Source organism: Dipteris shenzhenensis, chromosome 33 (assembly GCF_047967505.1).
Source record: "Dipteris shenzhenensis isolate YYH24624 ecotype China chromosome 33, Dip_SZ_1.0, whole genome shotgun sequence".
NCBI classification, from domain to species: Eukaryota; Viridiplantae; Streptophyta; class Polypodiopsida; order Gleicheniales; family Dipteridaceae; genus Dipteris; species Dipteris shenzhenensis.
In genome coordinates this window covers 26,494,340-26,638,518 of record NC_141628.1, presented here as the reverse complement: position 1 = coordinate 26,638,518, position 144,179 = coordinate 26,494,340, and the positions used below count along the sequence as shown (strand labels likewise).

At 41.8% G+C, this 144,179-nt stretch overlaps 3 protein-coding genes across 5 annotated transcripts; 1 reads left to right on the top strand and 2 right to left on the bottom strand.

Moving 5' to 3' along the window:
• Nucleotides 1-1,408: 1,408 nt before the first annotated feature.
• On the bottom strand, nt 1,409-2,702 carry FIB4 (Plastid-lipid associated protein PAP / fibrillin family protein). The gene is made up of 4 exons (XM_087371666.1): nt 2,379-2,702; nt 2,032-2,265; nt 1,803-1,929; nt 1,409-1,673 (listed from the first exon to the last, which is right to left on the bottom strand). Exons 1-4 carry the CDS (start codon nt 2,628-2,630, stop codon nt 1,468-1,470), a joined length of 819 nt encoding a protein of 272 aa, XP_087227792.1. The 5' UTR covers nt 2,631-2,702; the 3' UTR covers nt 1,409-1,467.
• Nucleotides 2,703-46,181: 43,479 nt separating this feature from the next.
• LOC147879895 (pentatricopeptide repeat-containing protein At2g39620-like) lies at nt 46,182-49,460 on the bottom strand. The gene has a single exon (XM_087371371.1). It carries the CDS (start codon nt 49,343-49,345, stop codon nt 46,505-46,507), a length of 2,841 nt encoding a protein of 946 aa, XP_087227497.1. The 5' UTR covers nt 49,346-49,460; the 3' UTR covers nt 46,182-46,504.
• Nucleotides 49,461-68,348: 18,888 nt separating this feature from the next.
• LOC147879894 (peptidyl-prolyl cis-trans isomerase FKBP16-1, chloroplastic-like) lies at nt 68,349-115,950 on the top strand. 3 transcript variants are annotated; one of them, XM_087372004.1, is made up of 8 exons: nt 68,349-68,484; nt 68,569-68,715; nt 68,794-68,828; nt 68,989-69,082; nt 69,196-69,256; nt 69,342-69,387; nt 69,740-69,837; nt 115,542-115,950. In XM_087372004.1, the coding sequence occupies exons 1-7, from the start codon at nt 68,390-68,392 to the stop codon at nt 69,826-69,828; spliced, it is 567 nt and encodes a 188-aa protein (XP_087228130.1). In that variant the 5' UTR covers nt 68,349-68,389; the 3' UTR covers nt 69,829-69,837; nt 115,542-115,950. The 3 variants fall into 3 exon arrangements, with proteins under 3 accessions (XP_087228130.1, XP_087228128.1, XP_087228129.1); XM_087372002.1 differs by having other exon boundaries at nt 69,740-69,810; nt 115,542-115,949; XM_087372003.1 differs by having other exon boundaries at nt 68,355-68,515; nt 68,603-68,715; nt 69,740-69,810.
• Nucleotides 115,951-144,179: the final 28,229 nt, after the last annotated feature.

Below are 144,179 nucleotides of genomic sequence, written 5' to 3'. Positions count from 1 at the left end.
CGGCCATTAAGTCCTCTTTCTATGGAAGCTAAACTTTGACAAGTATGACAGAAAACACATCCATAATAAAGGACCTTCCATGCACTTATCACAGGCAAAGCCATATATTAGTGGCACAAGTGGAACACAGAACCCTATAATGCAGATCTCAAGTAGGCGTATACAATCAGAAGGACGCACAGGCCCACTAGGTCATGTACAAACAGCTCAAAAGCAGTGTGTTATCCAAGCACATGGAAAATGGCAAACCCATGTCTGCTCGTAGTTTGGGGCAAAAGGAATTACATCCAATCTCTCCTTGTATGGGATGAGGCTGCAGTATGGTAGCATTTGCTGAGAGAGTCATTCCATTGTGCTTGTTAGATCCATGCTAATTCTCGGATACTTACCATCGTGCTTTATTCTCCTGTTGGGTGCAGTATGACTGCTACTGTCTCTTTTTTTTTTTGCTTTAATATTTATATCGTATCGTAGTCTCAGCAGTATTGCACTTGTTGGAAATTCTCCTCATGATTGACTTCTCTCTCTCCATGATGCTTTTGTTTTCTTCCATCAATCAACCTGCTTTCATTGTCTGGATGTTACCTCAGAACTTGTTACTAATAGAACATATCAGCTAACTTTTGTCATGATTCATGGTCAACTAACTGACCTGCCACCCTTGTTTATCAACAAAAGATACGAGGAGAATCGAGAATTGCAAAAATTCACAAGGCGAGAAAATTTACATTCTATGCAAACGAATCAGTACATATGACGTCATCAACGCCCAACAGTGGGTGTAGACCATAGTATAAAAATATGCTCTCACACATACAAATCCACACACCCACACATACTTTTATACAAATCAGTACAGGCTGAAATTGAAATTCATTCTAGAAATGCTCTTTTCTGTCCTCTGGATGCTGCACTTTTCAAATTCTTGATTTATATCACATCAACACTGTAACCAAATCTACAAATAGAGTTTTTCAGACACTAGAATCCCTAGGCCACAGAAGCCAGCTCAAATTCTCAAACATCATGATATTAGATGAGTGGTGCACGCATGCTGTCACATCCAAACGTAGAACTTGCTCACAAGTTTTAAGCGGCTTGTGTCAGAAGTACATTCTTTTACTTATCACTGTGGAGATTAGTAGATTCTCATTTATGATAGCCTCAATGGACACAAAAGGCTGTTGGAGATAAGACAACCTTTCTTGCAAATCTGATTAGTATGCCTTTATGTATTGTTGGGGAATATGAAAGCAAATCTACCTCTGGTAATAGGCATTAGAACATAAAAGCTTGCCTCTTCTAATGTCCAATTCTAAGAAAGACTAGCAGTATGTGTTCGTCCTCCTCAGAAACGTGTACACGATAAAGGCAGAGACATGGGAGAGAGACCAATGCAGTTAATCAGTTTGCATTTGAAGGCATATAGAAAAATTAACCATGCAGTACGTAAAACAGCTCAAATCTTCAGGATAAGAGAAAAATCCTAAGCTCTCCTCGATCACCTCTGGTGATTCGCATGTTCTTATCCAAGTAAGTAACCTCGAAGTTCCCAGTTCGTAGAGGCCTTAAAAAATCCGGCAATTGGGGTGCAACATAAGGTGGTATTTGAGACAAACCTCCTCCAAACTTTACCGAAGTCTTCTCAAAAGTTATTTTGATTCCCGTGTCCCCTGCCCACATATACCCACAAACATTGATAGAATTGTTCTATCTAAAGCCAACACACGGAAGACCCATGGAAATCAGACACCCTCTTGGGGGTTTTAAATTTCGGTGAGCAAATACGGTAAGACTATCACCTGTCAGTTCAAAGGCATGCGCTAATGTAGCTGTAACCTCCAAAGGCGGTAGGGGCCATGGAGTGCCTAGACGCAAATCAACGATATTGTCAAGCTCCCTGGCAAGTATATCGATTCTTTGATAGACCTATCAAATTACAACGTAAGTGTTCACGAGTAAAGAGCAAAGTCGCAAAGAGGAAAGTCTCCAGGGACGTGATCACAAAGCTGATCGAAATGTTCAACTTACTTGGCCGGGAGTTAGAGTTAGACGACCCAGAGGAGGCCCTGGCCGGCTCCCACCAAGACTGCCGGAAGTAAATGCGCTACTATAAATCAAACGCCACCTGCCTTGTAAGAGGTCAAGGTCCTCGGATAGATTAAGAGCACCACTGGCTGACTCAAGCTGTTTAGCTGCAGAACTAACGGCTCGTACTTCACTCTCTCCAGCCGAAAACCCTCGGTCCAGACCAGCAACTACTGCCTAGAAATGCGAGTTGAAGATGAAGGCTTTTGGCAAGACGTAACCCCTCAATGCGTGGATGCTTATAAACAATCTGCATGATGCAAGATGCAGTCTAGGAAGGGCAAACTTACGAGCAGATGCGTCTTGAGAGAAGCGACGTCTGCTTCCGCATGCGCCACTTCAGCCACTAAAGCGCGAACGGAGCAAAAGGGCTGGCTTCTTTTCCAGTCGTGTGCTCTTGTCAAGGCAGTGCTTGGGAGGAAAACACGCTTGGAAGAAATGAGGTTGCGCTTTCCTCTTTGCAGAGAAGAAGCGATGACAGTGGGAGGAGACAAGAGGAGGAGGTGCTGCTGCTGCTGCTGAATAGTGCCCCCCAAAGCCATGTTTATGCTCTCGCTCTCGTTCGCTACAACTTGAGCACAACAGGATGGGTGCCATATACATTGACAAGTCAATCACCTTTTTGGCCCTAAAGTGAGGAGTTTTGTGTAGATGTGTATTCTTTGTTAGAAGTCGAGGTTAGTGTAGTAGTTAGTAGTAATTGTTGGCCTCGCAAAGGCTCTTAGGGATTGTGTGGATTTTTGGGAGGTGGGTTGGGAAAGTCGGGGTTTGTGAGTAGTCAAGTTGACCGGGTTAATGGGGGATTAGGGTCCAGTCTTAAGTTAATGGTATATAGGAACATTCTTGTAGCAAGTTTCATGCTCAAATTTAGCAAGTTTCTTGCCCATTTTTCTGTGTGTGTGTGTTAAAGGAATGATGATCACTCTAGTTACTAGGCATACTAGCTATGGCGTCCATCCCAACACATCCCTCTCTTGCCTTTCCTCTTGCTCCTGCTCCCCTCTTCTTCGACTCCACCTCCAACGCAGAACCCAGCCCTCCTTCGCGTAATTGTAAGTTCTCTTGCACTCATTCGCCTCAATGCTTTGCTTTCTCTCTTTCCAAGCTTAATCCATCACATTCACCATCGTAACTTTCCGTAATTCATCGCAGTCATTGTGCGGTTTAGTCAACATTCATTTTGAGCGATTCATCGCAATTGTTTTTCCTTGTTTACAAAATCAATTTCTAGCCAAGTGTGGTGGCGAGGATGAACTCTTGACGCTATTGTTTTTTGTGTGGCAACAAAAGAAGTCAAGCTCGTTTCCCTCACTGTACAAATTACTAATACGATAATGCTCGCAACCCCTTTGCACGAACAATTGTGTCCACTAATGTAGAGTGAAAAAGAAAAGAAACCACAAGCATCCGATCATACACTCAAATGTCCGACAAAAAGATCTGCGAACCCTGTAAAACTTGCCTGACTATCTATTATCTGCTCTATGGGACTCCAAAGATCATACTCGCATCCTTCTCTTCGATTCATGGGAACATCTGCATCCTCTGCTTGTTTTGCTTTCTACCTTGTTTTCTCTTCTGCCCTTCTACTTTCCACAACTCCCACAGATGCAAACTCTTCTGATCTCTGTGCAGAGTGTGGTTATCTTCGTGTCCTAGTTTCTAACATCACTAGTTTTCGACAGTTTGTAAATTGTTCCAACCCCTCTAATGTCATAGGATACTCACATCGATGTCTTCATGGAGGCTGTTCGGAATTTCTCCTTCACAAAATCCAACTTCAACCCGAACAAGACCGGCCTTGGATACGACGCTATGATAATTGAACTGCCGAATGAGGTACATGACCTAAACATTTCAAAATCTTCAATGCACACAGTGGATTTACTCTCAAGTGAAATCACGGCCTTGTTTCTTCCCCTATTGCAAGAAAAGATTTTGGACGTATTGATGTCTGCTACAAAGCGAATACCAAGCAGTTGTTCTAGACATGACAATTGGAGCACATTGGATATTGTTGGTGAACTTCAGCCAACCATACCTTCAATCTGGAATTGTAATGGTGGTAAAGGCTAGTGGGCAAGAACCTACATATTCACCGTGGACATTCTTTTTTGTATCTTTCACAGCAGAGATGTGGTGCACCATGATCGGACCGTTTGTACTCATAGGAGTGTTGATGTGGCTATTGGAGTGCAACACTCATCCCCACCAGATAGTCAGATGGTGAGCCTCAACTGCACTCTCAACATTTTTACTTGTGTTTTAAGAGTTAGGTGGGTTCATACTGAACCCTAACCCTTTCTTTCCACTCTTACCTCACATCTCTCTTCTCCTGCTCTCTTACCATATTGCTGTGATGGCTCGCCCCCTCTCCTCTTACCTAGCAACCTCACCAGCTCTCCACTTACCTGGCTGTTGTTTACCTTGCTACCTCACTGTTCTTCATCTTTGGATTCTCTGTGTTGGCTTAGTTTGTCGCCTAGTCTGCCCACTTCTACTTCTTTGCTCCTCTGGTGGTTGTTTCTGTTGGAAGAATGTTTAACTGGGTGGCTTTGCACTGGATTTCGAGTGGACGATCGATTGTCTGTGCCCTTTGCCAGTTCTAATCATTATAGGATATCTGGTTTTCGTCAATACCTAGACTGACCTCCGATTCAATGTCCGCCGACAAGAGTTAGTGATGCCTACTTGAAACGGAACTATTGGAGTGTTTTCACAGGTGTTGCGTTGCCATGCAAGGTTTAGTTTCTCATTTCATTGTTGTGACCATGAAGAAACGACAGTGAAATCAACTATCTTCACCTTGGCTTGCAGATTTGTGTCGTTCTTAGTTATTTCAAGTTAAAAATGTAAGTGGGCATCGAAAACTTACACTGTGTTGTATCTATGTAGGTTAGAAGTGTAAGTGGGCAGTTCGGAGCATGCAAACGGCTAGTAGATTTGTGGACCTTATGCCATGTAATCCTTCTCTTATTTTGAGATCTCTCTACCATTTAAATCTCCTATCTGCCAACGTTGATGGCCGAGGAGATTCATTCCTTGGATTCTACGAGATGATATCCTCGTTCTAGTCTTCTACATAATTTCCTTACGTCTTCAATCTGAAATCCCATGCTTCCCTCATGCAAACGTAAGTTTTGAATGCATTTTGATAAGAGAATGCCTATAAATATCGGGTAGGACTGTGTATCTTTCACATGCAGTCTATGTTTCCTATCGCATCGCTTTGTTTCGAAGATATCAACGTGGACATGGCATATTCTAAAGGTTTGTCCTACAGTAGCTGTCCTATTTCTGCGTTCATCTCTTAGTATCTCTTTATGAGCATTGTTGTAGTCATTTGAGAGTAGTTGTACGTGCACTTAAGATAGGAGTCGTTTGGTGTATCATCGCCACAAATCTTTGTCACTAGATAGATTTAATAATAGACATGTTTTATAGCATTTTGTCGGTGAGATGCTATCTACATGCAATTCTAGGTAGGATATTTGAACTTCTAAGCATTGGGTATTTGCAGTTTATTCGTAACTTTACTTCTATAATGACATGAAAGTATAGGGTTCATCTTTTATGCATTTGCACGCTGTTAAATCTACACAGCAATGTGCTTTCCTACTTATTTCATTTCTTAAGAAATTGTAGGCTATACTCAAAAGTTTCCCGTTAATGTGGTGTTTCAACAGTGCTTTTCAACACTTCCAAACATGTCATACGACTTATTTCGTGCCTATGTTTGATGAAGTTAGTAGAAAACAGTCCTCTTAGTTAGATAGTCTTTCTTTTGATGATTTTATAGCCAGTGGACAGTGTGAACTGGCATAACTAGCATGCTAATGTAAAAAGTCAGTAGACAGTGTAAACTAGCAGTACTGGCATCACTTTTTGTTGTAAAAGTCAGTTGACAGATTAATCTGGCAATACTGATAGCTTTAAAAATTTTATAACAGAATTATATTTCAATTTAATGTTGTTATTTCATATTTCTAAAGCTACTTTGTTGATATTGTCTTACAAAATATTTGTTGATGTGAATGTAGTAGCAAAGAACGAAACTTGTAATTTCATTTGTAAGGCAAAACTTAATAAGTTTGTGGTTAGTTCAAACAAATATAAAGAATTTATATAATGATAAAAATTGTTTTTGAAATTGTATATTGTTTTCCTAGCAGATCAGATTTCAGTTGAGGAGAAAGCAACCACTTTGTTGATCAATGACTCCTCCCCTATTGCAAGTCATAATACCATCCCCTCTGTATTGCATGGTGTTGCATCTCTTTTGGTTGCATCCCCTGCTCCTTCTGTGAGAGGGTCTCCCATCTACAGGTAGTCTGTGAAGAGGTATTCCCCTGATAAGTCATGCAATGAGGATAAGAAGACAAAGGCTGTTAATTTTGTAGGTGAAACATCCAAACCAGTTTTCCTTGTAGACCCCTTGCCACTTTTAGGTTCTCCTCCAGAATGGAATGAAGATGAGAAGCCAGTACCAATATTGCCTTCTAATGATAGGCCATTATTTGTTGAAGAGATAGATTTGTGTATTAAGAATGGAGTATTTGAGGGCAAAGTATTGAATATGTATGTGTAAGAAAATAATACAACGTCTGTGCTCAACAGATAACATGCTCTCGTACGCAAGAGAGAAAACAAGATAGTATGGAGAATCAAAAATTTGATTACTGTAGAACTGATACAATAGATGGCGCTGCCTCCCAACTGTGCGCTCCTGTGAAAGAAGCTTTGATGGCATGCTGGAAACAGTAGAAGACGGAGGCTAGATGCTAAGGAATCACGGTTGCTGTAGCCAGTGATAAAATGGGCTTCACGGGCTTGCTCTTATATAGCCACCAGTCGTAGTCGGTTAGAAAGAGCAACTGTGGGTTGCTTCTTGCTGACCCACGACACAACTCTAGATCCAAGTGAGAAACAGTACCCTGTCACTGATCTCCTGCTGTCACTAATCTCCTGCTGTCCATGTCTCCTGCCCAATCCGAGTCACAGAATCCGATCAAGATGTTGCCCTTGGTATAGGTGATGCCATAATCAAGTGTGCCTTTGATGTATTTCAGCACTCGCATCCCTGCCCTCCAATGGTTCTCCCGGGGCTTATTGGAAAACCTGTTTAGTACACCAGTCATAAAACTGATGTCCAGTCGTGTATTGCACAGGTAAATCAAGCTGTTCTGTACTTCGCTTCGTCCACCAGTGGTGATGAATCCTCATTTGAGAGGGGTACCAACTGTCTTGCACTCAGCCATGCCAAATGCCTTCAGTATCTCTCCAGCATACTTCAGCTATGAAATGAAGATCTGTTTCGGCTCCTGCCAAACTTCAAACCCCAAACAGAAATGCATCAGTCCGAGGTCTGTCATTTCAAACTCTCTTCCTAGCAAATGCTTCGTGTGTGAGATCTTCTCTTCATGGTTCCCTATTATGACAAGGTCGTCCACATAAAGGACCACGATCATACACCTGCCTCGTTCTCTGAAGATATACAAATGTGCATCAGATGGGCTCCTCCTGAACCCGTTTTGCAAAAAGTAGGCATCAATTCACTGGTACCATGCTCGTGGGGCCTGTTTCAGCCCATAAAGTTCCTTCTTCACTTTGCAGACTTTACCTTCTGAACCGGGGATCGCAAAACCTGGTGGTTGTTCCATGTATACCTCCTCCTTGAGATCTCCATTCAGAAAGGCGGATTTCACATCCATCTGAAACACATGCCAACTTCCCTGGGCAGCTAAAGCCAAAACACTGCGAATTGTGGTTAGTCGAGCTGTGGAAGCAAAAGTATCTTGATAATCAAAACCATGTACTTGTGCAAATCCTTTTGCCATGACTCGAGCCTTGTACTTATCCAACGTGCCGTCGGACTTGTACTTGGTCTTGTACACCCACTTGGTTCCGATTACCTTGCATTTTGGTGGTCCATCCACAAGGTCCCAAGTGTTGTTCTTCATTATGGAGGCATACTCCGACTACATAGCCTCCATCCACCTATCATCACCTTGTGCCTCTTCAAGACACTTCTATCATCAAAGCATAGTTGACCAAGTGTTCCTGCACTCTTCTTTGCTCCTCTAATCTCTTGAACTGGCGGTGTTCGGATGGTTCCTCCTCAATGGCTGGAGGTTCTCTGCCATCCAAAAGCTACTTTACCCACTTCGGGAATGCCGTTGCCGTTGTGGTTCTGTAGGCTCTTCTTCATCTTCTTTGTCTTGAATCCTCCCAAGCACCATTGGGGGAGTTCGGTCTGCTGTTGGTGGTGGTACTGGATGGATATCCTGGTCTTGGTTGTCTGGAAAGGAAGCATCCTCTTCCAATTGATGCGGCTGTTCTAAGAAGAGCACATCGTGACTTACAATTCCCTTCTTGGTAACAGGGTTATAGAGATGGTAACCCTTCGCCTCTTCACTGTAGCCCAAGAAAATATACTTCCGGCTCTTCGGTTCCCATTTGGTCCTGGTAGCATCAGGGACATGCACAAAACAGTCACATCCAAAACTCTGAAATATGCAGCTGAAGGTTTCTTACCAGAAAAGGCTTGCAGTGGATCCTGTTCACAGCCTTCGTGTAGCTACGATTCAAGATGTAAACTGCAGGGTTACATGCTTCAGCCCAGAAAGTATTTGGCAAATCTTTCCCTTTCATCATACTCCGGCCCATTTTGCAAAATGATGGGCATCTTGCGTTCTGCTACTCCATTTTGTTGTGATGTATGTGGCGGGGGTTTCTGCCTCTTGATTCCGTGACTTTTGCAGTAACTTTCGAATTCAGTTGATGTAAACTCTCCACCTCTGTATGATCTCAACTTCTTCACCTTCCTCCCCGATTCTTTCTCGACCATTACATGCCATTCTTAAACCTACTGAAAGCCTCGTCTTTCGTCTTCAGGAAGTATATCCATATCCTTCTACCGTAGTCGTCGATCAGCATCATGAAGTAGTAGGAACCACCCAAAGCTTCCGTCTCCATCTTTCCGCAGAGGTCCATGTGAACGAGCTCTAGAGGAGCCTTTGCCCTGCTGGCCTCTTTAGGAAAGGGATGCCGATGCTGCTTGCCCATCATGCAAGCTTCACATACATCAAGCAGATCTGAAATTTCTGGTAGGTCTGCAATCATTCCACTTTTATGCATCTCCTTCAGAAAACTAAGGTTTAGATGACCAAACCTCTCATGCCACAGCTTAGTGTTCTTCACATCTACTCGAGCACTGAAAGCTGAGAGTTCTAAATGTTATTGCGCCGTGTACCTTTACCAACGACCTTTCCTTGAAGATCTAGGATCTGTGCACCATTCTTATCGAATTGAACTTTGAGATCCCGATCCGTGATTGTGAAAACAAACAATAAGTTCCTCTTGATATCTGGCACATAAAGAACATCGGATAACTGTTTTACAACTCCATCTGACTTGAGAGCAATCGTACCTTTTCCTTTTGCTGGACATTTTGCATCATTGTCGACTGCTACCAGGATGTCATTCCCTACCGGTTGTAGAGAGGTATACCAATCCTTCCGATTGGTCATGTGGCACGATGCACCACTGTCAATGATCCACGATTCATCCGCAGGTACATGAACTGCCTCCATGCAAATCTCCTCAATTGCGATGAACAGCTCTAGGCCACCGACCATGCAATAGAACCGGTGCGCAAAACAGAGCAACTTACCTACGGTTTTCGTTCGGCCCAGAGCCATCCGGGATCATCAAAGGCTCCAAACAGGCCTCGCAACTCGAGAGTGGGCTGCCCCAGGAAATGCTCCATCTACCCTCAGTGCGGTCTGTCAAGGGATGCCTTCCCACACTTACATGTAGCCTAGTTGGCGGTGTGCCAACTCTATCTAAAGCCATCTAGCCATCAGGCCACACGTGGCCCCCATCTGGTGTCCAAACCAGGACCTACTGAATAACCGAGCTACTCAAATGCCTTCTCCTCATATGGGGGGCTTACAAGTAGAGTTAGCTGGTTCCCGCGTAGTTACATGAGAGGAGCATTGATATCTAACAGTATGGTACTTATATGTTACAAAATGTCATGTACCCAAAAGCTCTCAAAGTTGACCTAGTAGATAATAAGGGCATTGGATGCATAACTCTACATTTAGATGAGGTTTACTATGTTGATTTTATCAAGACTTTGAATGTTGGGGATTATGTCCGTGTGGTAGTCTCTCCACACATACAGTTCATCACAAGCTGCATATAAAGAAAATGAAGTCATTATAGAAATAAATTGCAACAAGTTCAACTTCAACCACAACAATCTCCTAGAAGAGGGAATTAGCATTGACAATCTAAGAAGGGTTGACATCTTTGAGCAAAGTGCAAGCAATCAGGTAGTACACAATATATACAACACTTATGATATTGGCTTAAATACCACTCAAAAAAAATCCACGTGTAGATAACTTCTTAATACCCACAAAACAAGTCATTCTTCTCCCAAATGAGGAATAACACATGTGTATTAGAAGCCTTAACAAAGAGCAAAGAGATATATTTGATGACATCATTCTACAAAAACGGGTCCAACCTCAAGAAAAAATAAACTTGTTTCTTACAGGTGGTGTTGGAACAAGGAAAACATATCTTCTGCTACTTCTTGTTCAAGGATTGCTTAAGCACTACAATCAAATCATTATATCAAACAACATCAATTTGCCCAAAGCACTATTACTTGCATACATCGGCAAGGCAGCACATCACATCAATGGTATAATGATACACTCAGCATTACACCTTCCAATCTATTTGCAAGGAACTAGGAACTAACATCTGAAAGCAAGAAACAACAACAAAGAAGCTTACACTATCGACATAGACCCCTGTTGGACACCAATACATCAAATTGCAAAGGAAGTGCAAATAGGTGCTTCAAAAACAAGCATTCTAACAAGAGAGCAATTCCCAATACAACCTACTGCAGGGTGCACTATCCACAAATTGCAAGGTCTCACAATGGATCGTGCGGCCTTATCCCCTCAAAAAGTTAGAGGCCATGGGTTAGCTTACAATGCAATATCAAGGGTTTAAAAAATAGAAAACCTTTACTTGCTAGAACCGATTAAACTTTCACATGGACAAAGATGTTCAACAAGAGATGGAAAGACTTAATACAACAAAAAGATGGCACACACTAAAAGAAGAGAACAAACCAAATTTTGATTTCAATGTAAACATCCAGCCTTTAAACACAAGATCACTCCAAAATACAAACTTGACATAGAAAACACTGGGCAACTTATCAACATCCTCCACAAAACTAAAAAACATTATGCAAAAATATAATTTCAAAATGCCTATTCAAGTACCAACTACAATATACAGTAGTACATTAGATCACATATGGACAAACATTTCAATTGAAAATACAAACTTTGGAACATCATTTGCTTACTGGATAGACCACTCCATTACATATCTTTCCACGTAAGATATCAAGAAAATACACCCTCAAATTTCCAAAAGCTTCCATATGTAGGGCCTATGTGTCATTGACACCTTGTTTGCTTAAGTGGAGGCAAGTGGTAAAATTCATTGGTTTTGTTGTCCATTGGGGCCTTCATGAATGTCATGAAAGCGACATGCTGATTCCACCGATGTTGAAAGAGGTGGCATGGACATTTGACATTTGCAAAATTGAATGGCCTCTAGCAAAGGTCTGCCTTATGTTTGCATGTGGCTTTCAATGAAAATTCGGCCTTTGAGCCTTCCTCCATCTCTTGCTTGATGTGCAGGAGTCTCCCAAGAGTGTTTGGTGTTAGGATGATGGCAATCGGTAGACTTGATATAGATTGGAGTTGTTCAAATTTTGTGCTCGTACTGCTTCCAATATTCTTTGCAGTGCCTCCTATTTACACAAGGTAGCCTATGGAAGGTTTAATGCACATGAAGCCACTTGAAAGCTTGCTTCACACCTTCAAAGAATGCTAACAAAAGTGTAAAGTTGTGTAAGCATAAAACTGTGTAAAGCTGAGCTAGTGTGTTTGAATGTCACAATTCATTGTGCCCCAAACCAATGAATATTGGAAAGAAGAATGATGCACTCTTCAAAGGTATGCTGGGAAGCTTCATTTGGTGTAGAGCATTGTCTTGAAGACTCCATTGAAGCGACTTTGGCATTCTTGGAAATAAGGTCGGTTCTCCTACACCTTGTCGCTATGCAAGAAAATAAGAGCACAATATTCTTGGCCAACACAATATACTGCACTTTGTCAATTTTTACAAACCTTGCATTCTCCCATAGTTGTCTCATCTCTTTCTCACAAATCCTCCATTCTCCCACAATTGTAGGTTTGTCGCCTCAACACTGATGTTGTTTCAGGGTAAGTATCGATCGTGATCCATTTACTTTCATGTATAATTAAAATGTCGCATGCAAATATTCTTATGGTTGCTTCGTTGTTGCCATCAAGTTCCACTATAGGTCTGACCTCTACCCTGACAATTGAGAGTTTGTCTCCACAATTCCCATGATATCAACATGCTCAAGAAACGAATGCTTCTAATCGGGTGTCGATATGGCTCAATTGTGGGGAAGACGATCAGTCGTCACTGTGCGTGTGTGTGTGTCTCTCTCTCTCTCTCTCTCTTGTAGTTGGGCTTCAACATCTCTTTCCCTCTCTCTCCCCCTCTCTCTCCCTCCCTCCCTCTCTCTCCCTCTCCCTCTCTCTCTCTCTCTCTCTCTCTCTCTCTCTCTCTCTCTCTCTCTCTTAGTTGGGCTTCAACTAACTTCTTTGATCACCTAGATGCAACCCAAAATATCCTTATCTCCTTTCACACTCTAGACCAACTACAACTTCAACATTGCCATAGCTGAGACTGTCCAACCACTTCAGGTAGCACCACTAGGTTGTTGATGCTCCAAGGTGACCTATTAGCTTAAAAAAACCTACCCTAAGAAGCTCCTTCTCGGGATGTCTATCTGTTGAATTTCGCCTTCAACTTGAATTGACGAGGTAGGCACTCAAAACAAAATAACATAGTAGACCTAGAATATCCCTCAAATGTATAGAATATCATAATCATTCTGGTGTTGCCCCTACTTCTCCTGATCCTCCTATTTCTTCGGCTAGTTTTCCCTCTTCACCCGTTCCTACTGTTCCCAGTCAAGTATTTCCATTTTTTGATGATCAAAGGATTTTTGTATGGCAGTAGACCTCCCTCTCTGAGAAATTTCTCCAACTAATAGCTCTCTCTAGATGTATATAATTATTTGATATATTAATACAAACCCTCATTTTTGGGGGGAAAAAAAGTGCTTTCGCCTCCTCAAAGCATATACTACTCTGAGTATATGCTTTAAGTATTATGCATATAACAAAATCAACAAAAACTTTACCACACCCTACCTTAGTAATCAAAATGGTCGCATTTAAGAATTCATTGCCTAAAACATTAATGAGCTAGAGCACAAACCTAGGCTACATAGTTAATAGGATGATGCAATGCACACGTTCTTTAAAAAAAATTATCTTTTTAGTATCAAAATAGACAACATTCAAAACCCAAAAAAGTTAAATAATGTTGATGCTATATGCTAAAACACAATGTTAATTTTCCATAAGTAGCATAATGGGTCTACATTCCTAGAAAAATCATAACTTCCAAAAGACAATTGATATGACCATGAATCACCCATCAATATTTTTCAATTTTTGTGTAAAAAATTTAAATGTAAAAAGCCAATTTGCATTGCATTTTATAATCACATGACATAAATAGACCTTCATTTAGATTTGGGCTACCTAGAAATATGTAGTATACCACGTGGCTTCAAACACTAGTTCTCCATTAAAAGTGTCTCTCCCAAGTCCCCATTGAGTTTCTCGAGAAACTTGCAAATCATTTGTGAGTTTCTTGAAAATTAATGGGAGGAAAAATCAAGCATATATTGATACTTGATCAAAGAGAGTCTAACCTAGCCTAGCCTCACCTAGCCTAACCTAACCTAATGCAACCTAACATAACCCAACCCAACCCAACATAACCTTACCTAGCTGGCCTAACCTAATCTAACCTAGCACAACTTAAGGTAAGCTAATGTAACCACACCTAACCTAACCTAACCTAACCTAACCTAGTCTAACCCAACCTAACCAAATCTCAGCTAAGGTAATTGCCTAACCTGGCATAGGAGGAGAAAGAGAGAGTTGGAGGGGATGGGCAAGTAGAGGGGGAGAAATGGGAGGACCTCATGGGGAGGAAAGATACAGACAACGCCTGGGGCGAGGGGGGGGACGACAGAGAGATGGGAGGCTAGGAGGGGCAAGCGGAGGGGGAGAAGGAGGGGCTGGGGGGGGGCGAGGCAAGGGGGAGGTGATACGCCAAGGAGCGGAGCTGGGAAGAGCCATGAGAGGGAGAGATGGGAGGGGTTGGGGAGGACTGCGCAAGGGGCAAGGGGTAAGGGGGATGGGGAGAGAACTGAGACGGAGGGGTGGTATGAGATCATGAGGGAGAGGGGAGGAAGAGGGAGAGAAAATAGCAAGACAACATTAGGGGGAGATGGCAAAGCATAGTAGGGGAAGATGGCAAAGAGGGGTCTAACTTTGCTTGATTTTCGTTCGGGGGGAGGGGGGCCATACTTAGACTTATCGAATTCATTCGAGCTGGGTAAGCAGATTGATCTTCTATAGGCAATGTTCTTTATATAAGCCATTGATAAGAAGCAATACGCAAAATCTACATATAAGCAATGTTCTGTATTTCAGCAATTACCTTTAGTTGTCATAAAACAATGTACAAAGTGTTACACTTTTTTGTTGAAGTACCTCCATATCCATTTGACATTTGATATATGTAAAGTTTAAAGACTACTACTAATGATAAAAATATGAATACTTTGTATCGCTTGACCAAGAACCCACATAAAGTGAAATATAAATATTTTGTATCGCTTGACTAAGAACCTACATAAAGTGAAATTAAATCTCTATGATGCATACATCTTGATAAGAATTGACATATGCTCTTACACTTATTGCCAAGTTTAAAATCAATAACCATAAGCATGCAAGATTGACCATGAAATCCCCCCTCAAATTCAACAAACTAAACACTATATCCTAGTAAGATGAAAAGAGGCAATTGCAGACCTAGGCTAGGATTGTGGTCCACTAGATTGGAAAATATCCTCTATTGCAACAAATGTAATTCTTTTAACATAATTGTAGTTTCATCTATGTCCAAATGCACATTGGGTTTTATATACACTTTCAAGATGCTTGTACCTTTGCTATTGGAATTTTCAAGAGCACACTATGTTCGGATAATATATTTGATAATTGCTATCACTATTGTAGCTAATGAGCACATTGAGTGCACTTCTCTCATTTTGTTGCAAATGTTCACTGTGAATCTATCAATTCTTTCTTTAGAACTTATACATGCCAAGCATTGATTGTGCATTAACAAACTTGGGAATTTGTCATCACTTTTACATAGTGCAAGGTCACTTACCCATGCAAAGGTTTGAAACAAGAGAGCTGAAAAGCATAGATATTGGAACTAGTAGCTTTGCACTAATTCTTGGGGTTATCACTCTCTCACACTTTCCTATATCCAACAACCACCCCTCACTCTCTCTCTCTCTCTCTCTCTCTCTCTCTCTCTCTCTCTCTCTCTCTCTGTGACCACACTAGCAATTCTAGATTTGCTAAGCATAGAGCTAAGGGCCAAAGGTCAAGTGGGATTCAAGCAAGACCATTCCATCTTAGATCATAGTTTCCTATTTGATACCTCACAAAGAAGGCCAAGCATCATAACTGGAAGATCTATTATTGCTTTGTAGTCTTCAAGAAACCTTTTTACTCTCTTACCACCTAGGGCTAAGATTGCCTACAACCTCATTAGTGGCTTCATCTTGAACCATGCTAGCATATGCAATTTTCATTAATTTAAGATACACAAATCATGGATCATTTTCGTAGAATGACTTCATTTCATGACCCCTCGCTTAACAAAGTAATACAAGTGACATTGCAATGGGATTACACATCATCACATCACAACAAATTCTCCCATACTAATTCCATTGTTACAATAAGAACATGGTCCCTCATAGCAAGTTGCCTTGGTATTTGTGCTTTAGCACTATGTAGCCACCTACTTTGGGAACTCACTAATAGAGGGCTTGATACACAACTTGTCAAAAATTCATGTTACACACTTGTCACAAGTAGAAGTTCTTGAAAAGGGTTTCTCCCCATCAAATGGACATGGGGATGAGGTGCCCCACAATATTCTTCATGTGTCATGGTAGCATGACTACTATCTATTCAAAAGTAATTCCCCTCCTAAGAAGAAGAATACACATGCCAATAACACAAATTCATGTGTATCATTCAAAGCCCATACATGTGTAGAACTCCATGATACAATTATGCATGTTTTATTATTTATTCCAACCGTATAACATAACTCTTAGCAGAAGAGCCTATCTTAATCTTCCTACCTCAAAGGAGAGAAAAATGAACCATAATAAAAAGAAATTGCAAATAAAGAACTTCCATAATAAGAGCTTCATCACAACATAACTTGAAACACTCAACTTAGAGTAACAACGCAAGACCAACATATGCCAACCCTTGCATCTTGAAGTATGCATAGGGAAAGATCTATCAACTCAGCTTGACCCTTTGTGTGATGGTGGACTTTGGAGTACTCTAGGGTTGGATGCATTGGAGAATGTTTGAGTTGCATAGATGTAGAATTGTGTGGGGATTAAAGGCCATTGTACCGTAACCCCGGTTATGTACAATACTCAAGCACATATATATATGGAGGACATAGAAGATTAGGGTGTTCTACACCCACCAAAACTTGTGTGGTTCTCTCTTTTGGCTCTCCCTTTCTCTCACCCTCTTCTGTTCTGCTTCCGTTGTTGAGATCTCTCAACTGGTATCAGAGTGCGGGTGTCCTAGCTGAGCCCGAGTGTGAGCCTGGAGCCCAAAATTTGTTGTTGTAGCTCTATGGGAGGAAGGAGAAGAACCATTGGGTGACTTAACCTACATCATTGTGTACAGAGCCTTGCAAAAACCTTTGGAAATTTCTCTGAGTGGTTTTTTGCAAGCCAGCAGGTGGTTTTGTAGGCAAAAGACTGTCTATTTTAGATCTGAGAGTCTTGTGATGAAGATATCTTTCTCTAGAAGCTGAATCTTGCCTTGAGATCAAAAGCAAAGTTGTAGAAGACTTTGAGTACTTCATTTTTTGTTTGTAACATCTCTGTCATCCGAGTTTTCAGTGAAAAGATACAGCTCCTACAAAAGACGAAATTTAAGTTCCTACGTGGATTTCGTGTGTTGGATCTCTATATCTAGGCCACCATTGGCAATTCTGACACTCGCATTGGATTTACAGTGGTCTAAAACTTCTGCCTATGAAGCTGCTTACAATTCCGTGAAGTTTTGAAGCTGTGGTCAAGCTTTGTCTACTCCAATGTCTTCATTTTATCATTTCTTGTGTGGTTGGGATCTCAACATCTGGGCCTCCATTTGCAGAGCTATCTGTCTCGTTGGATCTAGGACTGGATCCAGGACTGCTTGAAACATTTTTCTACAAAACTGCTTGCCATTCTGTGAAGAATCAATGGAGTTGTGATTCTCTGTGTTTTTTCATCGTCTCTTTGCAAGAAATTTCTCGAAGGTTCCAAGACCTTCTCATTGTTTGCCATGTGGCATTTTGGCTAAGATTAAGTTTCCTAAGGTTCATTTTTGGAAGTAAATACAAGGGTTGACTCCCCGTTTCTCATTCATCGGTTGGGATTTCGGAGTTCTAGTAGAAGAGAGATATTTGCAGATTGTCTTGCTGAGTCCGATTATGCAATGACGCCCATGTCTTGAGGCATCCCAGGTTTTATTTTCACTAGCATTCATTGCCATGGGGCCGTGATTGCTTGGATATACCTTATGCAGATCACTCTGATTGTAGTATGAGCCATGTGCACTCATTCGTGGTAGTGGATGCTTTACAAGCCATTTGGATGCATTGTGATCCTTGGTGGATGCACTGATAGGCCCAGATTACCTTGTGGAATGCTTTATTGATGGATGTTTAGCACACAGTTGCTATTTTATACTAAGGGACAGCTTTGACATATTGCAGTAGATGCACTCATAGTGCTATTCTCTCTTGGACATCATAAATGCTTATGCCCATGGGCGGTGTTTATGCTTGGGCATTTGACATTGGGTTTGCCATTGTTTTATCATTGTAGGTTGACATTTTCTTTTGGGCCAAATCTGCTCATATGGATGCATAGTATATGCACAGTGTGATTTCTCTCTTGCATGTACTAGCATTTGGCATTTGTTTCATTTGCGTCCTCTTCCATGCCTGAAAAGGAGTTTTTCAGCATTAAAAAGTTTGATGGGACAAACTTTTCTTTATGGAAATAACAGATAAGGGATTTGTTTATTCAAAAGAAGCAGATTAAACCCTTGGTAGGGATTGGAGCTAAGCCTACAGATATGTCTGAGGATGATTGCAATGAATTGGATGCATTAGCAAAGTCTACTATTAGAATTCATTTCATAGTAGTAAATGAGCAGACTACAGAAGATTTATGGAAGAAATTATGTGCCGCTTATAAGAAGAAATTGCCTCTAATAAAGTTTACCTCATGAAGAGGTTGTTTGAGTTGCAGATCTCACTTGAATGAATTCAATATTATTTTTAGTCAGATGCAGGCTCAAAAGATGAATTTTGATGCGGAGACAAAGGCAACATTCCTCTTATGTTTATTGCCATCCTCATGGGATATCTTCCATACAGCTATCAGTAAGTCTACACCTGGTGGAGTACTGAAGTTTGATGCTATTGTGGGTAGCTTGTTGGCCGAGGAGATTAAACAAAAGTCTATGGATGACAACAAGTAGGATGCAGCCTTAAGTGTGCAGGGGGAAGTCCCAATGCTACAAGCTGAAAAGAGAGCAAACTTGGATAAGAAAAAGAATGCAAATTGGGGTGCAAATAAGAAGGAAGAGAGTCCAAGGAATGACAAAGGAAAAATGAAGATCAAGGAAATTAATGTAGTCACTCTGATAATAGTGACAATGAAATTCTCTTCATGACTAGTCTACCTGTAGACTTGCTTACCACTTCAAATGATGCATATTCCTAGGATTGGATTTTGGATTATGGTGCTTCATTCCATGTTACTCCCCATGGGAAATGGTTCTCCACTTATGACAGTGGAAAGAAAGGTTGTGTGCATCTTGGAAATAACTATGCATAGTGGGAGCATGTGACATAAACTTTTCTTTTGCAGATGGGTCTGCATTTGTTTTGAAAAATGTGAGACATGTGCCTTTGCTGACCAAGAGTCTCGTTGAACAGGTCAGCTAGATGATGTTGGTGTTCAAACCACTTTTGGCTTTCAGAGTTGGAAAATTCAGAAGGGCTTTATGGTTTTGGCCAAGGGTGTCAAGTGTGGGACTTTGTATCCCTTACATGTATCAATTGCAGGTTGGGGCACTTGAGCCAGAATGGAAGGAAACCCTTATGCCATTTGGTTTATGTATTGCATTTGAGTTTTTCTAACTTTGAATTTTGTGAGCATTGCCTCTATGGGAAGCAGACTAAATTAGCCCATAAAAGAAGGGGAAAGAAAGAACTTGAAAGGCTTGATTTGGAGCATTCATATATATGTGGGCCCATGCCTCCTAAGCGGGGCTGAATACTATGTGACATTCATTGATGATGCAACTAGGAAAGTGTGGGCTTATGCTATAGCTCGAAAGAGCGATGTGTTCCAAGTATTTCAAAAATGGTTGGCTTTGGCTAAAAATTAGTGAGAGAGAATGCTTAAATGCCTATGGGCTGATAATGGTGAAGACTATATCCCTCATGACTTTAAGCATTTTTGTGATACATGTGGGATCAAGAGCAATATCACGTCCCCTCATACACCAGAGAAAAATCCAGTTGCAGAACAGATGAACCGCACCATTCAAGAAAGATTACAATGTATGCTTTCTAATACAAGTCTTTCTAGTGGTTTTTGGACTGAGACAATGAAGATTGCAGTGCATGTGATCAATAGATCACCTAGTAAGAGTTTGAATGGTGGTATTCCTGAAGAGGCATGGAGTGGCAAGAAGCCCTCTTATTATCATTTGCATATATTTAGGCATGAGGCATATGCACATGTGAGAAAAGAGCTTCAAAAGAAGCTAGATCCTAAGTCTAGGAAATGCATCTTTCTGAGTTAGGTGAAAGTGGAGAGATAGGCTATCGTGTCTAGGATCCAGGAACAAAGAAAATCATACAAAGCCATGATGTGGTCTTTAATGAGAAGAAGATGCATTAGGCACCCATGAGGAAAGTGGAAATGAGGAGAATCGCTCTCCAGAATGTGAATCCACCCCATATGTTGATAAACAGCAAGGTGTTCATGCACCGTGTAGGAAATGGTGCCACCACAAGTACTCCCATAGGTACACAATCAAGGGCAGATGATGGATCAACTATTAGTGGCAATGATGATCCAAATGTGGCTGATATGCAAGCGAGACAGCAAGTTGAAATGCCCTTGACAAGAACATCTAGGGTGTCTAGGCCGGCTAAGAGATTTGTTCCAGGTGTAGACTATGTGATGCTTACTGATTGTAAGGAGCCTTCTTGCTATAGAGAGGCTATGATTCACGAGGATTAGTGCAAGTGGGAGTATGCTATGCAATCAGAGATGAATTCACTCATGAAAATAAATACTTGGGACTTGGTTCCTTTGCCACATGGAAAGAAAGCATTGCCATGTAAATGGGTCTACAAGATTAAGGTTACAGGTGATGATATGCTTTAAGTACAGGGCTTGTTTGGTTGCTAAAGGGTTCAAGCAAGAGAAGGGTGTGGACTTTGATGAGATCTCTCAACTGGTATCAGAGCTAGATCTTCTCTTCGATTGTGAAGGGCATGTGGTTAGCAGGAGATCCACTTCTGGTTATGTGTTCACCTTTGTAGAAGTGTGTTGCTTTGTCTACCACAAAGGTCGAGTATGTTGCAGCCATAGAGGGTTGCAAGGAGGCTATATGGCTTGATCAGCTAGTGGGAGATTTGGGGATTCATACAGGTGTACCGACATTGCATAGTCATTCCATGTGTGCTATTCAGCTAGCACAAAATCCAGTCTTTCATGTAAAGACCAAACACATTGAGATCAGGTACCATTTTATCAAGGAGGTACTTGAGGACAAGCGCATAGAGCTTGTCAAGGTTCATATAGACGATAACCCTATAGATATGTTGACGAAGAGTCTACCTAGTCAGCGGTTTGAGTATTGTCATGTATTGATGGGCATTGGATAGTATGGCCATTGAATTTTTATCCCTTAAAGGCACATTGTCCTTTAAGTGGGAGCTTATGGGGGGTTAAAAGCCACTGTACCTTAACCTTGATTATGTACAATACTCAAACACATATATATATGGATGACAAAGAAGATTAGGATGTTCTGCACCCACCAAAACTTGTATGGCTCTCTCTTTTGGCTCTCCCTTTCTCTCACCCTCTTCCGTTCCACTTCCATTGTTAAGATCTCTCAAATTGCTTGTATGACTATAGGTTTTGTAGTTGGAAATTTCTCTAAAGCTTGATGTGCATGGCAAAGTACTTGTATGGCTTCTTTTTTTGGCTTAGGTATTGGCAGCTTGAACATAGGTAATCTTTGACCATCATGAACATGCACTTGATCAATTGATGATATCTTTACTTCTCATCATGCCAATAATTGACCTTGTTGCCATTTGAGGCTTCATTGACCTTTAATTCTTTACATTTAAGGTTTAGTTTTTTATTTTCAATAGAAAAATTCTCAATTGAATAGCCTTTTATGATTGTGCAAACATGATGCTTTCATTTTTTACTTGATAGTTGTATGTTGGTGCTTTGGATTCTTTCATCACCTATCTTCATATTTTGGTCTCTATCTTTGTTCTCCTTTGTTTTCTTCATTATGCGACCTTGCTTTCGTCTTTGAAATCTAGTCTTTGATTTGATATTTGGTCTTTGAACTCTTCTAGTATTTGATTGGATCTTCGGTCTTTAAAGGTAGAGCCTTCTAGATTGGGAATGACAAGTAACAAGTCCTCGATGATGAATCAAAGCTTTTATTTGCAAGTTGGTTGTCAACTAGAAATGAGGGGCTAATATTTATGATTGCTAGACTTTTTGAGACAACTATCATGGATTGACATCGTCACCATATGTAGGATGTTAGAAGAAGGCAGATTGACATAACAAAGGAGGCACAACCGAACACCATTGAGATTTTTTCAAGGCTAGGTATAGTAGCATGATATAGTCACAACCTGAGGTCAAGAGCCAAAAGAGTTGGACCAACATGGAGAAGTTGCTAGTTATTCTTAGAGATATGAACTTAGTAATGTACTATAGTCATAACACGTTGTTCAAAGCTTCGGGCTAGAACAACATGAAGAAGTCATGTAGCCTAAGCAAAAGCACAAATGTAGAAGTGAAATGGAGAAGATGCATAGTGAGAGCCCTGTTTGAGTAGCTAGAGAACTATGAGATTGAGCGAGTATACAAGATCCTATTGAAGCCCTCTAAGGAGGAATGTAGAATCCACACCTTTCCTTCATAGTTGGATAATCCATGCATGTGTGCCGTGCCCAACTCCACACTCTGTGTACACAAGCTAAAATATATTTGGGCTACCTCTATGTGGCCCTCTACTATGTTGTGGTTTTCCCAACATCCAAAGCACTTAATGGGTGTTTGGTATGTAGTAGGTCTTACTTCATTTGCATATTTTGAGTTCTTTTGCACCTTTCATATAGTAGTACATTGGATTCTCTAGCTCAAATTGGCATTGCGATTCTAGTTCTTTAGGTTGGAGTTGTTGAGCTAGCAGAACTACTGGAATGACATTAGGATTTCAAAGCTATTGTTGAGAATCGTGGTTCCTCAATAGTTAAGGCTCGTCTCCTCATCAAGATGGTATTGAGTCTTGGCATCTAGACATTGCGTGAAAATGTTGATTTTCTATACATTAGGATGGTGGTTGTTGACACTGTTGGGGCTTGGGTTGTGCAACCCTCATGATATAGAAGCATGTATTCACATCATGGCCCATAGCATTGTAGATAAGGCACAATAGCCTCGATGTTTGACCCCTTCTAGATTGAATCATCTCCTCAAGATCGGGTACCCATTCGCTGTGGTTGGTGATACAATGTGCATACCACATATTCTCCCTCCATCGTTCTGTAGGCATGGGAGGTTGGGACACTCTAGATTTGCATCATTTTTTCTTTTACTCTTATGGCCATGGCTTCTACTCAATCTCTAATGGTATGATTTTTGTGTGGAATACAGTCATGATGATTGTTTGTCATCACTGCCAGTGTCCAAGTCAATCTTGCCATCCTTAATGTTGATTGTGGCTTTATGAGCATTATTATAATGCTCATAGCTAAAAATAGGTGGGTTGTAGCCTTCTTCCTGACATTAAGTGCATAAACGGTGCCAAGTGGTTGCTTTTAAGATGATAAAGGCTACTATGAAGTCAAATCCTAACTTTGACATATGTACATCAAAAGAAAATGAAAGTTATAGGAGATGTAGCTCAAAATTACTGCCTAAATTAAGATTGCTGATGGAGTTTGAAATGATGGCAATTGGCCTAAAACATTTTTAAATACTAGAATTTGTACATGTGAAATTTAGGTTCAAACAAGGTTTCATTTGGTGCGCAAATGACCAAGTCAAGAAGGGTTAAAATATGGAATTTTCAACAAAGGGCCACCCTTCTTTTGGAGGCTTAAAAGGTAACCTAACCTAATTGTGGTTAACTAACTATGGTTATTTTAACTAATATATTTAATTTAGTTACATAACTAACTATGGTTAGTCCATATGTTAGCTTCGGTTATGGTTAGTTCATAGTCTAGTTTAAGTTATGGTTAGTTTATAGGTTAGGTTAGACTATGGTTAGGTGTAGGTTTAAGGTAAATATTAGCTAAGCTTAGGGTTGTGTGAGTGTGGTTCTGAAGGGGGCCACCACCGACGATGGCTACTAGGGAAGTCTTCCTATGAGGGGGAGGGTGATGTAGGGTCCTGCATGTTGAGATATCAAGCTCTACCCCCGATATATCTCCTGGGTGACTATCATTTATGTCACCGCCTATGATAGTTGTACTCGTGGTGTAGTTAGACTACCACGTATGTTTTTGGTTTGGGTTCACATATGAACCACGTATTCTAGGTTTTGACATATAGGGTATTTTCCTCTTCTATTGTATTGTTGTTGTGTGCAAAAGTGAAAAAAGGCTTCACCCTCCAACCTTGTGTCCTCTCTCTTTTGTGTGTTGTGAAGAAAGCTGAACTTGAGTCTCCTATCTCTCTCCCTTATTCTTTACATGGTATCAGAGCCTTGTTCGTGGTAAGGAGCTCAAGAAAGCAAGCCAAGTTTGTGGTGTCTTGGTAAGAGGACCAGTGTTGCTTTCCTATTTCAAGTTTGGGAGCAAATCTCTGCAGGTAGCACAGCCAGAAGTGCAGGAGTGCACTGTTTCAGATTGAGAGGCCCTTCGCGGTGTGGCGAGAGCGCAGTATATGCTGCGGAAAGGGCGAAGCCCTTGGTGACTTTATTTTTTTGATTTGAGGCCATTTCGGGGCCCGTTTTGAAGGCGGAAGTTCTTCGCAGGCGCTCAGAAAAAGGCCCTGTTTTTCGCTGTGCGACCACTTGCGCGGCTAGTCGGTGGAAAGGTGCCACCGAAATTGCATCGTATGCCTGTGTGCAGAGATATTGGGAGTTGCAGATTCATGCTTGTTGCCTGTTGATGCAAAATCGTCACTAGGAAGTGACTGTGTGGTGAAATACCACTTTCGTCAGTGTTGCAGATCTGCCCCTGTGAGGCTTTTTGCAGAAGTTTTGCTATTTGCCCTTGTGAGGCATTTGCTGTGTTTACAGGTTGCTGTTGCAATTCGTGATTTGTAAAATGTCTGAGAATCTGTCTACCATTGTCAGTGAGAAGCTTGACAAGAACAACTTCCAAGCATGGAAGTTCAGGATGACAAACTTCCTTATGGGAAAGGGAATTTGGGATTACATCAGTGGTGAAACTACAGAACCAGTTTTGGGTGTTGCTCCCACTCCTACTGAATTGAAGGCCTTTAAAGAATGGCATGAAAAAGCCAGAAAATGCTTGTATTGGCTATCTGTTAGCATTTCAGATTCTATGATTGTGCATATACAGGATGTAGAGACGCCTAAGGAGGCATGGGATACATTGGTGAAGCTGTATAGCACAAATACCAAAGCACGGAAGATGCAGCTAAAGCAGGAGTTGCACAATGTGCAAAGGAAAAATATGAATATAAATGAGTATTCCTTGAAGGTGAAAGGCCTTGCAGATTCTCTTGCCTCCATTGGAGCACCTGTTGATGATGAGGACTTAGTATCCGTGACCTTGAATGGTCTTGGGAAAGATTATGCACAGTTTCGGACATCCATTAGAGTCCGTGAAACATTTCCTGATTTTCAGGAACTTATTGCTCTCTTGCTGAGTGAAGAGCAAAGGAATGGTGGTTCAGCCACCTCAACTTCTCAAGAGACTGCTTTCTACTCGAATACAGGTAGAGGCAGGGGTAGAGGAAGAGGCCGTTTTGGTGGCCGTGCAGGAAATCAGAACCAGCAGCAACAACAGGAAAACCAGTCCTATGGAGGGGGACGTGGTAGTTCTAGAGGCAGGGGGAGCCAAAGAGGCCGTGGTTCATGGCAAAGGAACCAGCAAGTAAATAGCAGCACAGAATGCTATTATTGTGGAAAGCCTGGACACAACGAGAATACATGCTATAAAAAATAGAATGACATCAAAAGTGGGAAGTTGCAGCAAAGCAACTATGCATCATCAAGTGGGCATGGTGACGACAGAAATGAGCACCTTTTTGTGATGCAGCATATGGTTAACTCCATGTCAGGAGATGCTGCAGCTTGCAATGATGTTTGGTATGTTGATTCAGGTGCCTCTAACCACATGACCAGTCATGGTGAGTGGTTTCATGATGTTAGAAATTTGGATAAGCCATGTTATGTTGAAACAGGTGATGATACTGCGCACCCAATTACGCAGGTTGGTAAAGTGCCATTGGCTATGCAGGATGGCAAAACGAAGTACTTGGTAGATGTACTTCATGTTCCAAAAATCACTAAGAACCTGGTTTCAGTTGGCCAGATGGTTGAGCAAGGTCTGCAGGTTAGATTTAATCCTGATGGATGCTTCGTTGAGGACTTGAAAAATAAGTGCCGCTTGGTTGCGAAAGGCAACAAAAATGGCAAAATGTTCACCTTGGATGTTGATATGCCTGAGGTGAAAGCTGCTATGTTTGCGCATGGGAGAGGTGTCATTGCAGACATTGAGATATGGCACAAGCGCATTGGGCACGTGAATATACAAAGGCTGAAATCTATGCAAACGAAAAACATTGTTGCAGGTTTGCCTAAATTCAGAGTTGAGGGAATGCAAAAGGTATGTGAAGCATGCCAAATGGGTAAGCAGGCCAGACATGCATTTCCCAAAAATGCTAAGGTGAGCAGAAGACCTTTGGAAGTGATCCATTCAGATGTTTGGACAACCAAAGCTGCTTCTATTGGTGGATGCCATTATTATGTGACGTTTATTGATGACTACACTAGGAAGGTGTGGATTTATTTTATGAAGCACAAAAGTGAAGTGTTCAGCCATTTCAAGGCTTTTAAGGCCATGGTTGAAAAAGAGAAAGGTGTGCATATTAAAGTGCTAAGATCTGATGGAGGGGGAGAGTACTTTTCAGAAGAATTTTGTGAATATCTGAAAGAACAGGGAATTCAAAGGAAGTACTCATGCAGGTCTACCCCTCAGCAGAATGGGGTTGCAGAAAGGAAGAACAGGCATATTGCAGAAGTAGGACGGGCGATCCTAAATGAGAAAAACATGCCTGATTATTTTTGGGCTGAAGCAGTAGCAACTGCTGTTTATATTATGAACAGAACCCCCACTGCAGCTGTCCATGGCATGACGCCTGAAGAAATGTATACAGGCCAAAAACCAGATATTTCTCACTTGAAGGTATTTGGTTGCATAGCTTATGTTCATGTTCCTGATGAGAAGAGAACAAAGCTGGATCCAAAGGCAGAAAAATGCATCTTTATTGGATATGCTCTGCACCAGAAAGGGTATCGCTGTTATAACCCTTCCACCCGCAAAATGCAAGTGAGCAGAGATGTTGTTTTTGATGAAATGAGCAGCTGGTATGCACCAACTGTTATGGTAGGAGATGCAGATGCAGGAAACGGGAATGCTGCAATAAATGCAGAGCAGCAATCTCAAGCCTTGAGTGGACCCAGAGAGTCCTCTACTAGTGGATCTAATGCATGGACAGGGAGATTGAGATCTAGTGAATCGTCACATGGCAGTCCTGATAGTGTTGTGCAGGTATCACATAAGGGAAAAGAAAAAGTGGACCATGCTCCAGTGTTTGATGTGTCTGCTGGTAGCTCTCATGTTGATGGAGAGTCAAGTGGCTCTGAAATGAGCCTTGATGAGGAACTTGGGATTCCTTCTATTGTTACACCTGGTGCAAGGAAAAGCAGGCATGATTTAAAGACTCCTGCAACTGATCCAGTTGTACGGAGGTCCACTCGTATTAAGTATCCAGTTGATAGGCTGAGATATGATGGGTATACAGCACATCACTATGCTTATATGGTCAAGGTTCTAGAGGAGCCAGAGCCCACATGTTTTGAGGATGCAGCAGGGCATAAAAATTGGGAAGCAGCTATGGATGAAGAGATGGCTGCCTTGGATGCAAACCACACTTGGGATTTGATGCCTTTGCCTCATGATAAGAAGGCTATTGGCTGCAAGTGGGTTTACAAAGTAAAGCACAATGCTGATGGGTCTGTTAGCAGGTACAAGGCAAGATTGGCTGCCAAAGGTTTTGCACAGACATATGGAATTGACTATGAGGAAACTTTCAGCCCAGTTGCAAGGATGGCAACCGTGAGAGCAGTAATTGCTATGGCTGCTGCAAAGGGATGGTCTTTGCATCAGATGGATGTGAAAAATGCCTTCTTGCATGGTGACTTGCAGGAAGAGGTTTATATGATGCAGCCAGAAGGTTATGAGGATAATGCACACCCCGATTTTGTATGCAGGTTGCGCAAAGCCTTGTATGGCTTAAAACAGGCGCCGAGGGCATGGTCAGACAAGATAGGGCAATATCTTGTCACTATTGGATTTCAGATTTCCAATTCAGATTTTTCACTTTATGTGAAAAGGACAAACAGAGGGATTGTGCTTGTAGTCATCTATGTTGATGACTTGATTATAACAGGTGATAGTGATGCAGACATTAATGAAGTGAAGCTACTGTTGAAGCAGAAATTCGAGATGAAGGATTTGGGAGAGCTGCGTTACTTCTTGGGCATTGAGGTTATTAGATCCCCGAGTGGGATATGGCTGTTGCAAAGGCAATACGGTTTGGACATGCTGTCCAAATATGGGATGACAGGCTGTAAGCCTATCTCTGTTCCATTGGAGCAGAACGTGAAGCTCAATGCAGAGTCAGGTGAGCTTCTTGAAGATATTACTATGTACAGGTGCATAGTAGGTAGCTTGATTTACATGACTATAACTAGACCAGATTTGAGCTATACTGTGGGGCTGGTGAGTCAGTTTATGCAGGCACCGAGGAAGCCACATTTGGATGCAGCTAGGTGCATACTGCGGTATGTGAAGTCCACATTGCATTATGGACTGTTTTATGAAGCTGGGTGTGCATTACAGGTACATGGATACACAGATGCTGATTGGGCTGGTAGTGTCTCAGACAGGAGATCTACTAGTGGTTTTATGTTTTCCCTTGGGAGTGGTGCCATCAGTTGGAGCAGCAAGAAGCAGCCAACAGTTGCCTTGTCGAGCACAGAGGCTGAGTACAGGCTGAGTACAGGGCGCAGCAATGGCTGCATGTGAGGTAGCTTGGTTACGGAAGCTACTTGCAGATATGGGACAGTCAGTTCATGCAGCAGTTGTCATTCATTGTGACAACATTAGCAGCATCATGCTTGCTAATAACCCAGTTTATCATGCTAGAACGAAGCACATTGAGGTGCATTATCACTTTGTGAGAGAGAAGGTTCTAGCTGGTGAGATTGATCTTGTCTATGTCAGCACTGAGGAGCAAGTAGCTGATATTTTTACGAAGGCATTGGGTACCGAGAAGCTTCGCAGATTTAGGAGCTTGCTTGGTGTACGTGAGATGGATTTGAGCTTGAGGGGGAGTGTTGAGATATCAAGCTCTACCCCCGATATATCTCCTGGGTGACTATCATTTATGTCACCGCCTATGATAGTTGTACTCGTGGTGTAGTTAGACTACCACGTATGTTTTTGGTTTGGGTTCACATATGAACCACGTATTCTAGGTTTTGACATATAGGGTATTTTCCTCTTCTATTGTATTGTTGTTGTGTGCAAAAGTGAAAAAAGGCTTCACCCTCCAACCTTGTGTCCTCTCTCTTTTGTGTGTTGTGAAGAAAGCTGAACTTGAGTCTCCTATCTCTCTCCCTTATTCTTTACACTGCATTGGGGTCTATACGAGCATGCAAAGGTGGCAACATGATGGTTGGGGGTTAGGGGGCATATTTGCCCAATGCAGGGGGGTTAAGTAGTGCAAGGGCCATAATAGGCATTGTAGGGTGGGATTTGGGCCAAAGAGGGGAATTTGAGGGGGCAAAAATGCCATCGAGGGGCATTAATGTCATGGGGAGGTTGCAAAAACACAATGTGGAGGGTATAGCAAGAAGTAGGGGATGAGTTTGGGGCAAGGGGGGAATTTGAGTAGAATGGGAAAAAAGGGGTGGGTAGAGGCAGGCCGGTAGCAAGAACAAGGGGGGTTGTATAATGAGGCAAGGAGGGGTGGTAGGGAAATGATATGGAGAATAGGGGGTGCATTTGGGGAGGAAGCGGGGCGGGATGGAAGAGAAAGGTGACAAGGAGATAAGAGAAGGGGGAGAAGGGGGAAATGGGGAGGTGGGGGGAAGAGAAATGGGGAGACCAAGGTATAGAGGGGAGAGGGGGTGTAATAGAGAGGGAGGGGAGGAGAAAGGAGAAGGGGGAGAAAAAAAAAGGGGGAGGTAGAAAGAGAAAGGGGGAGGGTCCAATGGAAAGGGGGAGGCATAGAGGCAAGGAGAATAGGGAGGGGGAGAAGAAAGGGGATGAAAGGGAGGAACAAGGAGGACAAAGGAGGGAAAAGAGAGGCATGAGAGGAGTGGGGGAAGGGTTTTTCTAATTGGAGGTGGGGATAGGTGTGGAAGAAGTATGAGGGGCGATGGTGGTGCCAAAGTGTAGAGAAGAGGTGGTGGAAAAGTGTAGAGAAGAGTTGGTGGAAAAGTTCCTCCACCATCATTCCTCCTTTAGTTTTTCACCATTCCTCCTCTAGTTTTCTACCACTATTACTCCTCTAGTTTTCCCCCCCTCTCCTCTGACATCTCTAGAATTCCTCCACCACCTCTCGTCCACTATCCCTCCTCCATCTTTCCTCTATCACTGTTCCTCCCCCAATTTTCCAAGGATGGTGCAAGAGAGGTGGAGAAAAAGTAAAGGTGGTATTGGGAGTGTTTTGGGAGATTCAAAAAGAGAAGTGAATGTGAAAAAATGAGTAAGCAAGGATTGCAAGGTAGGGAAGATGCTTTTATGGGGGGTGGGGGTTTAGAGGGTTATGTTTTGTATTTAGTAAGTAATTTGCTGCATGGAAGTCACCATGTTGGAGCAAGTAGGGTAGAATGTTGTAACTTAGCAATAGTTGAAAGCATTTTTGTACTCCCTTTGCCTTGGGTGATTTATCATTGTTGGTTTTCATAGGGTTTCTTTCTCATGCAAGCAAACACATGAGCCACTTCACTATAGGCACTAACTTCCACAGTAGCAGTGCCAAAATGTTGTCACTCTTTCTCTCATTTCCAATTCTAAGGTCTTTTATCACCTACATTATGTTGTTGCTCATTGTACCATAGATGTTCATAAGTATAGCATAGGTCCTCAGGTCATACTCTAGTGAGAGGTGTAGGCTTAAGCATGCAAAATAGTTCTTGTATGAACTTAGGTGAGGAAAAACTCTTGTTCAATAGGGGATTCAAGGGTCTAGGAAGATTTTTAGGGTTTAGAAGGAGGACAGGGTTGAGAAATCTAACTAGGGGTTTAAGGTTGAGAGAGAGTTGCAAGCTTGAGGAAGGGTTACAAGGTTAGGAGAAAGAGTTAAGGGTTGAGGAGGAGCAAACAAGGGTTAGGAGGACGTGTGAGGACTGAACAAGCATTAGGAGGAGGTGGAGGACAAGGAGCAGGAAGGATGGAGTATGAGGCAGAGAAAGGAGGAGTTTGGAGGAGGAAAGGAGGCAAAGGAGTTGGAGAGAGGAGGAGAAGGGAATACAAGAGTGTGGGTTGCAAGGTGAGGGAAAAATAGTAAACATTGATAGTGTAAGGGAGCACGAATGCAAGGAGATCAAGTACAAGAACATTGCAATGGATTGAATACTAAGCCCCAAAGTGTTAGAGCTTCTTTCAATCGAGAGATATTATGTTTTGGAGATTCATTCTCTACACAAAATGTATGTCACTAGACAAAGTGTATGTCAAGGGTCTCTATGCAAATTGTAGGTCACAACACATAGTGTATGACAAGGGTCTTTACGCAAAGTGTAGTTCACAACACAAAGTGTATGACATAGTCTCCAGATAGAATGTAGGTCACAACACAAGGCTTGTCAAAGTGTAGGGTTTTATCTTTCTCTCTAGATCATGATTTTGCAAATATTTATAGATCTTTTATAGAGATTGTTTTGGCTGTCACCATCCTATTAAGTTCAAAGCTATGTTTTCATCCACATACCATACATCAAATAGGCCCTAGTAGACATTGGACATGCAACTTATATATTTTGGAAATGCCTACATTTATAACAAAGTAGTTTTCCATCCATGCCATATGTTAAATAGGCCCTAGTAGACATTGATTTGTGAAGCATCCTATACTATAAAGACTTTATGCCCTTCTACAACCCTTAAATAAACATAAACATTACTACCTAAAGAGTTTGTTTTGCATATGTACCCCATCAAGTATTGATGTAATTTAAAATCCAAGATAAGATGCAATTAAGATTTTGGAAAGAATATTAAGCTTTTGGAAAGTATTGATGTAATTTAAAATCCAAGATAAGATGCAAATAAACTTTTGGAAAGAATATAACTTTCTGTTGAGGATAAATCAAGAGTCACAAGAAAATGGTTCGAATTTACATGACAAGGTCACTATGGTCACCATGAAGAATGAGGTGATTATTTTTAGAAGATTTAAAATGCAAGGTGTGGAACGAAAGGGTATGGAAGGAATAGGAAATGGGAGAGGGGATGGCAAATGGAAATGGGGAATTTTAGAGGTTATTTGAGGGGGATTAATATGTAAAGGTGTAAGGTCATTTATGGTTGAATTAGAGAGGAAGGGAACCCAATTCATAAATTTCAGGGGACCTTATCATCAAGTATGAAAGACTTGAATACTCTTTTCTTCAATCGAGGGCCCTTGTCCTTTTTGTTTCGTCAAACCAATAAAATATGACTCCAAAGGCTAGGAAATTGAGACAAAAGAACACCCATAGCTGATTTGGAAGGGAAAATGGATTTTGATCCTTAAAAAACATTACCAATGGATCCCTTTGTATAGAAAGTGTGAAAAATGTTATCTAGGGAGGAGAGGTAAATGGAATTTGAGGGTTCTATGGGCTTGTCCCAAGATAAATCCCATCAAGTGGAAGATCCTTTCACACTTGCTATCTAGCTTAAGTACTTTTACCTACTTGGGTTGGACAATTTTATGGAAAATGTCTCCCCTAGTATAGGAAGTGTGAAAAGAAAGGTACCTATTCATGATTGAATTAGAAGGGAGAGTGGAATCTAATGATTATGCGGCATTGCTACAAATTCACCATCTCGGGGGAGTCACTTAGTGTAATATGTCTATATCATGTGCATTTAAGGCTTCTTAAATTATTATGTAACCTAATTTTATCATTTCCTTACGTCCCCTCTATATTTTTTCTCAAATTTTATAATTCCCATAATGTCTTTTTCTTTTCCAAGAGGACATTTTAATGTCCTTATGTGAGAGACACATTACTACTTTTGGAGTCATTTTGGAGTCAATATGAGAGATATAGAATGTAGCACACATGCTATTTGAGTCTACATACATGAAAGAGAGGTACTAGAGTGCAACAATAGGCAACATGCAAGTTTCAACCTTGCCGACAGTGCCAAAAGACTAAGAGAAACAGAGCGTAAACAAGGCAATGCATGTATACCAAAAGTAAGAGGGACAAATAGCAAAGAAGCTAAATCATGTGTGCCATACACACCAAGTGCCAAGACTAAGAGGTACATAAATTAACTTGAACTATGCAAAGAGCTCCTGCAAGCCAAAAGAAAAATGTTATAGAAATTCTTCATCAAAGATTGGAAACTTTTATAAATGACATATATGCTTCAAAATGTACAAAAAGAATATGTCGAGATTAGTCAAATTGACAAAAAAGTTTGAGAGAGTTGAACTTAGGGAATTTAGGAAAAAGAGAGAGGAGTTATTAGAGAGAGAGAGAGGGGCGGGGGGGGGGGGGGGGGACATACAGAAATATTTAAAAAATGAAAGTAGACAAAATAGGGAGAAAAAATAATAGGGAAATTTTTAAAAATTTTAGAAAATTTAGGAAGATTTTTAAAAAAATAGAAAAATATCAAAAGAAAAATTTTTATTATTTAAAATCAGATTTTAGATTAGGAAAAAAAGGGGGGGGGAGTTGAGAAAGGGTGTGAGAGAAATTAGAAGAAAGAGAGGGGAAGGGTAGAGAGTGTGGGAGGAAGTTTCATTTGAAGAGAGAGATAGGGGAGTGGTAGTTAAAAAAGTTTTACCAAAGGGGTAGCAAGGGAAAGAATCTATGTTTCATGGAAAAAAGGAAAAAAAGGATTGTATGTGTGTGTGTGTGTGTGTGTGTGTGTGTGTGTGTGTGTGTGCATTTCAAGACAAACATTATCCATCTTAGACTTATCAATCAAAACTATACGTGACAAGATAATTTTTATACAGAGGGATTGAAAATACCATCCACACCAAGGACAAGTTAGAACAAGAGCCTTAGATTGTGGGAGTGTAGGATTCAAAGCATAGCTCCACTTGTTATCGATGTCACAACACCATAAGATATTTATAATAGCAAATTTTATCAACCTTGGACCTTGGTGCATTGTGTGGCACCCCAATGTTTGAGTCATAGGTATCCATATGCTCCATGTATTTCTTTTTTCAGAACTGGCATTATACAAATTCCCAGTATGGGGTTATGAGAAAATTTCCATCATAATTTATAAGGAATTCCCATTACAAAAATGATCAATTAGTCAATACACCAAAAAAAGGCCATGATCATAACAATACAAAGTTATATATCCCTATGTGGAAGCCATAGTTTCCTTATCTAGAATGTCTCTTTTTACTAAGGTCTTTTTGCCCTACCTCCCCATATATCCAAGGCCAAAAAAGAGAAAAAAAGACTTGTCAGAGTCATTTACATATCTTATCACACACATAGATTCACTTAAAAAACAACATAATGGGATTAATTCCATAGCCCAGGCATTCCATAGCCAATCCCATATAGGACGGTAAGATAGACAAGTATTAGTGAAGATAGACAAGTCTTGGTGAATTAATAACCAGTGGATAATGCCACCATGCATCCATATACGTGACTATATAAGCAATCATTTTTTTTGTAAAAAATTGAGTCATAAGCCATGATACCTCTAGGAAAATGTCTCTTGTTGCAGAGAGTAGACTAGCTTGGTACTCCATAGTAAAGCTCCGTTTTTATAAGTACTTATGTACCATAAGAATCAGCTGGCCTTGCAGTCAGAGAAATCCAAGTTTGTGTTATCCATAAGCTAGTTATCTAATTACCTGCATGGTAGCAAAAAATTCCCATGAGTCCCTAGTGATCTGGTCATGTGCATATGTAGCTACATAATCTAAGAAGACCTTATGGCTTTTACTTGTCCTTCATATGCTACCTCTTGCCAAGATTGCGCTATTTCTAGCACATGGATTGGGATTTTGGAGCCAATAGTTTATGTAGCTCTACCTGAGAAATGTAATGGCAGATATGATCGACGATAGTTTTGAGAAGTAACCATTATTGTGTCAAAACTTCAATAAGTCATCTCCCTTCATAATGATCTTATGACCTTTGTCACGATGGCCTGAGCATGTAGGAAGCTACAGATACAATTGATTCAAAAAAACCTTGTTCCCACTTAGCATTCTACCGACTTGATGACTGCTATAATACAAGCCAAAGCCTCATGTTAAGTAGTATTGTATGTTACCTTATATTCTTGCTGAGATCGCCAGAAGCTAGGCTATATATCCAGATTGTGTAACCGAAGCTTCTCCTTGCTGGTAGATGCCATTAACTGGGCGTGTGCCAAGCTAAATTGTAGGCTATGTGGAAGCATCCCATTGAATGGGATGTATGAACACTAGTTCCATCGTGATGATCTTATCCCACAATGTAGAACGTGGTGGAATTTGTCAGCAGCCATTGTGGCCGACAAAATCTATAACTTTGCTTACAAAATAGAGACATGCTTGATAGACTTGAAGGAGGCGATTGTGTATGTATAATCTCTTTCATGCAGGCTCAAGCTCTCTCAGGCAAGTCATAGATCTCATGCACTAGCTCAAGAAGAAGCTCATGGGAGGTGCCTACTTGACAATCACGTATGATCAGGGAGGCAAACCAAAGTGCAAACAAGATAGATGGCAGCATATGATAGAGGTGCACTTGTCTGATGAGGAGCTACAATGCCATAGAAGCTTTTTATAGCTAGAGTAGAAGCCCAACCGAGACTCAGTCAGTTCATTTTCCTTGATCTTTCATTTCCTCGTGAGCATTTTCACGTAAGTCATGTATTTTTGGACTTTGCAGCTTTCGGACTTTGTAATTTTTGGGATTCATATAAGACCTTTATATTGACATAGGCTCCCATCAAGTATATGCCATATATAATTTATTGGTAATGTACACCCATGTTTAGCTTGGAAGAGACTTGGAATCAACTCTCTACCAGATGTATATCACTGAGGAAAAATCATCATGGTCTAGCAAAGATAAGCTTGCCAACCCAAATCATGTATACACAAGCTTACATAAGTAAGTGTGTGTGTGTGTGTGTGTGTGTGGCACCTTTATAACAAGATTGAAATACCCCCAAGCTTAGCGTAGCTATACTGCAAGAGTTGACCATGCAATAATTCATCAACTAGATAGCCAATATGCAATTTATTTTGAGTCAATAAGATAAAATCCATTCTTTATCATGCTAGTTTTGAGCAAGTTGAATCGACCAAACCTCATGTCCCCCCCCCCCTAAAATGATTCCTCTTTATTGACTTTATGAAGAACAAATATGGGTGGTGAATATATTCCCAGGATAAAAGCTCAAAATACTAAGTATGTGTGGTTATGAAAAATGTATGCTACAGAATGCAACAGGGAGGAAAAGAATGGTTAGTGATGGTTAAGAAAAGTGAAATAAAATATACCCCTATGAGGTAAGGATCGTGGCATGCTTCGTGTAATTTTTCCTGTTCCTAGACCAGAACCCTCACGTTTTGAGTCAGTGACAATGTGTTTCGTAAGACCAAGCATGTACTCCCTTGCATTGCCCTAGATTAGTGTATTGCAAGTTTGGACCATTGGGCTACTAGTTTGGAGCCCCGAGTCGTTTGATGCTAAGTTACATATCTAGCTAACAAAAGAGTTTGGGTGTTGAAGAAGTGCAATGAATAAATAATATTTTAAAGAAGGATGATTGTTTACATACACAGCATTTAAAGCCATTACAAATATAGTAAGTCTCATAATATAGTAAAAGCCAAATTGGCATAATGTCAGTTCTATTATATCAAGAAGGCACTAAAATGCTGGATAAGGTCGGCTAAATGTTAAGAGTCCATTTCTAAATGGATATATGGGTGAAAAAGTTTACATTCAATAGCCTCAAGCATATGTTGAAACTAGAAAAGAAAATTATGTAAACCAAAGAAGAGTCTTCATGGTTGTTACGGAAATTATATTTCTGATATATCTTGCTTTGGACATTATTATTTTTACTCGAGTGTGACTATGGCAAAGTACTCCATAGGAGCGCACCAGACACGGCAGGGATCCTAGTGGATACTTTGTGTGGTTAGTTAGGGACGCCTGACTAGCTTGTGTTTTGCCATGCTAGATGGTCGGTATTGTGGGCGATTCCATGTTAATACTAATGTCACTAGTGTTATTGGTGTTGTTCTTGATTATTGTGCTTTGAGCATGGTTATGTTGAGATCGATTGATTCGATGATTCGTTCAATCGATTGTTAATAACTAATGTAATTGGCGGCTTGAGTACAGGTGATGGAACTCATAGCGAGGATTAGAGTTAGTGCGAGGGTACCGACCGAGGTATCGCACAGTGCATTATAAATGGCCATGGGCCAATTTTGTATTTGTTTTATTATTACAAGTTTGAGCAGTATATTTTATGGAGGACATAATTCATTTTTGGGCCCTAAGACGGCTATGTAAAGCAAATCCCTCATTTTTGGATGAGAGGGATAATTTTGGCTCCTTGGTGCTTTTATGAAATATCATAAATACTCTAGATGAGGAAGCATGAGCCTCTCATCTAGGGGGGGAGATTGTACCCAGTTTGCAATGTTAATATTGATGTCGCTAGTGTTATTGGTGTTGTGCTTGATTATTGTGCTTTGAGCACGGTTATGTTGGGATCGGTTGATTCGGTGATTCGTTCAATTGATTGTTGATAACTAATGTAATTGGCAGCTTGAGTACAGGAGCCTCTCATTTGGGGGGGGAGATTGTACCCAGTCTGCTATCGCTCTCATAGTGTGATTGTGTTCTTCTTCTCCAATTGATTAAGTGGTGAATTTGTGTGAAAAGAATTACCTTTTGGTTTCAATGGTCTAAACCAAGCACCAAGAAGTTTGTATAATAGAGTTGTCAAATATTTTCCCAATCCTAGATATACAAATCCTTACATAGATCATACACTCTACTATAAAGTTCAAAGGGAAGGTATCACTAGCACACTATTGTATATAGAGTATCTGATAGTCACAAAAGTAATCAAGTCTATCAAAAAGACAAAACAAGATCTATTAGCAGAGTTTGAAATAAAAGATCTTCTTCTTATCCATTATTGTCTTCACATAGAATTTTGGAGAGATGTACAATACCTTCATGAGTTAGTACAAATATATTGATTTTCACTAAAGAAATCCATATACAAGCTTGGAATATTGTAGCTAAACCTATGAAATAGAATTTGAGATTAACAAAAGAAGAATGCAAGTATACAAGTAATTACAAACACTATAGCCAACTTATTAGTTCATTGATCTATCTTACAATCTTGAGGCCAAATAGTTATTGTTTTCTCAATACTTTGGCTCATTTCATATCAAAGCCAAAATGAGAATATTGTAATGCACCATAAAAGAGAGTGTTGAGATATATCAAAATGCACAAAATAGTATGGCATGGAATACAAAGGAAGCCCTATAGGACTGCATGGATACCATGATAGTTATTACATCATGATCATGGAACAAGAAGATCAACACAAGAATATGCATTTTTCCTAGCATAAATTGCTAACTCTTGGTAATCAAACAAATGATCCATAGCTTCTTTGTTCTCAAGAAAAGATAACTATAGATCTCTCACAACAATGAATGTAAAGCTAAGAATCTTGTCAAAAATATATTAGTTTGTTGAGACAAAGCCAACTACTATATATTGTGATAGTCAATCGGGGGCACAAGACCTAGCATAGAATTTAGTACATCATGACTCAAGGACAAAGAATATTGATGTTAGAGAGAATTTCATCTATGAAGAGTACTCAATGGAGAAAGATAATGTTGCAGACATTTTCACAAAACCACATGGAAAACAAATTTTTGAGAAACATCACTAAGCTCTTGGTTCCACTCATCAGAGGAAGGACATTCCCACTAAGGGGATGTCAGAGAAGTAATGGTTAATCCTTCTTTGAACCCTAGAATCATCATCTTAAGGAAATTCCTGGATCAATCTTGAAATCATGTCTCATATTGTGAATATGCAATAACCTATAGACTGCTAAAAAGGAAAAGGTATTGGAAACTCTAATGCTAGCCTAACTAGATTGTGTCTATACTCATTTTGTCCATAATACAAAGTATTGTACAAGTTCTCAGGTCATGTCTCCTCCTTCATGTTTCATGTTGGTTTGTGTGGCTTGGTACTTGTACACTCCCAACTCCAGCTTATTTTAGCAATACCAAAGAAAGAATGATATACATGCAAACCTTAAAACGAGGCACCAAATGAGATGCTTTCCCTGCAACTCAAATCAATTGAAATCTTAAGCATCACAAGGAGAAATGAACTCAAGTATACTCAATGTTGGTAAAGTATAGACAAAAACTTGAAGAATCTACATGAATCTTTTGGGATCTTTATTGTCGGCATGGAATCTACATGAACATTTTGAGTTCTTTATTGTCGCCATGGATAGAAAGAAGACAAATGCAGTATAAGAGTTTCAAAATATGTAAAGATAGATTTTTTTGTGCAAATGCATCCTATTGGATGCCTTGTGTCAAAAACTTCACCAAAGGCTCTTTTCAATTATCATAATGTGCATGTGCACACGGATACAAAATTTATCAAACACAATAATTCATTGCATTAAAGCATCATAAGAAGGTCGTCTTCCAAGCATTCCAAGAATATTAGAAGAAATGATGCATTCACATTGGTAGTATGATGGAACTTTGCAAGAATACTATACTAGATGTTGAAGATGATAAATTTTATGAAGCAATAGAGCTATTTATCAAGCAATTGAATGATTTGAGCTTCTAGCTATAACCCAATGATAATAACAAGAGCCAATAGTATAATCAAGAGAAGCCAACATGATATCATTGTGTGTGTGGAGTAGCAACATGGCTTTAGCTATTGTATTTTCTCTCCTCTTTGCAACAATTACTTCAATACTTGATGGTCCATATGTATTTAGCATGTCTCAACTGTATTTTCTCTTGGCTTTACAAGTACTTTAATACTTGATGGTCCATATGCAAATACAAACTCTTTGGGTAGAAGGAATGTTTCCATTTATTTAAAGCTTGTAGAAGGGCATATGTCTTGATAATATAGGATGCTTAAAAAATCAACGTCCTACTAGCTCCTATTTGACATATGGCATGTATGAAAAACTTCTTTGCCATGATGTAAATGGCATTCCCAAATTATGAAAATTGCCCCTAATGAATAATTATACACGGTGTAAAGTTTATACATGTAGAAAGAGATGACAAAGGGGCAAAAATTTTGTGAGCTACATATATTTTTCACTAGAATATGGAATAACTTTTTCAATAATGTGAGCATAGAAAAAAAATTAAGAATGAGAGTATATAGGACATTTGCAAACCTTAAGAGCTAGAGAAAAAAGACAAAAAGCATGATGAAATGTATTACCATTTTCTCAACATGTATGTGTACACAGTTTCTTAAAAGATTTTGAGGAATGTTTAATACTTTAAGTGCATTTGTCCATGTAGCTCTTAGGCACCATAGCTAGAAACAAGCTCAAGAATCCTCAAAGATACCAAAGCATAGACAAAAATGGTTGAAGAATCTAGATAAATATCTTAGAACCTGTATGGATGGCATGGATCAAAAGAAGACCAATGTACAAGTAAACACACTTTATGAGAGTTTTAAAAGATATGGAGGAGGATACATTTGTGCAAATTCATCTTGTGGGATACTTTTTGTATCATAGAAAAGTCTAAGCAAAGTTTTTCTTCAATTACTTTGTGCACAATGACAAAAATTTGGTAGTCAAACTTTCTCATATGCATGTGTGTGCTTGTAAGGGAAGTCTTGATAAAGTCAAAGTAAAGTTCCTTTGGGTTGGGCATATGCATGATCAGATAGATCAAATATTTAGTACATTCTTGCATAATCTTGGAAGAATTTGAGGGTTCACTTTGGTGGAGATAATGCACTTGTGATAGAACTTTATACTCCATGTATTAAGGTATATCACCTTAAAGAGACTTATGATTTCAAGCGGTATTTTCAAGGTGGTGAAGGTGACGAATGTTGTATCAAGTAATTGAGTGATTTAAATACCCTTCAGCATCAATTTCTCATAAAGAGAAAAGCAAATCAAAGTATGTGAAATTAGTGCTTCAATGCAAGAACCTTCATTAATTGATAGGGAGGCCAAGCAAACGCAAGCTCAAGGAAGGGATGCTGACTATTAAAGATGCATATTCATGAATATAAGTTTTATAACGAACGAAAAAACGTATTCTTGTAGCAAATACATCTCAATGTGGTGGAATGCTTACTTTGAACATAAAGCCCTCATCATTGATTAGTTGAAGAGTAAGTATACTATGTAATGCATTGCTCTTGTATAGGTGACATACTTAAATTGCCTCAAGACAACTTGTTCACCTTTACTACTTGAGGCAAAATCTTTGATCAACACACTCATGTAGGAGATGTATCTTGGCACATAATGACCTTGCCCCATAGCCAAGCAAAACTTATTGAAATGTCGGATGGTTCTCTATAGCATTTGAAGGTTGGCTCTATGATTGTAACTCTTTCACAAGACAACCCTCTTAGACATCTATTTCAAGTTGCAAAAGTAGTAGAAGTCTGTAAGTTGGAGCAAGGCAATTGACTTCCATTTTTGTGCAATTATTGAGAAGTACACATGCTAACTCATTGAGGAAAAGATCCTTGAATTCGTTGTTAGTCCAAAAAAGAAAGGAACAAGAAGGGGCAACTAGCCATGCTTGTGGGCTCTTGATTTTGAGGACTAGGCACATGATTGCATATGACCTCCAACTTATAAATTATGGAGACCTTAGAAAGAAGGAAATAAGCATCCTCCTTGAGAAGGTTCCATCATATGCCACACATCTTGTTGGCTTCTCTTTGAGATTGACTCATTGTGAAATTTGAAGCAACTTATGTCTCCATAGGCATGAAGAGAATGTTCTTGTTGTTATGGTTGATTGTCTATTTCTTTATCTAGTGATCTTGATCACCTTAATCATAATGGAGATGTAGGTGTTGATTCAAAGGAGGATGCACTTCATCATCTAGTGATGATGAGGACCTTGATCATGATCAAAATTTAGGTGTTGATACAAAAGCGGATGTGCTCTCAAATTGAGAGGATCCATGTCACCTTCTTGGCTATGAAACAATACCAAATGCACTTCTTCATCTACTGATGATATGAGGACCTTGATCATGATGAAGATGTAGATGTTGATTATAAAAGAAAATGCACTCTCAAAGTGAGAGGTTCCATGTCACCTTCTTGGCCATGCAACTAATCCAAAAGTTCATATTTTTTTAATTAAACATTATCAAAAAATTGCATAGCTTTTCAATTCCTTTGACTACAAGGGAAACCATATCCACAATCTATTGTGCTTCAATCATTAAATTTTGTCTGATTCTCTAATTGCTACAAATTTTCTCTTAAATTTATTCCTTTTTTTGCTGCTTCTTTTTTCATAGTGAGATTGTGCAATGGTATTTTCAAATTTGATAGAAAAAGTCCCTTTTTAAAACACAAAAAAAGGAATATTTTATTTATTCCATGTTTGGCACAAAGCTGCTCAATCTATACACAATAGTGTCATTTGTTTCCCCTCCCACTAGTTCATTTCCATTAACCTCAAATTAGTCTCCCTCCCCTCCTTCCTTCATTATCCCCTCCATTCATTTTGTTTGGATCAGTTTTGTTATAAGCAAAAGTTTAATAAGAATCATGGAAGTTTATATGCCCCTATAAAAGCAAAAGCATAGTACATCAAGATTAGAAACTAGTTTTGTTTTAAATCTTAGCTTTCAATGTTATAGACTTATAAATGAATTCCATGAAAATTCTCCAAAGTTTTATACTTAAATAATACTATTCTTTGAAAATACTACCGATATACTAGTCTTTAAAAAAAACAAAATTACCATTATACTATACTTTTTAAAAAAATCTTATTTAGACTCTCCTTGTGGACTTCATGTCCATGTGTGCCCTTTCTTATGCACATGGATTCAAGTTCCTATGAAAAGTCTAATTAGTCAAATATAAATTAATTATCTCCACTCCATGATGCTGCATGATGACATTTTTCATCAAGCACAAGCGATATTTGTGGTAACCTCGATCAATTTAGGATCTTCCTATATTCTAAGTTAGCACCAAAAATATAGATTTTCACAATCAATTCCAATCTCATATTAACCTTCTATGGTGAATATTTGAAAAAAAAAAGGGGGTTTGATCTAGTGTAAAGAGTAAGTTATTCAATCACCCATTAAACAACCAATACAATCACCCATAAAATGACCAATACAATATCCTATCAATGCTATTATTTCAATAACGTATTACTATGATTGCTAATATTTCACAAAAAATACAAGGCATTTAATCTATTTGCACTTACAAAAGTTCAATAAAAAGTTCGAGTGCTTGGTTATGTGATGACACTTATATGAGGCTTGCAAATTATATAGCTACATTAATGGAAATGATCATGGAACTCATAATTGGCTTTTGGCTTTGAATTAACCTTATGGACACATTTTAAATCTGACTAGATCCCATCGACTCAATGGTTTGTAGAATTATTGACCACTATAAACCTATTTGTTGCTAGCTGACTAGCTCTAGAGCCTATAAAGCTTCTTGCCTTATGCACTTCAACCCATTTTATCGACCATATAATGCCGCAACCTAGTCCTCCATTGTAACCATCTATTGGCCTTAATGATCTCCTTATGTAGCAATTCTATTATCATCTATTGTAGAATATCCATCTCTCTTGATTGGCTTGATGCCCATTTATCATCCCTTTTATTGCCCATGTGGTAGTCTTATTTGTTGCTCATGTGCTATTCCATAGAGCCATGCTAGTAGCCTACCTTGTTGCCTTTGTGTCTGCCTATATGTTGCCTCATGGCTATGCCTCTCCATTTAGATATGCCCATCTAATATTATGCAGGGGAATTCAAGCATTTACCTAATCACCTTGATACCTTCTTAGGCATCCCATGTAGCATGAAATGAAACTCAAATGTAGATATGATAAGTGTGGACAAGAAACCGTCACAAGAGCACTCATTCGTAAGATTGAGGATAGTGGTATATTTGCCAAATTATGCCAAGTTGTATTCCTCAAAATGTAGAACAAAATATGACAACACCTAGCCCCCCTAGAGATCACATTCTACTTGTAGTAAAGTGATTCCCTAGATGTGCTATGACAAACTCTTATTTTTTCTTCGAACCATGCCTAGCACTCACTCTTGGCTATGCATTCCTGCTAGATTCAATGGGCCTTGGTGAATTCTTGACAATGCCCCGATTGGCCTATCTATAGAGGAGGGGTCTGCCTCTCAAATTTGGCTAACCTAGACCAAATCCCACAAACTCAGCAGTCCAAAAAATTTAGACTAGATAGCAAATTGCTCTTGGCAAGTAACTTCAAGAGCCTATTTGCTAGACTGCAATTGTTATCCCGTCGTGAGGACCTTATATTCCATCCATTTTGCCCCTTGTATGCTAGCCATTCTAAGGAGCTTAATGCTATGAGCAACCTCAAAAGTAAGCTAGGTCAATGGCAATCCCTTCAAGGTTGTGCTTCCCTAATGGGTGGAACTAATCAATATGAAGAAGGATTTCTATCTTCAGCCCATGTAACAACCTCATCTATTGCCCATACAACATGTTATGGATATGCCTAGCCATGAAGTTGGAAGTGTGGCTTCCCTTGCTTTTCTCTTGCCTAGGTGGTAGTCTCTCGTTCCCATGACCTATGTAGGTGCCACCCCCCCTTATCCTCGTTGTGTGGGGCCGCATAGGGGCTTAGTCTATCAACATGTCAAATATTGGTCTTGGGAATTAAGAATTGTGAGCATCTGCTTCTCATTTTCTACAATAGGTGATTTAACAAATGACACTTGGTACACAAAGTTTCGGTGTGGATATCGCTCTATTGGTGATGGAGACACACTTAATAGTGCCAAGGCCAGGAATTCTGGCATTCATAACATCCGAGTAATGGTGGAGATACTACCAGCCTTCAAGAAGAGTTAGGTTTATATTTCTTCAGACTTACAGAGAATTGTAAAAAACGAGTAAAATGTATGTGTTAATAATTCTCTACATTTACCTTTTAAAATGTATGAGTTAATAATACTCTACATTTACCTTGTATGTGTTGATAATGCTCTACATTTACCTTGAGATTTATAGCATTTAATCTAGGATACGCTATTGATAGATTTAGCAAAGATATATTCACCTAGGTGCTTTTGTTTTTCTCCATTAATTTTGGGATTGCTAATGGTTTGACTAATGATTCCATAGATAGTCACTCGGGTCGGAATGGGAGTAGAAAACCTAACAATGGCTATAAGGTAGCCACTTGGAATTTTAGGGTCTGTTACAACTACATGACATGCACATCAAGTAAATAAGAGCTTAACCAAAGCCACATATCATATTTTTATAGGTGAAGCTCGGTAATGTGGATTATGCATGGAAAATAAAAGGTCTACCTATGTTTGAACGTGAAAGAATGCAACCATGATTCAGATGTAAAAATGATGGGCATTTGTTGTTCATTGTTTGCCATGAAAAGCTTAGTATTTATAGCTTTGACTTCAAAATCAAGGCTTTTTTATTTTTTATTTTTTTCCTCATAAAAGGCTAAGTATTTTAAAGCTTTATAGTTTTGACTTCAAAATCAGGGCTTTTTTGTTTTTTGTTTTTTTTCCTCATAAAAGGCTAAGTATTTTAAAGCTTTAGTCAAAAATTCGACACTTGAAGGCTAGGTGGGAAAGCAAATTGTTTTAGAAACTAATTTCTTCTTTGTAATGTTTGGGTGCTTGAAAAGAGGGATACTGCTACTGTTGGTGCACACATGTCATCCATAGTCCCAACAAGTACAATTCCCTCCCTTGAAGGAAAGGAAGCGGTCTGCATCTCTGAAAAGTACAGCGGGCTGCTCAATCTTTGACATGAGAGTACTGGCCAACAACTGTCATGACCAACCTTGAGATCTTATACAAAACATACCGTGTCCCCTTGGGTTGCTTGGCATGCTTTCTCCCTGTACTCAACATAACCCATCTCCCTTTGCATCATTTGATATGCACTGTGACACACAGTGTAAACCTGTAACATACCCTCATTTTGAGGGAAAGTTTCTCTATCTCAGCATATATCTCTTTGCTTTTGGAATGTCTTGTATCCCACCACAAATCATGCTTGATTGCATGCTCAATCCACCTCTGTCCTGGCGTCTTCCACCCCCATCTTTCATTCTCATTGGCTCAACGATCACCTCGTCTTTGTGCCCATGAGCATCCACATAGAGATTAGACATTAACACGTAAGTCGCAGAATCCATTTCATCCAATTGCATTGCATGTTCGAAGGCGTCTCTTCCAAGCTCTGTGTTACCCCACTTTTGACAAGCACCCAACAAAGTATGCCAAAGCACAAGGTTAGGTTGGAAAGGCATTTTTTCCACCATTGCTACTGCCTTGTGTAATTGGCCTGCACGGCCAAGCAGATCAACCATGCAAATGTGGTGCTCAATGGTAGGCATGATGCCATAGTCTCTGCCCATGGCCTCAAAGTAATTCTGGCCCTTATCCACTAGACCCGTGTGACTGCACACAGTAAGAGTGCTAAGGAATGTGACCCTATCTGGCTGTATGCTTTCCCCTCTCATTCTCTGAAGCATATGGAAAACGGTTTCACTTTGTCCTAGCTGGGCATATCCCATGATTAGTGCATTCCAGGAGACTACATCTCGGGCTGGTAGCTTGTCGAAAACTTCCCGTGCTTTTGCAAGCAAGCCACATTTGGCATACATATCGACTAAGGTGTTCCCAACAGAAGTGTCTCTTTCCAGATCCTCTCTGGCAATATGAGCATGTATTTGTTGGCCCCTATCAACGGCTCCCAGGCTGCCACAAGCTTTCAAGCTGCAAACAAACGTGACAGCATCCGGAGACACCCCCTCCAGCTGCATCTGTTCAAAGCAGTTCAGTGCTTCTACCGCAAACTCGTGTTCAGCATACCCTGCAATTAGTGTAGTCCACGAGACGACATCTCGAACTGTCAGCTTGTCAAACACTTCCCGTGCTTTTGCAAGCAAGCCAAATTTAGCATACATATCAACCAACATGCTGCCAACAGAAGCATCGGTTTCCAATCTCCGTGTCACAATCTTAGCATGTATTTCTTGGCCCTTGTCTATGGCTCCTATGCTGCCACAAGCTTTCAAGCTGCAAACATATGTGACAGCATCCGGGGTAACACCTTCCAACTGCATCTCTTCAAAACACTTCAATGCTTCTTCACTGAGCCCATGTTCAGCATATCCTGCAGCTAATGCTGTCCATGACACAACACCTCGAACTGGCAGCTTGTCAAACACTTCCCGTGCTTTTGCAAGCGAGACACATTTAGCATACATATCGATCAAAGCACTGCCAAGAAAGGGATCTCTATCCAACCCCTTTTCAGTAATGTCAGTGTGTATTTCTTGGCCCCTTTTTACGGCTCCTATGCCGCAACAAGCTTTCAAGCTGGACACAAACGTGACAACATCTGGAGGGACACCCTCCATTTGCATCTGTTCAAAACAGTTCAGTGCTTCCTCGCCAAGCCCATGTTCTACATATCCAGCAATAAGTATATTCCAAGAGACTACATCTCGAATTGGCAACTTGTTGAACACTTCCCTAGCCTTTGCAAGGGAGCCACATTTGGCATACATATCCACCAAAGTGCTGCCAACAAAAGGATTTCTTTCCAACCCCCATCTCACAACGTTGGCATGTATTTGTCGTCCCTCGTCTATGACCCCTATGGTGCCTGAAGCTTTGAGGCTGCAAACAAAAGTGATAGCGTTTGGAGACAACCCCTCGAGTTGCATCTGTTTGAAACAGTTCAGTGCTTCCTCACAAAGCCGCTGTTCAGCATATCCTGAGATCAATGCAGTCCACGAGACTACATCTCGAACTGGTAGCTTATCAAACACTTCCTGCGCTTTTGCAAGCAAGCCACATTTGGCATACATATCGACTAAAGCGCTGCCAACGAAGGGATTATTTCCCAAACCCTTCCTGGCAATGTCAGCATGTATATCGTGTCCCTTGCCTATGGCTTGTATGCTGCCACAAGCTTTCAAGCTGCAAACAAAAGTGAAACCATTTGGAGAGACACATTCCAATTGCATCTGTTCAAAACAATTCAATGCTTCCTCACCAAGCCCATGTTCGACATACCCTGCAATCAGTGCAGTCCATGAGACTACATCTTGAACGGGCAGTTTGTCAAACACTGCCCGTGCTTTTGCAAGCGAACCACATTTCGCGTACATATCAACCAAAGTGCTGCCAACAAAAGGATCTGTTTCCAACCCTTTTTCTGCAATCTCAGCATGTATTTCTCGACCTCTTTTCAAATCTTTCAGCCTAGCACAAGCTTTCAATATAGCCACAAATGTATACTCGCTAGGAGGTACAAAGTGCTGTTGCATTTTCTGGTACAGGTTGAGGGCAAGCTGTGATTCCCCAGATTCAATATAACCTGCGATGAGGGAAGTCCAAGAATACTCATTCCGCACAAGCAACCTGTCAAAAACCTGCTTGGCATCGCACATGCTTCCACAATCTACCAACATTGGGACAAGGTAGTTCCCTAGAGATCTATGATCTTCCAGCCCACTTTTACATATGAAGGCATATAAGCGCTTGGCATACCCTTGATTTTTATTCTTTCTGAACTTCTGAAAGATGCACTTAAAGTTATCAACCGAAGACCAGTGGGACGTCCTTTCTAAAGAAGTGAGTGCTTCCTCTAGGCTCAACGTCTCTAAGCCAAGGTTCTCTCGCCATTCTCGTGCGTTAGATTCATTCACTTGTACTCCAAACCTAACGCAACTGCCATGTTCTTTATTGCTTGACCTGGCGTGACCACTGGATGCTTTGGCTCTGTGCATTCCCCTGCTTCCAAGCTCCTTTTTCTCGCGCATGTCCTTAACCCAACCTGAATACGACTCGTTAATAATCTTATACTTGAAATCGTGTAATAAATCAATATGCTCAGACTCGCCGCACACTTTGCTCAGTAGAGCAAGCTGGAAAATCCTCCACTACCACCGGTTTCACGTTCTGTTGGATTGTGGTTCCCCTGCCTCCCAGGCTCCTCGGCCAAGGAGATACTCATCCAACCTGCAAGATGTGACGAATTTATGCCAGGGGGCTTGTGTCATGGAGGGATTCCTTGAATTGGAAGTTTTTCCCATGATGCATGACATAATGATCCACGCGAAAATGAGAGAGAGCTGTAAAGAAATGTCACATAAAAGGTTCTCAAAGGTAGGGGAAATAGCACCGTCAAAGTCACTCGCGCTCGGACGGAGGATCTTTTCCATTGGATCAAGCTACCATAAAGATGAGAAAATGGTGCTTTATGAGAAAATGGTGGGCGCTGAAACTTCACAAGTCTCCCATCACATCATGGGAAAGTTTCCATAAATAGTTGACGTGTCCAAAACTTAGTACTTAGCCTATCACATCATGGTGAATTTTTTAATGATCACCTCCTCTTCGCCCCAACTTTGATGGCTTGTAGAGGCACACGAGTTGGCCTTTCCCTCAAAATGGGGTGCTATTTCCCCTGGTCCCACTTTATTTACCCCTATTTTGCCTCTACAGGCCTTATGACATGGGAGGGGTTTTGGGGGGAATTATATTTCCCATATGCTTAAAGGGGTTTTTTTGGGAATTTGCTGGGAAATTCATCCTATGTGGCATGTTGTAATTTCTCACCTTTCCATATACGAGTAGCATGACTCGTCTACGTCTACGACGAGTAAGAGACCCACTCCGCTGGGTCTCAAGGTTGGGATGTTAGGGTGCCTGGAATAAAAGTTTAGCTAAATCTCCATATTTGAATGCTTTTAAAAACTTGGATCTTTAGCATTGCTTTTAGTTGGGAAAAACGTTTTTGCATACATCTCTCTCTCTCTCTCACACACACATACACACACACACGCACACATTAAATTAGCCTAATGTTTTTCTCATTTTCACACACACACACACACACACACTTACACATGTACATAATAACCACCCTTTTTATGATTCAATTTGTTACACAAGCATACTCATCCCCTTTCTCTTTATAATTATGTATGCCCTGGAATTAAAACACTCGAAAATATTATTACAAAATAATGTGTTATTATTCCCCTTCTCCCCTTCCCCATCACTCTTATGATATATATATATATATATATATATATAATAAAAGTATGCACACACGTTCTTAATAAAATTTTCCCTTTTATTTTTAATAAAAAATCTCCATTATTGTGTAATAAACCCAAAGAAAAAATTCCCTTCTTTTCCCGTTAAGTGTTCCTACCTTAGGGACTTATTTTTACATTTGGTTGATAACTAAGAGATGATTTTCTATTATCTCTAGGATTATATTCTAAATCATATGGTTGATAACCACCAAGAGATGATTTTCTATTAACTCTATGACTATCTAGAGATGTACTAGATCTAGTGATAAATTATTCACATTTCAACTTGATCTTGGGTCCCTTATTATGTTAGCAACAAGGGGTATATTATGAGATATTGAGATACAATTTGTAAAAACATGGAAGAACCAAGAAGTATAGCTTATTTGCTTCTAAATTATATGCTACAAACCTTACCGTGACCTTAGGCTTGGTATTTGGTTAGACCTTTCCCTGCGAGGCACCGACCCACGTCTTCCACCGCCCTTCTCTTTCTTTCTTTGCTTGGCCATAACCGTCTCACTTTCGATTTTCTTATAAGGCCCTCACCATTTTAGTGGCCTAAACCACCCCACCTTAGTATCATATTAAATATCTACCTAAGTTGTAGGTGACCACCTTACCCCTTAAGTCATTATACCTAACCACCCTCACTATCTAAACAGCCACCACCGCCGCCTCCCCTTCCTTTAATCACTACATGTGATCATGAGCTTACCGTTTTTAAAGCTTTCTCCTTCTTCTTCATTTTTGTCTCCACTTCGTAGCAAGCTTTGCTCTCTGCCTCTTCATCTAGTATGCCTTCTCAGGACCTTGCTCTCTCCCTCTTCATTTGCATTTCACTTGGTACGCCACCTTTCTTTCACAAGTATCCTTCCACCTCCCTTGCTCCCCGTACTTGGCATTGGACGACTCGTCAACTTATTCTTGTGCTCCCTTCATTGACCAACTCGCTAGCTTCCTCTACTTGGAGTCGTCTTCTTCCTTGCACAGTTTCGGTTTGGTTGACCTTATGTTGACAAACTTCTCTTGTTGCTTGTCCTGCACAGCTCCTTCTCAGTGCAAGACTTCCTCTTTGTTGCTTGGCACTTAGTTATTTCTTACCCACTCTTGTCAGCTCTTGCGAGTCCCTGCTCATCCTACTCTGATGATCACCACCTTCCTTTGCAAATTCTGTAGCCATAGGTTTTCATTGCTTCTCTATGTTTTTTATGTGGCTTGGTGCTACACTACTCGATGGCATTCCGCCCTCACTTCGTTGAGCCCTTGTTGAATTTACCTCCTACCTTCTTGCGCTATTTTGCCTCTTGACTCCTACCCCTGTGCGATACTCTTCTCGTTGCCTTGTTTAGATGTCGGGCACTGCCTTGACCCTTGTTCCTCGAGGTAATAAATATCCGTGCTTATCCTAATGACGCATGCAACCGGCTTGCCATTGTCTCATGCATTGCTTACTTCAGTATGTGTGTTTCTCATAGATTCACTATTTTGTTGTAGCATTTTGTTTCAGCGTTGATTTTTCACATGCTTTGTTTATATATATATAATTATAATTACAAGTATAAGAGTTTCACATTTTAACTCTAATATTTTCCTTCTTAAGTTAGTGGTTTTTTTAAGAGCTCTTTCCCCTAATAATAAATTAATTCTTGCAAATTAATTTATTGCGTAAAAGCTTCACTTATTAAGTGTGTGGTACAATTTTCCTTTATTAAGGGTGTGGATAACCCCCCTTGAATGATTTTTGCAATTAATGATGGATTGAATTGATTGTATGGTTCATTTATTAATGGGATTATTAAATCTAAACACACATACACACATAAACTTGTATATCCCCCATATGAGCACACACTCAAGTGCATGTATGCTCATCTACAAGTGTATGCCTAGGTTTCTACGCATGCATATGTGTGTGTTTGCCTATGTGTGCACATAGGTCATGGTGTGTTTACACACATATACATGTGTCTTGAGTCCTAGGCTTGTGTGAGTGTGTATAACTCTATCTACATGTGCATGCAGACTATGCTTATGTATGTGTATGCATGTATATGTACATGTGTGTGTATCTTGTCTGTGTGTTTACTCACCCACATAAATACAAACTTACACACAAAGAGACACACATTTATAATAACACTGCATGCAAACACATAGAGACACATTCACATGCCTAGAGAAACAACATAGACATGTACACACACCCTTACATGCATCAAGTTTCTTGTTGCAAGCTCTTTGTCTCATCTTTTCACACCTAGCAACCCTAGCAAGGTGCCTGTCGCAAACGCTTCTCCCTCATTGTCCTCCATTTCATTAAGGTGATATCCCAATGTTCGTATACGAAGGCAAAATGGTATCTCTCGTGGATGGTCAAGGGATGATGAAGGGTCGTATTTACTTCTCTTTACCCTGTAGTTGTTTGGGTAGTTCTTGAATGAGTGTGGCTTTGTGTAGCTCTGCTTGAAAGACTATGCAACACTTGTAATGCCTTGTGGACGTTTCTTGATAGATGTTTGATATCATTGATTCTCAAGTTTAGTTGGCTCCTTAGCATGCCTCCATTTGAATTTTGAGAGGACCGAGGTAGGGACTACTTGAGCATGGCAAGGAGCTACCATGAATTAAGGCAAGAATTAAAGAAGGCATGAAGGCCAAAAGGATGAAAGATAATGCGTGGGCAAGGGGACTACTCTCTCCTCTCTCCTAGCCCCCCCCCCTCTCTCTCTCTCTCTCTCTCTCTCCTCTCTCTGCCTCCTCTCTCTCTCTCTCTCTCTCTCTCTCTCTCTCTCTCTCTCTCTATATATATATATATATATATATATATGTATGTATATATATATAAAGAGAAAACACGCAACTTATAAGTAATAAAAGACCTCGATTCTTATGTATGTATGTATGTATCTATCTATCTATCTCCTCTCTATATCCCTCTACATACTCTCTCTCTCTCTCTCTCTCTCTTGTTGTCCCTCTCTTTGTTATAGGTAGTCTAGCATTTTGTTGGTCAAAATTGTGGTGGGTAGACATTGACACATGGCGCGATTGTGAACTTGTGAAAGATCAGTTTGTGAGCAGAATGGGGACACGTGTTGTGAGATGGCATGGTGGAATTGTGGGCAGACTCGCATGACATGACATCTACTAGCTCTGCGGCCTCTCAGTGTGGATTACCAGTTGGTGGCCGCCGCCATCATATATAACACACAGACACAATTATATTTATATCATATATTTTAATATACTATATAATATAATATTATAATGTGTGTTAAATAATATATAATATGTTATGCATCTCTCTCTCTCTACACACACACACACACACAAAATTATATTTATATTAGATATTTTGATATACTATAATATATTATGCCTCTCTTTTTTCATTTGGACAATAATAAAAATGTATTTAATTCAAACAAACTTTTGAAATTGAAGAAATACAAATTTGGAGGAGAACCTTGTTTTCAAGAAGAGTTGTATGTCGATGCATGCAACCTTGTATATTGAAGTCTTAGTAAAGATGGCCCATTTTATGATTGTGCTCAATGTGTGTATGTTGAAAATGTGTGTTTATCAAGATAATGTTTGTATATGTGTTTAGGAGTGTGTGTGGTCTATGTATGTGCATTGTGGATGAGTGCACGTGTGTTACAACTTCTCTCTCAGCCCCTCTTGCCTTCACTCCACCTCCCCTATTGTTATGAGAGAGCAAGAAGAGAGAGAGAGAGAGAGAGAGAGAGAGAGAGAGAGAGAGAGAAGGGATTTGTTATGCCTAGGGTAAGTGGACATGGATGGAGTGAGTGGGTGGAGGGAAGCTTGTTGTGCAAGGCATGCTAGGAGGAAAAACATGGAAGGAGCAAGGGAAGGTGCAAGGATAGGGTGCCACATGGCACAACCTCCCTCGCACAAGATTCTAGCTCTCAAAAAAGACACCAGCTTTAAAAACAATCCACACCCTAGTTCTACAGCTCACCTGCTACACACTCTAGCTTTAACTTTGCTCTAAAGCTCATTCTCCAAGCCCCAAGGGGCAATAATGCACTAACACATGGCTCAGCTTAGCTCACTCTCTGAGAGGCTCTCTACCTAGCAAGAAGCTCTCTTCATGGCACACCCATTGGGTGCCAGATGGTAACACTTCCTAAAGAAATATAATAGAAGATAGAACATGAGATACTTCATCACTACATGGCAAGAAGCTCTCAGCATGGCACACTCATTGGGTGCCAAATGGTACCTCTTCCTTAAGAAATAGAATAGAAGATAGAACATGTGATACTTCATCACGATAGATCTATGTGTGTATGTGCGTGTATGTGTGTGCATGCATGCGTGCGTGAGAGAGAGAGAGAGAGAGAGAGAGAGTATAACCTAAATTGACCTAGCATGTTTCCCCTCATTTCTCCTTGGATTCACCTAGAGTCAAGAAACTAGGAAGAGTTAACTAACATTGAACATAGGATGTAGAGGGCTAGGTTTGGGGTGGTGCTGAAGGAGTCGAGGAATCATGGCAAGAGAAGAGGAGTGGTGGGTGTTACAACCAAATGAGGTGAAAAAAACTTGAAGGACATGGTAGAAAGATGTGGGAAAGAAGGCATGCCCTAGGAGACCATGTAAGGAGAGTTCCCATATGGCACTACCCTCTATGTGCCATCATGTGAAACTTCATAAAAAAGGAGATGAGACAGAAGATGAGGTTATGAAACCAATTGAGAAACAATAGAGGATCATCTACTAACTTCACAATCCAACACAAAGTATTGAAGAAGATAAGAAATATCGGTGGATCTCAAGGCCACACATGCACATCAAAATTGCATAAAAGGCTCTCCATTTGTAATTGCCAACAGCATCTTCACCTCATTCCTTTTCACACGCACAAACCTTGCCCAGTGATATGCCCACATGCTCGAATACTCATAGTGCACCTCTACAAACTTGTCCCCAATGTCAATCATCTCCACATCCTCCATTCACCTCCTTAGAATTAGCCACATCCTCCATTCACCACACCATGTGCATAGAAATTAAAGGAAAAGTGGACTTAGTTTTCTCTTAAGAAGGCCACAATCACAGTTTCATTACTGTAGCTAGTCTTGCGACCTAGTTAAACTCATGGGCCAGCAAGAAGGTGAGGGTGTGAGTTAAATTCTTTTAATTTACCATGAGGTTGAGAGCTTGATGGATTGAGGAAGGAGCTCGATCTAGTAAGGAGGAAAGGCTAAGGACAGAAACAAGCTTGATATCGGCAAAGACCTCTTACTCTACTATTGTGAGCGATTGCCTCTGGCTATGGAAATGGATAAGGTTTTCTATTGGAAGGGGAGAGCACCTAAAGCTGTGGAGATGACCTCCTCAACATCACCTTCTCCATCTCTATCTTTACTTTTTCCTTTTCATCTACCTTGCCTTCTTTCCCTATTAAGCAATCATCCAATCATCGAATCTTCACACTACTGATAGATTTTCAAAATATGTGCATCTATCTTGGAGTGATTCACAAGTACTTTCCCCTGCACGTTCTCTTTTCCAACTCATTAGTCCCAAGAATTAGCAAAGATAATGGAACAATGTCGGGGCTGCCAATAACCTTCTTGAAAATGGTTGTCAAAGATATTGACAAACCTAAGAGATTGGTATTGTTATAGTTGAGAGCTAGGACCAATGCTCATTTAATCCTCAAGCTCATTATATCCACCTCTCCAAACCCTCTAGGCTGCAACTCACCAATCTCCTGAAGAGCAACTTTTTAGGAAATTTCAAGCTCTTGCAAGTAAGCTCAAGCTTCTTATAGCAATATTTATGTCATTGTAAATGCAGAGATACTTGTTTGAATTTAATTTACATGTTGAGATGTCTCAATGTAGTCTTGTACAAATATTGAGATCAAAATTCAAAATGACTATCTTGAAATTGCTATGCCAGAGATAATCTCATCCAGCAAACACATGTACAATCGATGCTTACAATGTGCTTCGAATGCTTAAGGTCCTCACTGCATACCTTCACAATGTGTTTCAAAAGCTTAAGGTCCTTACTGCATACCTTGGCATACCTTGAAATATTTCTGAGCACAGAGATCCCGGGCAAAAGATTTTGGTGTTGGCTACTCCCCCTACTTCTGTTGCAGCTCCAAAAGAAGCCTTCTCCGTAGCAACATGCTCCTCTATCCTTTCGACATGTTGCCTATCTACCACTCCTCGTGCCTTTGCTACCATGGTCAATACTCATCTTGCACTCTTCAGATCCCTCTAGTGTCTCTCAATCTCTCTTTAAATTCGGTATATCATCATTCTGAGGCAATCGTCCCCCCCCCCTTGCCTTATTATCTTGGTGCTTGCCCTACCCTTTGGGTGTTATGAGCCTCCGCAAGATCTTTTTATGCTGCCTTTTTCATGAAGTCGTGAGCTACTGCCGACCATGTCCCTTATCTCCTCTGCTCATAGGCCTTTTGAAAACTAATTAGATGCTATAGCTTGTGTAATGCTCAGGCTTATGCTAACATTAAGATCCAATTCCATTGAACCGGCCTTAGCTTCTCCAAACTCGTTTTTGCCCAAAATGTCAGTAGCCTCAACATCATTTTTTATAGTCTCATTTTCTAAGTCAATACTGTTGATTATTGGCCTAGAATTCATGAAATCATTGGCAGATTGGCTAGATACGTCAGCGTGTGGAGCATAAAGGACCCGAACTAACGTATGCATCTCCGTAAGAGTCACACCAGAGCTATGGCTTATAGGACTACTACCATGTACGTGATTCCCACTCCTCTTCATAAAGGTGTGCAAAGGCTGCTGCTCCCATAGATGGGAGAAAAGGAGAGGCTACCCCTCAAGATAGCTACTACCTATAGGATCGTAAGGAAATCCTTGCGCAAAGTAGAATGGAGATACCTTGATCTGAGGAAGTGTTGAATGTTATACTCATCCAAAAGTTTCCCAAACAAAAAGAGGCAAGCTGAAAAAGTGTCGATGAACAAAAGGAGGCTCATGCAATCAACTGTTATGTAGGACACCAAGAAGGCCTCCATCCATCGTGCTCTATGCAAGGAAATGTAGGACACCAAGAAGGCCTCTAGGGAAAGTCTAGAAATGGTGGGAAATATTACTTTTTCCCATGTTCCCCATTTCCCACCATATCATTACCCCTTAATTCCTTTGGTGCATTTGCATGGCATAACCAAAATAGCTATTTTCACTCTTTTTCCCCTCGGTCTTATTGGGGCTCTTACAGTATGACCAATTGGCACGATATGACCTGTTGCTCTATGTGAACTAGTAGCTTAACATTGCTATTGCTACACATTGTAACCTAGACTATGATAACATGGAGTGTTGAGATGCACATGTTGTAGAAAGGGTGTCACACTTCCTCTCTATAAATTTATACAACTCCTTCTTAGGAAGTATAAGTATTGAGTTTTGGGTAATAAGGTCATGGTAATGGGTAATGGTGCTTCACCTTACTAATATGGCCACTAAACAATGGTGATATAGGAAAGGTCAGGCCCCTTGGAAGTAGGTGGCCCAGTGGAAACCTTATCCTTCGGGCATTCTTGAATAATCGGCTCTGTTAAGATCAGGAAGGTAGCTGCCAAGGTAGGGAGGGTCATGAAGACCCATGCTAGTTGTTCTAAGCTTCAACGCTTAGTGATTTCTAGTTTTAATGTCTCTTCAAGATTGACGAAGCTTGTTCACCCATCTAGTCTCGATAGTATATCTTGATCCGAAGTTACCTTACCTGAGGAGGCTCAAACTCATCTTGGTTTCAAGGAATGTAGTCATGATTTCTGCTTCTGGTTGAATTTAAGCTAGATTTTGTTCAAGGTGGTAGCATTTATGAACAGCTATGCATTGATCCTTATTCATTTTAACGTCGCTTCTTTGCCAATGAGAACACTCATGGACCAAAGGCTAGTCTTATTGATCAGGAAGTTAACATATGCATTAAGGTGGATATTCATTATAGGAAAGCCATGGCATCTCACAAATGATCATATGAAGTTGGGAGGCAATTTGAGAAAGTTTTTGAGACCTCACTCGATGTGGTTTGAATGGACGCTTGCTATCTAGCTTTGTCTTTGTTTTTCTTTAGCAGACCTCCCTCGTTCTAGGAGCTTGATCATTGGCTTTCTTTTGAATAATGGCTTCAAGAATAATCATAGTACAACTAAGCTTTTGGGATGAGAGATATATCTCATTCAAATGCATTCGCACTTTGTTGTACTAAAGTGGCTCTTCCCATTCACATAAGAGTGATTTTCATCAAAAGATTTCCTTGCTGTCAACGTAATGTTTCTAGTCGGTCGTGGATTTCCTAATATCAATAGAATTGTATATATGGGCGTATGTATGTATGTATGTAGTAAGTATGTATGTATTTATCTATCTACATACCATTTTTTGGGGGTATTTATGTATCTATGTATCTATCTATCTATCTACACACACACACACACACACATTTTTTTGGGTGAAAAGATTTATCTTTTATATTACAGAGTCACAATCCCAAAGCAGGATGTGCTCAAGTACATCAAGAGAAGATTTCAAGATATGACAAATATACATCATGATTGAAAGTCCTTGTTTGCAAGCAATCAAAAAAGATTGCTACAAAGAGTGCATGAAGAAAGAGTATAGGGGGAAAAAGGGATCACCAAAGACTTTGATTGCTATCTTTCCAGAGAGTCCATAGTGCCCAATACCGAACCCATAGAAAAAACAAATCAAAACCCTGTCAGTGTGGGTGAATTGAAAATAACCAGAAAGATTTTCCAAAAGCAGCACTGGGAAATCTAGTTTGTAAATGCTGGTGTAGCAATCCCAAAAAGTCACGAGTGTGAGAGCAAAGCCAAAGAAGATGAGGCACAAAATCTTATGCAGCCAAGCATCTGTGACAAACAAGTGGAGAAACATGTCTGTGTGACAGAAACTGTCCTGATGGAAGAACTAGCAATATTCTCCAGAGAAAAACCTGTTGTCAAAGAGGAATTTTAGATTTTCAAATCCCTCACAATCTCCGTCGCCACCATTGTGCGGTACGATTCATATGTCAAAGGTTGTTTTCCCACTGCTGCAAAACCCAATTGAAGTGTCTAGTCTTCGATCTTGAATTTTCAAAGGAGGTATTGGAATATAAGGTTGAAGCATATGAGTAATAAGATACCAAACGGGATGGTAATGCATGCCAAGAGTGAATTTTGCAGCAGTCGGAGGAAAAGAAAGAGGGGTCCCATCATCATGAATCATATCTACAACAGAACGGATCCCCTTAATACTCAAAAAATACAAACGTCGAGGCTCTTGCAAAGCCAACGAAGGGGAAAATGCTCTCACCAATGTATGCTTTCAGAACATAAAGAATTGCCCTATAAAGGTTCCCTGCCATTCCATTCCAAGTGAGATAGCATGTGTTTCCAATCGATCAACATTTCAGAGATCAGTGGGCAGCCTTTGATTATTCCCTCAATAGAACCTAAGATAAAGTCCCAGGGAGTGGGCTGCCAATAACCAAAGGCAGGGGTAGCAAGTTGAGAGAGCAAATGACGCATCATGGTATCCCATGGTTGAGAACGCTGCATAAATTGCAGCATCATTTTGCCTTTATGAGTAAGAATATGTACATGAAGATATAGAATATTAAGTCCTCCATGCATCCTGGGAGAACATAGATGCTGCACCGAAAGTAATCGCAAGCTTTTTTTGCCATGTTTAGAGCGCCAAAAGGCTTCCATATCCAGAGACATGAAGGCTGCAAGATGCTCTTTTTTGAACATGATCAAGGGCAAATAAAACTAAATGTATGCCATAAGAATGGATTGAACAATCCGTAGACATGAAGAGGCCATGTGGCAAGTTTCCGGTATTCAAGTTTCTTCTTCAGTTTTTCCAAAACCCAATCAGATTGCTCTTGACAAGTAATCATCCAACCAAGAGGATAACCCAAATAACGAACAAACTGATTTGGTTGGACAATTTCACCAGGCCATAAGAGAGAATGCCATTCCTTGGAATGCAAAGGTAACAACTTGTATTTCTAAAAATTAACATGAAGGCCAGCAGCCAAACCAAAAAGAGAGAGTGCTTGCATGAGAGAGGATAAATCCTGCTAAGTATTCCTTGGAGTAAAAAATGAATCATCAGCATATTCCTAAGCAATCAGCATACCACTTCCAGGAATATCCAAACCATGAAGCCTATCTATTACTACCAGATGATCCATATACTAAAGCATGGGACATGTAGCAATAGCATAAAGCAATGCACTAAGTGGATAGCCTTGATGAACGGAGCACCAACGAGTCCATGCTTCAAAAATATCTTCTAAGAGTATGCAAGTAGTCTTACTATCACTGTAAAGCCAGTAAATAATATTCTGCAGATATAATAGTAAAACATCTTACTCTGTATATTTGGCATATTCTACACCCACATATGCTTTAGCAATATTATTTGTAATATGCCATCAAGGAACAAAATCAGGATGAAGGCCATCATGCGAATACCCTTTAATGCGATCAACTACCATCTTGGTGATGATCTTGTAAACAATAGGCATAAGGGTAATTGGCCGCTAGTTAGTGGCAACGACAATGCCAAGTATGATGCTTGTTGTGAGCTTATGTGTTGTGTATTGAGAATAGCATTGCCAACTTTTCGGATACATTCATTTGGTGGGGCTTTTGAGGCTATGCTTTCATTGTACGCTGCCTTGACAGCTTCTATCATTTCTTTGTCTATTTTTGTGATGTATGATGTGCAATACGATGCTGCTCCGTGTGGGTTAAGGATAAATTGTATATTTGTATTTGTGCACCATAGCTTTGAAATTATTGCATTGAAGTTGTTAGTGTAAATGTTGTTAGGACTTCGTCTAAGAAACAAGGTAGGTTGAGAGATAGTTGAATGTAGACTTTTGATGTATTCGCTTTCTGACATGCAAATCACTTGAAGAAAACTCTCGTGGGTCATACTAAGCATTCTTTCATCTTCTAGGGTTAATTTTATGTGTTTCATGTTTTGTTTTAATGTTTTTGTTTTTTGTTCTTCTTGTAACGGCGTCAATATAGTTGTTCTTTGCATTGGTTCTCTTGGGAAGCCAAATCTACATTTTTTCATGTTCTTGAAGCAAGTTTTCTTGTGCTTGTGTGTTTGAATCTCAGTTTGTTGAAGTGGAAACATTGAGATGTCTGTTGAGATGTATTTGTCGACAAATGATTCTATGTCATTGTTTGATGCTATTCCAGGGACAGGTGCATCTTCAATCCATAGAAGCCCATGATTATGCTAGCTTCCTCTATGCTGGGATTCAGTAACAAAGAAAAAATCATTCAACTTCCCTAGAATGGTAGTGTCTTTGAGAAATAATGTTTTGAGACACCTAAACTTATGAACGTAGTATTGTGCAGTTGTTATTGGATCAGAACATATAAGATTGCGAGTTGCTATTCTTTAATTTGCATGTATATGCTCTTGGCGTTCCTCTTGCAATAACTAGAAGCAGCGAAGTAGGGGTTCCCACAGTTTTTCTGTTGCAGAAAGTGTAATAAAGAAAGTTGGTGGACCAAGTTGGTGCAACATTGCAAATACGTTTTTTTTTAATTGGTACTTGTAATCAGCAGAGCTACGTAGATGTGTGAAGTCCCTATATCCTATGTTGGAGTGCAACAACTTCTCTATGTTCGTGTCAAGTAGAGCATCCTTTACTTTCAATGTTTGGCCCTTGTTTTGACCTTTTCTCATTCAAACCCATGTAGATGAAAGGACTTGTTGTACAAATATTTTCATTGTTTTGAAGAAAATGTTTTCTATACATAGAGCAAATCTTCAATCGACATTGATGAGTTCCCACTTTGCAATGTCTTGATAAGATGTGCCTTTAGGAAGGTTGTATTGTCTCTCATTGCCATAGAAAAGTTTAGGAAATGCTAATTCCTCACAATACTTGTCTTTGAAAATACTCAAAGGGGAGTAACCTTCAAAAGGTGCTTCCTCGAAATCTGCTACTTGTTAGCTATTGTATATACCATGAGCCAATGTGTTAGTTAGTGGTTGGTCATTGCCTTCTAGATTTTTTAGCATGGTGTCTTCAGGAAGGAGTTCTTTCTCTTGTTCTTGTATCATTGCAATGTGCATTTCCCACAATGGATTTATCTTCACTTTGAATAACTTGTACAATGAAGAATGCAACATTTCCCTTAGGGCAAGCATTGTCATTGTAGGCCGAACAATGCCACTCATGTAGCTATGTTTATAAGAAATATTTCATTTAATAGCCGTAGCAACAGTGTCTTCTGTGCTTAGAAACCTGGGGAGAAGATGTTGTGCTCTCTCCATATTTGCAAAGACATTGACAATGCTAGCGTGGAGTCCATATTGTCCATCAAACGATAATTCTCTAATTTGTGCAAATGGTATTCTCATGGATATCAAACGTGCTTTTATGTTGTTCAATGCTAATGTGTACTTTTTTGTTTGAGACATTTTCATGTTCTTTTTAGAAAAAAAAGGAATTTTCATTTGTTTGACTTGTTTGGAACAAATACAACACAATAACTTCTTTGAAGAATCAATGTTAGATACTTAGATGTCATTTGATTCAAGAAATATGGCCATTTTTGGAGTTAATTTGCTCAATGCTCGGTGAAATTTTAGTGAACCACAACAAACACAAGCAAAACTTGGAGTGTCCTTAATACTTTCCTCATATTTTGTTGGCAATGACAAATGTTTCCTATTTCTCTTTTTGATGCGTGGATTCAATTGTGCAATTTGTGGCCACTGATTTTGATCTTTTGTTGCTTGCGTCGTTGTAATATGAGTTGTAAAGTTGTTTGATGGAGGAGCTTGATTGTCTTCAAACGTTGTTCTTCCAAGTTTGTATATTTTGTTTATTGTGCTTTGCATAGTGTACTTCCTCTCAAGTTCAAGTGATTGATGTATTGCAGCAATGTCTTTTGTTGAGAAGTCAAAATGTTTTTTTACTAGTTCATTTAGCAAGGTCAAATCTTTTTCTGTCCACTTGCAATAAATGCGATTTGACATCACTTCAACCAAAGGACAAATCAGCCAAGTTTGTGCGGATTCATCTACTAATAGAGAGTGTCTTCTTGCTTGTCCAACTTTCCCTATCAAGGCCCTCTTTGTTATTTTTGAACCATTAAAGTGGAGCAAATTGAAAGAATGTCCAAATAAGTTATGGAAACGTTGCAAAACGTAAACAATAATTGAGTATGATGATGAAGATTTAGTGAGAATTCTTTGCATTTCATTAATATCAAAAGTACAATTGATTGATTTTACACTCAACATTTGCCATGGATTGTTGTGTACAAATGTAGTGTCCATAATGTTATAAAAAATAGTATTCAACAATTGTTGATATGTAAAGAAAGGGAAGAAATGCAATAGGCACAAAAAACAATCTTCATTCGAAGGGAATTTTTGCAAGAACAAAACATCAACATTGAAGTCTTTTGATTGAAGTGCTTTATCTAACTCCATTGTTTAAAAGTTGATCCACCTAAAATTTGAAGGTACAAGATGTTGGAATAGAAATGGCATTTATTTTTTTAACTATTCCATCACAACATTGAAAAGACAATTCATTAATTTAAAAATATCACAATGACAAATTCTTTCAAACACAGTAATGAAGCAAGAGTCTTTTGGAAGCTATTTCATTGTCAAAATGAAATGAAAGTACATGGATAATGAAAGCAATAATCACAAATTGTTTTGGAAGGTTATAACAAAACTAGAGCTATTGATAGTGAAACTTCCACTTGGTTTTGTTGTTTTGAGTTTGCCACGTGCTAGCATAATATCTGCCTCGTAGAAATCAAGAAAAGGAACATTTAATTGCAGCACAGTGTCAACGTAAGGGCCTCTGGGCTGAACTGGAATCCTCTCCCCGTCGCGTTGGTAAATATCACCAGTCAAACAAGGTACACAAACAATTGTTTGGACACTCTTGCAGGAGTAGCAATAAGGTCGAAGCTCATCATGGCTCACACGTAGCCCACTGCAAGAGTCACATTCAAAACTCTAACAAGTCTGCATTGATGTTGGTGAAATGCAACACCCCAACAACCTGTCACACAAGTGAAAATAATTAGTTCTTGCCTTTGCCTAAGAAGAATTTAGTGTTGAGGAAGGACAATGTACCTTTGTTCCATATCCCAAACGAGCAACTTGGCTAGAAAATGTTGCCTTCAATGCAACTTTGATTGGACCTTCTGGAACCTCAGCCAAAATGGTGAAATCAAAGACACATATTGTACCTTTGGCTTTAAGGAAGGAGACATTTTTGAGAACATACATAACAAGCCCTTCCTCATTGAATTCTTGGATCAAGGAAGTGAGAGTAGGCTTGCATTCCATGACGAAGGACAGCTATCATTTGTACACAAACAATCATGAAGTCTTTACTATTTCACTTAAGATTAAAAGTAGAAAAAACAATATTAGAACTTACTGCTGCTCTACCTTGATGTCTTGGCCCATCTACCATAATAATTTGGTCAACATTGCCGTCGTCATTGCTAACCTTGATGATGACAATGCCAATTGTGCCAACTACGTTTACAGCATTGTAGTTGCAAAGATTGATCATTTTAGGAGCCCAAGGGACATAAGTGCAAAGAGGATGATCTGGAAGCAATTGAAGGTTGCCATCAAATGGCTCTCCTCTAATAATGCAAGTGCTTGCATCAATGAGCAAGGACAACTTGGAGGTTCCACCTTCACTTGCACCTCTTGGAACTACGCTTGCTCCCTCTATTCGATAGAATTCTCCAACTTGCAAAAAGTTTACAAATTGGTGAATGTATGAAGAGGGTATACGCAATGTAATAGTATGACAACAATACTTGTCTATCAAGCCCCCCTTTAACAACACTGGATATTTTGGATTTGGGACCTTGTATGTTCCATACTTGCATAACAATTTGCCTTCAAAGACAAACCTATGCGGCACACATTCAGATAATTGGGTTATTCGTAGTGACACCAATGTATTTCCACCTCCTACAAAATTCTCCTTTGTAGGAATGATTGCTCTCGTGTTTGGAGAAAAGCCATGAGAAGTTGCTTGATAGTCGTTGTAATTGCCTCCATTGTACCTCTTCTCCATCTTGTTTTAAGACAATTTGTTTGCTAACTGCATTTACAAGCACAACTATTTTAAAGGAGATTCTTTGCTTTTATTGTAGAAGCAATGCACAATTTTATTTTTCCACTTTTGTAGCAAGTTTTTTTTGGCCATTAGAACAAAACAATAAGTGTTTATTGCAAAATTTTATTTTAATGAAACTTCATGATTGCAAAATGCAATTATACAATAATTACTTTTGCAACTATATGTCTGACATTACAATAATACGAATGTTTGCTATTGAACTAAAATAATAGTCTTACAATTTCAATAACAATTTCAAACTATTACAAACTTTAAAGCATAATGGATAAAGTTTCCATGTACTAATTTCATCATAGTAGAAGTTGCAATACTATAAATGTAAAAACACAATCTCTTCTAATCTGAGTCAATATTAATGACATCAACGACTGCAAGCTTCATTTTGCACGAGCCACTTTTAGGTGTTTCATTTTTCTTGGGGCGAACAACACGCGTACTAATCTTACACCTAAAGTCGACATACTCCGGATGTCTTCGCACAAGATTCTTCACCGAGGAAAAAAAAAACCAACTATTATGAGTTGTACATGGTGCAAACAAAAAAAGGATAAGGGTGGATTTCCGCACCTTGGGCGTAGGCCTCTTCAGCTGCAACTTGGAAAGATCCTCTTAAAGATCGTTTGGAGGAGGTCTTTCTAATAGCAGAGGCTTTCAACAAATTTTCTTTTGGGGCCTTGCTTGGAGAAATTATAGACAAAGGTGTTGATGCATGGCTAGGTGGGGAAGCTGGTTTTTCCATGAATGAACATGCAAACCTAGGTAGAGATGGACCTGATATTGTGCAGCAAATTAAAAGTGTGTAAACCCATAAAAAAAATTAACAAAAAAGAACTTGTCTAATTCTTGGTATCTCTATTTAACAAATGTAGATATAATTCACTGCAAAGGACAAGGACCTGCACAGTAGAAACAGAAAAACTTCCAAACCTACAGTACACAACCAAATAATAGACAACCATACAATTTTGTCTAATCCTACAGTGTATGTAATTTGTATTTCAATATTGAAAAGACTCTAAAAGGGGAATACGTGCAGCAGCGAAAATGGAAACAACAATAGGAGCAGAGGAGATTGGAGAAATGAAAGAAGAAAATAAACGCAGAAGACTACCACACACTACACAAGCGAGACATCCATACAATTTCATCTACACACAATACAGAAACGCATTTACAAAGCAACGTACAAAATGTCTGTCTCAGCAGATTCTACTGACATTGTGGCATACTCACTTGCGATGGTACAACACAATCAGTATCCATCCATGTCGTATAAAAACAGGGGAAAGAAAGGGGAATCCGAGCAGCAGCGGAAATGCAAACAACAGTAGGAGCAGAGGAGATTAGAGAAACGAAAGAAGAAGATGAACGCAGAAGACTACCACACACTACGCAAGCGTGTCTACGAATTTAATACAAAATGGAGCAGTGACTTGCAAGGTCACGGGCAACCAGCACATTGGCCTTCGAGGGGCATGCAGTGATAGGAGTTTCATATGCAGAGGGGGCAGTCTTCCTAGGCTGTGGTGCGAGAAGAACCTTTGCCAATCCTAGCAAAACCAAACAGTATAAGAAGTATCAATAATCGAAAACAATAACCATGGGGTTGAGCAGTACAAATAACAGAACAGGACTCACTACAAAAAACGGAATGGAAGGACTAATCAGTATCGATTGAATACGAAAAAGAATGAAGGAAGGAAGAGAAGTAGGAATATGTTTGTTTGATAGACCTCTCTCAAAAGTCCCAATGTCAGTCTCCATATAATCACCATATTGATTTACTCCAGCCATCGCAAAATACAAATAGAGAACAAGATGAGCGATGCAATTTGCCAGACCATCGTGCATGCAACATTATGGACCACCTAATTGCTAGAGCCGCCACCACCTAATTGCCAAACTCGCCAAGAGAAAGACGAGAGAAAACAGCGAACTTGCGAAGTCCACAACGCTCCCTAACACAAAGATTGCATGCGCACCAAAAAGCGAGATGCAGGCTCCTGGTGTCTCTTTCGTAAGTGCACCTGCTAAAATCCAACGCACATCAGCTACAATAACTACGAGAACGTAGGTAGCAAAGTTGGCTCAATCAACGGAACATTTCGAGTAGAATCCGAGCTCAGTTGTTGATAACCGAGAAGTCAAGCATGCGCAACTCATGATCGATCGACTCATAGAGAGTAGCTAAATGCAAAAAACACGAACGGAATAGAATAAAATCTCAGAGCGGAAAAACACGAACGGAATAGAAGAAAATCTCAAAGCGAAACAAGGGAGGCGACGGAATGAATGCATGCATTGAACAAGAATGAATGCAAACTGAACCTTCCATCTCTCTCTCCCACGTGTAGCCAATCATATAAAGATCAATTTTTATTTTAAAAAATTACGTATTTTCTGCCTTCTTCAAATTTCTCTGTTGCTTAGGCTCCCCCAGGCCAAAAATTGTGGTTATACGCTAAAATTACAGAATTAAGATAAAAACCATTCTGTGTCAATACCGGATCTAGTTTGGTCACCTTGTTTTAGAAGGGAACTGAGATGCCGATCTCAGGAGAGCTACTCACCTGCTATTCGACACTTAGGCGACCCTTTCTTATCCCATCGCATACAGAGGCTAGATCGGTGGGCAAGAAGTACTCCTCACTCCCCAGTGTCTTCTCGTCAGTCCAATCTCTCATTCAGACATGGTCCTCACACGTCAGTCCTTTATGTTGCAGGTGTTTCTCTATTTCACAATCATCGCATTTTCAGCGACTGTCAAGGCGAGATGTCATTATTGGGACTCTACTTGTCTCTATACCATCTTACCAAGGCTTGACAGCGGCAGCACCCTTTATTATGATGGAAGAGCCCAACCTTCCAGGGTAAATTGTCAAGAATGGCAACTTTCATAGAAAATGCACTTAGAACTTGCAAACGCTAACAGACTTTCACGTACGCAGGTTTGTCAATACTGACATTGGCGTCAGAATTCAAGGTGTTACTCCTCTGTGAGAAATCCATAATTGTTTACGTGGTACACAACATGAATGTCTACAGGACGTTCCCATCTATTCATTTTCTGTTTCTGTACAATCTATGCACGGTGACCTGAATCAAGTTATTCGAGTATGAAGAAGTTTGCCCTGGCTCGACAGAGGTTGTGGAAGGCGAGGGCGGAGCTGCCAGTGAAGGTGATACGGTGGAGTTTAACTATGTGTGCAGGCGGTCAAACGGATATTTTGTTTACAGGTTAGCATATGGTGGCTTACTTTTCTTCTTGTTTGATAAATGTAGTTTGTGTGTAATACATGTAAATATCGTTGCTCGTTTCTAATATTCGTACTACGCACCTTGCATTCCAGCACCGTTGATCAATTTACTGGAGAAAGCAGACCCGTTACATTACCTTTGGATGGAAGGAAGGTAGAAGAAATCAAGCCTTTTGGGCATTTAGCAAAGCATCGTTGATCACCCATTTGAACATTGCTGTCTTCTTTTATGCTGCCAGATAATAACCGGCCTTCAGAGGGTTCTTGTGGGTATGAGACCTGGAGGTAATTATCGAGAATCAGAGAAATCGCCAGGACTTTGCATCAAGTTGTGAATGTGTTTGAAGTTTGTAAACTTCTTTATCGGAGGCCTGCTGCTCTAGTAGGGAGTTTCTCGAACTTGTCTCATATTTAAGATCTATTATTATTGATTTAGGATCTCGAAAAGATGTTTCACAGTGAAGTGAAAAGAAAAGGCTATTATGTTGAGCGGAATGATATACATTATGTTGAGCGGGATGATGATACCTGGTGATATCACCACACAAAGGTATATATATAGATATATTATGTTGAGCGAGATGATGATACTTGTGAGATCATCACACATTTTTGGTTTGAACTTCTTTTATAACAGGAAAGCGAAGGGCCGTGATCCCACCTCAAATTGGCTACATCACTACAGACCTGGAACCACAACCAAGAGAGGTAATCCCCTGCGAATAAAAAATTCAGGTAAATCATATGATAGAGTTTGTTGGATTCTCTCTCTCTCTCTCTCTCCCTCCCCGTGTGCCCCCCCCCCCCCCCCCCCCCCCCCCCCCTCTTCCCCCCCCGCGCCTTCCCCCTCTTTGTCTTCACAAGAGATCAAGAAGGTTTATGAGACACAAAAGTGCATGACGTGTAGTTAAGCCAAGGGAGAGCCTAATTGACTCTTTCGTAGATTACAAAAGAAGTCAAAGTCTACATTCATGATGAGTATGTTGGATGTGGGGTACAATATGCACGAATCACTCCTTGATGGCTTTGTTTGTTTGTTTGTTTTTTTATCTCCTTGATGGTGGTGTCAATATAACATCAAAGGGACATCAGTTGGAATTGTCCTAAACATAGATGGTCTCTTATCTCTCAAGAGAGTTGGATTAGATTTAAATCTCACTCAGAGAAAGAATAAATGATTTCATTAACGTGTTTATGCAAGATCTAATCGTATATGAGACCAAGATATTACATGGTATGAAACTCTGAAGGGTGAGCATAGGTGTTTCGCTCAGACATAGTAGAAAAGCTATGAGATCCAATCTTGGCATGATGGTAAAGTAGGGAATGCATCAAGGCAAGGGTGTCTTTGTGGACGAGGGGAGTCACACATTTCACATGAGATGGTATCCCCTGCCTACTTGGTGAGCAGGGAGACTAACATACGCCAGGAGATACATGATGCTAGGCCATGTTTTCCTTAGGATAGCGTTTGGGACATGTGGCTTGGAACATGTTGCTAGCACGCTGTAGCCTTGCGATTTGTGACAGCAGATCTGATCTGATGCCACTTTCGTCAACATGTCGCTGAACGTTATATATATTTTGCGAGCGATTTGGGATCAAGGTAGTGAGGGTTCTTAGGAAGACTATTGAGCGGCATTGCACGTCTTTTATATGTTCATGGTTTGAGGAATCATTGGTTGTATGGCCCACCACACTTGTTGGCACCTACTCCTGGGCTACCATTGGCAGGACCCAGCTGCGAGCGTGAACCCAGAGAATTAGGCTGCAAGGCAGCTAGTTCTCTTCTTCAGCACCTCACAAATAGCTAGTATTGTATCAGTTTTCATGGTATATAATATAAGTTCATTTTCCTTGGAAAAAGAAGGGACGGTCACCATCCTCCTTTCTAGTGCTAATGATCATTACTTTGGTCTTGTCTCATTTTTTAGAACTTCCAAACTTCACCGAGTGCATTCAAGTGTCTTTGGAGACTAGACTTATCCTTTGCAAGTACCATAACCATACATCTTGCCAGCTTATCAAAACCTTTTCATATAATTTGAAATTGCTTCCTTAGGAACTCTCAAATCTGCCATTCTGTCCCATAGCTTTTGCACTGGCCTTATGTCCTACAGACTTCAAAGCAACAAAGACAGTATCTCCTTTTCCTCGAGTTCCCTCTATCGTTTACCTCATGGTGACCAAATGATCTATTGTTAAGTGCCTTGGCCTGAAGCTTGCTTGTGATGGCACTCACATTCATTTGGTTGATCTCTAATCAATGCTTGTCCTTCCCGGTAGACCGCCCATTGATTGCTTTCCTAGCTTTCTTCACTTTGGCAAGTTCAATGGCTCATTGTTTGAGATGGGTCGGAGTGAGCTCTTCAAGTATCCATATATTTGTGCCCTTCAGCTTATGGGTTTTTCGAAGATTCATCATCCTTGCTTCTGTGTCTTTAAGAAAGACTTGTATCTGTATTCCCTTTTGGTTGATATTCCATGTATCCTCTTGTTCCCATTCAACTTGAGGTATTTTCTCCTTGAGGCAATTGATTCTATTTTCTGTGTACTCTTGTTCACTAAGACAACCATCCGGCAATTCCCCCATGCATAGTATCAGTTTGTTATTAACTCTAGCTTCCTGTTCTTTCACTTCGACATAGAGGTCAGCTTTCCCCTTTTGTTGACATCAGCAATCACTTCTTGTTTCATAGACCTCACCTGATTGGTGATCATTTCTTGAACTGTAGAAACAAGCTGTGGTGCTGGTGGAGACTTATTACATTTGTGCAATACCTCAACTCTCCTTACCATAGCTGCAAGCCGAAGCTTGAGCTCTCGAATTTCCTGCTGTGCGGATAATAAATATGCTCCTGGGGGTCTAAAATAGTCTTCTGTCTCTGATGTCTGTATGTATCTAATGAAGGGGGAAAAAGGGCTAATTTATAGGCCCTTTAGAAGCCTTTTAGGTGGGAAATGTGGAGGGACTATATAAGTCCCCATCCACCCCTCATTTTACACTTTTGATGTGACATCTAATCCTATCTACTCCCTTCTCCTTCCTCCTACGTGCTGCCTACACTCTCTACCAATCTCTCTCTATCTCTCTCTTTCCCTCACCCTTCTCTCTCTCTCTCTCTTCCTCTTCTTCCCTCTTCCCCTTTCCTCACTTCTCCCTCTTCCTCTCTCTTCCCTTTGCCAATCTTCCCTGCCTCCTTCATTGCATTGGTATCAGAGCTCCGATTCTGGCACCTTGGCTTTCCCTTCACCCTTCATCATGAATTCAGCCTGTTGTACAAGACAGCATTGTATAACCCTCTATCTAAATCGACGCCTATCTTGAGGAAGCACCTCAACACGAACTCGCTGCCGTCAAAGCCCACACAACGAGCTACGTAGACGCGTTCCAGCAGTAACGACTACTAACAACCAACGCAGTGCAGGTAGTTGGGAGCAAAAATCGAAGTGGGCAATTGGCTCCGGCTTGGACCACAGCACACACGTATCTACAGCTGCGATGCCATCCATCGGCCGTCTGGTGAAAACGAATAAACCGTGCCTTTCGTCAAACCATGTGGTTGGTCGCCGTCCATCGCCCAGTTGATGCAAGTGCTTGGTCCGTTACTGACCTAACCCACGAACCGGCGGTTACTCGATCGACTCAGAAGGACCCGAACAATGACCGACCCTAAAGGATTTGAACAACGAGGTCTCTTTCCGTTGCACCATGGAAATCGTCACTGCCATCGTTGTATGGCCCCAAGCGACCCCGACCTACTATCTCGACAGTCCTGAGACGTCCTGCCTCTCATCGTTCGTCTCCGTTGCCATGCTCGTGCGCCGTCGTATCTGCCAAGTACATCGTGTCTATGAGTCGCGTCCGCCCGCCCATCGATGCCCTGCAAAGAGATCAGGTCAATTTTTCTAAGGTTACTAGAACTAGTTAGATTTAGTTAGTTTGGTTAGGTTGGGTTAGGGCAATCTAACTGGAGTGTAGAATCCCGTAGGATAGAATAGATGCATCTTGGAAGAGGAGTGAGAACACAATGAAACAAAAATGTAGTTCTCTATTATGGATTGTGAGAGAGGTGACTCTCTCTTATAGAAAGGGGGAGAAGGTAACACCTTCCCTACATCAGTGGCAATCAGCCCCTACATCAGTGGGAATCAGCCCCTACATCAGTGGGACTGGCCTAAATTAAAGGAACCTCCCATGTGGCCTTTGGCTTACATCATCACTTAGGTCACACACTAGACACATCATAGCACTTGATGTGCCTTTGCAACGCACACAAACACACATGTGACTCCCCTAGATGCACATATGCACCATAGAGCAAGCCCTTGATCACACTTATCCCAACATACCCTCCCTCAAGGGTTTGCCTCTTGCAGTGTCAAGGATACATCTAGTCTCATAGTTTCTCATGCCATCTCATGGTGGTCAAGGATAAATCTATGGCTAGGATCTCATGCTAGCAAGGGTTCCCAAGGGTGTGAGGTTCACAGAAATGGGATAGTCAAAACACATATCACATGGTGACCAGAGGTGATTTACAAAAGACAAAACATATGATATTCTTTTTGGAGTACTACTCCAGGCAGAGAACCTCAAAATTTGACCAAGTGATGATAAACAAAAATTCAAAAGACAAAGTGCTTAAAAAGCATAGTCTTTATTTTCAAAGTTTGATTCTTCATTTGCTGATGGAGTTCTTCCTTCAGCCAGATTTGCTTTGTTGTTGAAGTAGTCCTTCTTCACAAGAAGTGCTTGATTCTCTTTGGAGTTGTTCTTCTTCATGGAATAACACATTCTCTTTTCCAATTGTAGGTAAAGGAACTTAATAAGCAAGATATATTTGAAGCATTTTCCTTGTGCACCAAATACTGAGAGAAGATGATCCCGAGCTTCATGTGAAGTTTCAAAGCCATCAATGTGGTGAATGTATGAGTTACTTAATCCCAAAGCAATGATAGCAAGAGCCTTCTTGTCGTTGATCAACCAATTAGCTTCTTCTTTTGTAGACTTCTTTTCCTCTCCATACCATATCTCCTTTTTCATAAGCATAAACTTAGCTTTTGTTTGCCAAGTATGGAAACTAGTTCCATCAAACTTCTCTACTTGCTTGGGTTTAGTCATCTTTACAATTCAAGTACTCATCAAAAGAGAATCACATAGTCATCATTCTAAATGCAAAGTATAAGGACACTTATGAGCTCCATGACTGAGTTCTACTACTCAAGTACAATCAAAGCAATGAAAGTCTGCAGTAAATAATGAAACTTATGGTGGTTGCTCAACACCCTTTGACCAAAATATGCAGAATTCTGTCGACAGAGACCAGAGTAGATTGGAGGGTGCAATTCTCATAGCTCATAGCTCTATTCAAGGGGATTTTTATGCAGGAAGAAAGGCCTTATACCAGAGTAGGTCCTCCACCAAGGAAGCGCGCAATGTTGCGCCAGGTCGCCATAGCCAAGCTTGACAAAGTCGACTGGTTTTTTCGCGTTTTCTCCTCCAATTCTTGACCAAACGGGCTGAGATTTCATCAGCAGCTTGCCTGTAGTGTCGTCCAGCTCGAGCTCAGAGGAATTTGTAAATGGGTAAGCACAGAGGCGGCATTACGCGATATATCGACGGACAGTCTTCGTGTTGGCATTGCGCGTACAGAAGAAATCTCTCTAATTGCTTGCAGCTGGAAGGTCGCCCATACACGAGGAGTCTACAGCTCAGAGGGTTTGAACAATGGTCGCGTATAATGGGAGAACTGAGCTCTCACAGATTTGGGGAAGAAAGAGGAAAATGGAGATGATGAAGAAGCTTTGAAAAAACTAGTAGTTTATGCTAGAGAGAGCATCTAATGCTAGGCTAGGCTAGATCTAGAACCTAAAGCTCTGATACCAAGTGTAGAATCCCATAGGATAGAATAGATGCATCTTGGAAGAGGAGTGAGAGCACAATGAAAACAAAAATGTAGTTCTCTATTATGGATTGTGAGAGAGGTGACTCTCTCTTATAGAAAGGGGGAGAAGGTAACACCTTCCCTACATAAGTGGCAATCAGCCCCTACATCAGTGGGAATCAGCCCCTACATCAGTGGGACTGGCCTAAATTAAAGGAACCTCCCATGTGGGGGCCTTTGGCTTACATCATCACTTAGGTCACACACTAGACACATCATAGCACTTGATGTGCCTTTGCAACACACACAAACACACGTGACTCCCCTAGATGCACATATGCACCATAGAGCAAGCCCTTGATCACACTTATCCCAACATGGAGTTAGGTCAAAGTAGTGGGTTAAGTTAGTCTAACTACTTGTCCTAACTGTTCTAGAGGTCTTAGGGTTAGTGCACTAACTGTCCTAGTTGACCCCTAGGAACCTCCCCACCTCCAAAAAACAAAAGGAAAAAAAGAGAGAGAGGAAAAAAGGGGGGGCAAGCAAGGCAGCTCTTCATAGCCTCTTTTGAAGGCCTTCTATAGCCTTATTTGGGCTCGTTCGGGCCCCTTTTTGAAACCTCTTCGCCGACCTTCCACCTGAGCTTCTCCATTGACATTTTCGTGGCTCTACACACTATATTAGGTGCTCATTACATCAATGTTTTGCTGTCTACTTCTCTGAGTCCGCTTCATTTCCTTGCTTGCCCTCAAGCTCCTCCCTCTCGTGACAGTCACCATGGCACCCAAGCGTGCCCCTCGTGATACATTGCATGACTGTGGTGGTATGGAGATCCCTACAACTCAGCCTCTCTCTCCTGCAGCTCGAGAAGCGCAGGCAGCGCAGACACGGTTCTTGGATGCCCTTGCTTCTATGCTTGCCATCTCCCTTCATGCTTTGATGGGTGCCAAAAGTGCTGAAACTATCAGATTGAAAGGGATAATTAATGGCAGGACTATTCACGTGTTGGTGGACAGTGGTAGCACTCAATTTTATTAATTGCAAAACCTTACGACTGAATGCTACGGAAATAGATCATGGGCTGAGAGTAGAGGTGGCAAATGGACAGCATGTGATTAACAGATATGTTTGCCAGGATGCAAGAATCAAGCAGGTGATCTCTTGGCATTGGGTATGGGCCCAATAGAAGTTGTCTTGGGCTGTGATTGGTTGAAATCATTGGGCTAAATCAGCATGGGTTTAAATGCTTTGTCACTCACCTTTGTCCACAGGGGTAGATCTGTAACATTGCATGGTATTGCAACCCCTAAATTGCATCTCAATTCAGCAAGGCAGCTTGCCAGAGAGCATCTATGCACTGAATGTGTCAGTATCTAAGGAGTGTATGTTAAGGATTTTGATTTGCAGAAACTGCTCTCAGAACTTGCAGATGTGTTTGCTGATCTGCCTTCATAGTTGCCCCCAAGGAGAGATGTTGATCATGCCATAGTCCTGGAGCCTGGCAGTAAGCCAATTAATAAGGCCCCGTACCGTCTTTCGAAGGTAGAACGGGAAGAAGTGGCAACACAGGTGCGAGAATTGCTTGAGAAGAATTTTCTCTCATAGCTTTTCTCCTTTTGCATCCCAGTACTTCTGGTAAAGGAAAAAGATGGTTCATACCGCATGTGCATTGACTACAGGGACTTGAATAAGGCCACTATCAAGAACAGGTTTGTGATCCCCAGGATAGATGACCTGTTGGATGAACCCAAAGGTGCTCAAGTTTTCACTGAGATTGATTTGAGGTCAGGCTACCATCAAATCAGAATGAAACAAGGAGATGAGCACAAGACATCCTTTAACACACAGAGAGGTCTATATTATTTGCGCAAAAAGTAGTGCTAGTTATATTACTTGAAAGCGAGAGTACAAGAAGGCCTAAAGGCCAGCGGGCTGCAATCACAAAACGGATTCAGCCCGAGGAATTAAAATGCTAAATACAAGCCTCTCTGGGCATAATCATCGGAGAGTGGACAAACAACCATGGTGGAGGGGCGTAATGCCACTGAAGACTCTGAGTAGAGTGCTGGAAGAACAACTCCCGGTGGTCCCAGTCGCGAAGGAAGTGTCGTCTCTTTTCCTTCCTGCCCGGGACTCCCCCTAAATCAGATCCCACTGACCCTTGAGCGTGTGAACGATCGTGCTCCAAATGTCTGCTAGGGTGTGGGTAGCAGCAGAAGTCTGAGCTCCTACAGTCTGCGCGCATCTGGAAGTCCAGATATGCCAGCCTGCAATGCTCCCTATGATCTCCCAAACTGGGTGCCGAGGCATCGCTCCTGCATTTGTCTCTGTCAGATGCCAAGGGAAGCTGTCCATGTATGCCCAGGTGGCCTGCGTGATGAAAAAGACGGGATCGAGAGAACTCATAAGCCAAGTGATGTCCCATCTCTGTGCTGCACCAGCAAACGGCTCCCCAAGTGATCGGTCCTAGCTCGGGTGCAGCCCTCGCTAAGATCCCCATGACTCCCTTCCAGACTGTTTGCGCATGCGAGCAGCTCCAAAGGCAGTGCTTCAGGGACTCCTCCTCGTGAAAACACATCTGGCACTGCCCCTTCTGCCTCATCTGCCTCAGCCAGCTGCCAACTGGTAGCCCCTTGCGTGCCACCATCCAAAGGAAGTAAGAGATCTTCCTCGGTCGCCAGCTAGCCCAAAGAGTCTTCCAGAAAGTGCGAAGAAAGACCAAAGATATCCCTTGGGCATACCAACTATGTGCCTGTGAGCCCGCGTTGGAGAGCCCCAAAAGCACGCCTACCCGTACGCGCACTGTAAGAGAAGAAGGGGTAGGGTTCTCTGAGGTCTCCAGTGGTGGCCAGCGCCACTCCCCTGGGTCCCACTCCACCTCTGTCAAGGAACGGCCCTCCCATATCCAGAGTCTCCAATCTTGGTCCTGCATAATCAGGGGATCTATATGCCACGTCTTCCCTTGCAGCCCTACAATGCGAAGGCGCTGCTAGGGAAGCTGGGGGTCGATCACGGCCTCTCTGCTCTGTAGGCGGCTATCATCGGTGACGGAGAAGAAGTGTACCGAGGAGTCCGAGAAAAGGCCTGCAACCACCAAAGGAATGCCTCGTGGAGTGAACTGTCCTAGCCACCTCTCATCTCCCGGGAAAAGCTGTCCGGTGACTATGGGAATCCTCCAACCTGCAGGAATGGCAGCATCAATCTTCGCTCGTCGAGCCTGGATCCCATGTGCCGTACCTACTACTGTCGCTAGCTCACCTGGGCTCAACTGGCTGTAGACGTCCCTCCAAACCCGGAGCGAGCGCGCGGGCCCAAGCACCCAGAGCGCCCATTGGATATGGGATCTCTCTCCAAGCTGGCGACCTGTATCATCTATCACCTGGCTGCTCCAGATCAGGGGCTGTCTGTCTATCTCCTCTCAACAGCTAGGGGGAACCTAGGAGAGGCTGTGTCGCAACTTCCTTCAGACCGAGACGAGGCTACGGAGGAAGGGGGAATGGGGCTGAGTCAAGGGGGCAGAAGTGAAGATCCATCGGATAGAAGGGTGCCAAACACCCCCTCTCTGGGGGGTACACGCGCTGAGACCATGCTGTAGCAAGAGCTTCCACGTCTGCCCTCTTGGGGTCAGACCGCGGATGACTAACTTGTCAAGAAGTGCCTGACTCTGCAGTTCTGGATCTATGATGTCGAGGCCGCCCTCTGTCTGGGGGAGAATGACCCTCTGCCAGGCGACCTTGGCTCTGGTGGTGCCGGAACCATCCGAACCCGACCATAGGAAGTTCCACACCAGTCTCCTCAGCGGGGCTACACATGATCTCGAGAAACACCAGCAAGAGGCCACATACCAAGCAGTGGCAAGAAGGACTTGGTTGACCACAAGGGCCCTGCCTGCCAAGGAAAGCCGAGCCGTGCTTCAGAAAGCAAGCTTCCGTCGTATGGAGGCTAGGACCGGCAAGAACTGTTGAGCCGGCGTGATGTCCAGGCCTATCTGGAATCCCAGGTAACATGTCGCCTGTCCTCTAGGGATCCAGTGAAACCCCAAGAAAATACCCCAGTGTGAGCTGGCTCCCGGATCCGTAAGAAAACCAACTGACTTATGCCAGTTGATTTTCGCCCCAGCGGCAAGGCAAAAAATCTCTAGGGACAGTCTCACTCGCTCCAGTGACTCGACATCATCCTGCACATATAGGGCTGTGTCGTCTGCATACTCGGAGTCCAGAAGTTCTGCATCGTCCCGAATAGGGAGACGCATCCCGCGAAGACCAGTGGTACGGGCTCGAAGGAAGTGGGTCATGGCCTTCGCAAAAAATAGGAAGAGGTAGGGCGCTAGCGGACAGTCCTGATGCACCGAGCGGCTCGAGTGTGAATCTCTCCCCATTATGCCGCTTATGATAACCCGACTAGAGGCCGACCTGTAAAGGCTAGCAATACCTCTGATCCACTCGTCCGGGAAACCAAACCGAGAGAGTGTACCTCCCAAGAAGGACTAGTCTACCCTGTCGTACGCCTTCTCAAAGTCGAGGAGTATGGCAAGGTGCTGGCCACTGTGCTGGGCCCATTCCGTCGCCTCTGAGAAAGTGAAGATGTTGTCCAAAATGCTGCGATCTTGGACAAAACCAGTTTGGGTGTCATGAATCAAGTCGTGTAGCAGGGGGCGGATGCGGCTACTGATCATCTTGGCGAGGATTTTGTAGGCGGTCGGGAGGAGGGTGATAGGGCGCCATTGTCTGATCTCCTGGTGGTCCCCCCCTTTGGGGATGAGGCAAATCAAGCCTGTCGCAAGGCTCTTAGGCATCTGCCTGTTGGAGAAGATATGCTGGAAGGCTGCGAGCAAGGGCCGGTGGATCTGCTCCCAAAAGGTGGTGAAGAAAGCTCTGGAGAGGCCATCCTCACCTGGGCATTTCTGCCCATCAATAGCGCTCACCGCATCCTGCATCTCTGCCACGGTGAAAGGGGCGAGGAGGGCGTCACTCATGCTAGGCTGCACGAGCCGCGGTGTCGATCTCCACACCTCCTCCCTGCATAGGCGGCCACGAGGGTCTGGGGGCTCCTGCTGGAACAATGATCTGTAGAAATCTGTCGCCAAGTCCCGGACCTCGTCTGGATCTGTCCTGACACTACCATCCTGCGCCCTAAGAGAACGGAGCTGTTCCCCTGCTGACCTCTGTCCATGAGTCCTGAAGAACTCTCTGCACATCCTGTCGCCTTTCCTAGCCCAGAAGGACTTGGAAGCATGAAATGAGAACTCTGAGCGACGCTGGGTGATCTCCTCTAGCATGGCTCGGGCCCGAGCCTCCTGCTGTCTGAGCTCCTCAGAGCCTGGAGAAGACTGCTGCATCCGCTGAATCGAAGCGAGATCTCGTCTGAGATCCCTCTCCCTCGCCCAACACTGCTGTCTGACCTGAATCGCCTCCTGCTGACAGATGAGGCTAGACTCAGCAAGCGCCTGAGCTACCTGTGCTGCCATATCCCCGGTGGGGTCCCAATCCTGCTCCCACAGGTCCACTATCCTGCTGTGAACCGCTGCTCTGGAGTAGATGGAGTCTGGGATCCGACATGAGCGTGGAGGTGAGGAGTGAGAGGCTGAGTCCAGGACTAGGATGACTGGGGCATGGTCTGAGAGTGTCGTCCCTGGAACCACTCCTGACTCTCCTCCTCTGCCAAGCGCCCAATCGCTGACATAGAAACGGTTGTTGAAGTCCCCTCCTACAATCCAAGAGTCCATCTCTGGCAGCAAGTCTGTCAAGGATCTCCAAAAAGCGGCTCTCCATCTGAGATCGGTCGGGGCATAGATATTGAGGATGCCGATACGTGATCCCTCAATATGCAAGCCCACCCAAAGCGCACGTCCGGGGATCAGAGTGTCAAAACCACACACATGCTGAACCATGTACTCCGAAACAAGGTCTACATAGAGTATCTTATCAAGTGGAGGGGACTTCTTGAGGATGAGAATTCATGGCAGCCAGAAAGCATTGTCCAAGACCACCCCTATCTCCTACTGGGCTGATAAGTAGTTGCTGTTTGCTGCACCTTTTGGACAGCCGGAATGTAAAATTCTGAGGGAAAAATTCTATGGGAAGGGATGGCTGTTATGAAGGGGGGAAAAAGGGCTAATTAAGAGGCCCTTTAGAGGCCTTTTAGGTGGGAAATTTGGAGGGACTATATAAGTCCCCATCCACCCCTCATTGTACACTTTTGATGTGACATCTAATCCTATCTACTCTCCCTTCTCCTTTCTCCTACGTGCGGCCTACACTCTCTCCCAATCTCTCTCTTTCCCTCACTCTTCTCTCTCTCTCTCTTCCTCTCCCTCTTCCCCTTTCCTCACTTCTCACTCCTTCTCCCTCTTCCTCTCTCTGCCCTCTGCCAATTCGATGCCCTTCTCCAATCTGCCCTGCCTCCTTCATTGCAGTGTAGGGGTGGGGTGTCTGTGCAGCTGCAATGGCTAAGTAAGAGAGCTTGCTGGTTGGGGGTCAAAGTAGCAAATGTCTTCATTTTTGGGAGCTCCATGGTGGCCTGCAATAAACTGGGCACTTCTCCGTTGGAGCTAACCCACGAGTTGGGCTGGAGATTCAGCCCAACTTGCAGTAAAAGTGCTTCTTTACATCCATTTGGTACAATTTCTGGATATTCCCAATTGTTTAGTTTGTGTTTGGTGGACCATGTTCACAATCCATGATCATTGTTTTATCCTCTGCGGGGACCAAGGATGATCAAATGGTATCTGAAGGAGATTGTTATGTCCATGACTTGACTAAGTGGGGTATAGGCTTAACCAAAACTAACTTGGGATCTAGGATTAGATCTAAGGTAAGAGCGTGGTCTAACTTTGGGTTAGGAATAACCTAAGTTTGTGACCCGAGCTAGCATGGATGAGGTCTAGATTCTGTGGATAGAGTTGGCCCGCTAAAGGCGTGGCATGGCTGATCGATACTTGGCAAAGTGTGGCCATAAAGTAAAGGAAAGTTACTTTAGGCATGCATGCTAAAGTGTAGGCTTACAACTAAAGATAGGAGGGGCCTGGTCTATAGCTAGGGGCTTACTATTAGAGGTCTGAAGAGTGCACTCTTCCGGATGTAGATTCACTGCAGCAGCTAGAGGAAAGGGCATGTGGTGTGGGACGCATGTTTGGACTTTGAGGCTGTCTGCTCTCTACGGTTGTCTAGACTTGAGGCTTGGGGCTGGCTCGACGTACGGAGCCTATGGCTGGGAGTTGAACTGCTAGCTCCAACCCTTTACGGGTGCATCCCGTGCTTGGAGTTCTACCCTAAGAGGGTTTAATGTTTACCTAGACTTGGTTTGGGGATGTTTCATTTGGTATTAGAGCTTGTGTGGAATCCTGATGCTATGAGGAAAATCTTAAATTCCCTATGGAGTGCTCATCCTCAAAAAGGGTGCACATGTCTCTGGTAGAGGTAGGAGAAGAGAATTCGATATGCTTGAATTTTGGGCTTCTGAGAGTTCTAGATGAATTCGCAACTGTGTATGCCAGGCTGAACTACTTGTAGGGATAGATTGTAGGTAGAGAGGAGAGAAAATGATAGAAACGGCTTCTTAGAAGAAGTTTGCAGCAGAGAGAGTTGTGAATCTATCATTATCTTAGAGCCAAGACCTGCAGTATTTCGTACAATTTCTGCAGAGATATTTGATGAAGTTTGTGGCGCCTATTTGGATTCAGATATATTTGCAGGTTTGCATGGAATCCTTACTTGGTTGTTGAAGCAGTAGGCGCTTGTAGTAGGGCCAGGAACAATCGTAGTCTGTCTCTTGCGTACGCTTTTCTCTTTTACTTCTGCATTTGCGTCTCCTCTTCATAATCTGCAAAGAGTCTTCTCTTGGTAGTACAGAATCTCTTCTGAATCAGAACTTAAATTTCATCCTCAAGTTCTGGTTCCTCCTGATGCTGAATATGCAAATTGCAGAAGTACCATTGCAGTGCCTCTTTAATATCTCTTCATCCTCAGAATCCTCTTCTGAATACTAAGCTGCTGAAATCTCTTCTTCATAATAACCTGCTCAATAAGCTGAAACATATTCTCAACAACTGGTCAGTATTAAGCTATACTCTCACCCAATTGAACTAGGTAGACCTTGGTTAGAGATGATTTCGTGATGGAGAGCTTCTTAGTCTATAGAACTATAGATCGTCACTCTCTTTTTCCAACTCTTCTTAGTTAGTCCTAGTCATCCTATAAGACTCTCTACATGGAGGAGAAAATTCCTTATTCTCTGTCCATACTCTACAATGAATATGCCTACTCTCTATCAGTTCACACATCCATACACCGGTGTTGGCTAAATGGATAGCATTTACTCTTGGTTCTATGTTCACCGTAGAGTCTTGGGATGAGGAGGTAGAAATCTCACCCTCTTGCTTGGATGCTTTTCCTTTCCCTTTTATATAATTGGTCTCGGCAATTTTGGCTAATAGAGTAGGACATTTATGCCATGGATGCCCCGGCTTATGTTTCTTACATCCGAAACATTTACCCTCCTTAATTAGCTTTTTCTTCTCATCGTCAATCATGGAAGGAAATGGTATCCATCCAGGACGTGATTGGCTGTTAACATTTTGTATAATAGCTTTCTCTTTTCTATTGTTGAAAGGTTTACGAGGATACAAATTTCTCTCATCAATCTCAACTAATTTAGTGAGATCTTTAAGGGTGGTTGGGTTGAACATTTCAACCTCATACCTCACTTTCGGGTTTAGGGCTGCTAAATACTTCTTCCTTCTATCATCCTCACTCTTCTTAGGTGACTCTAAAGGGAGTTTCAAGAATCTGGCTGTAACGGCATCACTCTCGTTATTGAATTGCTTGAACCTTTCCCAACGGAAGGTTAGTTCTTCTTTATGCCTCGAAGGCATGAAAGTGACCTTAAGCTATTCTACAAACTTGGACCATTGAAGAATAGAATCTTTTCCCATTTGTTATAAGGACCACCACATCAAAGCATTCTTCTGTAGATGCAATGTGGCAAGAGCAAGCTTCTCTTGATTGGTCTTATCTTGATGGGCAAATATAGCTCAAAATGGCGAATCCAATTAAGGATTTTATCCGCCTCTCTTGCTCCATCATATTTTGGGAATTCTATTCTCTTGGGGTTGGAATTTGGCTCTCTTTCGGGTGTACTAAATTGTCATCTCCAAAATTCAGCACTCTCTTAGTCCCTAATTTTGTCATAATGGATTGTTCAATCATATGGCTAAGCTGAGAAACCAGCTTATCAACGGGAGACTCCTCTGTCATTCTTGCACTTGGATCATCATCCATGTGTACGGGATTTTGAGTTAAAGGCGTAAACTCAGCGCCTTGCTCTTGAATGGGCTCATTTGTCCTTCCAAGCATCACAATCTGGAGGAATCCTCAAAGTATCACAGTGTAATGATTTTTAGCATTCCATGTCATTAACTCTACTAAGTACTTGCATCTAAATATATGTTGTATTCTGGTAATGATTGGAAAGTGTCTCAAGGCCTTTACTAGGATGGTATGACCTTGCAAGTCCTGCCTTTAATACTGTGCCCCACACTCTAGACAATTAACCTAATCCTCATTCTCATGACGAATTATTAGGACAAGAATGGATAGTGTTATAATCCATCCCAACACTTCTCAACATATATTTATATTCATACCCTGTCGCAAATTTAAATAAAGTCCTGCGGTACCAAGGGCACGTAAATGACAGTCATTAAAACGGTAAGTGTGTGTATGGATACATGCATGTGTGCATGTGAGTGTAATATGAGTAGTATTTGCGGATACCTTCTTAGTTTTCTATGCAACGTGAGTCATGCTAAGTAAGGGTGATACCCTTTCATTAATGTCCCCTGAGATCACTTAATTTCCATCTTCCTATTTACACCTACCCTTAGCCTATGACCCATGCATCTACCATTCAATGCACCGTAATGCACCCTTCCCTTCCTATTGCCCCTATGACCCAGACACGCGTGTGCACATCTTTATTAATAAAATAAGTGTCACATGTCCAAATTTGATGTAGTCTGAAGCAGTGGCTTCAGCTTGACTAGTTCTATCTACTGAGATGATCCACCGCCATAACAAATCGGTCAGTGCCCATCATAAATACAAATACATGTTACACCATTGGCGTATAATCTATAATAATGTTCTAATGTCTACTAATCATGGATTAGTGATTTCTCTTGTCATGACAACATATTGGACTGCAATCAGTCGGCATAGTTGTCCCTTAGACATTTGGAGTTGTGCGTGAAGGGTCAACAAGTTTTGGATGGCCTCTCCAAACAATGATGTGTTAGAGGATTGCTTGAAAACAGTGCTCTACTAGCTCTTATAGGTTTGACTAAGGAAAGTAGAGGAGTTAGTGGTGGGTTTAGTACTTTTTAAATCCTCATGGTTTTAACTACATAACTTCCTCCTAGAAGAGAAATTAGTTAAACCCAAGCCAAACATTTTTTAACAAGGTTGTATCGTAACCTATACCACTTTTGGGTGGAGTGATATTGTAACTTGCAAAACAGTTAATGATCGTGTAATCACAGCGAGACCTTCTTTAAACCTTATTGCAAGGTGTATGTGTATGCACCACAGAGAGGAAGAGAGAGGGTTTAATGGCTAGAGAAATATAGATGACACCGGATTGGGTCCCTATACCCACTGAGGGCCCCCTTCCTCAAATAGGGAAGAATTTGCTTTATACTTGGAGAACTGTGAAATACAAAGGGCACTCCTTTAGAGAGCACGGTATGCAACTCCAAGGATGACCTTTCTAACAGTGAAGCTGACCGACGAATGCCTAAAGGCTAAGAAGCAACCCAACCGCGACCAAGGTCCAATGCTGCCCACACCGTCAATGTAGACCACCGTGCAAGGCTTTTGAAGAGGCTTGTGCTGTCCTTGGGCATTCAGCGGAGTTGCATGAGTGAGAGAGAGGAGAGGTGGGGGAAAACTGAGAGATAGGGAGCTTGAGAGGTGAGAGCTGACAGATGTGGAGCTGAGAAAGGGCTGAGAAAAGAGCTAAGAAAGAGCTGAAAACTGCAAAAGGAAAGCTGCTAAAATAGAACCCCAAACCTCCACTGCAAACCTGGCTATGGTGCTGGGTGGACACCCTCCTAGAATCGCAATAGGGACTGCTGTGTATGTTGCTGTCCTGCAGGGATTTTGGGGAGGCTAGAGGCTGCACTGGGCTGGAGAGAGGCTGAAATGATGAGGGAATTGCATGAGGAATCAGGGCTGCAAGCCCCCATTTAAATAGGGGGCTGGAAGGGCCTAGTTGGCTGGCCGAACCAGCTCAAATGAGCTGACCAGCCAGTCGGCTTGTTGGCCTTAAAAGCCAGCCCTCAACGCTGCCTAGGGAGGGAAAAATGGCAGCCTATAAAAGGTGCCCTCCCCAGCCCTTTTTCATATGCTTGGAGCTACCTTAGGGGGCCCTTCTGAGGCTCCTACCTTGGCTGCTCCGGCTCTCTTCAACTACTCCAGCCCTTGGGGCCCTTCTAGGCTCCTACCCTGGGTTGAGACATAGACCTAGCAAAACCCTAAGATGGAAACACTAACCTACTGAGCTCTCCAGTGGGTACCAATGAACAAGGACTGATGTAAGGCTTGAGAGACTAACCTACATAGCTCGTGCCTGACTATCCCTGGACTAGGGCTCACAATGGGTCATGGTATACGACAAAATCACCTAGATGAGGGATCTCCTCTAATTGGATACCAATACTTGATAAATAAGCGGTCTACGTCTTCTTGTATTGGCCGTCTACTTGCAAGGAATAATCATGCAAAATTTGCTAAAACGATCAACAATGGTTAGACATTGATTGTTTCGCGTACCTCCAGAGGCCGGAAGGCATTACACAAAATCCATCGTGATGTCTTGAAAGGGATTGGTAAGGGTTGAAGAAAGCGTGTTGCCTTTTGATGGGACACTTTTACTTTTTGACTGATTTGACATCTCTTGGCACATAACTATACATATCCTACCACATTTTTGGCCTGTAAAAGTAGCACTCTAGTTTCTTCAATGTGCTATTGATGCCTCTATGGCCACTTGTGAGAGTGTCATGGACATCATGGAGAAGAGCATGCTACTTGTCTTTAAGCACACACAGTCTTTCAAAGATAGACCTTAAGAGTGGTTATCATCAGGTCCGACGATTTGATGCTGAGATTCCGAAGACAGCATTTGGGACAGCGCGAGCTCATTACAAGTTTGTAGTCATGCGATTTGGTCTTAAGAATGTGCCGCCAACTTTCAATAAAATGATGTCGCAGGTGTTCACTGAGCATATAGGAGTGTGTCTGCTCATCTTTTTCGATATCTTCTCAGTCACAATGGAGCAACACTTAACGGATGTGTCGAAAGCCCTCCAGCTTTTGTGCGGCAGTTAGCTCTATCTCAATGCCAAAAAAAAAAAACTAAGTTCAGGCTGATGGAAATCTAGTATCTGGGCTATATCTTCAGTATAGATGGCATTTGCGTGGACCTCGACAAGGTTTAGGCAATCGCAAGCTGGACACTCCCCACGGGGGACTGAGGACATCTGACCTTTTGAAGGGCTTAGCTAGACCTACAACTCTCACACACCCGGATTCTCCACCACGTCAGCACCCTTGACAAATCTATTAAAATAGGTTAAGACACGTTGGCAAAAGATTTTCGTTACCCGCATAGCTTTGTAGGTCTTCCACTATTTAGGCATAGGGTGCCGAGAGCACTGCCTATTGTTTGGGAAAGTCTCCTTCCCTTGGCCACGCTTTTTGAAAAGGATCGGACATCGTTTTGCCTGCTAGGATGCCATCATTTCTCGCCTAACTGAAGGAGAAGTAGAGGTTGCTTGCGATCCTGGTGAACTTTGGAGTCTGCCTCTTGCCACGGATCCTTGCCTCTAACCGCAAAGATGGATTGCTCCCGTGTGCCCCTCTCTGTTGATGGCATCTCCACGAACGAGGTTGTTGTCTGTCAGTCACCTCTAAAAAGCTGGACAGTGCTGCCTGCATGTTGGTGCGTAAACGTTCAGAATCCCAATCTTGGACTCTCCTGCTTGTACAACCACCCACACTTCCCTGCTTGGAATAAGCTCCCCTTGGTCAAAAAACTTCGGGGCCACTATTTGAGATAGTGAAATGCAAACCCGCGACTCCGGCCTACCGCGGGGGACCATACCTCTGGGCCCCTCCTTGGGAGAAGATGGTGGTGGTGACTAGTGTCTTCTGTTGAAAACATGTGCTCTCAAACTAGAAGAAAGTCCACTGACTGGCCTACAACTTCTCTCTGAAGCTCATGCCGAAGAATCAAGTATTGTGGTTTACTTCATGCACATGCCAACTCGCTGTGGTCCAACTCATGGGAAGGCAGCATGAGCAAACAGGGCTTGCTTGTGTGAAGGAGCCTACAAAATAATCTCAGATCTCTGTGACTTCGATGGAGGCTTTGAGGGAGAGTAATCCGTGTCCATTCGACGTTGGATCAAGGGCATGACCAGAGTCACTCCTACCTTTGAAGCCCAGTGCATCATGAAGGAGACCTTTAGTCCTAGCTTGGTTGCAACGACCAATGTATGACCTGTGTAAACAAAGGGCAGTAAACTGTAACTAGCTTAGCATCCATGTCATTCATAGCCACATTGCATATCTTTCAACCAATTCATTAAGTACAAAACCACTTAGAAACAACTTTGAAAAAGAAACTGGATGGAGGCTAGAGTGCCCCTACTCAATGAAATCAACCACGAGTACACCACACTGGCCCCATTGGTATTTATTTAATTACTTTGGCAATGGAAAATAGTGTTCTTACACCAAGGGCTCACCCTTGCACTCTGCTCCACTAGTAGTCCACTGCACAAGCTAGCACTTAGTTTCAAAATGCATCCAACTCCAGTGCACCCACTAACACCCGATTGCCAGGCAAGGCTAAGGCATTTCCTCAAAATTGTGTCCAATCAAGAGTGGAAATGCATTCCACAAGTCCGAAACAAATGCTTAAACAGCCTCAAGGCTTGAAATGCATTCAAACTGTCCCTTTAAGGGTCTGGCAATCCCACAATCCACTAATTGGCCTCTCAGGGCGGCAATGCATCAATACAGTTCTTACACTGAGCAAATGACCTCAATATAGGAAGAATCCACACACTGTCCCTCTAACTCCATTCTGGTTACAGCTTGAATTGGGTGTCCATTCACAGCCTGAATGGCCAAGAGGGGGCTTCCAACAACAAAAAGCAATAATAAGCTTCAAAAAGGACAAATGAACTCCAAAAGGAAGTCAAAATATCCATACCCGTTGTCCATGGGCAAGCTCTGTCTTGTACCTATCCTCTGTCCAAGCCGCTAGGGGTGCATAATTGGCTTCCAATCAAGGGGTAAAGAGAGAGAAAGTGAGGATAAAGATTCTAAGAGCCTATAGCAATAAGGTTATTACATTGGTTCAGTAATTAGGCGTGTTCGAGACCGACAAGATGAAACAGTTATTCAAGGGTTGGACTCCAACATTCGTTTCCTTGTTCGGAACTTTGACCCGCTCACCTACGAGTGCGCTTACCCTGGCTCAAAATCAAGAAATGATGTTGAGCGTGGAAAAGCCTAAGCAGGCCCAACTAGCATCCAAAGCCCCGCAGTAGCAGTCTTCAACCCTAGCGGGTCAAGGCTCTCAGCAAAAGGACAATAGCTTCCAGAAGAAAGACAACCAGTAGTTGTCTGGTCAAAAGAAGTCTGAGCCAAAAATGACTCCGAATAAAAAAGCTAAAGCAGTCGTCACAAGAGGTTACTTACAGCCTGATGAATAGAAGCGATACCATGCGGAGCATCGTTGTTTCCATTGCCACCATATTATAGGGTGTAGAAAGAAAGATTGTTCAAAGTGGTTCGCCGAAAAGGCTGCAAAAGCGTTGGCTTCCACCGTCGCCACTGCTTTGGATCTCCCAATCCCCCTACCTCAGCTACAAACGCAATTCTACCTGCTTTGAACATCGTCCCACTGGTGGTCTTTCAAGGTAAGAAGGAGCACGTGCTCGACGAGCAAAAGAAGGCCCTCAGTAGAGCCTATGGCACTGTCACGGGGACGTGATTTCATGTGCATCTAAACCTGTGGCTACACTCGTGGATATTTTGGCCGCGAGGGATTGGCCTAGAGGAAGTATCTACTTCCTAGAATTCTCTACTGGCCACGGCGACTGGCCTAGAGGAAGCCTCAACTTCCTAGAAGTCCCTAGTTCGATTTCTAGAAAACCCATTGGGCCCAAGTGCTGGTGCAAGGCAAGGCTAAGAGGGGTCCAAAAGTTGGGCCCAAGGAAAACCAATGTTTCATTGGTTGGAGAGGGTTAGGACTTTAATGTGGGGGCAAACCAATGTTCCATTGGTTTGGAAGGGTTAGAGCTTTAATGAGGAGCCACGTGGCAATTCCTCATGCAAGCCTACCCACCCTTTTCTCATCCCAAGCCTTTGGTACGGGAATTTTGACGTGAGTTTGGCTGCTCCATTCATTTTTCACGTTTCCCAAGGTTACCCGCTTATGCTTTGGCTGATTTCCATGCATTTTCGAAGTCTCTCTTCTCTCCCCTTGCTCCTTCATGCATACCAAGGCACCTTCTCCTTGCTGTACGGACTCTACTCCAAGCTATACAGCTGATCTATGCTGCATTTCAGCCCGTTTTTGCTGCTGGCACGCACCCCAAGGCAGCTCTCCTGCACCAGACCTGCTGGTACGCAGTCTAAGATCTGATTTCCAGTTGGTACAGCATGTTTTCTTGATTGAACGACCCATTCTAAAGCTGTACGGGCTGTTCTGCACCTCCATAGATCTTGTTGCAGATGTTTTAGCTTTTTTCTCTTGTCTCTGGTTTCTACACGCGTGAACCTTGCTCTTCCTTCTCTTTTCAGCTCTCAGAATCTTTATCCTCACTTTCTCTCTCTTTTCCCCTTGATTGGAAGCCAATTCTACACCCGTAGCGTCTTGGACAAAGGATAGGTGCAAGACAGAGCTTGCCCCTCTGCCATGGACAGCGGATATTCTGACTTCCTTTTGGAGTTCATTTGTCCCTTTTGAAATTTATTATTGCTTTTTGTTGTTGGAAGCCCCCTCTTGGCCATTCAGGTTGTTAATGGACACCCAGTTACAGAGGGTGTAACTAGATTAGAGTTAGAGGGGTAGTGTGTGGAATTCTTCCTGTATTGAGATCATTTGCTCAGTGTGAGAAATGTATTGATGCATTGACACCCTGAGAGGCTGGTTAGTGGATTGTGGGATTGCTAGACCCTTTGAGGGACAGTTTGGATGCATTACAAGCCTTGAGGCTGTTTGAGCATTTGTTTTGGACTTGTGGAATGCATTGCCACTCTTGGTTGGACACAGTTGTGAGGAAATGCCTTAGCCTTGCCTAGCAGTTGGGTGCCATCTGTCATAGTATCCCTTGTCTCCTTGGTCTTCCAAATACTGAACAACAAATGCTTACCAATTAAAATGCATGGTCGACCCACTCAAAGAAGTTGCAGGTCCGAACTCCTTCACATATCCCTTTGCAAATGTTGTAGTGGTTTCCATGTTTGTGGGAGGGCTCTCTTCCGGTAGACTTTGAGATGAAACAACATGAGCTGCTCGTACACCTCCCTTCGAATACTTCTACATTTGATGCAATACTGATTGGGATCCTTCGCATGACTGAAAACACTCAAGCACTCCAAGTCAGTCAACTACTCCTACTTCAACTGTTTAGGATTGGAACCTTCCATAGCAAGGCCATATTCTGTATTGAATTCCTCCACTGTATGATAAGGGGGGATAGTAAGGTGTTGATAACACACACACACACACACAGATGTGTCATAAGTGGAATAGGTGGAACAAAACATGTTGGTTTCAAAAAAAAACTCGCTCCTCGCACATACTCGCACCTCGATACATAATTTTGACACTCATGCATGACGCATGATGAGAAATAAAGAAAAATATATTCCCAACCATGCCAATCGAGAAATATTGATGTGGGCTGCCAAAGGAAATTTGGGACTACTGCAACAAAATCAAAGTCTCCAATATGTCCCAATTGATAGAAAATGCCACGATAGCTTATGCCCTCTTGCAGGGGAAGACTTTGGGCTTCAAGGGCAGCCACTAGGAAGCACAAAAGTTTAGGGGCAGCAAGTAGGCTGGCCATAAACATTTCAGGAGTTTTGAACAACCCATCAATTCTAGATTTGTGCAAGATAGAGGTGAGGATCGCCTTGAAAGAAGCTGTCAGAAGAAGAGAAGAAGGCCCTCTATGATCACCAACAAATGTTTCATATGCAAGGAAGAGGGTCACCGAGCACATGAATGCCCACACAGAAAGAGGAAGTTTCCCTCGTCGGATCAGAGTGAGAACAAGGGAGAAAAGAGGGATGACCAGCGGGGTAAGAAGCCCAAACCAACTGCTGGTCTTATGCTAGATGTCACTGGATCCATACATGATGTGGATGCCACGCAGTAATGCAGAGCATGGGGTAAAATCCGTGACCAGACCGCTTTATTCTTCTTTGATCAGTAAGGACAGAAGAGATGGGGCCACTATGTGACGTAGATATGGCTTGCCCAGGGTGGTTAGATGAGGGGCTGCTAGGTGGACTTTGTCTTTTTCGTCTTGAATGTGTGATAATGGAAAGTAATCAACAAACTGGTCAACAAATTGTAAAATAGTTGAGTGGTCGCAGTTACCGTCATATTTCATGATGTTCGGCATGGATTGGGTGAGTGGAGCAACCTTGGCCGATGTAGAAGCTGGTGTGGATGCGGGAAGCGTTGTGCTCATGCTAGCGTGCATGTTGGCCAACATTTGTTTGTGCTGGAACAACATGTGATCTGCAAAACACACACACACAACGTGAGAAACTGAGCAGGCTGCTCACCACCCAACCATGACATCTACGGGATGTGATCCCGAATCAAGAGATGTGTCCTCCGAGCCACGAGCTGAGCTACTGGCACGAACTGCCAATCAGTCCAGCCTGGTGTCCCATACCACCAGGTGGCACTGTGAAGCCTGGGATCTGCCACTGGGCCTTGGGCTACGTTAAGATGCAGGCGCGCGTCCGCGACTCAATCCAGGATCAGACCTAGTACCTGGGAACGAAACTTGCTCCCATCGGCACACTGAGAACTGAACCCCCTGGGCCCCTTTTATAGACTTGGGCCCCAGCGCCAAAAATAGCGAAGACCTATAAATGGTTCGTACCCTTGCCACTCAACTCGAGAATCAAGCCTGCCTAGCTCTAAGCCTCCCCAGGCTACCTGAGCTAGTCTTGTGTACCCAGTACACGTCAGATACCAATCCATGCACATGACATACTCCCCCTCCTCTAAGAACTCACTCCTGAGTTCGCTAAAAAACTCGGAAATGTTCTTTGGAGGTTTTGTAATGTCTCCCATGTTGCATCCTCCTCAACACGATCCTTCCACTTGATCTTGTATTCCGTGATAGATTGATTACGAATCTGTCTGTCACGAAATTCAAGAATACACTCAGGTTCGTGTGGAATAAAAGTCAAATCTGTAACTTCTATTATCTCGTGAGGAGAAACAAGTTGATCATCCACACCCAAGACTTCTTTCAGTCTACTGACATGAAAGACTGGATGGACTTTAACATCAGGAGGCAATTCTAGTCGATATGCAACTGGTCCAATTCTTTTAATGACCTTGAATGGGCCACAGTATCTGGGGGATAATTTCGGAACCAAACCAGTACTTAAGCTCTTGGATTCCTTAGGAATTCGCAAGTATACCATCGTTCCTTCAGAGAACTCTCTAGGTGAACGATGTCTATTAGCATAAAATTTGTCCCGATCTTGGGCACTTCTAATAGACTCCTTGGCAAACTGCAACATTTCTTGCATGTCTTGCAAGAAGTTCTTAGCAACATCATTTTGAATTCCTTTTAATCCAACCATAACTGAAAGGACTCTAACCAGTACTAGAATGCTTTGCACTGTTGTAAGCAAATTCTATCATAGGTAGATAATCTTCCCATGAAGACTGTCTCTTAGATACATATGCCCGAAGCATGTCTTCAACCAACTGGTTAACCTTCTCTGTACTGCCATCAGATTGTGCATGATCTGAGGAACTCATACTTAGAGTAGTTTCTAACTTCTCAAAAACAAGTGTCCAAAAGTTACTTGTAAAGTTTGAGTCCCTGTCACTGACTATGTCAGATGGCAAACCATACAGCTTAAACAAGTGGTCCACAAACTCGTGAGCCAGCTGAACAGCTGAAATAGTTGTTCTAGTAGGTAAGAATCTAGCCATTTTTGTCAAACGGTCGACTAAATGGAGTCATGACCCTTGCGTGTTCGAGGCAAACCAGTAATAAAATCCATGGAAATACTTTCTCATTTATTACCTGGAATCTGTAATGGCTGTAATAAGCCCGTGCTTCTAAGGCGTTCTGTCTTAGTAACCTGACAAACCCGGCAACCTACTACATAGTTCTCAATAAATGCACGCATCTTAGGCCAATAAAAGGTATGCTTCACAAGAGACAGAGTCCTATGTATACCCGGATGTCCAGCACTAGGAGCATCATGACACTCCTAGAGAATCTTGGATTTAAGGTCCAGAACATCAGGCACACAAATCTTTTCATTCCGGAACAGCAAGCCGTTCCTAATCATCCACTGACCTCCCGCCCCCTGTATCGTAGGTGGCACAATCCCTGAGTCCTGGTCAACCATGGAGCTCCCATCCTGGACTCTCTGCCAATAAGAACTAAAATGACTATCAGTTGCGTGTAACCCTCTCAAGGATTGAAATAGGTCTGAGGATATTTCCGTAAATGACAGAGCATTTACAAACTTAACTCGACTTAAGGCATCCGCCACACTATTCAACGAACCCTTACGATAACGTATTTCAAAATCAAAATCTTGCATTAATTCTGCCCATCTAGCTTTCCGTCCCCTGAATTCAGATCCATCACACACATACTTAATTGACTGATGATCAGTCAATACAAGGAACTTTGAACCATACAAGTAGTATCTCCAAACCTTAAGAGCATACACTACAGCATAAAGTTCCTTCTCGAGTGTGGGCCAACGATATTGAGTGTCGTCTAGCTTCTTACTCTCGAAAGCTACAGGTCTGCCCTCTTGGAATAAAGCAGCCCCAATCGCATAATCACTCGCATCGGCCTCTAAAACATAAGGCCGGGTAGGATCGGGTAATGCAAGAACGGGTGCTTTCTTGATAGAAAACTTCAAGGTTTCAAAAGCCTTGTTGAATGTATCATTCCAAGAGATCGGCTGGGTAGACCTGCGTCCACGACCTTTCAATATGTTTGTCAGGGGTGCCGTGATATGTGAATAATCACGCATTGACTTCCGTAGAAATAGCGTAAATCCTAGGAAAGAACGAAGTTGTTTCACAGTCTTAGGGATAGGCCATTCTAAAACCTTCTGGACACGATCCGGATCAATGCTAATACCTTCAGAAGAAATCTTGTGTTCTAAGTAAATGATCTCCTTCATAAAGAAGTCACATTTACTCATCTTGGCATAGAGCTTATGCTGTCTTAGAATAACTAAGACAATCCGGAGGTGTCCTATGTGATCCTCAAGCGTTCGACTATATACCAAGATGTCATCTAAGAACACTACAACAAATTTGCCCAAAAAATCCCTGAACAAATCGTTCATCATCTGCTGAAATGTGGCAGGAGCATTGGTCAAACCAAAAGGTAATACAAGAAACTCGTAATGACCATACCTAGTTCGGAATGCGGTTCTATCTATGTGTTTAGCATAGATACGGATTTGGTGATAACCCGTACGCAAATCAATCTTAGTGAAATACTTCGCTCCAGCCAAACGGTCTATCAAATCATCGGAACGAGGTAGAGGATATCGATTCTTAATTGTCACTTTATTTAATCGTTTATAATCTATACACATTCTCCATGTAGAGTCTTTCTTCTTTCTTAAGAGGACAGGTGCACCCCAGGGTGATTTACTTGGGCGTATATAGCCCATATTCAGGTAATCCTGCAGCTAGGTAGCTAACTCATCCTCCTCTACCTTGCGCATCCTATAAGGTGGTACACTAATAGGTTGAGCCCCTGGGACTAAGTCTATGCGATGATCTACTGCCCGTTCTGGAGGTAAACCTTCCGGCAGTTGAGCAGGGAATACATCCTTAAAACTATCTAACAACATTCTCAATTCACGGTGTTCAACCACACTTAAATCATTCTTGTTAATTACAGAGACAACAAACGAAGAAAGCGGAATCAAAACACACTGATAGACATCATAATGAGAAGTGTTTAATATATTCCGAAGCTGCATCGCAGATACAATAGGTCCCTGAGAAGAAAAATTTAATAACACCGAATACAAAATTGGGTGTCCTTATCTACAAAAGAAAGTGTATGAGTTTATGCCTTACTTACTACAACTCAATGAAGCTAAAGATGTGTGCAGCATGATTGAGACAAATCAATGCTCCATCCATCCAATCTGAATATTGTGGGTTTTAAACCACTCTATTCCGATTAACAAGTCTACATGCTCTAGGTGCATAACATAACACGTAAGATCCCCTGTGTAAGCCTGAATCCGGATAGGAAGCGCTTCAACCTTGCGATCCCAAAATTGCTTCCCAGCTGGAAGCTGCACCTCATAGGTGTGATCGCTAGGTACTGTGGACAGCCCCATCTTCTGCACAAATTTGTAATTAACAAAGTTGTGAGAGCTGCCCGGATCAAAGAGAATGTGAACCTGTTGGTCCCTAACTTCTCCATAAACTCGGAAAAGATCATGGGAACCAAACAACGAAGTATTGAAAGTGCAATTACAAGAGAGTGGGCAGGTAATGACATTTACAGAAATACCTGTCATCGAGACTTGGTTCGCTCCCTTGGGTTTGGTACCTGGATCCGCCTGGAGCTTCGGTCCGAGCGCTAACTTTTGATTCTTGTGCTTTGGACACTCATTCTTGGTGTGGCCCCGCTCCTCGCAGTAGAAGCAACGTCCTTCTTTTTTAAGCTTCAAGGTGCGGAGGAAGCGGGATCGACCATTCTTTGCCTGAGTCAAGTGTTTCTTGGAGGCGTTGTTCGTAGACTTCGTCTCCTCGGAACCAGTCGTAGGCTGAAAGAACTTGCGTTTGTTCTTTCCACTCGTGTCGGAAACTGTAGTTGCTTTTGCACCGGCCATGGTATCATCATAAATACGCGCGTAGTTCATGGCCTCTTGCAATGTTGTACATTTGTTGTTCTTTATTTGCAACTTGTACGAATTTGGCAAACCATCCACAAAGAAACCTAACAAGGTCACTAGATCCATCTTTGTGGCCCTGGTCTGCAGATCTCGAAACCTTTGAAGATAGACTTCAAATGACAAGTTCAGCTTTGACATATCAAGGGCTTTAAGCTTGCCAACGATATCATAATCGTCCTCCTTCTTCAGGAACTCCTTCCTGAAGACCCCTTCGAAATCTATCCATGTATCCGGCTTAGGTTGGAGTTCCTTCCACCATAGCAACACCTTTCCTGACATGAAACCTGCTGCAAGCTGTATTTTCTTTTCATCTGGGTATGGGTGGAACTGGAAGTGTACCTGCCACTTGTGTAACCAAGTGTCAACAACCTCCTTAGTTCGAGACTTTTGATCTCCCGGAAAAGGGTCTGGAGTTATGTTCGGGCCTAGCACTGAAGCCATGGCATCCACATGCGTGAGTGCCTGCACAATGCTAGCCAGAAGGGTGAGAGTCGCCTAAATCCCTTGGAGTTGCTGTGTCAACCCCGTTTGATTCGCATTAACCTGCTCGAATTTTCCATCCAGAGCAGTGGTGAATTCACTGAAGGCCTTCTTCGTAATCAGATCGTCATAAAGACCCTGGTCTTCCTCTCCCACAGGAGTGTAATCCAAATCCTGATCTCCCATGGTGAACTCGGGATTTGCAGGATCAGACGTATCTGAAATCTGATTTGAACGAATATAAACTGAGAGAAATAACTGAGGGAATCGAAGCTGAAAGGAGAGTGGAGCAGAGAAAAACCGTCCCAAGAGATGCTGACGGAAGAAGATGCTGAAAATTGGCGAACCGCGGGTGCAATAAACCCAGAGACTTCCTCTTGCTGAATTCGCTACAGGCTGCAGTGTACGGAGATCTGCAGTAATCCGTACTGTACGGAATCCTCCTTCTGGCCGTATAGGTGACGCAGATTGTACGGATTGCTGACGTGGCTGTACGGCTGCTGACACAATCTGTACGGATGCTGACGCAGTCCGTACGGTTGCTGACGCAGTCCGTACGGTTGCTGACGCAATCTGTACGGATGTTGACGCAGTCCGTACAGTTGGTGATGCAGGTGTACGGATGCTGGCGCGGGTGTACGGCAGATGACGCTGGCTGTACGGCAGCCTGTCGCAGGCTGTCCCGAATCCCGATGGCGCAGTCTAGTCGTTAGGCAAAGAGGGCTTCTCGTGCAAGGCTGTGGCTGAGCTTGGGACCTTGCCAAGCTATATAGGGAACAGGGCAGCTAATTTAGGAAGCCCTGCTTCCCAGATAAGCTCACCCTCCCAACTTTGGAGGGTGGTGCTTTTTCGAAAAAAGTAGCACCTCCCTCAGGGTGGCCGCACCCTGTTCCAGCCCTTGCGCATCACCCTGCCCTGGCCGAAACTCTTTCCAGCCCTAGCGCACCACACAACCACTCGCCTCTGCGTTCTCTACCCCCACGCAGCCCTGACCAGCTACGATCTGCACGCCTGCCACTCAGCTCCTCTATCGCCTCTCCTTCCTGCACCTCCGCTCTTTCCCAGCTACGCTCATCCCTCTCTCACCTAAACCCTTAAGCAAAATCGAAACACACTCTCTCTTTCTCCTACCTTTTCCCTACATCCTGACCACCCCTGATAACCCATGAACCAAACAGAATTTGCAGCAGCAAATTTCGAATTTTAGGGCATACCTGGAGGAAGAAATCGTCCAAAGTACTCGCATAAGAAATTCCTACCTCAGGAGCTGGCTCTGACACCAACTAACACGTCCTAGCACTCCTGAAACCTCTGATTTGCAAAACAAACACACACAACATGAGAAACTGAGCAGGCTGCTCACCACCCAACCATGACATCTACGGGATGTGATCCCGAATCAGGAGATGTCCCCTCCGAGCCACGAGCTGAGCTACTGGCACGAACTCCCAATCAGATCCAAACCAGCCTGGTGTCCCATACCACCAGGTGGCGCTGTGAAGCCTGGGATCTGCCACTGGGCCTTGGGCTACGCTAAGATGCAGGCGCGCGTCCGCGACTCAATCCAGGATCAGACCTAGTACCTCGGAACGAAACTTGCTCCCATCGGCACACTGAGAACTGAACCCCCTGGGTCCCTTTTATAGACTTGGGCCCCAACGCCAAAAATAGCGAAGACCTATAAATGGTTCGTACCCTTGCCACTCAACCCGAGAATCAAGCCTGCCTAGCTCTAAGCCTCCCCAGGCTACCTGAGCTAGTCTTGTGTACCCAGTACACGTCAGATACCAATCCATGCACATGACAATGATGCTGGTCCGTGTGTCCTTTCCGGATCTTAGGAAAACCATGCACTTGTGGTAGTCAAGCTAGATTTCAGACTGAAGCTCTGATACCAATGTAAGATGCTATGGTTAATGATCGTGTAATGGCAGCAAGACCTGCTTTAAACCTCATTGCGAGGCGTACGCATATGCACCACAGAGAGCAAGAGAGAGTTTTAGATGACACTAGGTTGGGTCCCTGTACCCACTGAGGGCCCCCTTTCCCTAATAGGCAAGAATTTGCCGTATACTTGGAGAATTGCGAAATACAAACAACACTCCTTCAGAGAGCACGAAATGCAACCTCGAGGATGACTCTTCGTAACAAGGAGAGCTGGCCCACGAATGCTTGAGAACCAACCCAACCGTGACTAAGCCCAATGCTGCCCACACTGTCAATGTAGACCACTGTGCAAGGCCGTCGGTGCCCTCGCCAACCCTTTTTCCTTTTCTTGGAGGTGCCTCAGGGGGTCCTTCTGGGCCTCCTACCGTGGTTTTTCCTACTCTCTTCACTTAGTCCAGTCCTTGAGGCCCCTCCAGGCTCCTACCCTAGGCTGAGACCTAGACCTAGCTAAACCCTAAGATGGGAAGACTAACCTACCGAGTTCTCGAGTGGGTACAAGTGAACAAGGGCTTATTTAAAGCTTGAGAGATTGACCTACGTAGCTCGTGCTTGACTGTCCTCGGACTAAGGGCTCACAATGGGGTCACAACATACCACAAAATCACCTAGATTAGGGATCTACTAGCACTTCTCGATGTAGCCAGGTGTCACCACGCACCCAAGTGCAGGGTGCATGTGACATATATGCGTGCCCTCATGGCCATGGTACTGTGATACATGTCTAGGCTTCCTTATGTTTATCTTTAAGGGAGGGAGAGGAGAAAATTTGTAATGATTTTGTAGAATCTAGCAATAGATTAATGGACCCTGAAAAGGATTCCATTAGACCTTGATTTGAACATGGATCCAACAAAGGTCTACACTTGATGATCTAGATAGGTCATTCTGAGGGGTGGTCTGTGGTGGTATGGGACACTACAGATACTATTGTGGATGCATCAAAATTCCTGTATGGCAGGGAACTCAGAACCAGTACCAATTGGGCTTGACTTTAAGAATTGGTATAAGGTTCAAATGTCTAGCAGCTAGTCCCTGCTATGCGTGATGGAGTTTATGGTTTTAATCTTATGAGTGACTCTTGTGAGATTGAAACTGCACTATGTTGTGTTTTTAGAGGATGAGTTTGGGAATGTTACTGGATTCATCTAGGTATATGCTTCTGCGGTATTAGCAGACATGCAAATTTCACCTTGTGAAGTTTTCGTCCAAGTTGCGGAGTGCTGGTATTGTGATAATTCTTTCTATCCTTAAATGGTGCGTTGCCCTATCAACTAGATTTAGATTTAGATGTTCGTTTGGGAGAGACTAAAATGAAGTCATTTAGACTTCACAAGCAGTTGTAGCTTGAATGAAGAGATTTGGACTACTTTTTGATTAGCCTTCTCCTTTAGTGCTAGCCTTCGTCATGGCTGAGTTTTCCCTTCACCTCCGGAGTGCCGACAGAAACTCAGTACGAAGACTTTGTATAAATGGATGCTGAAGTATGTGTGGGTGTGTGGATTTGTATGTGTGAGAGCATACTTTTATACTATGGTCTACACCCACTATTGGGCGCTGATGACGTCACTGGGGATGTCATAGTAGCTAGTCCTTGCTATGCGTGATGAAGTTTATGGTTTTTAATCTTATGAGTGACTCTCGTGAGATTGAAACTGCACTATGTTGTGTTTTTAGAGGATGAGTTTGGGAATGTTCCTGAATTCATCTAGGTATATGCTTCTGCCGTATTAGCGGACATGCAAATTTCACCTTGTGAAGTTTTTATCCAAGTTGCGGCCTGCTGGTATTGCGATAATTCTTTCTATCTTAAATGGTGCGTTGCCCTATCAGCTAGATTTAGATTTAGATGCTCGTTTGGGAGAGACTTAAATGAAATCGTTTAGACTTCACAAGCAGTTGTAGCTTGAATGAAGAGATTTGGACTACTTTTTGATTAGCCTTCTCCTTTAGTGCTAGCCTTCGTCATGGCTGAGTTTGCCCTTCACCTCCGGAGTGCCGACAGAAACTGAGTACGAAGACTTTGTATAAATGGATGCTTAAGTATATGTGGGTGTGTGGATTTGTATGTGTGAGAGCATACTTTTATACTATGGTCTACACCTACTGTTGGGTGCTGATGACATCAGTGGGGATGCCATAGTAGCTAGTCCCTACTATGTGTGATGGAGTTTTATGGTTTTCAATCTTATGAGTGACTCTCGTGAGATTGAAACTGCACTATGTTGTGTGTTTAGAGGATAGAGTTTGGGAATGTTCATGGATTCATCTAGGTATATGCTTCTGTCGTATTAGGGGACATGCAAATTTCACCTTGTGAAGTTTTCGTCCAAGTTGCGGTTTGTTGGTATTGCGATAATTCTTTGTATCTTAAATGGTGCATTGCCCTATCAGCTAGATTTAGATTTAGATGCTCGTTTGGGAGAGACTAAAATGAAATCGTTTAGACTTCACAAGCAGTTGTAGCTTGAATGAAGAGATTCGGGCTACTTTTTGATTAGCCTTCGTCATGGCTGAGTTTGCCCTTCACCTCCGGAGTGCCGACAGAAACTCAGTACGAAGACTTTGTATAAATGGATGCTCAAGTATGTGTGGGTGTGTGGATTTGTATGTGTGAGGGCATACTTTTATACTATGGTCTACACCCACTGTTGGGCGCTGATGACGTCAGTGGGGATGTCATAGTAGCTATTCCCTGCTATGCGTGATGGAGTTTATGGTTTTTAATCTTATGAGTGACTCTCGTGAGATTGAAACTGCACTATGTTGTGTTTTTAGAGGATGAGTTTGGGAATGTTTCTGGATTCATCTAGGTATATGCTTCTGCCGTATTAGCAGACATGCAAATTTCACCTTGTGAAGTTTTCGTCCAAGTTGTGGCCTGCTGGTATTGCGATAATTCTTTCTATCTTAAATGGTGCGTTGCCCTATCAGCTAGATTTAGATTTAGATGCTCGTTTGGGAGAGACTAAAATGAAATCGTTTAGACTTCACAAGCAGTTGTAGCTTGAATGAAGAGATTTGGACTACTTTTTGATTAGCCTTCTCCTTAAGTGCTAGCCTTTGTCATGGTTGAGTTTGCCCTTTACCTCCGGAGTGCCGACAGAAACTCAGTACGAAGACTTTGTATAAATGGATGCTCAAGTATGTGTGGGTGTGTGGATTTGTATGTGTGAGAGCATACTTTTATACTATGGCCTACACCCACTGTTGGGCGCTGATGACGTCAGTGGGGATGTCATAGTAGCTAGTCCATGCTATGCATGATGGAGTTTATGGTTTTTAATCTTATGAGTTTCTCTCGTGAGATTGAAACTGCACTATGTTGTGTTTTTAGAGGATGAGTTTGGGAATGTTCCTGGATTCATGTAGGTATATAAGGTTCAAATGTCTAGCATTAGCAAAGTTGACCACTTTGCTAATAGCTAATGAAGTTCCGGTTGAGATCTGTAGGCTATCCATAGATGCCACTTATACCTTGGTATGAGCCTTGTAGGCCTAGTTATAGTCAGTCAGGACTATTGGTACAGTTAGCTTATGTGCCATTTAGGTCAATTAGGACACTTAGTCCAGTTAGGACGGTTAGCCCTAGGGTTTTGTTATGTTGGCTCTCCCTTGAGCCTCCACACTTCAGTTTTGCAACAATCTATTACAGCATCTTTCCCAAGTTGTTTGGCAGCCTCTGGAGCTCTCATTCTTGCTGGTCTTGCTGGTTTCCACACTCCCACGAGTGTTCGAGACCTTTCCAAGCACTTCTGTCATGAAAAACCTCATTTTGTCGTGAGAAGACCGCACTTTGGAGCAACTCTCGCGAAGGGAACTGTTTTTCGGTGCATTTTTCAGCATGCTGCAGCAAAAAAATGACCACATGCGAGCATTTACAGCATCTGTACGAAAAAAATCCACACGTAAAAAATTGTACGGAAATCTGTACATCTGTCAGAAAATTCCGTACTTTTGTCCGGTTTGTCAAAATTTCAGTACACTGCCTTGGGGTGCGTGCCAGTCATTTCTCATATTTTCCAGCATTTTGGAGTTGCCTCAAGCTGCGTGTTAGCATTTCAGAGCTGCCTCGAGCTGCATGCCGGCGTTTGGAGCCATTTGGAGCTGCTGAATTGATCCGGAGACTTCTCTTTGAGCCCTTCCCTCCTCATTTGGCATCCCTTTGCCTCGGGTTGCGAGCTTCTCTTCATTGGATCTCTTTCTCTCCATTTCTACGTGCTCTCTTCCTCGTGGGAGCACGTCTTTTGCTGTAATTCTCATTTCCAGCCCTCATTTGCTCGCTTTCAGAGCCTGTCATTGCTCTTCATCATTGGGTAAGCCGTTGTTGAATTGGTTTTTTCCAATTTCTGCTTCATTTGCATTTTGGAAAGGCCTTGTGTTGCCTTGGAAGGCCTCGTGTTGCCTTTGGGGATTTTTCTTGCAACAGGTACACCTTGGGACAGCAGAGTCTTTTGCAGACATAAGCTTTGAAGCTTGGGCAGTTTTTTGGCACTTGATTCTGAGAGGTTGCCTTTCTCTCATTTGCTTTGCCAGTTGATGCATTTGCCTTGTATTTCAGCACCATGTCTGGTGGCAAAGATGATTTGTTTGGGCTGATTGGGGCTGATGACAAGCTTGATGGCACCAATTACCCCATGTGGTCATACATGATGGGACATGTTTTGGTTGCCAGGAATCTATGGCATATTGTTTCATCTGAGGCCAAGCCTACAGACATTGTTACTGGCGCTACACCTGTAGCCTCTCCTTCTTCAGGTGATGGGTCTTCAAGTGATTGTTCTACTGCTACAGCCAGGACTCCTGCACCTCCTGCTCCAGGTGCTTTGCCTCCTTCATAAGAGCAAATTCAATGGGATGGTCGTGATGCCAAAGCACATGCCTTGATTGCTCTTTCAGTGAAACGGGTTATTATCCCTCATATTCGGTCTTGCAAGACAGCTAAGCAAGCATGGGATCAGCTTGCATCTTTGTATCAAGTACGGAATGAGGCGCGGGTTGCCTATCTCCGCAGGTAGCTGAAAGATTTAAAGCTTGATGAGGGTGGTAACATGGATGCCTATCTCACTAATGTGAAGGATTTGAAAGAGCAGTTGGCCAACATTGATGAGATTATGCCTGATTCTCAGCTGGTTTCTCATACCCTTGATGGGTTGCTTGATTCATATCAAGGCTTTGCTACTACATTGAGGTTGGTTGCAGGGGGTGATGCCAATCATTTCTCATTTGACCAGCTTGTTGCTCTTCTTCTTCAGGAGGAGCAAAGTCGTGTGAATCACAACCCTCTCATTCCCATGCTGATCATTCACATGGTGCCTTTTCTTAAGGGGATAACAAAAAGAAGAGATGTAACTATTGCAAGAAACCTGGGCATGATATTTCTGAATGCAGGAAGCGCATAGCATCTGAAAAGAAAAAGAAAGAGTCTGGTCTTGCAGTATCTGGTTCTTCTAGTGCAGAAGATCGACATGAGTCTGCTAATTTCGCACAAGACTACCATTGGGCTTTCTTGGTTACATGTCAGTATAATCCTGATGTTCATGATGCTTGTATGGCAGTTTCAGATGTTCGTGATGCTTGGTTCTTTGATAGTGGTGCTAGCAAGCACATCACTTCCTGTAGGAAGTTATTCATCTCATTGGAGCTTACATCTAAGGGGGGCAGTGTCACATGTGCCAATAATGCATCATATACCGTGAAAGGTATTGGGCAAGTTGCTCTTACTTCTGTCTCTGGTGGTAGTGTCACTCTAGAGCATGTGCTTTATGTTCCAGACATTCGTAAGAACCTCATTTCTATTTCAGCCATTGCTACATGTGGCTTTCTAGTTATTTTTGATGGTGTGAGGTGTGTAGTGTATAATGTTACACATGCCTCTACCCTGGTTTTGACTGGCACATTGTCTAGCGGTCTTTACAGACTTGATGCTTATGATAGATGTTTAGATGATGATGCTGCACTTGCCGATGCACATGCCTTCGCTATAGATTCTACCATGGTAGATACTCATTTGTGGCATGAGAGGTTTGGACACCTCAATTTCGGAGCCCTGGTGAAGTTATATAAGGAAGATATGGTTGTGGATCTTCCCAAAATGCATATGCCTACCAAACATGTTTGTGAACCATGCTTACTTGGTTCCCAAGGATGGGAGAGTTGGTGCTTCACGTAAGCTTTATCTGGTTCATAGTGATGTTTGTGGACCCATGAGGGTTGTAGCTCTTAGGGGGTTCTACTATTTTGTTACTTTTATTGGTGATTTCACTAGGTACACTTGGATTTTCGCATTGAAATCCAAGTCTGATGTTGAGAGTGGGCTGCACATTGCTTACATTAAACAGACAGGGGAGGTGAATACATGTCGAAGGAGTTTGCTGTTTTTTTGGCTTCCTATGGCATTACTCATTTATGCACGGTGCCTTATACTCCTCAACAGAATCGCGTGGTCGACCGGAAGAATAGATCAACGATGGAAATGACAAAATATGAAGAGGGGAGAGGAGGAGTGGAGATGAGGAGAGAGGTCACAGCTAGAGAGCACACCACAAATGACTAACTGTACACTAGATTTAGTTGAAAAAATAGAATATATACAAACCCTTTAGGGTTAGGGGATCTAACCCTTTCCTTTATAGCACTCTATAAGGTTAGTGCTATGCACATATGATCACGTGATGGTGCTATGCACACATGATCACATGATGTTGAGTGTGAACTCTCAACACCTTCCCTCAAGATCAACATCATGAAGTAGGCCTTCCCTTAAGATGATGATTCTGGGGAATCGAAGAAGGACTGAGCATTACATTCCATCACACCCCTTTAATGGGAATGTCCTTCCTCTGCGTCAAACCAAGAGCTAGTCGGTGTTTCTCGAATAGCTCTTTACCGAGTGGTTTGGTAAAGATGTCTGCAACATTTTCTTTGCTATCACAATGCTGCAGTGTGATGTCACCAAGTAATACTCTTTCTCTGATGAAGTGCTCTCTGACATCTATGTGCTTTGTCTTGGAGTGATATACTGGATTTTTGGCCAATGCTTGAGCCGATTAATTATCACAGTATATTGTTGTTGGCTTTGACTCATCAAAGTAATCTGTTTCTGACAATAGTCTTCTAAGCCATATAGCCTCACATGCACCTGTAGTGAGTGCTCTATATTTTGCTTGAGTCGAAGACAAAGAAACAATTGGCTGTTTGTTTGACAACCATGATATAGCACCTTGACCAAGGAAAAATGCATATCCCTGTGTCGATCTCCTGGTCTCATGATCTCCAGCATAGTCACTGTCACAGTATCCATGCAACTGTGGATGACTTCCTCTGTATTCTATCTCAAACTGTCTTGTACCTCTGATGTATCTCAAGACTCTTTTGGCTGCATTCCAATGAGACTGTTTTGGATTTGCCATAAACTGTGCTAGTGAGCTTACTGCATAACAAATATCTGGCCGTGTGATTGTCAGATATATAAGAGATCCGATGAGCTGCCTGTAGTATCTGTCATTGACTGTAGGCTTTTCTGAATCTTTAGTAAGTTTCAAACTCTGTTCCATGGGAGTGGCTGCAATCTTGCAATCCATATGAAACTTCTTCGGGAGACTGTCAACATACTTGAGCTGACTCATGAATGTGCTATGTGAATCTCTCCAGAACTCAATTCCAAGACAATAGTGCATAAGTCCAAGATCTTTCATGTCGAACTCTGCAGATAAGTCTTGTTTCAATTTTCTGATGAAGCTATCCTTGCTTCCTGTCACAATCAGATCATCTACGTACAAAAGTGCAATAGTAATGTCTTCCCCTTGAACTTTGTAGTAGAGAGTATGATCTGTATTGGATTTCATGTATCCCAGATCAGCAAAATACTTGTCAATTCTGCTGTACCAACTTCTGGGTGCTTGTTTTAAGTCATAGAGACTTTTCTTGAGATGGCAAACCTTATTCTCCTTTCCTGGTTCAACATAACTTGCTGGTTGTTGCATGTAGACTTCCTCGTCTAGATAACCATTGAGAAATGCATTTTTGACATCAAGCTGATACACATTCCATTTGCTAAGTGTTGCTAGTGATATCAAGAACTGTATGGAATCTATCTTTGCTACTGGAGCATAAGTCTCATCATAGTCTTAACCATATTGTTGTGCAAATCCTTTTGCAACTAATCTGGCTTTATATCTACTGCCATCTGGATTGTACTTCACTTTGTATACCCATTTGTTGGCTATGGCCTTCTTTCCTGGTGGAAGGTCGCATAATTCCCAAGTATTATTCTTATACAAAGCATCCATTTCTTCATTCATAGCAATTTGCCATTCTGGCTTGTCTACTGCGTCTTCGAAGTACACTGGCTCTTCTGTAGCCATGATGGTAGTCATAAGAGCATAGTTGGTGGTTTCCACATGAATTGCTTTGCCTTTCTGAGCATATGTCAATCTGGCTGGAGGTCTGCTTTCCCTAATAGACCGTTTGAGTTGTTGTGGCTCTGCCTAGGGTGTTGCTGGCAATTCTTGCTCTTCTTCATCAACCTGTTCTGTAGATGACTGTGAAGTCGATGCTTCTATCTCTTGTGTAGGTGAGGTTTTCCATTCTGATTTCTCATCAAAGATTACATCTCTGGAGATAATGACTTTGCGGTTGATGGGATCATACAATTTGTATGCTTTGCTTTCTTCACTGTAGCCAACCATGATGCATTCGCGTGACTTCGCATCCAATTTTCTGCGATGATCATCATGTATGTGAGCATATGCTATGCAACCAAATATGCGGAGATGCCCAATGCGTGGCTTGTATCCAGTGAATGCTTCATAAGGAGTCATACCCTGTATCGGTTCGATAGGAAGCCGATTAAGCAAGTAATTAGTTGTAGCTATTGCTTCTGTCCAATACTGATTTGGAAGATGCTTTTCACTAAGCATTGCTCTAGCAGTGTCTGCTAAAGTCCGATTCTTTCTTTCAGCTATTGCATTCTGCTGAGGAGTATCTGCACATGTGAATTGTCTTCGTATGCCATGATTTTTGCAAAAGGCATGTATTCACCTCCTCTGTCTGATCCCATGACCTTGATCTTTCTGCCTGTCTGGTTTTCTACCATGGCTTTGAATTCTTGAAATCTGAAAAACACTTCAGATTTCTCTTTCAGAAAGTAGACCCAACAATATCTGCTGTAGTCATCGATGAAGGTCAAGTAATAAAGTGAACCATTGATGCTGCGGGTCTGGGCATAACCCCATACATCTGTATGTATCAAATCAAGAAGAGGTACTTCTGACAAAGTTGGTTCGCTTTTGTTTGCCGAAGCAGCATGCTTCACAAACTTTTCCAAGAAACTGTAGCTTCGGAATCCCAATTGCCATATTCTGATTCCTGAGATCTAACAAGTACTTGAAGTTGACATGACCATATCTCTTGTGCCATTTTGCAGATAGTGGCATCTGTTGCATTTGAGCTGACATTGCATGCTTATCTGGTACTGTAGCTAGCATTCTGTATAAGCGTCCTTCCTTGACACCTTTTGCTACTAGCTGACATCTTTTGGATTTGTCTCTGATAGTGCATTCATCACCGTCGAAGATGACTTTGTAATTGTGTTCCGTCATTTGACCTACTGACAAAAGGTTCTTGCTGAGCTTCGGAACATAGAGCACATCTTTGACTAATCCTCTTGTACCAGTGAAATTGTTCATAGGGATAACACCTGTCCCTTGAACTGGATTTGGTGTATTGTCTGCTGTGTAGATGACATTCTTCTGACCTTCTAATGGTTTCATCTCTGTGAACCATTCCTGATGATTTGTCATATGAGATGATGCACCGCTGTCGATGTACCAAGGATCCTGTTCCACTTGGTCGACTTGATAGCTGTAATCCTCTTTGGGGTTGAAATCAGTGTCTAGGTATACTGTATCAGTCTGATGCAATTCCTCGCTTTTGATATGATCTACCTCTGCTTCTGCTTTGCCTCTGCTTCTATCTGAAGCTGTGAATGCTTGATCATTAGAATGACCTTTACGTGCTTGAATGTTCTTCACCAAGTAGAACTGATTGAGGTTCTTTCAGTGTTGGAATTTGCCGTTGGATGGCCATACTCTGGACTAGATTCTCGTATCCCTCTCCTAGTCCGTTCAGAATGACTTGAACCATTTCTGCGGGGTTCATAGTCTCTCCTGCTACTGCAAGTTGATTGTTGTAGTCTTTTATGCGGAGTACATAAGCATGACCGGTTTCACTGCTGTTGCGGAAACTCTGGTTGATCTGGTTTCTCAGGGTGAGAATCCTGGATGTGTTCTTGGACTCGTAGAGAGCTGCGAACATATCCCATGCTTCTTTTGATGTCTTGACTGTGTTGAGCTGTCCTAGCATGACATCTTGCACATTCTGCTTGATCAGGTGATAGGCATACTTGTCTTTCTTATCCCATTCTGCTTGAGCTTGGGCAATGGCAGGATCTGCTACTGGTGCGGAAACTATGTGTGTAGATGTAGATCCCGATGTAGATTCCGTTGCTGGTGCTGTGACAACAGATGGAGTAGAGCTACTGGTAGCTGGATCGGCCAATGGTCTAGGTGTAGACCCATCAACATACTCCCATTTGTCCTGAAGCACAAGAATGGTCTCCATTCGGTATTTCCATGTACCGTAATTGGAGTTGTCTAACTTAGCAGATGCCTCCAGATTGAGGTTGCTAGTCGACATGGTGCAAGAAATGTACTCAAAAGTGCCGTGAAAATCTCTGTATGAATCAACTGCAAATACACTGAATATGCCAAGTGAAATCTCTGAACCGTCGGTGAAGATAGAACTACAGTATATAAAATCTGATCTGTATTACAAGGCTTGTGGCAGTGATGCCGGGAATAGCCAAGAGGCTTTACAAGGCTGAAAATGATGTGCACGATGCCGTGAGATAGCCGAATAGGCTTTACAATGGTGGCATGTGTGTGTGAAATCAAATGCTATCTGCCCACTGAATCAATCTGCAATGCCTCTATACTCTGAAGTTTGCTCACTGAATTGATGAACGTAAGGTTTCAGGTAATGTAATGATGTGAAACCGTATGTGAGCGTATGGACTGACTCCAAGTAGGTACTAGTCGGGAATTTCGGGCATGGCTTAGATTGGCAGCTTGGGGAAATTCAAAGCGTCCCCTCTATGGCGATCTAGTCTACTCTGATCTAGATCTAAACAAACCGTCGATCGATGAAAGAACAGCAAATAATTCCTTTTCTTTTGTTCTTTTTAAGTACTGGGTCAGATGCATCGATGTAGAGGCAAATGTGCGTGAAGGAAGTGGTTTTGTCGGCGAGGCTCAAATGTGAGTGTAACTTGCGTCGAAATGTGCGCGTGATGTGACGAGCGCGTAGAGCACGAAAAAACGAGCGACTTTTCTTTTTGGAGCGCCCTCAAATTCTTCCTGGATCAAGAGATATGACTTGATCTAGGTGGAGGGGCAAAAGGAGTGCAAATGGTGCTCAATGATGATGTGTCACTGTGAGTCACATGCAGTGATGATGTGGCACTGTGCTTAGCAAGAGGTGTGCCTGTGAAGTCCTGTGCTGAGGTGGCAACTGTGTGCACATGCAGTGTGTGCACAGTGTGCTTGGCAAGGGACTGTGCTTGCAGGGGTCAGTGCTGACTGGACAGCTGAGGTGTCACTGTTGATGTGGCATTGCTGACGTGGCAAGATGACGTGGCAGTGATGATGTGGCAGGTGACGTTGTGACGTGGTTGCCTACGTGGCACTGATGACGTGGTAGTTGAGCTGGCAGGGGTGACGTGGCAGATAAGGTCTGCCACGTGGTTGGTCCTTGACCAAGCCCTGGTGTGGTGACCCTGAGGATAAGGTTGGTGATAAGGCCACGTGTCTCTTTCTGGGAAGCCGGAATCTACCAGGATTCTGACAGAATCTTCGGGATTCTGTCGTCTTCTCCGTCGATGCCAAGGAATTGGAGAGGCTTGGAAACTATGCCTTGGAGCCCGTTGGCAGAGGCGTTGAGGAAGCTTGGCGAGGCGTGCTGATCGATGGCTTGCAAAGAGGAGCTCGTTGAGAGAGGCAGTTCCGTCGTCTCCTCTTGCGTGGGAAATTGATCACTGGTTTCCACTTACAAGAGGCGGCAAAACGACAGCCAGCAATCTTAGAGTAGTGGAATGGCAAGTGGCTCGAAGAAAGAACAAGAGGCTCGAGTTTCTTGTACCTTGGTGGGATCTACAGCTCGGCATTTCCGTCAATCGATTCCTCTCCATATTTGCATCCAAGAATGCTGACTTCAGACAAGGGGCATTTTCGTTGCTCTTTCTTGAGGGCGGAAACGAGCTTGCCAGCAGCTTAGACGTTGAAAAACATATATGGCCCCAGCATTTTCAAGAAAGGGCGAAACAGGTAGGATACGCGGCTGCCGCATTGGTTCGGATAGAGAAACAGATGGACGGGCTGAAGAGTGGCGCAAGGACCCCGAAGTCTGGTGGGTCTGTACTGGGAACTCTTGCTAGAAGGAAGTGGCATGCAGCAGCAGAAGAAGTTTTGCTCACAGCTTGGAGTGTGCAGCCGTGGTCGCAGCCACGTAGGAGGTCTGTCGGGAGTCGTGTTTGGAGAAGGTTGCCGTAGATGGCATAAGGATATGGCCAGCTGTGGGCTTAAGGCTTTGTTGGAGTCGCATGCGACATGAAAGGAGGCCCGTTGGTGCAGTGGCCTGCGTTCGTTGTAGCCCACAATACCTTGTCGATGGAGCCTTGGTTGTTGCTGGGCTTCTCTTGAAAAAGAAAACACTCTCAAACTCTCTTGAGACACGTCTCTATCTCTTTCTCTGAGAATGAGACTAAAACCTTTCTTTCTCACCCTATCTCTTTCACACAGTAATAGCTCTTGAAGCTTTCAATGAACACTCAGAGGTCTCTCTCTCTCACGGAATAAGAAACACTCAAGAGAAGGAACTAAAAGCTCTCAAGAATTGCCGCAAGCGTGGGACAGATTTGCTGATTTTAGTCCTTTATGTGGATGACATGCTTGTAACTCAGCAAATTGCAGATTTTAAAGTTGATTTGCAGCAGACATTTGCTATGTTTGATCTTGGTCTTGTGCACTACTATTTGGGCATTCAATTTGCTAGCAGTGAGGGGGGCATTTTGATGTCACAATCCAAGTACATTGTACAGCTTTTGCAGTGTTTTCAGTTTGACGATTGCAAGCTAGTATCCACACCATTAGAGACTAGTTTTCACTTCTCTTCTCTTCTGAGGATGGTAGCGGTACATGTGATGTCACTTTATCAGCAGGCAGTTGGTTGTTTGATTTACCTATGCCATACGAGACCTGATCTACAGTATGCTGTCTTACAATTGAGCAGATATATGCACAGCCCATCTATGCACCATTGGCATGCCGTGAAGCGTGTTTTCAGATATCTTAAAGGCATTCAGCATTTAGGCCTTCTTTATGGGGCTGATACTTCACTTGTCATGCATGGGTTCACTGATAGTGATTGGGCTGGTTGTTATGACACTCGTGTGTCACATAGTGGCAACTGTTTTATGCTTGGTACTTCATGTGTTTCTTGGTTAAGCAAGAAGCAGAGTACAGTTGCTACTTCTAGCTCTGATGCTGAGTACAGAGCGGCTTTTACAGCTACAGTGGAGTGTGTTTGGCTTCGGAAGCTACTTGCAGATCTTTGTGCATGTCAGATTGCTCCTACCGTCATCTTCACTGATAGTCAGAGTGCTTTGGCTGTCGCACGGAATCCAGTTTTCCATGCTCGCACAAATCACATTGAGGTTCACTATCACTATGTCAGAGAGCGATTATCAGCAGGTGATATTGAGTTGTCTTATGTTCCCACTGAAGACAACTTGACAGATCTTTTTACGAAGGCTCTACCTCGACCTAAGTTTGAGGCTTTTCGGCAAGCTTTAAACTAAGTACCTTTTGTAATTTGATCTGTTGTACTATGTACAGTCATAGGTTGCTATATCCTACGGGACGAACATGTGCAACCATGACACTAGATATTTAGGTCTCCTGAGCCATGTCCAAGATACTTCAGCCCATACCATGGAGGGGGGTTTGTAGGCTATCTCATGGGCTATCCATAGATGCCACTTATACCTTGGTATGAGCCTTGTAGGCCTAGTTATAGTTAGTTAGGACTATTGGTACATATAGTTTATGTACCATCTAGGTCACTTAGGACACTTAGTCCAGTTAGGGCAGTTAGCCCTGAGGTTTTGTTATGTTGGCTCTCCCTTGAGCCTCCACACTTCAGTTGTGCAGCAATCTATTACAGCATCTCGTTTTTCTCCATTGTGCTTCCATTGCTTCCAACATCCAACAAGATCTTCAGTTGCTTGATACCTTGTTGTATCTTGCATTATCTATTAAAGAGTGTGTTTGAAAAATACCCAATGGGCTATTGTTACCCAAGGGATATTGGTTTAGGTGACTGGTAACATACTGAATGGTAAGTCAATCACAATTAACTTTCTATTAAGAAGTTATATAGTGCTGTAACTGATTTTATCCTCTGATACAGGTCGACTAAATTCTTCTATTGTATTTGCGGTTATTCAGATGGATTCTGAGGGATTACAGTTCAGTTACTACCCTACAAATACTATGTAGAATCCAAAATCTGAAAGAAGAATTGGTAAACTTGTGCGTGACAATGAAGACTACAACACTAATTCTGATTCTGGGCTGAAATTAGAACATTCAATTGGATATTGAATGTAACTTACTCAAAGCCTCCGATGAGAATCGAGTAAGGAATTTGGATTCAGCTTTGGAGTTTACTGGAAAGATTCTAGAGCTGATACTTTTGGATTTAGCTTTTGAGTTTACTCAGAAGATTCTAGAGCTGATACTTGTCAATTTGCCATGCGTGGTAAATGTTTTTATTCTGAAATTCCTTTGAAGGGATACCTCACCGATACTACCATTTGGAATTAAATGTGGGACTGAGAAGTATAGTCTAAGAAATAACTGATTTGACTCTCCTACCTTGCTTTATGCCAACATAAATTTATTTCGAGGGGAGGAGAATGGTTCGCCCAAGACAGGATTACCTAGGGTATAGGCTTAACAAAATCCTAGGCCTGAGTAACTTGGGATCTAGGATTAGGTCTAAGGTTAGAGCGTGGTCTAACCCAGGGTTAGAAATAATCTAGGGTTGTGATGAGAGTAGCATCGATGAATTCTAGATCCTGTGGATAGAGCTGGCTGGCTAAAGGCGTGATATGGCTGAGCTATACTTGGCAAATCATCACAAGCAAAGTAAAGTTGCATGCTAAAGTATAGGCTTACAACCAAAATAGCTGGGGCCTGGTCTATAAGTATAGGCCAAGGGCTCATTATTAGGGGTCCGAGGAGTGCGCTCTTTCGGACGTAGAACTGCTGGCCTGGGATGCAGGCTGCTCTCTCTGGTGGTCTAGACCTCAGGCTCAGGGTGTACAGACGGGAGATGAACTGCTAGCTCCAACCCCCATGGGTTGTTTAGGGTGCGTCCTGTGGTTTGTTAGAACTCTGGTTTGAAGTTCTACCCTACCAGCATCTGATGTTTACTACACCTGGATTAGGGATGTTTCAGAGATGTACAAGATTGTCATGTCTTCTTATCGGTCCAATAAAGGGGAGAGTTTTATTTTTAGTGCTGCAAGTCTGGTTGCCCAAGTGCATTGTTGGTCGAGGATTTACTTTAAAATTTATCATTCAACCAAAATCATCTTTGTGTTTTAATGTTCATGATGACTTTTGCAATGTGTATAATATTTTTTCCCTCAGGGATTTATGTCATATAGCATAATTCTAATAAATTCTCTGTTTGTTAGAGTTGGATGTTTTTGGGTCTTACAAAGGAAATTGTAACGCCGTTTTTGCTTTCCTTCTTTTGGCAGTTTGGACCCCAAAGGAGCCTTTTATCTCATGCTGGAGAGCCATTACTGTTCGAAGTGCAGTTATTGAAGATCAAGTGATTGCAGCAAGACACTTTTTGTGTCTGGCATAATTTGAAGATGAGATATCAGATGCAGTGATTAGTCGAAGGCCTTAACGACATTTGTGATTTTGCACACACTCTTTGCAAGTATCAAAGAGTTTTTGAAAGTTTATTGTAATTGCATTGTGTTGGATCCTGAATGAGTATAAATTATTTGAAGTATTTAGAATAAATTGTCACTACAAATTTCTGTAAGACTTAAATCGTCAAACATTGCCAAGAATAGATTGCTCCAAGCTTATTGGGATTCTTGGTAAATTTGCTTGAGACTTACAGATTGTCAAGGATATCTTGTTCCAAGCATGGGAGAAGCCTTGTAAATTGAACTATAATGTCTTCATAACTCTGAGAGAGATTCGAGTTTAGCTATATCAAGCCTTTGGAGGTGATGACCTCACCCCTTGAGTGTGTCATGTTCAAATGGGGCCTTGAATAGGCCGAGTAGATGTGTGGAAAGAGGCTTAATGTGAAGGGGGCTTTGCTTGGATCGACAGGTTGCTCTCCTAGTGTAGTGGATATATCCTATATACAAAGGTGCAAATCGTAATCATGGGTACATAATGCATGACATCACACATCCTGCACGGACCTTTTAAAGGAGAGTAAGCCAAGTGGCTAGGCGGCCCCGTGTGGGCATGGGGCAGCCCCTGCTGCTCTAACAGCCTCTCTCGCTTTCAATTATTCAGCTTTGGAAGAGAGTCTATGGAGCTGCAAATAGTTTGTGTGGATTTTTTTTGGCTAGTACATGTGAGATGCCAGACTTGCTTTTATGAGCCTTCCCCACAATGTTGTAAAGGAATATGTTGGAATGCTCGCTTTGACATATCAGGTGTTGCAAACTGTCTAATGTAGTAAGGAAGGTGAAATAGAAAGTGCTTTTGTTAGGAGGCAAAAGAGGAAGGGAAAGAATACTAGATACGGACGGCAAGGCATCAATAATAGAAAGGAGAAAAAGGAGCATGACGACTCCAAACTCCTAGGATTTAAGCTTGGAATATGGAAGGTTTATCCAAGGATGTCCTTAGTGGGTAGGGAGCTCGAAGATATAGGAACATCTAAAATAGGACATGCTAAAAATATTAACGTTTTAATAGCACCCAAAAAATAGGTCGTTCACTAAATAGCACTTCAAAAATAGGAGAACAAAAATGGGATTACAAAGTCTGAGAAGCGACTTGACTATGAACCCTACAAACCAAGCGACTCGACTATGAACCCTACGGACCGAGCTAGATAGTTGCTAATGCTTACACCAAATAGACATTGACTCGAGCACAAGGCCTTCATGACAAAAGGATCGAGATGATCGTCTTTAGTGCCTATATACCGCCTTGCTAAACCGCCATGCAACACATGAAGATGACGCCCAAGTCTCCAGAGAGCTCTCAAGAGCCACTTGCCACTTGTGGATCTCAAGGAAGCTTTGCACGCAGTCCACCAACCGAACCTAGCACACAATTGCATGGCTCTACCAAGACACAAGCTAGCACAATAGACCAATACATTGAAGCCACGTGGAGTTGCCCTAGAAGATCACCACTCCAACACCCTCCCTTGATCTGAATAGCGAGATAATAGAAAAGAAATGGACATTGTAGTCCTAAAAGAAACCTAGGCATCATAGCCTAACAAATTTTTTTGTTTGGCATCATAGCTAGACACTCGCATCGAAGCCAAAACCTGTCAACCATCACCACAAAAACATCTATTCGAAAAATTAGCTGGACTTAGAAAGGCCAATCTTGATCAAGCAAGTCGTCTGAAATCAATTCCGCTATCTGATTTTGTCGTGGAGGTTGCTCAATAGCACAGGTGCTCACTTTTCCTCATTTTGCCACCTCATCCTTTTGTTTTTTGTTGCAAAATCTCTGTATATAACGAGGCTTTCCACAATAATAGCAAGCTCGCTTGTCTTTGGTCGCAATAATTTGCTTATCCTTCATTGCATATGTGGTATCACTTGTAAATATATTCTCCTTTCGCTTTTCCTCTGCCATAAGCAAACCCACACAGTTAATGAAATCGGCCTCATCTTCTAACGAAAGAACGCGAGTTGTCTCAAAGTATTCGGAGGGTAAACTCTTCAGTAAATTGCTTTTGGTCTTCATCCTCAATCTTTGAACCAAGCTCTGAAAGTTGCTTTATCGAAGACTGCATGTGGTCTAGGAAGGTGGCCAATTCTTTATTGTCATCCATAAGCACTTCATACAACTGTCGCTTTAGATTTGCCTCCGAATGGCACATTTTAACCCCGACTAATGCTTCAAGAATCATCCAGTTTGTTGCAATAGACTCCAAGATGATAAAAAATAATCCTCCCCCAGAGTTCGACCATCATGCCAATAGTCTTGTTGTTTTCTTTTCTCCACGCTCGTTTCTCAGCCTCTCCGGTAGTCGATTCTTTCTCTGTCCCAGACACAATACCCCACAAGGTTTTTTGCATAAAAAGGTCTTCTCCTTGAACTTGATCTGCTTGTCGGTCTTCTTAGATGCTTTGGAAACACAAGTAATTGTCCCTCGAGTCTTCTGGCGAACCTTTTTGACATGCATGCAAAGCTTGTGATCTCGCACCGTTGTCTCAACACAATAGCTTGATAAATCCCACTCTGATACCACTGATGGCAATTGAAACATTAACTTACTTGTTGCAAATCTACTCTGCACATATGATATATAAGGAATTGATACACTAGCAATAGAAAATGACCCGACTGCTTCTATCATTCTTAACAGAATGAGCCTCAACCCTATAGGGTTTGTTGGCTATTACAAAGTCTGAGAAGCGACTCTACTATGACCCCTATAGACCAAGCTGGCTAGCTGCTAATACTTACACCAAATAGACACTAACTTAGGCATGAGGCCTTCACGATAAAAGGATCGAGATGATCGTCTTTAGCGCCTATATACCGCCTTGCCAAACCACCATGCAACACGTGAAGATGACGCCCAAGTCTCGAGAGAGCTCTCAAGATCCACTTGCACCTTGGGGATCTCAAGGAAGCTTCGCACACAATCCACCAATTGAACCCAGCACACACTTGCATGGCTCTACTAAGACACAAGCCAACACAGTAGACCAATACAACTTGAAGCCACGCCATTTAGGAATGTGGCTAGTTCTTCATTTTGCCTTCGAATGGCGCATTTTAACGCGAAATAATGCTTCAAGAATCGTCTAGTTTGATGCAGTAGACTTCATCATTTCAAGATGATGAAAATAATCCTCCCCCAGAGCTCGACCCATCATGCCAATAGCCTTGTCGTTTTCTTTTCTCCACGTTCGTTTCTTAGCCTCTCTGGTAGTCGGTTCTTTCTCTGTCCCAGACACAATACCCCATAAGGTTTTCTCCATAAACCACAATCTAGTTGACAGTTGCCAGCTCCCAAAATTCCTGCCATTGAACTTGATTAATGTCGCCTCTACCTTTGTCTTCTTCACGGAATCCTTTGACATATGAGACTATACCCAGATGCTCTTGAAAACACACCTCTACCAATACACTTAGTGCAAGTCTTCTCCTTGAACTTGATCTGCTTCTTGTCGGTCTTCAAAGCTGCTTTGGAAACACAAGTAATTGTCCGTGAAGTCTTATGGGCGAACCTTTCTGACATGCATGCAAAGCTTGTGATCTCGCACCGCTCTCTCAACATAGGAGCTTGATAAATCCCTCTTTGATACCAATGATGGCAATTGAAACATTAACTTACTTGTTGCAGATCTACTCTTCACATATAATATAGAAGGAGTTGATACACATCATAACACGAGATATTGAAAGGCACACAATATAGCAATAGACAACGACTCGACTGCTTCTATTATTCTTCAACAGAATGAGCCTCAATCCTGTAGGGTTTGTTGGCTATTACAAAGTTTGAGAAGCGACTCGATTATGAACCCTATAGACCAAGCTAGCTAGCTACTAATGCTTACACCAAATAGACACTGACTCAGGTTCCTGCCTTCACGACAAAAGGATCGAGATGATCATCTACAATGCCTATATACCGCCTTACTAAACAACCATGCAACACATGAAGTGATGCCCAGATCTCTAGAGAGCTTTTAAGATCCACTTGCAACTTGTGGATTTCAAGGAAGCTTCGCACATAGTCCAACAACCGAAGCCAGCACACACTTCCATGGCTCTACTAAGACACAAGCTAGCACAGTAGACCAATACACTTGAAGCCACACGGTTGAGGAAGGTGGCCAGTTCTTCATTGTCATCCATGCTTAAATCATACAACTGTTGCTTTAGATTTGCCTTTGAATGGTGCATTTGAACCCCGTAGAATGCTTCAAGAATCATCCAGTTTGATGCAGTAGACTTCATAATTTCAAGATGATGAAAATAATCCTCCTCCAGAGCTCAAGCTGTCATGCCAATAGCCTTGTCGTTTTCTTTTCTCCACGTTTGTTTCTCAACCTCTCTGGTAGTCGGTTCTTTCTCTATCCTAGACACAATACCCCACAAGCTTTTCTACATAAACCACAATCTAGTTGAGAGTTGACAGCTCGCAAAATTCCTACCATTGAACTTGATTTACTTCACCTCTTCCTTTATCTTCTTCACGGAATCCATGGACATAGGAGGCTATACCCAGATGCTCTTGAAAACATGCCTCTACCAATACAATTAGTGTAGGTCTTGTCCTCGAACTTGATCTGCTTGTGGGTCTTCTCAGCTGCTTTGGAAACATAAATAATGGTGCCTCGAGCGTCCTGGCGAACCTTTTTGACATGCATGCAAAGCTTGTGATCTCGCACCACTCTCTCAATAAAATTCCGCTCTGATACCACTGATGGCACTTGAAACATTAACTTACTTGCAGGTCTTCTCTTCACATATGGTATAGAAGGTGTTGATACATGTGATAAGATGAGATATTGAAAGGCACGCAATATAGCAATAGAAAATGATCCAACTCCTTCTATTATTCTTCAACAAAATGAGCCTCAACCCTACAGGGTTTGTTGGCTATTACAAAGTTTGAGAAGTGACTCGACTATGAACCCTACAGACCAAGCTTGCTAGCTGCTAATGCTTACACCAAATAGATATAGACTCGGGCACGAGGCCTTCACAACAAAAGGACCGAGATGATCGTCTTGAGCGGCTATATATCGCCTTGCTAAATCGCCATGGAATAGGTGAAGATGACACCCAAGTCTCCAGAGAGCTCTCGATTGCCACTTGTGGATCTCAAGGAAGCTTCGCACACAATCCACCAACCCAACCCAGCACACACTGGCATGGTTCTAGCAAGACACAAGCCAACACAATAGACCAATACACTGAAGCCACATGGAGTTGCCCTAGAAGATCACCAGTCCAACACCCTCCCTTGATCTGAATAGGGAGACAACAGAAAAGAAATGGACATCGTAGTCTTGAAAGAAACCGAGGCATCATAGCCTAACAAATGTTTTTGTCTGCATTCATAGCCAGACACTGGCATCGAAGCAAAACCCATCGCAATTTGGTTATCCTTCATTGCATTTGTGGTATCACTAGTAACTATATTCTCCTCTCGCTTTTTCTCCATAAGCAAATGCACACAATCAATCAAATCGGCCTGATCATCTAACCAAAGAATGCGAGTTGTCTCAAAGTATTTGGAGAGTAAAATCTTTAGTAAAATTGCTTTTTGGTCTTCATCCTCAATCTTTGGGAAAAGCTCCGAAAGTTGCTTTATCAAAGATTGCATGTGGTTTAGGAAGGTGGCCAGTTCTTGATTATCATCCATGCGTAAAGCATACAATTGTTGCTTTAGATTTGCCTTCAAATGGCGCATTCTAACCTCCAATAATGCTTCAAGAATTGTCTAGTTTGCTAGAGTAGAGTTTGTCATTTCAAGATGATGAAAATAATCCTCCTCCATAGCTCGGCCCATCATGCCATAGCCTTGTCGTTTTCTTTTCTCCACGCTCGTTTCTCAGCCTCTACGTTAGTCGGTTCTTTCTCTGTCTGAGACACAATACCCCACAAGTTTTTGCATAAAAAGTTCTTCTCCTTGAACTTGATCTACTTGTTGGTCTTCTCAGCTGCTTTGGAAACACAAGTAATTGTCACTTGTGTCTTCTAGCGAACCTTTTTGACATCCATGCAAAGCTTGTGATCTCGCACCGTTGTCTAAACAAAGGAGCTTGATAAATCCCACTCTAATACCACTCATGGTAATTGAAACATTATCTTACTTGTCGTAGATCTACTCTTCACATATGATATAGAAGGAATTGATACACGTGATAACACAAGATATTGAAAGCCACACAATATAGCAATAGAAAATGACCCGACTGCTTCTATTATTCTTCAATAGAATGAGCCTCAACCCTATAGGGTTTGTTGGCTATTACAAAGTCTGAGAAATAACTCTACTATGACCCCTATAGACCAAGCTGGTTAGCTGCTAATACTTACACCACCATGCAACACGTGAAGATGACGCCCAAGTCTCGAGAGAGCTCTCAAGATCCACTTGCACCTTGTGGATCTCAAGGAAGCTTCGCACACAATCCACCAACCGAACCTAGCACACACATGCATGGCTCTACTAAGACACAAGCCAACACAGTAGACCAATACACTTGAAGCCACATGGTTTACGAACATGGCCAGTTCTTCATTTTGCCTTCAAATGGTGCATTTTAACCTTGAATAATGCTTCAAGAATCATCCAGTTTGATGCAATAGACTTCATCATTTCAAGATGATGAAAATAATCCCCCCCCAGAGCTTGACCCATCATGCCAATAGCCTTGTCGTTTTCTTTTCTCCACGTTCGTTTCTCAGCCTCTCTGGTAGTCAGTTCTTTCTCTATCCCAGACACAATACCTGGCACAAGGTTTTCTACATAAACCACAATCTAGTTGAGAGTTGCCAACTTGCAAAATTCCTTCCATTGAACTTGATTAACGTTGCCTCTACCTTTGTCTTCTTCACGGAATCCTTGGACATATGAGACTATACCCAGGTGCTCTTGAAAGCACACCTCTACCAATAGACTTAGTGCAGGTCTTCTCCTCGAACTTGATTTGCTTGTTGTCGATCTTCTAAGCTACTTTGGAAACACAAGTAATTGTCCGTGGAGTCTTATGGTGAACCTTTCTGACATGCATGCAAAGCTTGTGATCTCGCACTGCTCTCTCAACACAAGAGCTTGATAAATCCCGCTCTGATACCAGTGATGGCAATTCAAACATTAACTTACTTGTTATAGATCTACTGATACACGTGATAGCACGAGATATTGAAAGGCAGACAATATAGAAATAGAAAACGACTCGATTGCTTCTATTATTCTTCAACAGAATGAGCCTCAACCCTATAGGGTTTGTTGGCTATTACAAAGTTGGAGAAGCGACTCGACTATGAACCCTATAGACCAAGCTAGCTAGCTGTTAATGCTTACACCAAATAGACACTGACTCAGGCAGGAGGCCTTCATGACAAAAGGATTGAGATGATCATCTGCAATGCGTATATATGGCCTTGCTAAACTACCATGCAACACATGAAGGTGATGCCCAAGTCTCTAGAGAGCTCTCAAGATCCACTTGTGACTTGTGGATCTCAAGGAAGCTTCGCACCAGTCCAACAACCGAACCCAGCACACATTTCCATCGCTCTACTAAGACACAAGCTAGCACAGTAGAGCAATGCACTTGGAGCCACGCGGTTTATGAAGGTGGCCAGTTCTTCATTGTCATCCATGCGTAAATCATACAACTGTTGCTTTAGATTTGCCTTCGAATGGTGCATTTGAACCCCGTAGAATTCTTCAAGAATCGTCTAGTTTGATGCAGTAGACTTTGTCATTTCAAGATGATGAAAATAATCCTCTCTCAGAGCTCGACCCATCATTCCAATAGCCTTGTCGTTTTTTTTTCTCCATGTTCGTTTCTTAGCCTCTCCGGTAGTCAATTCTTTCTCTGTCCCAGACAAAATACCCCACAAGCTTTTCTACATAAACCACAATCTAGTTGATAGTTGACAGCTCGCAAAATTCCTACCATTGAACTTGATTAACTTCGCCTCTACCTTTATCTTCTTCACGGAATCCATGGACATATGATACTATTCCTAGATGCTCTTGAAAACATGCCTCTAGCAATACACTTACTAAAGGTCTTCTCCTCAACGTTGATTTGCTTGTGGGTCTTCTCAGCTGCTTTGGAAACACAAGTAATTGTGCCTCGAGGCTTTTGGCAAACCTTTTTGACATGCATGCAAAGCTTGTGATCTCGCACTGCTCTCTCAACACAGGATCTTGATAAATCCCTCTCTGATACCAATGATGGCAATTGAAACATTAACTTACTTGAAGGTCTTCTTTTCATATAGAAGGCGTTATTTCACGTGAGGATATGAGATATTGAAAGGCACACAATATAGCAATAGAAAACAATCCAAGTGCTTCTATTATTCTTCAACAGAATGAGCCTCAACCCTACAGGGTTTGTTGGCTATCACTAAGTTTGAGAAGTGACTCGACTATGAACCCTACCGACCAAGCTTGCTAGTTGCTAATGCTTACACCAAATAGACACAAACTCGGGCATGATGCCTTCACAACAAAAGGACCGAGATGATCATCTTGAGCGGCTATATACCACCTTGCTAAACCGCCATGCAACAGGTGAAGATGACGCCCAAGTCTCCAGAGAGCTCTCAAGAGCCAATTGCCACTTGTGGATCTCAAGGAAGCTTCACACACAATCCACCAACCCAACCCAGCACACACTTTCATGGCTCTACCAAGACACAAGCCAACACAATAGACCAATACACTGAAGCCACGTGGAGTTGCCCTAGAAGATCACCAGTCCAACACCCTCCCTTGATCTAAATAGGGAGAAAACATAAAGGAAATGGACACCGTAGTCCTGAAAGAAACCTAGGCATCATAGCCTAACAAATTTTTTTGTGTGGCATCATAGCTAGACATTGGCATCGAAGCAAAACCCATCAACCATCACCATAAAAACATTTATTCAGAAAATTAGCTGGACTTAGAAAGGTCGATCCTGATCAGGGAGGTCATCTCAAATGAATCCCGCTATCTCATTCTATCGTGGAGGTTCCTCTATAGCAGAGGCGCCCACTTTTCCTCATTTTGCCTCCTCATCCTTTTGTTTATTGTTGCAAAACCTCTTTTTATGACCAGGCTTTCCACAATAATAGCAAGCTCACTTGTCTTTGGTTGTAATTTGCTTATCGTTGATTGCATATGTGGTATCACTAGCAACTATATTCTCCTCTCACTTTTGCTTTGCCATAAGCAATTTGCTTGTCCTTCATTGCATATGTGGTATCACCAATAACTATATTCTCCTCTCGCTTTTTTCCTTTGCCATAAGCAAACCCACACAGTCAATGAAATCGGCCTCATCATCTAACCAAAGAATGCGAGCTATCTCAAAGTATCTCAAGGGTAAACTCTTCAGTAAAATTGCTTTTTGGTCTTCATCCTCAATCTTTGAACCAAGATCTAAAAGTTCCTTTATCAAAGAGTGCATGCAGTTTAGGAAGGTGGCCAGTTCTTCATTGTCATCCATGCATAAATCATACAACTGTTGCTTTAGATTTGCCTTTGAATGGCGCATTCTAACCCTGAATAATGCTTCAAGAATCATCCAGTTTGATGCAGTAGACTTCATCATTTCAAGATGATGAAAATGATCCTCCCCTCGAGGTCGACCCATCATGCCAATAGCCTTGTCGTTTTCTTTTCTCCACGTTCATTTCTCAACCTCTCCGGTTGTCGGTTCTTTCTCTGTCCTAGACACAGTACCCCACAAACTTTAAATGCATAAACCAAAATCTAGTTGAGAGTTACCAGCTCGTAAAATTCTTGCCATTAAACTTGATTAACATCACCTCTACCTTTGTCTTCTTCAAGGAATCTATGGACATATGAGACTATACCCAGATGCTCTTGAAAACACGCCTGCTCCAATACACTTAGTGCAGGTCTTCTCCTCGAACTGGATCTGCTTGTTGTCGGTCTTCTCAGCTACTTTGGAAACACAAGTAATTGTTCCTCGAGTCTTCTTGGCAAACCTTTTTGACATGCATGCAAAGCTTGTGATCTCGCATCGCTCTCTCAACATAGGAGCTTGATCAATCCCATTCTGATACCACTGATGGCATTTGAAACATTAACTTACTTGCAGATCTACTCTTCACATATGATATAGAAGGAGTTGATACACAAGATATTGAAAGGCACGCAATATAGCAATAGAAAATGACCGAATTGCTTCTATTATTCTTCAACAGAATGAGCCTCAACCCTACAAGGTTTGTTGGCTATTACAAAGTCTTAGAAGCGACTCGACTATGAACCCTACAAAGCAAGCTTGCTAGCTGCTAATGCTTACACCAAATAGAGACCTGACCGGGCACGAGGCCTTCATGACAAAAGGATCGAGATGATCGTCTTTAACGACTATATGTCACCTTGCTAAACCGCCATGCAACACATGAAGATAATGCCCAAGTCTCCAGAGAGATCTCAAGAGCCAAATGCCACTTAAGGATTTCAAGGAAGCTTCGCACACAGTCCACCAACCAAACCCAACACACACTTGCAAGGCTCTACCAAGACACAAGCCACAATAGTAGACCAATACACTGAAGCCACATGGAATCGCCCTAGAAGATCACCGCTCCCACAACCTCCGTTGATCTGAATAGGGAGACAATAGAAAAGAAATGGACATCGTAGTCCTGAAAGAAACCTAGGCGTCATCGCCTAACAAATTTTTTTGTTTGGCATCATAGCTAGACACTGGCATCAAAGTCAAAACTCGTCAACAATCACCACAAAAACATTTATTCTGAAAATTAACTGGACTTAGAAAGGCCAATCTTGATCAAGCAGGTTGTCTGAAATGAATCCCGCTATCTCATTCTACGGTGGAGGTTCCTCAACAAACAAGCGCTCTCTTTTCCTCATTTTGCCTCCTCATCCTTTTGTTTTTTATTGCAAAATCTCTCTATATGACCAAGCTTTCCACAATAATAGCAGGCTCCCTTGTCTTTCGTCACAATTTGCTTATCCTTCATTGCATTTGTGGTATCACCAATAACTATATTCTCCTCTCGCTTTTTCTCCTTAAGCAAACCAACACAATCAATCAAATCAGTCTGATCATCTAACCAAAGAATGCGAGTTGTCTCAAAGTATCTGGAGGGTAAAATCTTTAGTAAAATTGCTTTTTGGTCTTCATCCTCAATCTTTGAACCAAGCTTTGAAAGTTGCTTTATCAAAGATTGCATGTGGTTTAGGAAGGTGGCCAGTTCTTCATTGTCATCCATGCGTAAATCATACAAATGTTGCTTTAGATTTGCCTTCAAATGGTGTATTTTAACCTCGAATAATGCTTCAAGAATTGTCCAGTTTGCTGCAGCAGACTTCGTCGTTTCAAGACGATGAAAATAATTCTCCCCCAGAGCTCGGCCCATCATGCCATAGCCTTGTTGTTACTTTTCTCCACGCTTATTTATTAGCCTCTCCGGTAGTCGATTCTTTCTGTCCCAAACACAATACCCCACAAGCTTTTCTACATAAACCACAATCTAGTTGAGAGTTGCCAGCTGGTAAAATTCCTGCCATTGAACTTGATTAACATTGCCTTTGCCTTTGTCTTCTTCCCGAAATCCATGGACATATGAGACCACCGAGATGCTCTTGAAAACACGCTTCTGCCAATACGTTGAGTGCAAGTCTTCTCCTTGAACTTGATCTGCTTCTTGGTCTTCTCAACTACTTTGGAAACACAAGTAATTGTCCCTCGAGTCTTTTGGTGAACCTTTTTGACATGCTTGCAAAGCTTGTGATCTCGCATCGCTCTCTCAACACAGGAGCTTGATCAATCCCGCTCTGATACCACTGACGGCAATTGAAACATTAACCTACTTGTAGATCTACTCTTCACAAATACTTGTAGATCTACTCTTCACATATGATATGGAAGGAGTTGATACACGTAATAACATGAGATATTGAAAGGCATGCAATATAGCAATAGAAAATGACCCAACTGCTTCTATTCTGATACTTGGACATCAATATCTCATAGTCAAATTTTTGAAAAGAGCATAAACCAATGTAAAGCTCTTCTTCTTCAACAAATTCCCAAGTGCTTGAAGATCAATCAATTGTTGATAAAGTTGTTGCTAGGTGTGCAAAGTTGGCCTAATGATTATTCACTCATAGAAATTCAGGCGAGGCCTTCCTTTTTGGTGGTGGTCACATAAATTTGATGTGCGAATTCCGTAGGTTGAAAAGTATCATAATGCTCACAAATATGCACATGTAACCCAACTTATGTATGCAAATAAAATTATCAATTTGCAAAAAAGAATTTGCTAGGTAGGTAGTGTAAGTCACAAAAAAGAATTGGGAAAGCTAATAAAGGTTTGGAACCTAGCTATCCCCTCATTGGTTTGCAACTAGAAAATCTTCCTTAATTCCTAAGTTTGGAAGATTTATTGCAACTCACTTTAAGGACTCCATGATCTTTTCTATATGCTCTACCTAGAAGATTTTTACTCCCTCATGTAGAGGAAAAACCAAGCTTTCTAAAGTTTTCATACTTGCTTATAGATCCAATTGGATTGCTTGTAGTTGGTGTTCAAGTAAGCCACTCATTTGTGGACATGAAAAAAGTTCCTATTTTGTAATTTCTTCAAACATCCACTTCTTCCTAAAATGTGAAAACATAATACGTTGTTAAAATGGGATGCAATATTATGAGAAAAATGATGCCATGAAATCTTGACAATGTTGAATTGGACTTTTGATATGGAAAAGTTGTATCTTACACATGAGGCATCAAGGGGATAGACCAAAGAATTATTGGCCACTACCATTGGTTATGCAAAGATGCACTCTAACTCCTTTCCTTTTATTAATGTGTGCTTAGGCTCAAGGGCATTTGATGAAAAAGCAAGAGACAAGGAAACACAATAAATTGGTAAACTCTTCTTAGCGATAGATAGAGAGACTTTTTTGTCCAAGTTATAATAAGGAAACTAATAAGCATCCATTAACGTCTTAGATAATCATATTTATCATGTGTTGGCATAGAAAATTATAAAAAATCAAGCCACCATTAAATCAAAGGTTGGAATCTTTTAAACACTAAAGAAGCAACCTTTTCTCATGCATTACTAGTGTCATGTAGTTATCATCAGTAAGTGTTCCTCTTTGAATTAAGCCACCATAAAATAACGACATCATAGAATGCCATTATTATTGTAATTTTAACAATTGTCTTGTCGATTGTGGATATCTACCTACAACAACTCCAAGCATCTATAGTACAAGATAGAGACATGAAAGCTGTTGCATCATCTTAGCTCAATAGAGCCACATATTCGTTATGGTGTCACTTGGTAAAGTTTATGCAAGACAACTTAGGTCGCCCCGTGGCCCGCCTATATACCTAATCCTCTCCATTGTCCTACTAATAATCATCGATTAATTTTAAAAAGGGATCATTAAGCCCATGTACACCCAAATTCTTGTTGCACCTATGTGGGATGATCACATCGTTGCACCTCCGACAAGTCAAGCTACACCTAGCTTAGGGCCACAAAAGCTTTACTTCACTTATACATGTTATCTTTCTTTTGTCTATTCGTCTTATACATGATGGGTGAGGCCGACCACCTCTAACAAGAAGAAATTAGTTTTTTATATGCTACCATTCTCCTCTACTCTACCTTTCTTCCAATTCCATTTTGTATAGTTTCATATCTATTTCTCATTAAATTCTCCCCATTGAAGAACTTAGTTTTTCATATGTTACCATTCACCTCTACTCTACTTTTCTTCCAAATGCATTGTGTGTTGTTTCATATCTCTCTACCTTTCTTCCAAATGCATTGTGTATAGTTTCATATCTATTTCTCATTATTCTCCTCACATATAAGCCCCATAGTACCATCATTTGTATGCCGTATTCCATCTAAGACTCTCTCTCTCTCTCTCTCTCTCTCTTTGTGTGCGTGTGTGTGTGACACACACACACACACACTTATTCCCTCGTCAGATTCTCACACACTGTCAGGCTATGGAAATGGGTGTCTAAGGCACTAATTTCTCTCTCCCTTGTAATTGACCTTGGTTTTGTCCTCTTAACTACAATAACATGCTCCCCCATAAAGTTGACTTTGAGATTAATTATTATGTGCGCTCCCTCATTCGCTTTGATTATAACTCACAAGTCACTCTTTCCCTTGATATCTCTAAAGACACTATCATAGTGGGAAACTAAAGTTGAAATCATATCACTTACTGGAAACACTTCACCACTAATTGACCCTCTACTTTTATTGGACGTGCATCCTTAATAGTTAACCCTTTGCTTTTATGTTTTAAAGTTGAATTTCCTTAGGATTCCTTATAATTAAACACCCATTATGATGCCTAACCTATTGAACATTAATAAGCTTTTAAAGTCATACCAAGGTCCTCAGTACCGCCACGTGTGGCTCTCCATAGTGAGCCAGGCCTTAGTGGAGTGGTTAGATTAGGATCATGATCTTGGCATTTCCTTTGGTTGGAAGGCATGCCCTTTGCTTCATAGGCAAAGCTCCAAAAATCATTAATTATTATGACATAAAGCTGATGTCCCCATCATTCCCTCTTGCAAATCTCGTGGAGTGTCCTGCTCCCTTGCTAGTCCCCTTGCAAAGGCGTACTGTCCTCCTTGCCCTTGGCACATCAGAGAACTCCTCCCTCCCTTGAAACTCCTCTTTGCTTCCCCCTCCCTCACACCTTCTCGCTGCAGTCCCCCCTTGTCTTCTTCGTAGAGACTCTCCTCTCGGTTTGCTTCTCCTCACAAGCGAATTCCTCACTTACAATCTTCTCCCTCTAGCTCGAGGGGTCTCCTGCTCTTTTTCCCTTGATAACTCCTTTTGGCCCTCCTTCCATTTATCTCACTGGATTTCTTTCCTTCCTTTCTCGTTCCTGTCTTTCTGTTCTCAACACAACGTTTTGCTTGGATGACCTCTTTCCAACTTCCAAGGGAAGCGGCTCATATTGGATCGCATGCGACATAGTTCTGAAGTCTCCTAGGTAAGTGAAGATACGTTTTGTCTCCCCTTGAACGCATTTTTATTGGCTCACTATGGTTTGCTGGCAACTCCTTGGTGAGTTCGCAGAGTCCCATGCTCATTTCTACTGAGGAAGTATGCCAGTAACGCTTTTCCTCGCATCTACACGATTCTCTTGCTCCTAGAATGCCTACCCTACGACAATTTTTTCTTTTCCCTTGCCATTCACAAGCATGTATCAACACATAAGCTCTTCTTGTGGAGATAAATTTCGCTATCAGTGATGAGGCTGTTGCCATCACGTGTTCGAGTACTCTAAGGAGATTTTTCATGTAAAGAGAGTGTAAAGATTAGTGAAGCTGATCTACTTCTGAAGTCATCATGGACTTAGAGCAACCGGGTCTAGCTAGATGCTAACTTCTTGCACTCTGTTCTTATCCTACAACGCTCTACAATACTTTCTAGTTCATCAACTTTATTGTCCTACATTTGCTTGATGCGTAGGATGAGTTGACGTGTTTCTCAACGTTTCCTTGAGACCATCTGTTATGGATACCATAGTTGAACAGAAATGCATGCAATTCTCTGATCCGAGTGCCGAGCCTAAGGCTGATTCTTTGCTTCCAACATTCGAGGCTCCAACTTCGCTTTGGAACGAGTGTATCAGTAACACGAAATTAGTTATTTGGTCCCTGGGAAATACGAGTGGTCTAGAAGTATATCTTATTGATGCGTAGCCACTCATCCTACGTATACTTCCTAATGTTATACTTAGATACAGAATGAGAATTATCGTATGGCTAAGGAGATCTTTGTTATGGAGGTGAGAGTGCAAGGATTGATAATCGTTATGTGACAGATGTCTCTGGGCTAGATGCCGATGACATGCTCTGTTGTCTCCCAATTAGTCAAAGAGAGCGATTGTAACACTTTCTTTGCTTCTTTATGTAGTGTTCTTCTAAGAACATAGAAACAATGCTCGGAAATAGGTTTCTTTGTGAGATTATTTCGAATCTATCGATGATTTATGGATAGGACATTCTTTGTATTGCTACCACATACTAACCTTTCTTTAGCTCAAAACCCCCTTTTTTCAATTGGTAACTCAATTCCCTACTGGTTATAGTATGAGCACATAAGCTAGCAGATAAGTCTTTTTCCTTTATTCCTTTTAATTCTTATCAATTCTTTAAAACTCTCTTTTAATTCTTTACTTCTCCTTTAACTCCTTGACTTTGTGCCAGTCGCCTTTCCTTCCTCTTAAGCTGTGATTGGATAAATGACCTAGCAAGCAATGGACATTCATAAGAGTATAGTATGCTTCCTTTTTGTGCATGCAATTCATTATAGTTTATTGTTCTCCTTTTTTCATATTGCAACTTAACATATAAAATTATCTTTCTTTTTTGCTTATGAGATTGACCCTCATTCTAGCTTGGCACCTTTAATTAAAAGTGTATATTCATAAATACGATATTGCTAGATTTCTTCGTTGTTTGGTGGGTCATATTCTTGACTGCAATAACAAGCAGTTGGGGTCTATGACACCTGCAGTCCCAAGCTACAAGTTGTATATGTTCTAACATCATCTTCTCTTGGATTGATGCAGGTAACAGTCCCTGACACTAGTATATGTCTCGATGTAGTTGCCAATGAGATCATGTCTTCATTGCTCTGTGCACTCTTCATCACTCCAAATTAGGAGTTTTAATTTCTACAGGATTTCTACCTTATTTTATTTCTCATGTTCCACTATGATTGTAATATTAAGATTTTCAAGGAGTTTTTTTCACCCGTAATACCAGGTTCAGAACCACTACTTGTTCTCAGGGCAGTTTTTGTAAGCCTCACACACACACACACACACACACACACACACACACACACACACACACCCCTTGGACCTATGATCTCTAGGGGTGCATCTCATTTTGGTAAATGTTTTGATACAATGGAGTTTATATCTATCCCATATATTGGCAGAAAGGCTCTACATGGATGCAAAAAGAGCATGGGGGAAAGTATTGGTAAGCATTGGGAATTGTTCACTTGATTTGTTTCATTTTCATCTGGAAGGAAGAGCATTCATATTGTACTTGTCTCATTTGTCCCATCCCCTTATAAAGAAATATGGCCTAGTGATTACATTGGGGGGTACATCTCCTTCCTCCTCGCTACAAATATGTGGTTGGGACCACGATAGAGAATTACCATAGAGACCACCATATTGAGAATGGGCTCTAATACTATTTAATGGGATAAGGCCCCTTAAATGAATGATGCCTACCCATATTAGACCACTATGCCCCTAATTAATAATAGGATATATGTAATATACTCCAGGAGATCTAAGAGAATCTCCTAACTTACCCTGGTAAACCCACTAGTATGCTTCATTAGGACTAACTTCACATAGTGGACCAATAAGGGATATAAGAAAAAAAGAGACCATTTGGTCCTTACTTTATTAATTGTTAGAGAAGGATTAGACTGAACTCTAGAGTATCTTAGTCTCACACTTCTCGATGCTGCCTTACACTCCTCACTAACTTTGTTTATGTTTTGTTGAAATACTCCTCATGAGCGGGAGGTTAAACTTCTTGCATAGTACCAATACCTTGGGTATACTCCACTTCAGTTGGATGTACTTTAGAGGGACTATGCCAGAGCATTCATGAAGGTCAATGTCGTATTAATGGACTCTACTTTGGCGCACTGTGAAATGGGATATGTGGTCCACAACATCTCTGATCTTCCGAGATATATGTTGGAGAGGTATCGAGCAGGCAGGACAACTAGAGAGAGAATCCAAGGATCCCCATTAATGGTGGCAGTGACAAAGAGAATGGACACTGGTACATTCTCTCTCCCATTCGAACCTTAGTTCAAAGGGCTTCTAAGCTAAAAATTACAGTAACCTCTATCCCCCGACTAACGCTCATGTTCCTCGCTCCTCAGCCCTCACATGCTACCAAGTTGGGAACAAAGGAACGAAGGAAACTGGGACACTCCACTCTATTCTACTATGACAATTAGGTACAAAGCGCTCAGCATGCGTCCACTCAGTGAATTTCAGGTACTAGCCGAGTTTGTTACGAATGGTAGAAGAAACTGTGTTCTAGCTCTATCACGCTCTATCAGTTTGAGCTTGGATAGAAAAACCGATATCCCAGTAGTGTGATATATGAGTTTCTACTGCTTAATCTTTGGCTGGAGTCTTGTATAACTGCAAAAACTTGGTGGAGGATTTACTGCGGTGCAGCTCACCTCAATTGCAATCATATGTTCCTGGTAGTTATGAAATGGCTGTGGCGACGAAAGGCCCAATATGAAAGGCTAGCTGGCGCGGGGATGCCTCTTAGATTGCGTTGCAAGTTAATGGTCTTCTCCTCATAGATGTTCTTGAGCAGCTCCCAAGCTTCAGTGGCCATTTTGCAGTCTTGCACCTGGCTGGTTGGGATGTCACCGAGCGTCAACCAGATGATGAGCTTTGCTCGTCCACGTGCTCAGGCTGGCCTCATCATGCTTATACTGTGGATGGTCTTCCGTGAGTGCCTTCCCACAAATCTCCCTCTCTCGCACGGTGCAAGCTACAAATCTATCTCTGCCGTTGAGCCTCTAACTATTTGCTCGCGACCAGCTACACCATCTATTTGCTCTGCATGCCCGTCTTGGATTTACCACCACTCATTCGCTTCATGGTTCGTGGCCCCTTAGTCACCAACGCCTCTTTACAAGGTGCATTTAGCTCTTGCACGAGTTTTGTCGTTAGATATACCCAGCTTCCTCACAGCTCAGTCCCTGCGTTCTTGTAAGCTCCTCCTCTCTATTATCGATTCTTTAGAAGGTGCTGGTTCGGCTGCACACTATTGCGAGCTCTTTGTACTCCGTTGCTCTTGAGCGTTGCCAAGACCTGTAGTGGTTTGGTACCCTCGTAAACTTCTGGTTCTTGACGCATTATTCCATGTGCTTCATTATTTGCTCTAGGTTCAATTCCCGCTACCCACCACTGATGGCTTCAATTCGGCTGCTTGCACTTTTGCAAGCTAGTCGCTTCGTTGTATAGGAGCTGAGTCTCCGTCTTAGATCCTTGTCCGCTCCTGCTCCGCGATCTTCCGTTGATTACCCTCCTTGCCCTCCATGCCTCCGTGGTCTTCCGTTGTTTGACTCCTGACCTCTTAAAGACTGTCGTGTGCTGCGCCACACTTGCCTCGCCTTTGTTTTTCTAGCCCTTGTACCTAGTACTTGTGACTTTAGCCCTAGTCCTCGTTTTTTTTGGTCAAGTCAACCATATGGTTGACTATAGCCTCCTTAAGTTTTAGTGAATCCCTTAGGCTTTATTATTTTGCTTAGTTTCCCCTTAATTTGTTAATTTTTTGTTGTTGTTGTTTTCTTAAAATGGGTGTGGTGGACCCCCCATTTTTAAAACTCTACTTTTACTTTATTTTTCTTATCTATCTAAAGATGGCAACTCAACTGAATGCTAATCTTATCTCTTGTGCCTCTCCCCGCATTCTCCCCTATCAAGAGCAGAAGCACAAGCTCCTCTTGTGCTCAGGCTAGCCTCATCATGCTTATACTATGGATGGTCTTCCATGAGTGCCTTCCCACAAATCTCCCTCTCTCGCACAGAGTGCGAGCTACAAATCTATCTCTGCCGTTGAGCCTCCAACTGTTTGCTTGCGATCAGCTACACCATCTATTTGCTCTGCATGCCTATCTTGGATTTACCACCACTCATTCGCTTCACAGTTCGTGGCCCCTCAGTCACCTTCATCTCTTTACAAGGTGCATTTAGCTCTTGCATGAGTTTTGTCATTAGATATACCGAGCTTCCTCACAATTCATTCCCTGCGTTCTTATAAGCTCCTCCTCTCTATTATCGCTTCTTTAGAAGGTGCTAGTTCGGCTGCACACTATTGCAGGCTCTTTGTCGTTCGTTGCTCTTGAGCGTCACCAAGACCTGTAGTGGTTTGGTACCCTTGTAAACTTCTGGTTGTCACTACCCTCCTTGATGCATTATTCCATGTGCTTCATCATTTGCTCTAGGTTCACTTCCTGCTACCCACCACTGATGGCTTCAATTCTGGTGCTTGGACTTTTGCAAGCTAGTCACTTCATCGTATAGGAGTTGAGTCTCCATCTTAGATCCTTGCCCGCTCCTACTCCACGGTCTTCCGTTGATTGCCCTCCTTGCCCTCCATGCCTCTACAGTCTTCTGTTGTTTGACTCCTGACCTCTTAAAGACTGTCGTGTGTTGTGCCACACTTGCCTTGCCTTTGTTCTTCTAGCCCTTGTACCTAGTACTCGTGCCTTTAGCCCTCTTACGTGTTGTTTGGTAGGCCGCAATTATGAACTGCTACATAAGAGTCCACAAACATTTGTGTATTCTCATCTAGTAAGAGCTATTAAGTTCCAAATGCAACCTATGCCACAACAAAAGAAGAGCAAGAGTGTCTTCAAATCGGGTGTAGACACGCATGAGCACATCTTTGGGTGTCTTGGAGCGATCGATGAGGACAACTAAGATAGTACTACGAAAATGTAGTCTCATTGCAAGGAAACAATATTCCACTTATCCTGGAAAATGGAAAATGTAGACCACTTCTTTTACACAACAAGACAAAGCAACTATAGATGCGCTTGATAGATGCGTAAAATAGTGGGTGCATCTATAAGCATAGATAGAATAGTGAGAATACGGGTGCATCTATTAGCGCGTCTAATAGCGCAATTATTAACACGTCTAATAGCGTGTTTGTACTATCTTCTAGATGCATACTTAGACACCTTTATAAACGCACAACAGAGAATACAAAGAGTAAAATTTTACTGCGGGCTGATAAATGTGCATCACTGCTTTCCAAATATTGCCCATGATTACCAAAGCAGATGAGTCTAATAGCACGTCAAATTTTTTAGGAAAACAAGTAGCCATACCTATAGATGCGTTGTTTGTCGCATCTATAGACGTGCTCCGATAGACAGTTCTAAACATGCATTACAGCACGTCCCCTTACCTTTCCCCTTCCCCTTCTCCTTTCCCCTTCCCCTTCCCCTTCCCCTTCTCCTTTCTCCCATCTTGCCTTTTCTTTCCTTTCTCCTTTCCCTTGCATGCATGTTTAAGTCGAATTTTCAATGCCTTAAGCATTCGTGAGGAAATAAGGGATTGTATGAATGATGGAAATGAGTGATTGCATGAAGGTGAGATAAAGAAAGAGGGCATGCATGATGGAAATCACAAGATTACACACATAATGCAAAGAGGGCATGCATGATGAAAATCACGGGATTGCATGCATGATGGAAAGAGGGCATGCATGATGGAAATCACGGGATTGCATACATGATGGAAAGAGGGCATGCATGATGGAAATCTTCTTCTCTTCTTTTCTGCAGTTCATCATGTGGCCAAGAAGCTCTTCAGAAGTCTCACCTGATCTTTGGGAAGCCGTATTATAGCAATTATATGACCTTTTGGGGCACCCTCTCACTGCTCAGGAGTTATACACATACATGATGAGTACTCAAAACACCCCCAAGGGGTTGGCAATACAGACTCCAAACCACCCCAACCCCATACTAGTTGAAGTTACTCCTGTAGAGTCAAGATAGCCCAATAGGCTATAGAGCCACATCCCTTCTGCCTAATCATCAGGAGTCCCTTCTCCCCTGCAGTCTAGTGTCCCTTCTCCCCGATCATCAGCACTTCCTTCTCCAACAGTGTAACATCTATTTCAGGTATGTAACATTGGTACCTGTTTTAAGATTCCCTAAAAAATTCATTAAAATTATAACTTTTTTTGAAAAAAGCTATATTCTACGTAATCAAAAACTAAAAAACTTACAGAATTCATACATTTTTCAAACATCATGCTTATAAATTAAAAAGGGCCTCCACTATATCGTAAAATATCTTTCGATTTTCTATATTCTGAAAGTGTTAAAGATTTTACCTTCCCATGCCCTTTGTAATTTTATCAAAAAACAACTTTTATTATCTTAAGTTGTTGCACCTAATAGCATGTTCTACTCATTATTTTCCAAATGAGACTTTTCACCCACTTTTTAAATCACATATAGAAAGAATTGAAAACTTTTATTTGAGTGAGCCAAAACCTTTAAATTATTTGAGGAAAGGGTAATTTTTTTGTAGATTAATATTTTGGTACTTTTGACATTAGAAGTGAGCTCAGAAGGCCCCAAAACCCTAAAAACAACTGCAAACCCGGATACCTTTTGACGATTTTTTAAAGATGCCCAACGTTCTTGGTCGATAACATCCTCGACTAAACGCGTGCCAGGTCGATGATATCATCAACCTAACACGTGGATGCATGATTTTCCCTTTGGGCATACGCTCTTGGTCGATGATAACATCAACCAAATGGGTGCCAGGTTGATGATATCATCGACCTAGCACGTGGGCGCATGCTTTTCTCTTTGGGCATTTTTTAAAAATCATCGGAAGGTATCTGTGTTTATAGTCGTTTTTAGGGTTTTGGGGCCTTTCAAGCTCATTTCTGATGTCAAAAGTACTAAAATATGAATCTGCAAAAGATTTACCTTTTTCCTCAAATAATTTAGAGCTTTCAAAGGTTTTGACTCACTCGGTCAATGATATCATTGACCAAGCATATAGCTTGGTTGCATAAAGTAAGCAAGGTAGATCTTGGTAGATGATATCATTAACTGAGCAATTGGGTTAGATATTTTGATATATGCATTTCAATTGAGACAAGCAGGGCAATTGTCAAAGGCCACATAATACATAACATTATCCTGAAAGATTCCAAAGACATTGATTGGATGCACTGCACAAGTTAAAGCCAAGACATGCCATGTAAGAAAGAGGGTGGCATCTCCACTTGGCTAGGTTGACTCAGAGAATGTTTAGTGGATAGTTTGGAGGAGGAAGGCTCTTACAACTTTTACCCCACAAAGCTTTAGCTCTACTGCATTTGAAGGTATAGGATCCGAGGATGAGTACTATTCTTTGTAGAGTCAATGGCATGTATATTTGTGAAGCAATGTAATTTCTAGCATATTAGACTTTTGAAATATGTCATGCCATGGTCCTTTTATTTGCATTGGATGCATAGGTCCATATTATAATGGTTTTGAGACATTATTGTATTTTATGTGGATTTTGTATTCTAAGTAAAGGTTTTCATACCTGTTTTTTAAAAAACCATTGCCGAAATTTTTTCAAAAAAAGATGGTTTTTATGTCTTTTGTCAAAAGACATTGTGTAAAATGGCCATCTAATGGTGGGGGTGGGGATGATTCAAATGATGTAGACGTGCCAGAGGGTGATGGTACGAACTTCTATGACATCACTAAGAGAGAAGGCATCTTGATGGATGCATGGGGGAAGGACATCATGGCCTTCATGCGCTCTGTAGTTGCTAACAACTACAAAGATTTCTTTATTCCATTCAAAGAGCATCCAAAAAGGTTGGCTGATGAGACCATCAATGTTGTACGCTCTAGGTATCCCAATCCCCCAATGTTGAGTTCACAAATAAATGGGCAAAGTCAAAGATTATTGTTATACTTGCCAATAAAAGATCTTCACTTAAGAGGCATGCACTAGCCGAGATTGCCAGGAGAGAGGGAGGTCAACCACCAAGGGGAAGAAAGCAATGAAGGCAGCAGCGAAGGTGGATCCCAGTCTACAGCACGTGGAGGCACGAAGGATCCAAATGGAGCAATATGGAAATGTGAATTTTAGAGCAAGGGGTGTTGAATCATGGTAGGGCCAATTTGTAAGTATCGATCTCAAATTATATTGTGTTTATGTGGTTTATTAGGAGTTTGTTTCTTTGTACTAACCCCTCTACAAATTGTGTCATCTTGCAGCTTGATATCGTGGACAGGTACCTTACTCCTGTCGAGATAACCTACTATCGTGGACATCGCAGAACATATACATGGAGGCACTTCTATGATGAGGGGTTGATTACTAAGAAGCAGTATATCCGGACTACTAGAGAGCCCTCCCAGGTATTTAAAAGTACTTAAATAATGTCAATATTGTAAATAAAGATTTGAATTTTCATACATTGATAGATGTTGTCCCTCGTTTATAGGCCCCTGGAGATATTCAAGAGGAAGAAGGTGATGAAGAAGGGAGTGAGGACACGACTGACTTAGATTAGTCGTAGAAGTAGTGCTAGCTACTCTTTTTTATACTTAAAGCCATTGGCTTGGCTTTGTGCCTCTCTTGTATATACACTCCTCTTATTTTTTGTACTTGAAGCCACAGGATGTGGCTTGGCTTCGTGCTATATGTACATACAGGCACTTTTGGGCTATGAATTAATATACACTCCTTTTATTTTTTTGGCATTCAATTTTCTTTTGCAATGTTCTATCAATGAATGCCTTGTGAACTAAACGTTTTGGAGTTGTAAGGTTTTATTCGTAATTGTAATCATCGGCTATAGACATGCTTGGAATCGTGCTAATTAAAATGCCAACTATGCTAATTTAAATGCAGTTGGCTATAAGAATTTACACTATGGAAATGAAATTCTTGTAACCACACAGCATACACAACATTCTGTTTAACCACACAAAATTTTAATTTTTTTAAATTTTTTTTCTGCAAAGCATCTATAAGCATGTCTTTCTATTTTTTTTATATTTTTACAAGGCATCTAATAGCATGTCTATAGGCGCATCTATATGCACGTCTGTTTGTTATATAGATGCACCTATAAATGCGGGTCTGTAGATGTGCTAATAGACACAAAAATAGATGTGCCCGTAAGTTTTTTTTAAAGTTAAGGAAATGCATCTGTGTGCGTGTCTATGGATGCTTTGTGTTGTTGTGTTAGTAAATCCCAAACTAATCACCACACTTGTTTTCGTAAATCCCAAACGATAAATCCCATGATTGTTTTTAGTATGTTCCAAACAACCACCGCTTGGTTTTATAAAATCCCATAACGAATCCACAAATCCACAAATCTATTCATCTTCTAATAATGGAATCAAACCACCATGTTGGTGGCTATTAATATCCTAGTGTGCAACCAACCATCATGCTGGTGACCACTTACCCTACACTACCGCCATGCTACCCTAAAATTTGTTGCATAGTCCTAAATGACAATATGAAAGACATTCAAACAACAAGCATACATCAATGTGCACTAAAAGACTAAATAAGATATGTCATTTCTACTATCCTAAATCCCAATTAAAGGAAACAATGTTACTCACACAATTAGAAGAACTTTTAAAAATGCATACAATGAAGTGTACAAATGATTGTAGTTTCATCAGCACAAAAGAGACATGTTGATACATTCATAGACCACCTTGGAAAAATCTACAAGTGCAAGTGGTTAGGCAATCTACGTTAAGATTTGGCAACTCTCTCTCAGACTATTATGTATGGCTGATTACTCTTTCAGACTATTATGTAGGTACTCTAAATAATTAGGGTTTCTTTTGCACTCCTTGGGAGCTGCCATGTGCCCTTGCTAAAGCAGATGTACTAGATGGTTTTTTGCTGCCCCATAGACCTCTTGGTCTAGTACTCACACAATTGGAATAAAATTTAACATAGTTTGGTATCTTAACATGACATAAACATGTCCTTTTAATGTTTTGGCAAAAAATTCACTAATTAATCTAGATATTTTTAAAGGATTCCCTCTCTTGAGCTTAAGGTAGACTCGTAAGACTATTTTGAAAAATTGTAAGGAAAATCTTTAAGGATTTCTTCTCTTGACCTTAAGATAGACTTAAAAGAATATTTAAAAAAATTTAAGGACTATTTCTAAGGAACATAAAAAGCATCACACATGATTATATAATGTAGTAATTCACCCAACCAAGATTCAAAACAAGATTTACACCAAGTCTTGCTTTTATATTTTTGAAATATCCATAAGTGTTCTAAATATGATAATTTTTTGTTGGTATTATGCATTCATGTCTAGAGCCACTCTACAAAAAAAATTTAGGCCTTTTAAGGTTCCTATTATTTCACTTAATCCTTGTGTCTTGAAATTAGCATAAATTGCAACGTAATCAAGAATCAAAATAAGGTTTGAATTTGATGTTCTCCATGATGTTAGGTCCCATAAAAGCTCATGCTACTTCATATCTTACTATATATTAAGGAGAGAAATACCAAACTTGCCAGGATGGAGGTGCGTGGGAGGTTCGGTAAGAGGAGGAGGAATTCTGGAGCTTTGGCTAGGAGGTTCGACGAGACAGTGCCATGTGGCATGGAGTGGAGGGCGTCGGGGATAGGCAATGGCACATACTTAGTAAATGGGGGGCTTGCTTTGCAGTCTGCACATCATTGCACCATGTGTCCTTTCTACATGAGTCTATTGCTCCATGTGAGTTTGTGCTAGTCTGAATCTGCCACATGTTGCAACGTGGTTTGCTATGATCTTTGCTAATTGCCACATGTTACATCACTAAGGCTTGACTCTTGAACCCATGCTCTTGACACACTGACATGCTAGCATTAATGCTTCCTGATGACAAGCTTTTGGCACGTGGAGCAAGAGAGAGAGAGAGAGACAGAGAGTGAGAGATAGAGAGAGAGAGTGGCAATTCCATTGATGCAAGTAGCTCACAAAAGGAAGCGACAAAAAAGTCAAGAAGGTCACATAGGTTTGAGCGATACATAGATGATAATTTCTTGAAGCTCAGCCATTTGGTTGCCAATCCTTTGGAAAAAGCTTTCAAAAAATAGTGCAATCCGAACCATTGGATCCCAAAAACCAACATTTGATCCAAGAGGTCACAAAAAATCATGAAGAGGGTGCTCATATACAAGGAATTTGCTCACCATGAAAAGAGGATTTCCTTGCTTGAAATGTGAAATTTTCTTTGGTTTAAAATTTGACTACAATTTTTGATCGATTCTCATAGATAGTGAGGAATTTTGCGATCATACAAAATTTCCCTTAAAAACTTGAAGTCTTACATGATGGGATGAAAAATATTGAATTCAAAAAATGTTTCTATGCTTGCTATGAAAATTCTAGAAATTTGGCCACTTACTAAGAAAAAAAGTGTCTCAAGACACTTTTTTGTCCCATTACCAAATTCCATGTTCATGTAGATTTGCCAATGGAAGCTGATCGCCAACTCCTTTATTGATGAGATTCTTGCACAGCTCTTTCTACCTTGAGATTTTTGTTTCCAGGAAGATATGGGTTCTACAAGAAATTCCTCCACACTTTCTATTTTAGTGGATGGGCCTCCATCATTGAGAGAATTGTTGTCCAATCTGAAAATTTTAATACTCTCACACACTCACCAATATTTCATGACTTGATGCATTCAAAGCAATATATTTTAACAAATGTTAAGAATTGTAAATACAATCCCTTCCCCACCTTCTAGATCTACTTTCAGGCTTGTAGGATTGGACACATTTTGAAGCGTATAAGTCCCATAATTATTAAGGACTTTTGTAACAAAGAAAGCATTCTTTACAGTCAAGTCAATCTCTCCAATCAACAAAGGGTCTTGAATAGCATCGTATACCTATTCATTCACCCAAACTTGAAGAGTCTTTCTAGTAAGTCAAAGGCAACACTTAGTCATGGGTAGGAAATGCCTCTTCCTTAGGTATCAGACACTTTGCTTTCTTCTCATTAGTGAGAATACAAAGTATTCAAAAATCTTTTGCCAGAGGACCTAATATTAGCATATGCTTTTTCCTAACCTAGTGGAGAACCAACTAATAATGATGCTCCACCACTTACGAGACTTGGATTGCCAAAGCTCAAAATTTATGGACTGTTTTCATTTGAAAGATTTTTGCCTTTAACATCAGTTGAATTTTATTTCTATTCCAAAAATAAAATTAAAAATGAGAGAAAATATGATGTAGATCAATGTCATTCTATCAGAAGCCAAAGGAAAACTCAGACCAACTTGTTGCACATTAGTTTTGGTTTAAATCAGATTACATGAACAATCCAACAATTTTTTTTTTAAATCAATGAGAGTTAACCTTTTTTCAAACACAACATTAATCAATGATTAAAGTTAAAAAAAATTTATGCAACAACATAATTATCATCTACAATTTTATGTTGGAAGATAATTTTTAAATTAAGGATGCAATGCCAAATCAAAATTTTATTCCTTCTTTTCCAATAGCACTTAGAGACTCTAGCTACAATTATGGCATCACCTAATAAAATAGAAAATCCATAACTAAAAAGCCTTCGGTGATAATGCATGTGAGACATGTGTGTGTGTGTGTGAGAGAGAGAGAGAGAGAGAGAGAGAGAGGGAGGGAGGGAGGGAGGGAGGGGGAGGGGGGGAGAGAGAGAGAGAGAGAGAGAGAGAGAGAGAGAGAGTGCACACAAGATAGACTAATTGTACACTAACTTCTATTTCAAGGAAAATAGAAATATAATATACATGGACCCCTTAGGGTTAGGGCTGGGGTTTGTCCCATAACGCTA

Bases quoted from the DNA above. Each gene is read 5' to 3' on its own strand.
- FIB4 (XM_087371666.1), bottom strand. From the start codon at position 2,630: ATGGCTTTGGGGGGCACTATTCAGCAGCAGCAGCAGCACCTCCTCCTC. The intron at 2,266-2,378 runs GTAAGTTTGCCC...TCGCATTTCTAG, and splicing joins CTCTCAAGACGCATCTGCTC to GCAGTAGTTGCTGGTCTGGA. The intron at 1,930-2,031 runs GTAAGTTGAACA...GTAATTTGATAG, and splicing joins TAACTCTAACTCCCGGCCAA to GTCTATCAAAGAATCGATAT.
- LOC147879895 (XM_087371371.1), bottom strand. From the start codon at position 49,345: ATGCGCGAGAAAAAGGAGCTTGGAAGCAGGGGAATGCACAGAGCCAAA.
- LOC147879894 (XM_087372002.1), top strand. From the start codon at position 68,390: ATGCCGATCTCAGGAGAGCTACTCACCTGCTATTCGACACTTAGGCGA. The intron at 68,485-68,568 runs GTACTCCTCACT...TTTATGTTGCAG, and splicing joins GCTAGATCGGTGGGCAAGAA to GTGTTTCTCTATTTCACAAT. The intron at 68,829-68,988 runs GTGTTACTCCTC...CTGGCTCGACAG, and splicing joins CATTGGCGTCAGAATTCAAG to AGGTTGTGGAAGGCGAGGGC.